General features: G+C 45.0%; 7 protein-coding genes, 2 long non-coding RNA genes, 4 other non-coding genes and 1 pseudogene across 14 annotated transcripts; 10 read left to right on the plus strand and 4 right to left on the minus strand.

Moving 5' to 3' along the window:
* The first annotated feature begins 9,779 nt into the window (after window positions 1-9,779).
* On the plus strand, window positions 9,780-20,727 carry LOC123080924 (ABC transporter D family member 1). The gene is made up of 26 exons (XM_044503872.1): window positions 9,780-10,019; window positions 11,139-11,351; window positions 11,443-11,719; window positions 11,934-12,158; window positions 12,664-12,861; window positions 13,055-13,509; window positions 14,142-14,280; window positions 14,358-14,436; window positions 15,110-15,348; window positions 15,482-15,786; window positions 15,880-15,991; window positions 16,067-16,231; window positions 16,311-16,410; window positions 16,496-16,604; window positions 16,898-16,988; window positions 17,138-17,262; window positions 17,346-17,495; window positions 17,586-17,658; window positions 17,945-18,125; window positions 18,209-18,367; window positions 18,983-19,129; window positions 19,216-19,413; window positions 19,658-19,803; window positions 19,902-19,954; window positions 20,044-20,122; window positions 20,305-20,727. Exons 2-26 carry the CDS (start codon window positions 11,290-11,292, stop codon window positions 20,389-20,391), a joined length of 3,954 nt encoding a protein of 1,317 aa, XP_044359807.1. The 5' UTR covers window positions 9,780-10,019; window positions 11,139-11,289; the 3' UTR covers window positions 20,392-20,727.
* Window positions 20,728-21,011: 284 nt separating this feature from the next.
* LOC123080927 (uncharacterized) lies at window positions 21,012-21,916 on the minus strand. The gene is made up of 2 exons (XM_044503875.1): window positions 21,731-21,916; window positions 21,012-21,631 (listed from the first exon to the last, which is right to left on the minus strand). Exons 1-2 carry the CDS (start codon window positions 21,848-21,850, stop codon window positions 21,137-21,139), a joined length of 615 nt encoding a protein of 204 aa, XP_044359810.1. The 5' UTR covers window positions 21,851-21,916; the 3' UTR covers window positions 21,012-21,136.
* A 19-nt stretch (window positions 21,917-21,935) lies between these two features.
* On the plus strand, window positions 21,936-25,904 carry LOC123080925 (mitochondrial-processing peptidase subunit alpha). The gene is made up of 13 exons (XM_044503873.1): window positions 21,936-22,196; window positions 22,294-22,518; window positions 22,596-22,892; window positions 23,000-23,167; window positions 23,699-23,866; window positions 23,957-24,037; window positions 24,155-24,221; window positions 24,437-24,534; window positions 24,901-24,973; window positions 25,061-25,131; window positions 25,226-25,275; window positions 25,375-25,487; window positions 25,596-25,904. The coding sequence occupies exons 1-13, from the start codon at window positions 21,951-21,953 to the stop codon at window positions 25,649-25,651; spliced, it is 1,713 nt and encodes a 570-aa protein (XP_044359808.1). The 5' UTR covers window positions 21,936-21,950; the 3' UTR covers window positions 25,652-25,904.
* A 300-nt stretch (window positions 25,905-26,204) lies between these two features.
* LOC123080926 (leucine-rich repeat-containing protein 40) lies at window positions 26,205-29,906 on the minus strand. The gene is made up of 10 exons (XM_044503874.1): window positions 29,713-29,906; window positions 29,561-29,632; window positions 28,607-28,699; window positions 28,383-28,464; window positions 28,224-28,280; window positions 27,701-27,765; window positions 27,492-27,587; window positions 27,310-27,396; window positions 27,147-27,227; window positions 26,205-27,055 (listed from the first exon to the last, which is right to left on the minus strand). Exons 1-10 carry the CDS (start codon window positions 29,806-29,808, stop codon window positions 26,396-26,398), a joined length of 1,389 nt encoding a protein of 462 aa, XP_044359809.1. The 5' UTR covers window positions 29,809-29,906; the 3' UTR covers window positions 26,205-26,395.
* LOC123080928 (vacuolar protein sorting-associated protein 55 homolog) lies at window positions 29,893-32,552 on the plus strand. Of its 2 annotated transcripts, none has more exons than XM_044503876.1 (5): window positions 29,893-30,118; window positions 31,185-31,236; window positions 31,690-31,729; window positions 31,820-31,904; window positions 32,032-32,552. In XM_044503876.1, the coding sequence occupies exons 1-5, from the start codon at window positions 29,985-29,987 to the stop codon at window positions 32,213-32,215; spliced, it is 495 nt and encodes a 164-aa protein (XP_044359811.1). In that variant the 5' UTR covers window positions 29,893-29,984; the 3' UTR covers window positions 32,216-32,552. The 2 variants fall into 2 exon arrangements, with proteins under 2 accessions (XP_044359811.1, XP_044359812.1); XM_044503877.1 differs by lacking the exon at window positions 29,893-30,118 and adding an exon at window positions 30,216-31,104.
* Window positions 32,553-33,131: 579 nt separating this feature from the next.
* On the plus strand, window positions 33,132-33,211 carry TRNAL-UAG (transfer RNA leucine (anticodon UAG)). Its single transcript has one exon. It is a non-coding gene; the product is annotated as a tRNA-Leu (tRNA).
* Window positions 33,212-35,872: 2,661 nt separating this feature from the next.
* Window positions 35,873-35,952, plus strand: TRNAL-UAG (transfer RNA leucine (anticodon UAG)). Its single transcript has one exon. It is a non-coding gene; the product is annotated as a tRNA-Leu (tRNA).
* A 3,053-nt stretch (window positions 35,953-39,005) lies between these two features.
* On the minus strand, window positions 39,006-42,530 carry LOC123075877 (uncharacterized). The gene is made up of 3 exons (XR_006436229.1): window positions 42,234-42,530; window positions 40,670-40,727; window positions 39,006-40,287 (listed from the first exon to the last, which is right to left on the minus strand). It is a non-coding gene; the product is annotated as an uncharacterized lncRNA (long non-coding RNA).
* Window positions 42,531-43,639: 1,109 nt separating this feature from the next.
* Window positions 43,640-43,719, plus strand: TRNAL-UAG (transfer RNA leucine (anticodon UAG)). Its single transcript has one exon. It is a non-coding gene; the product is annotated as a tRNA-Leu (tRNA).
* Window positions 43,720-54,720: 11,001 nt separating this feature from the next.
* LOC123080930 (beta-fructofuranosidase, insoluble isoenzyme 4) lies at window positions 54,721-58,936 on the plus strand. Its single transcript, XM_044503878.1, has 7 exons — window positions 54,721-55,590; window positions 56,432-56,440; window positions 56,533-57,389; window positions 57,490-57,648; window positions 57,841-58,082; window positions 58,172-58,265; window positions 58,352-58,936. Exons 1-7 carry the CDS (start codon window positions 55,413-55,415, stop codon window positions 58,544-58,546), a joined length of 1,734 nt encoding a protein of 577 aa, XP_044359813.1. The 5' UTR covers window positions 54,721-55,412; the 3' UTR covers window positions 58,547-58,936.
* Window positions 58,937-59,709: 773 nt separating this feature from the next.
* LOC123081255 (U2 spliceosomal RNA) lies at window positions 59,710-59,906 on the plus strand. The gene has a single exon (XR_006438723.1). It is a non-coding gene; the product is annotated as a U2 spliceosomal RNA (small nuclear RNA).
* A 585-nt stretch (window positions 59,907-60,491) lies between these two features.
* Window positions 60,492-61,559, minus strand: LOC123075879 (uncharacterized). The gene is made up of 3 exons (XR_006436230.1): window positions 61,489-61,559; window positions 61,034-61,124; window positions 60,492-60,947 (listed from the first exon to the last, which is right to left on the minus strand). It is a non-coding gene; the product is annotated as an uncharacterized lncRNA (long non-coding RNA).
* Window positions 61,560-62,605: 1,046 nt separating this feature from the next.
* LOC123081114 (uncharacterized) lies at window positions 62,606-62,731 on the plus strand (annotated as a pseudogene).
* Window positions 62,732-104,158: 41,427 nt separating this feature from the next.
* Window positions 104,159-104,924, plus strand: LOC123080931 (wheatwin-2). The gene has a single exon (NM_001426766.1). The coding sequence runs from the start codon at window positions 104,300-104,302 to the stop codon at window positions 104,744-104,746; it is 447 nt and encodes a 148-aa protein (NP_001413695.1). The 5' UTR covers window positions 104,159-104,299; the 3' UTR covers window positions 104,747-104,924.
* Window positions 104,925-142,975: the final 38,051 nt, after the last annotated feature.

Consider the following 142,975-nt stretch of genomic DNA (forward strand, 5'->3'; position numbering starts at 1 on the left):
ACCGTAATACATGTGTGAATACATAGACCACAACATGTCCCTAGTAAGCCTCTAGTTGACTAGCTCGTTGATCAATAGATGGTTATGGTTTCCTAACCATGGACATTGGATGTCATTGATAACGGGATCACATCATTAGTAGAATGATGTGATGGACAAGACCCAATCCTAAGCATAGCACAAGATCGTGTAGTTCGTTTGCTAGAGCTTTTCTAATGTCAAGTATCATTTCCTTAGGCCATGAGATTGTGCAACTCCCGGATACCGTAGGAATGCTTTGGGTGTACCAAACGTCACAACGTAACTGGGTGGCTATAAAGGTACACTACAGGTATCTCCGAAAGTGTCTGTTGGGTTGGCACGAATCGAGACTGGGATTTGTCACTCCGTATGACGGAGAGGTTTCTATGGGCCCACTCGGTAATGCATCATCATAATGAGCTCAATGTGACTAAGGAGTTAGCCACGGGATCATGCGTTACAGTACGAGTAAAGTGACTTGCCGGTAACGAGATTGAACAAGGTATTGGGATACCGACAATCGAATCTCGGGCAAGTAACATACCGATTGACAAAGGGAATTGTATACGGGATTGATTGAATCCTCGACATCGTGGTTCATCCGATGAGATCATCGTGGAACATGTGGGAGCCAACATGGATATCCAGATCCCGCTGTTGGTTATTGACCGGAGAGTCGTCTCGGTCATGTCTGCATGTCTCCCGAACCCGTAGGGTCTACACACTTAAGGTTCGGTGACGCTAGGGTTGTAGAGATATTAGTATGCGGAAATCCGAAAGTTTTTCGGAGTCCCGGATGAGATCCCGGACGTCCATACTAATATCTCTACAACCCTAGCGTCACCGAACCTTAAGTGTGTAGACCCTACGGGTTCGGGAGACATGCAGACATGACCGAGACGACTCTCCGGTCAATAACCAACAGCGGGATCTGGATACCCATGTTGGCTCCCACATGTTCCACGATGATCTCATCGGACGAACCACGATGTCGAGGATTCAATCAATCCCGTATACAATTCCCTTTGTCAATCAGTACGTTACTTGCCCGAGATTCGATCGTCGGTATCCCAATACCTTGTTCAATCTCGTTACCGGCAAGTCACTTTACTCGTACCGTAATGCATGATCCCGTGACCAAACACTTGGTCACATTGAGCTCATTATGATGATGCATTACCGAGTGGGCCCAGGGATACCTCTCCGTCATACGGAGTGACAAATCCCAGTCTCGATTCGTGCCAACCCAACAGACACTTTCGGAGATACCTGTAGTGCACCTTTATAGCCACCCAGTTACGTTGTGACGTTTGGTACACCCAAAGCATTCCTACGGTATCTGGGAGTTGCACAATCTCATGGTCTAAGGAAATGATACTTGACATTAGAAAAGCTCTAGCAAACGAACTACACGATCTTGTGCTATGCTTAGGATTGGGTCTTGTCCATCACATCATTCTCCTAATGATGTGATCCCGTTATCAATGACATCCAATGTCCATGGTCAGGAAACCATAACCATCTATTGATCAACGAGCTAGTCAACTAGAGGCTTACTAGGGACATGTTGTGGTCTATGTATTCACACGTGTATTACGGTTTCCAGTTAATACAATTATAGCATGAACAACAGACAATTATCATGAACAAGGAAATACAATAATAACCATTTTATTATTGCCTCTAGGGCATATTTCCAACAGTCTCCCACTTGCACTAGAGTCAATAATCTAGTTCACATCACCATGTGATTAACACTCAAAGTTCACATCGCCATGTGACTAATACCCAAGAGTTTACTAGAGTCAATAATCTAGTTCACATCACCATGTGATTAACACTCAGTGAGTTCTAGGGTTTGATCATGTTATGCTTACGAGAGTGGTTTTAGTCAACGGGTCTGCAACATTCAGATCCGTGTGTGCTTTACAAATCTCTATGTCATCTTGTAGATGCAGCTACCACGCGCTACTTGGAGCTATTCCAAATAACCGCTCTACTATACGAATCCGGTTCACTACTCAGAGTCATCCGGATTAGTGTCAAAGTTTGCATCGACGTAACCCTTTACGACGAACCCCCTTTCCACCTCCATAATCGAGAAAATTCCTTAGTCCACTAGATACTAAGGATAAGTTCGACCGCTGTCATGTGATCCCTTCCTGGATCACTATTGTACCCCTTGACTAACTCATGGCAAGGCACACTTCAGGTGCGGTACACAGCATGGCATATTGTAGAGCCTACGTCTAAAGCATAGGGGACGACCTTCATCCTTTCTCTTTCTTCTGCCGTGGTCAGGTCTTGAGTCTTACTCAATACTCACACCTTGTAACACAGTCAAGAACTCCTTTGCTGATCTATTTTGAACTCCTTCAAAATCTTCTCACGGTATGTATTCATTTGAAAGTACTATTAAGCGTTTTTGATCTATCCTTATAGATCTTGATGCTCAATGTTCAAGTAGCTTAATCCAGGTTTTCCATTAAAAACACTTTTCAAATAACCCTGGATGCTTTCCAGAAATTCTGCATCATTTCTGATCAACAATATGTTAACAACATATACTCATCAAAAATTCTATAGTGCTCCCACTCACTTCTTTGGAAATACAAGTTTCTCATGAACTTTGTATAAACCCAAAATCTTTGATCATCTCATCAAAGCGTTCATTCCAACTCCGATATGCTTACTCCAATCCTTAGAAGGATTGCTGGAGCTTTGCATACTTGTTAGCATCTTTCAGGATTGACAAAACCTTCTGGTTGTATCACATACAACCTTTCCTCAAGAAAATCGTCGAGGAAACAATGTTTTGACATCCTATCTGCAAGATTTCATAAATAATGCAGTAACTGCTAATATAATTCTAACAGACTCTTAGCATCGCTACGAGTGAGAAAGTCTCATCGCAGTCAACTCCTTGAACTTGCCGGAAAACATCTTAACGACAAGTCGAGCTTTCGTAATGGTGACACTTACCATCATTGTCTGTCTTCCCTTTAAAATCCATCTGTACCCAACAGCCTTACGACCATCAAGTAGTTCTTTCAAAGTCTATACTTTGTTTTCATACATGGATCCTCTCGGATTTTATGGCCTTGAGCCATTCGTCGGAATCCGGGCCCACCATCGCTTCTCCATAGCTCGTAGGTTCATTGTTGTCTAGCAACATGACTTCCAAGACAGGGTTACGTACCACTCTGAAGTAGTACGCATCCTTGTCGTCCTATGAGGTTTGTAGTGACTTGATCTGAAGTTTCATGATCACTATCATAAGCTTCCACTTCAATTGGTGTAGGTGCCACAGGAACACCTTCCTGTGCCCTGCTACACATTAGTTGAAGTGACGGTTCAATGACCTCATCAAGTCTCCACCATCCTCCCACTCAATTCTTTCGAGAGAAACTTTTCCTCGAGAAAGGACCCGTTTCTAGAAACAATCACTTTTGCTTCCAGATCTGAAATAGGAGGTATACCCAACTGTTTTGGGTATTCTATGAAGATGCATTTATCCGCCGTGGGTTCGAGCTTATAAGCGTCGCAGCCCCAAACTTTTAAGAAACGACAGCTTAGGTTTCTCTAAACCATAGTTCATACGGTGTCGTCTCAACGGAATTGCGTGGTGCCCTATTTAAAGTGAATGCGGTTGTCTCTAATGCCTAACCCATAAACGATAGTTGTAATTCGATAAGAGACATCATGGTATGCACCATATCCAATAGGGTGCAGTTATGATGTTCGGACACACCATCACAATATGGTGTTCCAGGCGGTATTAGTCGTGAAACAATTTCCACAATTTCTTAATTGTGTGCCAAACTCGTAACTCAGATATTCATTTCTATGATCATATCACAGACATTTTATCCTCTTGTCACGACGATCTTCAACTTCACTCTGAAATTACTTGAACCTTTCAATAATTCAGACTTTTGTTTCATCAAGTAAATATTCTCAGCATCTACTCAAATCATCTGTGAAGTAAGAACATAACGATATCCACTGCGTGCGTCAGCACTCATTGGACTGCACACATCAAATGTATTACTTCCAACAAGTTGCTCTCTTGTTCCATCTTACTGAAAATGAGGCCTTTCAGTCATCTTGCCCATGTGGTATGATTTGCATGTCTCAAGTGATTCAAAATCAAGTGAGTCCAAATGATCCATCTGTATGGACTTTCTTCATGCATATATACTAATAGACATGGTTCGCATGTCTCAATCTTTTCAAAACGAGTGAGTCCAAAGATCCATCAACATGGAGCTTCTTCATGCGTTTTATACCAATATGACTCAAGTGGCAGTGCCACAAGTATGTGGTACTATCATTACTATCTTATATCTTTTGGCATGAACATGTGTATCACTACGATCGAGATTCAATAAACCATTCATTTTAGGTGCAAGACCATTGAAGGTATTATTCAAATAGACAGGGTAACCATTATTCTCCTTTAATGAATAACCGTATTGCGATAAACATAATCCAATCATGTCTATGCTCAACGCAAACACCAAATAATAATTATTCAGGTTTAACCCCAATCTCGATGGTAGAGGGAGCATGCGATGCTTGATCACATCAACCTTGGAAACACTTCCAACACATATCGTCATCTCACCTTTAGTTAGTCTCCGTTTATTCCGCAGCTTTTATTTCGAGTTACTAACACTTAGCAACCGAACCGGTATCTAATACCCTGGTGCTACTAGGAGTACTAGTAAAGTACACATTAATATAATGTATATCCAATATACTCCTGTCGACCTTGCCAGCCTTCTCATCTACCAAGTATCTAGGGTAGTTCTGCTTCAGTGACCGTTCCCCTCATTTCAGAAGCACTTAGTCTCGGGTTTGGGTTCAACCTTGGGTTTCTTCACTAGAGCAGCAACTGATTTGCCGTTTCATGAAGTATCCCTTCTTGCCCTTGCCCTTCTAGAAACTAGTGGTTTTACTAACCATCAATAATTGATGCTCCTTCTTGATTTCTACTTTCGCGGTGTCAAACATCGCGAGTTGCTCAAGGATCATCATGTCTATCCCTGATATGTTATAGTTCATCACGAAGCTCTAATAGCTTGGTGGCAGTGACTATGGAGAACCATCAGTATCTCATCTGGAAGATTAACTCCCACTCGATTCAAGTGATTGTAGTACTCAGACAATCTGAGCACATGCTCAACGATTGAGGTTTTCTCCCTTAGTTTGCAGGCTTAAGAAACTTGTCAGAGGTCTCATACCTCTTGACGTGGGCATTAGTCTGAAATCCCAATTTCAGTATTTGGAACATCTCATATGTTCTGCGACGTTTCAAAACTGTCTTTGGTGCCACAATTTTAAACCGTTAGCATCACACACTGAACTATCACGTAGTCATCAAAACGTGTATGTCAGATGTTTCTTAACATCTACAGACGACGCTCGAGGTTCAGCACACCGAGCGGTGCATTAAGGACATAAGCCTTCTGTGCAGCAATGAGGACAATCCTCAGTTTACGAACCCAGTCCGCATAATTGCTACTATCAACTTTCAACTAAATTTTCTCTAGGAACATATCTTAGTAGAACTAAAGCGTAAGCTACGACATTATTTGCAAAGACCTTTTGACTATGTTCATGATAATTAAGTTCATCTGATTATTTAATGAACTCCCACTTAGATAGACATCCCTCTAGTCATCTAAGTGATACATGATCCGAATCGACTAGGTTGTGTCCGATCATCACGTGAGACGGACTAGTCATCATCGGTGAACATCTCCATGTTGATCGTATCTACTATACGACTCATGTTCGACCTTTCGGTCTCTTGTGTTCCGAGGCCATGTCTGTACATGCTAGGCTCGTCAAGTCAACCTAAGTGTTTTGCTTGTGTTCCGAGGCCATGTCTGTACATGCTAGGCTCGTCAACACCCGTTGTATGCGAACGTTAGAATCTATCACACCCGATCATCACGTGGTGCTTCGAAACAACGAACCTTCGCAACGGTGCACAGTTAGGGGGAACACATCTCTTGAAATTTTAGTGAGGGATCATCTTATTTATGCTACCGTCGTTCTAAGCAAATAAGATGTAAACATGACAAACATCACATGCAAATCATAAAGTGACATGATATGGCCAATATCATCTTGCGCCTTTTGATCTCCATCTTCGAGGCACGGCATGATCACCTTCGTCACCGGCATGACACCATGATCTCCATCATCGTGTCTTCATGAAGTTGTCTCGCCAACTATTACTTCTACTACTATGGCTAACGGTTAGCAATAAAGTAAAGTAATTACATGGCGTTTTTCATTGACACGCAGGTCATACAATAAATTAAGACAACTCCTATGGCTCCTGCCGGTTGTCATACTCATCGACATGCAAGTCGTGATTCCTATTACAAGAACATGATCAATCTCATACATCACATATATCATTCATCACATCCTTTTGGCCATATCACATCACATAGCATACCCTGCAAAAACAAGTTAGACGTCTTCTAATTGTTGTTGCATGTTTTACGTGGCTGCTATGGGTTTCTAGCAAGAACGTTTCTTACCTACGCAAAAGCCACAACGGTGATATGCCAATTGCTATTTACCCTTCATAAGGACCCTTTTCATCGAATCTGATGCGACTAAAGTGGGAGAGACAGACACCCGCTAGCCACCTTATGCATCAAGTGCATGTCAGTCGGTGGAACCTGTCTCACGTAAGAGTACGTGTAAGGTCGGTCCGGGCCGCTTCATCCCACAATGCCGCCGAATCAAGATAAGACTAGTAACGGCAAGCAAATTGAGCAAATCATCGCCCACAACTACTTTGTGTTCTACTCGTGCATAGAATCTACGCATAGACCTGGCTCATGATGCCACTGTTGGGGTACAACCCTTTTTTGTGATCCTCTAACATGCGATCGAACTTCAGCTTCTCCTTTTGACTTTTGCACTGTGTCCTTGCATCAACAATGACCCGGCGGAGATCATCATCATCGGGCACATCGTCTGGTTCCTCTTAATCTTCAGCAGCTTCCCCCGTTGCAGCATCACCGTATTCAGGGGGCACATAGTTGTCATCGTCCTCTTCTTCTTCGCTATCTTCCATCATAACCCCTATTTCGCCGTGCCTGGTCCAAACATTATAGTGTGGCATGAAACCCTTATAAAGCAGGTGGCTGTGAAGGATTTTCCGGTCAGAGTAAGACTTCGTATTCCCACATATAGGGCATGGACAACACATAAAACCATTCTGCTTGTTTGCCTCAGCCACTTCGAGAAAATTATGCACGCCCTTAACGTACTCGGAGGTGTGTCTGTCACCATACATCCATTGCCGGTTCATTTGCGTGCATTATATATAATTAAGTGTGTCAAAAACCATTACAGCATATCATGGATAGATAAGTGACCAAATTAATAGAAGTTCATCATCACATTAAAACCAATGTACATACATAGTTCTCATTGACAAGCAATAATAAAAGTAAGAAAATTAGACAAGTATCTATCTAAAGTAAGAATTCTTTTCTTTGAGAAAGAAGATTAGAACAAGAGGCTCACCACGGTGGTGCCGGCGACGAGATCGGCGCGGGCGATCGACGGCGGTGAAGACGGGGACAGGACGTGACTGACCGCTAAACCTATGCAAATCTCGGGGAAAATGGAGCTTGGAGGTCGAGCTTCGAGAGGAGAAAGCTTAACTAGTGTGGCTCGGGCATTTCATCGAACACCTCATGTGCATAGGAGGTGAGCTAGAGCACCCAAATGCCCTCCCCTCGCCGGCCAGAAAAAACAGAGCACTGTGGAGTGCTCTGCTGCGGTGATGGGGTATATATAGGCAACTCATTTGTCCCGGTTCGTGGCTGGAACCGGGACTAAAGCCCCCCCTTCTGTCCCGGTTTGAGCCACGAACCGGGACAAATATATGTGGGCCAGGAGCGAGGCCCATTGGTCCCAGTTCGTGCCAGGAACCGGGACAAATGGGTCCAGACGAACCGGGACCAATGCCCACGAGGCCCCGGCCGGCCCCCTGGGCTCACGAACCGGGACGTATGCCCCCATGGGCCCCGGTTCGTGACTGAACCGGGACTAATGGGCTGGCCAGGCCCGAACCATAGCCCTGTTTTCTACTAGTGCCTTCATGACATTGACCCGGCAGATTGGAGACTTGCGCCCTCAGTGAAAGTTTGGTGGGATGAGGTTTCTCAGAAAAGGGGTCACTCTCGCAAGGCTTGTAACACCTTGATGATGCTTGTTACGTGGGAAATTTGAAACGAGCGCAATGTGAAGATCTCCCGCAACACCGCAACCCCTACTACCATCGTCATTGCCAAGATTAAGGATGAAGCCTTTTTTTAAGTAACCACATATATTTCATTAGAAAAAAGGATTACAAAGAGCACATACTATGTTACCACAAGAGACATACATAGATGTCTTGCAACATTGCATCAAGGACTCCACAAGAAGTAATACTAAAATTTCACTCCAGGAGAATCTTGTGCCACGCCGAAATATTGTCCACCATCGTCTTCCGCAGTCGCCGAGACAACACAGAAGAAATATGGGAGTTACCGTCACAGACAAGGATGTTTTTCGAGCCGATGAATCGGACCGCCGCAAGCGACGAGACCGAGGCTTTGTGCCACGTCGGCCGGGGTTCTTCCCCGTGTCCGCCAGATCCCAACGCTGTCAACTTCATCCGACGTGGCCGAAGAAGAGGAACGTCGCTGCTTGCCGCCATCCACGCACCCCGTTGCAAGACATCAAACATAACCGCAACAGTCGACGCAAACGCCACTCGAAAGAGTGTCATGCGTCGACCATTGGACACAAATCTCACCGAATCTGAAGACCGGCATGAAGATTGAGCCACCTGCCCCTCGGTGCCGCTCATTAGAATGTCACCGAGATGGATAGAGAGCAGAAGCAGATTATCCCGATGCGGCGCTGTCTCCACCATTGACGCAGCACCTCTCAAAGAAAACTATGCCTATCCTATCTCCCTAATGAAGAGAAACTGTCAGGGTCCCCGTCCGCTCCCGCTGTTGAAGCAGCAGACGGAGAGGACGAGGACCCACGGCGGCGCCTGCCGTCGAGAGGGAAGACGGAAAGATCGCCACTTTGGAGCGGTTTCTAGAGAGCGAGCGAAGCGGTTCACTCTAGGTTGGGAGAGCGGTTACGAAGCCTCTCTTTTGGGTTTGTGTGGGTGCGGAGTATTGGAGCCGGTTAGTGTTGCTCGAGCCGGAGGGCACGTCAGAGGCGAGGAAGGAACATTATTTATTTTTTGGAAAAAAAAGGAGCTTATAACTGGAGGTTGAAGAAAAGCACTTGTGTGTTCGTCGTGGTGTTGCTGCACTGCACGCGAAAAGCCTGGGAAACAAGCTGGACATGTCCCCGAAGTGCACGCACGCGCCTACGCTGTTCCGTAGTATTTAAACTCATCCTAACCGTAACCAGAAACCAACCCGAAAGAGCAAGAGCTGGTTCGTTGGTGCCAGCCGGACTGATGCAACGGGTACGGCTCCCGACGTCGTCTCATCGGTTGTTTCTCCCAAAAAGAAAAATCGTGATGCCGACGAGCCCGAGGCCGCACGCGGGCCGTCGATCGCCCCCGCCATGTCCGATCCCGGCCGTTGACCACACGTGGCGCACGCACGCACGCACGCCCCCCTGATTAACAGGAACATTTATTTAATTTAAAAAGGAGTAATCCATCACGCAACTTCCTTGGGTCGTGACGAGGGGAGAGACCAGACCGAGGAAGGGAGACCGCCCCGATTTGCTGTCCACACCGCACACCATCCCCCTCCCCTCCCCTCGCCGTCGCCGTCCTTTATTTATCCCTCGGCTCGATTCCATCTCCACTAGCCTCTCCTCGCCGCCCGCCGCCCGCCGCGGCCTCGCTCCCACCTCCCTCCCGGACTCCCCGTCTCCGCGCGCGCGGCGACCCCGCCGATCGGGTGAGGCGGCTCCCGCCAGTCCCGGCGACCACCGAGGTGAGCGGCCGCTCTCCCCCTACCCCGCCCCCGCCGGCCCGGGCGGGCTAGTCCGCCCCGGCTCCGCTGCCGAATTCGATCACTCGGTTCGTTGCCCGGGCGGGTCGCGTCGTGCGTCGTCTCGCCCGCCCGCCCGCCCGCGCTTGCGTGCATCACTTTGCTTGCCCGCCTCCTCGGTTGCTTCTCCTCCGCGCGCGCCTCGCACCCTGATGCTAACAGCGGGGCGGGGAGGGTTCGGCCGCCATTGCTCTGCTCCCAGTAACCGCCACACGCCATGTATGGACTGTACCACTGCTAATTCCCGTCGACAACTCTGGTGCGCGCGTCAGTCGGTCACTCCACTAGCTACTTCATTTACCTGCTTACCCCGTGGTAATACTTGGGGGCGGCTGAGATACGCCGAGTGCGGCCGAGTTCACTTAATGGCGACTGGCTCTGCTCAGATCCAAGGGGCAGCGGATTTCCTGACCCTTCTGGTCCAGTGTCCTGTTGTTGTAGTGGTATGAAGGCAGTTTGGTGGGATGTATGCGTACGGTAGGTTGGTGGGAGGGAGCCTCCGTGCCATTGCTCCTCTGCTGCCCTGCTTCCTCTGCCCCGACAGCTACGGATTCGTCAACTGTTGTCAGATTTGGGGGTTGGGCGAGCTGGAGGTGGACCTATGTAGTACTGTCATTCACCACCGGTTGGTTTATTGGCGGGGCTTGTGATGGTAACTGCAGCATTGCATTGGCGGCTGCTAACAAGTGAGGAGCAGAGTGCTCAGTTGCTATAATGGGGCTGTGTAGTGGGTTTGTAGAATTCAGTTTATCCTCTCGCCAGTGGACATGGGCTGATGGTCATCAGAATGCAGCCATGTGGCTCCTTGGAAAAAATCTTCATGGTCGAGGGCAGGGGATAGATAGAGCTCAGCTCACATTACCCTCTTGCTTGCTGTTGCAGGCAGAACGCACTTGTTTCGCTCCCAAAATTAGGTTCCGTGCGTCTTGTGCTTGATGCATTGTTAACAGTTAGCTAGCTTTACTGGTTATTTAGATCTTCCTGGTTGTCAAGTTCTCTTCACATTTTCCTAACAACTATATTTGCAATGAATAATACTAGTTATCTGCTAAACGTTCGCAGGTTCAAATTGGACACATCGGTGCTGTACTGTGATAGGCGGTGCCCTTGCTTGCCGACATTTGTGTTTTATTGATTGCCAAGGCTTCCTTACTGCTTAGCCCTTGTTTTTGCTGGCTGTCTATATCTGTTTGGAGAGAGCAATCTAGCAACTATGTCATCGCTTCAGTTATTGCAACTTACGGAGCATGGGCGCAACCTTTTTTCTTCGAGAAGGTGTGCTGAGCACAACACATTTTTTATATGTAATTTGGTTAATCAGTTGCTACTTCCTATCTTATGATTCTTCTTTTCAAACCACATTCAGGAGGACGCTTGCAGTTGTTTCTGGCGCACTACTTGCTGGTGGTACTTTAGCATATGCGCAGTCAGGTCGACGGAGGAAACATCGGGAAGAAAATCCTTGTAATGATGCAAATACCAGGAGCAAAGAGAGCATTAGGCAAAATGGTGTTGACGGTAAAGTGGTTAAACCAAGGAAAAAGAAAAATTTATTGAAATCCTTACATTTCCTGGCTGCTATTTTACTTAAGAAGATTGGCCCAAGCGGAACAAATTACCTTCTTGGCTTGATGTTAACAGCAGTAAGTGCTGCAAATCTCCCCATTCTGCCTGTTTCATTTGTTTTACATACCGATGGTGCTTTTCTGAGAATCAGAATTTGTATGGTCAATATAGGTGGTAGTTTCATTTTTTGTGGTATCTTACTGGGTTGCTGGCTCAGTTGCTGGCTATTTATGACAAGTTGTACTGGAGTTCAGTCATGTAGAACCTTTTTAACCAATGGACTTTCTGCAGGTGTTACGTACAGCCATTGGTCACAGATTAGCAAAAGTTCAAGGGTATTTGTTCAAATCCGCGTTTCTTCGGCGTGTTCCGGCCTTCACACGCCTAATCATTGAAAATCTTCTATTATGCTTTCTTCAGTCCACGGTATATCAGACCTCAAAGTACTTGACAGGATCCTTAAGCTTGCGCTTCAAGAAAATTTTGACGGATCTCATCCATGCCGATTACTTTGAGGTAGGTATGTTGGGTTATGAAGTTGAAATATCCTTTCTATTACACACCTTCACATGTTTTTTTCACTTCTTCAGTACCCAGTTATGTACTGAAAGTCTGTGTTATCCTCTGAGATGAACCGCTATAGTTGGTAGACTTTGCAGAGCATTATTTGTGAATTATTATTAGGTCAAAGAATTGCAACCAACAACTTGTGCTACACATAACAGCTGAAAGAACACAAATATTTATATGGCCATGATACCTGGTCATGCAAAAATAATGTAGTGTTGAACTATTCTGAGGCTATACATCTCAACTCACTTAATCCATAGAGTTAAGTGAAGCCAGTTCTTTTTGCTGCAATGCACATTAAGTGTTCTGTGTACTTATCACAGCTGTTCGTTACCTCTTATCCTAGAGATTATCATGTGAAATTCAGATAACTAAATTATTTGATAGTTTGGTCAATTGCCGAACATATTTGCTGCAACTCCTCATTGATTTTTTTCCTACTTTTGTCCAGAATATGGTTTACTACAAGATCTCACATGTAGATCATCGGATTTCAAACCCAGAGCAAAGGATTGCTAGTGATATTCCTAAGTTCTGCGCAGGACTAAGTGACCTTGTACAAGATGATCTGATTGCAGTTGCAGATGGGTTAATATACATCTGGCGCATCTGCTCTTATGCAAGTCCGAAATATGTTCTCTGGATTCTGGTAAAAATATTTCTACATATACTGTCACCCTTATTGATTTGTAGTATGATGTAGAAATTCTTATGGTCAAAGACAAATGCTCCTCTATTCAGAGGACACTATGCTGCCTTAATGTTTGTGTATACTGTAATAATATTATGATAGCTAGTTTGCTGCTTAATTAGATACAATGTTAATAAGTAATTGCTTTCAGGCATATGTACTTGGTGCTGGTGGCACAATTAGAAAATTTTCTCCTTCTTTTGGGAAGTTGAAAGCCATGGAACAACAACTAGAAGGGGAATATCGCCAGGTTCATTCACGACTGAGAACTCATGCTGAGAGCGTGGCATTTTATGGTGGTGAGAACAGAGAAGAATCACACATTATGCAGCGATTCCAGGCTCTTGTGCGGCACGTGAATGTTGTTCTCCATGAGAACTGGTGGTTTGGCATGATTCAGGATTTTCTTCTGAAGTATCTTGGTGCCACAGTGGGAGTTATCTTGATTGTCGAACCTTTCTTTGCGGGAGATCTTAAACCTGATACATCTACTTTAGGACGGGCAGAGATGTTGAGCAATCTTCGATATCACACAAGTGTGATAATATCATTATTCCAGTCCCTTGGCACCCTTTCTACCAGTTCAAGACGTTTAAATCTTCTCAGGTAAATGCACCATCTCTTACACTCTTGTGAGAAATGCTTGAGGTACCTATATGTCAAGTAGACATTTGATAGAATATATTCAACTTTTTTTATCAAGTTGATTGCTGTAAATTGCAGTAGTTCCATAGTTGCTAAACATACAATGTTTGCATGTACATATTGTTCATGGCTTCCATTGAAGATTTGGTCATAGTACTTTATAATCCGTCTGACATCATTTGATTCGTATTTCCTGGATTTTTTTTACCCTTAAGCACATGTTTGTTTATCTAATGGAGATATCTAGAGATTTCATCCACCATGCTTCATCAAGTAAGAATCTTTTTGGTACTCTGCTATCCAGAATTGGTCTTTAGGCCCCTCTTTAAGTGGTTTGCGGAATTGAATCTATACGTATTAACTTCTGGCTTTTAAGAATTACATTGGTATTGTGTTTATGTTTCTCAACACTGTTATGCCCGAAATACTTTTACGACCTCTGGTACATCTTATTACTTTTAAACTATGTAACTTGAGATCTGTGTTCTGTTGAGTTAGATTTAAGTTCCACCCAGCTATGATTGCTTCATGCATTTCTAGTATACATTTCTTTTTGTCTCTTATGCTGATAAACTCTGCGCTTCGATTGACAGTGGCTATGCAGACCGTATTCATGAGTTACTGGATGTTTCACGTGAGCTATCTGGGGTTCGCGACAGATCGATGAGCCGAAATTCTTCTGCCAAAAATTATATTAGTGAGGCAAACTATATAGAATTTTCAGGTGTTAAGGTAATTATGATGGTGGGAGTATCATGCTCATTATTTTATCTGTTCGATACCAAGATATAAATAAAAGTTCGTTACAGGTGGTGACACCCTCTGGGAATGTCTTGGTTGATGATTTAACTCTCCGGGTGGAGTCGGGTTCTAATCTTTTGATCACTGGTAAGCTGTAACCTTTCTATCAAATATTTGCTCCCCTAGATCTGGTTCTGAGTCATGGCTGCAATGAAATTGAATCGATTGAATGTTTACACCTTCCATTACTGGAAGAAATGATGGTAATTTGATTGTTCCTTCTTCCATACACAGTATACATAAACCTCCTTCGTGGATTTGATAGTTGTGGGTTTAAAGTAGGATTTGTCAACTTCTGTTGATATTTCCTCATTACCATTAGTCAACCTATTCCCCTCAAACAGGTTGGTGTTAGTTAGAAGCTGGTTATAAATCTTTGCCTAAAATCACCTCTCTCACTTGGGAAAAACTCTTAAAACCAGTGCTTTGACCTGTAGGTGCTTGATCTTGATTTGTGGAGGGGTCAAAGTTTAAATTGATCTTCTTTGTGGTCTTCCGGTTGTCAACCTTAGACAGATCGTTTTAAATGTTTTGTTGGCTTAGACGCCATTTATTGGCCAGCCTTATCTTGAGAACTGCCTCAAAGTTTGTGTGCTTGAACTTGGTAGGGTGATGTCTCAAGCTCTCTATTAGAGACCCTTGATATTTATGTGTATGCCTAATGCTATATTTATGTCTTCCCTGTCTTTTCTGCCACTTTTACATGAAAATTGCAGGCATGGGAAATTAATCTTTCTATGTGTCTTTGCTGTTATTTCAGGTCCCAACGGTAGTGGCAAAAGCTCTCTTTTCCGTGTTCTTGGGGGTCTGTGGCCACTTGTATCTGGCCACATTGTCAAACCTGGTGTTGGTTCTAATCTTAACAAGGAAATCTTTTATGTCCCCCAGCGACCATATACAGCTGTCGGAACACTTCGCGACCAGTTAATCTATCCACTTACAGCAGATCAGGAAACCGAACCACTTAGCTATGGTGGTATGGTGGATCTTCTAAAGAATGTAATTATACCCAGACCAATACACTGGCCTGTTCAGCTATACCACCTTCATTTTGTTTGTGTGCTTCTTTCTCCTTAACAATTATTTAATGAACCTTTCTGGAGATCCTTAGTGTTGTCCTTTTCTTTTGCAGGTTGATTTAGAATACTTGCTAGAACGCTACCCTCTCGACAAGGAAGTGAACTGGGGTGATGAGTTGTCTCTTGGTGAGCAACAGAGATTGGGAATGGCCAGATTGTTCTACCATAAGCCCAAGTTTGCCATCCTGGATGAGTGTACTAGTGCTGTGACGACTGATATGGAAGAACGTTTCTGCAATAGGGTCCGAGCAATGGGCACATCATGCATAACAATATCTCACCGGCCAGCATTAGTTGCTTTTCATGATGTTGTTTTGTCCTTGGATGGTGAAGGAGGGTGGAAAGTTCAAGATAACAGGTTACATTCATGATTCTTTTCCCTTTTTCTTTTCTTCTTTTGACGTGTTGTCTCTAGAATGCTGAACTTTGTGTGAACCTCTTGTTTTTGTAGAAATGGCTCCTTCCTCCCTACTGAATTGGAGTTTGATGCATTGAAGTCATCAGAAACTGACCGCAAATCTGATGCACTTGCTGTTCAAAGGGCTTTTAGTGCTAATACAAAGGTAGTTATGATTTCATAGTCTGTTCTGCTACTGTTGGTCTTCGTTGTGTCACTCTTTAACACATTTCATTACCAGGAAAATACTTTATCGGGCCCCAAGGAACATTCTTATTCAACACAGGTCATAGCTACTTCACCCAATATGGAAATAGAATCCACAGAACAGCCACATCTGATCCCACAATTGCAGTGCTCGCCGAGACCTTTGCCTGTTAGAGTTGCTGCAATGTCTAAAATACTGGTACACAATTAAATTTCCTAGTCGATTAATGGTTTTTATTAGATAGTTAATTCTAATGATATTCTTGAATGCTTGCCAGGTTCCTAAAATCATTGATAAGCAAGGAGCGCAATTGCTTGCAGTTGCAGTACTCGTACTTTCTCGGACTTGGATATCTGATCGTATAGCTTCACTGAATGGTTGGCTCCTTGTGTGCTTTCCTTTACAACAAGAACTGGAGCTGGCTAGTGTACCATTTCTGTAACATGTTGCACGTCTTGACAGGGACTAGTGTCAAGTATGTCCTGGAGCAGGACAAGGCTGCCTTCATTCGACTGATCGGGACCAGTGTAATGCAAAGTGCAGCAAATTCAATTGTGGCACCATCACTGAGGTAGGTTTGGACTTTTGGTTCTGCTATTTTGAAGTTGGTTCTCAGGGAGATTTGATGCAGTGCTTGACTGCTTGTCACGACATTTTCTTTTAGCAAAGCACCCACACATTTTTTTAAAATATTTACTATCCATTCAATTGTTTTATCTGAAGCATTACTGTATGTTACCTCATGTGGTCTTCGCCACAAGAATGAAAGTACTATTTCATGGTTGCGTGCATTTAACTATTTTCAGAGTGGCAGTTGATTGTTCATAATTGATTACATGACCTGATTAAGTGTTTTCTTTACAGACACCTTACTTCAAAGATTGCTCTTGGATGGCGAATTCGCATGACCAACCATCTACTTGCATATTATTTGAAAAGGAATGCTTTTTACAAGGTAAACTGCCTTAACAGATGTGTAATTTGCAAGTCATTTGGTTCCATTTTGCAGCAGTGTTTTCCCCTTTTAACCGTTGCTAGCATTGTTCTGCCATGACAATATTTCTGTTTGCATAAAAGCTGAGCTGTTTGACCTTTCTTTTCCAGGTATTTAACATGACAGGCATGGAGATTGATGCAGACCAAAGAATAACACGTGATGTGGAGAAGTTGACCAATGATCTTGCTGGCTTAGTAACTGGAATGGTGAAACCATCAGTTGACATTCTTTGGTGAGTTCTTTGTGGCCTCATGTGTTGCTCAGGTGTTCTTTGGTTAATCAGGCTTTCATAGTTAAGCTACTGCTATTCTCCAGGTTTACATGGAGAATGAAGCTTTTGTCTGGGAGAAGAGGTGTTGCTATTTTGTACGCATACATGTTGCTAGGGCTTGGTTTTCTAAGAGCCGTTTCCCCTGATTTCGGTGATCTTTCAAACCAAGAACAAGAACTTGAAAGTTCTTTCAGGTTAGTGATTTAATTTGTTGGGTATTTGCGAATTTGGCTTTCTTATAGCATGATGAACTTTCAGTATTGACCTTTTAACATTTGTTCAAGGTTCATGCACTCAAGATTGCGGACACATGCCGAGTCAATTGCTTTCTTTGGTGGTGGATCAAGGGAAAGAGCTGTGAGTTATTCCCATCACATGAAGGCTCCTTGAGATTTATGCATTTTATGTATTGTGATTCTTGTACAGATTATGTTAAATTTCCTATTTATTGTGCTACATTGAAATCCTTTCTGAATTTCAATCGAAATGCTAAATACTGAATGACTCATGTAATCACAAGCATAACTTCTGTTGAAAAAAGGGGATAAAAACGCAGGTCATGTAGCTTCATCTGCGCATCTGGCATAGGATTTGTTAGTAAAAGTATATGGCCTCACATTGTCATTATTTTCTTGTAAATCAGATGGTTGAAGCTAAGTTCGCAACTTTGCTTAACCACTCGAAGATTCTTTTGAGGAAAAGATGGCTTTATGGTATTTTTGATGATTTCGTCACGAAGCAGCTGCCTCATAATGTGACATGGGGATTGAGTCTGTTATATGCTTTGGAACACAAGGGGGACCGAGCTTTGACTTCAACCCAAGGTTGATAAATCTTGAAACTGGCCCATTTTATCGATATTATTTTGCATACAGTTTTACAATATGTTCTCATTTTGCAATTGCAGGAGAGTTAGCACATGCCCTGCGGTTCTTGGCATCTGTAGTGTCACAAAGTTTCATAGCTTTTGGTGACATTCTCGAGTTGCATAAGAAATTCCTTGAACTTTCTGGTGGTGTCAATAGGATCTTTGAACTCGAGGAGCTTCTAAAGGCATCTCAAAGCAGTAAGTTTCATTCCGCTGCAAACTATAATGCCTCATATGCTTTATTCAGAAAGCTATGCCATTTGAATATAAAATGATATTGCATATAAATAGCATAACTCCTATTTTGGTCAACCATTGTGAAATCTGCCACAAGCTCATGAACTCAAATTATGAACACTAACCACCCATATGATAAATTTAACGCGAGCATGTTCAGTGAAGCAACCTTATATTTGTAAACTCTGTCCAACGATGTAAAGTCATAAGTATAGTTTTTGATACAACAAATTCGTGAGTGGAGGAAAAATTAAAATTCACTGTGTGTAACTGGAATTTCATTAGACATGGCGAAAAACTGTCAGTTTTAGTTGACATTGCTCGCTACTCGATATTCTTTAGTGCAACATCTCCGGTTCTGTAAAACAATTAGTCCATAACTGGTCAAGAAGTACTAGCATTACTGATTGTAGAAACCTTGGTAGTAATTACCCATATGATATTGTTGACCACCTTGACGACAGCTGGAAATTAGTTCATTAATTTATAAGCTGCTGAATTATTATTAGTTATTTTAGCCTTTTGGCATCTTGATGCTATGAATTGTACCTGAATATGACACTGTTGTTTATCTAGATGCTGTCATGCCCTCAAATGTTATCAGTGTGCCATCTGAAGAAACTATTTCCTTCCGTAATGTGGATATTGTGACCCCATCGCAAAAGCTATTGGCTAGCCAATTGTCTTGTGATGTGTCTCAAGGAAAAAGCCTTCTTGTCACTGGTATGTGATCTGACCGCTTCTGCTTGGCTTTATTTAGCACCATGTCAACATTGTTTCTCTAATATATGTGATTATTTCTTCTGAAGGTCCAAACGGCAGTGGCAAGAGTTCCATTTTTAGGGTGCTCCAAAGTTTGTGGCCTGTAGCTTCTGGAAGGCTCACCGTGCCATCTGAAGGGATATTTCACGTTCCTCAGCGCCCATATACTTGCCTTGGAACCTTGAGGGATCAGATCATATATCCTCTCTCACGTGAGGAGGCAGAGTTGAAGATGGCCAAAACGGGTAAGTTCTACCTACCTCTGCAAAGGCAAGCATCTAACTGTTGAATTCAGCTTCTGTATTCTAACATGCGAAACACACATTTACAAAACCTCCTCCTACTAAAATTCGAAGTGGCTTGTGCTCTTGTGCTAGTTAATGGTGTTTGTAACAAACTTTTATAATGTGTTGAACTTCCCCTGTATTGTCATGAGCAAGGTTCATATTAATTTGTAGTGACATGACACCATAAACCTTGGCCATGTAGGTGACAGGTCTACGTCGCTGGACGACCACCTAAGGACAATTCTAGAGAATGTTCGCTTGGTCTATCTTCTCGAAAGAGAAGGGTGGGATGCTACTCCCAATTGGGAAGACATTTTGTCCTTGGGAGAACAGCAGAGGCTAGGCATGGTCAGTGGTTAAATACTCACAGTTTGTTTCAACCTAATCTCCATACCTTTCCACAAACCAAAATGTATATTAACATGGAATGACTGCTTTCTTTCCAGGCCCGTCTGTTCTTTCACTCCCCTAAGTTTGGTATCCTCGACGAGTGCACCAAGTACGTGTTGAATGGCAATATATTTTGTACTCCCATTTCCATTTCGTTTATCAGTCTTTGTACTTAAAAATCTTGTATACTCACCGCAGCGCCACGAGTGTCGACGTCGAGGAGCATTTGTACAGGCTAGCAACTGACATGGGTATAACTGTGGTTACTTCCTCCCAAGTAAGTAATTATTCATCAGTTTATCCTCCTGAGCCTCTGCAAGTTAACACAAGCACCGCTGGGCATCGGATCTGATTTCCATGTCCCACGGGATTTTGTTTCTTTATGCCCCTCGTGGTCGCGTCTTTCTGAATGCAAAATTGTGTGATGCTGAAGCCTTCTTTTATCTATTTGTTTTACAGAGGCCTGCTCTCATACCCTTCCATTCGTTGGAACTGAAACTCATCGACGGCGAAGGAAAGTGGGAGCTGTGTTCAATCAACCACTAGTCGTTGCGGTCGCCCTAATTTTTGATCGGCTTTAGTTACTCTCAGCTGTATACTGACTTACAGTACAATAGTCACCTTGCTGCCCGAAATAGAAGCAGCAGCCTATTGGAGATAGAGCAGAACAATATACAGGGGTTGTAGAAGGGAAATTCTATTCTTTCCAAACAGGATAGCATGGTATATATATATAATCTTGTTCTCATACAGAATACACAGTGAGATCAGATTTGCCGCTGGAATCGAATGGCGGCGACATGTAGCAATTATTTGTATAAACACTGGTGCGAAGCACGTACCCTTTGTAAATATCAACTAGTTCAAAATTCGTCTTCCTGATGGCGCCTTTGTCTTGCAGTGTGGTTTTAGTTCTGTGTCGACTGAGTCGCCTGCTGATTTCAGATCTCTTCTGTTCGTGGAGTCAGAAGCGTCGATTTTGTGCCGAGTTCATACCTAAAGCAAATTTGGAATGGTTTCGCAGTTCGTCGTGTAAGTAAGGATGATTGTTGCAACCTGTGCATCTTTCTCCATAGCAGCGGAATGCTTCATTAGTTGAGTGTGAATATGCAAGTTTTTGTTCCAGGCTCTGTTTCGTTTGCATCGGGAGAAATTTTTCTGGATCGTTGTGGGAGTTGAAAAGACTGTTTTTGATAAATTTCGGCAAAATTTCGAATGTCGAAAATTCGTCCACACCCATAATAAGCTCATATATTACACTGACAAGAGAGTATAAAAGATGATGACTAAGCTAAGAGGGGGAGACTTGCTGGGAGAGGAGGACGAGGAGGCCCTGGGGCCCGACGAGGATCTCGCTGAGGAAGCTGACGAGGCCGAACCAGACCACCGGCGTGACGTCGACGCCGCCCAGCGGCGGGATCACCCGGCGGGTGGCGGCGAGGATGGGCTCCGTCGGCGCGTAGGCCACCACGTAGGGGAACTTGGTGACCGGCAGCCTCGGGTACCACGACATGACGATCCGCGCCACGAACAGGAACCCCACCGCCGACAGCGCCGGCCCCGCCACCCCGATCACCACCTTCGCCGTCGCCGGGTCCAGCTCCCCCAGCACCGCCGCCGCCCTGTAGTAGTAGGACAGCGATGGCCCGTGCGCCGCCGGGGCGGTCGCGGCGTGGCACGGCATGGCGGCGGCGCTGCTGCTCACGGCCGCCGCCGCCAGGGGTAGGACATGGCCGTGGGCTCCTCTGGCCGGCTCGCTCCCTTCCGCCCGCCGTGTCTCGAGGTTCTGCTCGATTGGCAAAAAATGTAAAAGAAGCAGCGTGTGAGAGAAATGGGTGGAGCTCGCTCCCCAGGACAGTAAGCAACCAAGAACCAACCGTCCGACCTTGCTGCCGCGGCCGCCGGTGCCGGCGACGACGCAGCCCCGCCCCCGCCCCCGCGTCGTGGACGGACCTCCCCTCGCCGGAGGGAGCAGCACCGAGGGCTTGAGCATGGAGGCCTCCATGAGAGGCAGAGGAAAACAGAGGAGCGTTGGGAAGCAACGGAGGCTCGTGGCCTTCCTTTGCTCGGAGGATAAGGCAGGGAAAAAAAAAGAGAGACGAAGAATGGCCGGCAGCTTCTCCTGGGCTCATTCTACCGGGCCTCGAGTGGACGACGGCCCGGTCCGAGCCCAGCGGGGCACCAAAAAAACCCTACCTTCGGCCCAGCAGACGGAGCCGAACTATTCCTTCCCCCTTCCCCTCCTCCACGGCAGCTCCTCCTCCCCCTCCTCGCCGGCGGCTCCCTCCACCAGCACCGGCCCCGCCGCCGCGATGCTCCGGCTCCGCTCCTCCGCCCGCCTGCTCCGCAAGGTGAGCCCACTGACCACCGGCCCGCCTCTCGTCTGCTTGTATTTAGTCGCCCTGCTGCCTGCCTCACGGTTTCTGGGATGGATTGCGTTGATTGCAGCTGTGCGAGGCGTCCCGGCCGCTTGGGCGCGGCGAGGCCCAAAGAGTGCTGCCGACGATGACGCGGGGGCTCTCCGGCGCAGCCTCCGCCGCGCGCTCGACCTCGCTCCTGCACCCGCTGCCGGGGCTCGACCTCCCGCCCTGCCTCCCCGACCAGCTCGCCCGCCTCCCCACCCGCATCACCACGCTCCCCAACGGCGTCCGCGTCGCCTCCGAGGACGTCCCGGTACCCCCCACCTCCCCCCCTCCTTCCGATGAGCCCATATGGCGCTCCGCTGACGCCTCCGTGTGGTGGTTTGTCAGGGTCCCACGGCGTGCGTGGGGGTGTTCGTGGCGTCGGGCTCGATCCACGAGTCGCCCGAGTCCGCCGGCGCGACGCACCTGCTCGAGAAGCTGGCGTTCAAGGACACGGCGCACCGGAGCCACATGCAGATCGTGCAGGAGGTGGAGGCCACGGGGGGCAACGTCGGCGCCTCCGCCTCCAGGGAGCAGATGGTCTACAGCTACGACACACTAAAGGCATACATTCCGCAGGCCGTCGAGGTGCTCCTCGACTCCGTCCGCAACCCGCTCTTCATCCAGGACGAAGTCGACCGGCAGGTGTGGAATGTCATCGATGCATTAGTCTTTCTCTTTCACACACAACTTATGGTTGGGTATCTTGTTTGTTGTGCGCTGATTGTGGTGGTTGATTTGTTGCTTGTCAGCTGGCCCTTACTCGAGAGGAGGTCCAGGAGGTGCAGAAGAACCCGGAGAAGTTTCTTCAGGAAGTACTTAACCTTGTTGGATACGAGGGGGCGATCGCGAACCCGCTGATAGCTCCTGAGGAGGCTCTTGAGATCATCAATGCCGATATTATTCGGAAGTTCTACCATGTAATGCTTCTGCCATTTGAGTTTTGCATTCCTCCTGAACATGGCTTGCTGCTTGGCCGCTTGCATTTACATAATTTTTGGTAGGATGACCATTTACATTGAGTGAACACACATCTCAAAAGCATTACATGATATCAGCACGCTGGTCACCGTGGAGCATCCTTGCACACTTTGGTCGTTTTGCTCCCTATACTTTCAGTTTTCCGTGGATGTAGTTGCGACAGATTCTAGATATTAACAATTTATTCTGTTGGCAGCGCTAAAATATAGAAGTAGTTCTATTTAACCGCATAATATACTAGAATTGGTGTGTATGCGGCTGATCCAGTGCCAGCAACTATGAGAGATGCTAAATTGTAATCAGGATTGTTCTAGTCTTACAACTTTATTTTCAATCCATGGATCATGATTGTTTGTAGGAGCAACAGTTTCAGCTATGCTGTTCTCACCATATGGTTATTTTAATACTCTCTACAATGCAATGAATATGTTTTATTCAAAAAACATGAAGCGTTGCTATTTCTATAACAGGAAAACTTCACTGCTGATCGTGTGGTTCTAGCAGCGTCAGGTGTTGATCATCAACAATTGTTAGATGTTGCAGAACCTTTGTTGTCTGATTGGCACAAGGGGTCCCCTGTGGAAACACCAAAGTCTACGTATACAGGTGGTGATTTCAGACACAAAGCAGAATCAGATGTAATGTTCTTTCTGATCGAGTATTCCATTTTGAGTTTTGAGACTCCCTTATGTTCTAGCTTGAAATTTTACTCGTCTCTTTGCCTGCAGATGACACATGTTGCGTTGGCTTTTGAAGTGCCAGGCGGCTGGCTTAAAGAGAGAGATGCTACAATTATGACCGTCATACAGGTATAGCAAAGGGTTGGTATTTGATAGTAACGATCTAGTCTAGATTGACATCCACATCTTCACATTCTAATTGTTAATTCCTGAATGTTCATGCGCAACAACAATAATATTTTGAAGACCTTAATGGGTGGCGGCGGCTCATTCTCCTCTGGTGGTCCTGGAAAAGGGATGCATTCACGGCTTTGTAAGTCACGAACACACTGCAATTATTCATCTCTAGTATGGTTGCCATGGTGTAAACTAACTTTATGTGGTTGTTTCAGTTACTGTTTTTTACATTTCAGAATAGTTCTGCTGGCTGAACTGTCTAGTTTATTTTTTGAAGTTTTAATCATTTCTTGTTTCAAAGGGGGTGAATGCTTTGCGGAAAAGGCTAAGTTCACTGTTGTTTCTTTGCAGACCTGAGAGTCCTAACTCGATATCATGACGTCCAATCATTTTCAGCATTCAGTAATGTATATGATAGCACTGGCCTCTTTGGTATCTATTTGACAACGGTGAGTTTATCCTTCAACGTCATTTCATGGGCTTAAGTATTGCTTTTGAATATTGTGCATCAGGACCTTTCCTACATCTACTGACTTTCTGCTGGTGATGTTGGCAAAACAAGCATTAGAATGAAGAAAAAACACAAATGTGAATTGATATATAAACGTTTGAACATATGATATTTCTGACAAAGTCTACTTGTTTTTTATTTCTCATAGCAAAACTATGCTACCTATACGTGTGCCATTTTATAACGGTCAACTCTAGCATGAAACATAGTTATTTGAATTTTAATATTGTAATGTCACTGGCCTTGGATTTCCGTTATCTATTGGAGTTTTAATATGATTTCTTGTCCATTTTTAATACTCCAGCCACCAGATTTTGTTGCAAAGGCTGTTGATATCGCTGTGCAGGAATTGATTGCTATTGCAACGCCTGGACAAGGTATGAGGTGTTCCCTATTTGGTTAATCTGTCTGAGCTTTCACTGAAGCTGCATGTATAAAATATGATTTGATTTGCATGCATTTAGTAACGGAGGTTGAGCTGACACGTGCGAAAAACTCGACGATTTCATCCGTGTTAATGAATCTTGAGTCAAGGGTATGTTTGGAGCCACACACCATTCTTTGTTTCTTGTAAGTTATCATGTATATTTAAGAAGATTTGATATCCCTCTGTGAACTTTGCATTGCAGGTGATTGTTGCAGAAGATATAGGGAGGCAGCTTTTGACTTATGGTAGCAGGTAAGTCCATATCTTCATCGGTTCGAACCATATTTCACAAGCCTGTCTCATAGAAGAAACTCATCGATCCTGTTTTTTTGTTTGTTTGCATCACAACAGGAAGCCTATCGATCATTTTCTTCAGTGCATGGAGGAACTGACCCTAGATGACATTACAGCGTTTGCTAAGATGTTGTTATCTTCCCAACCTACAATGGCTAGCTATGGAGATGGTATGCTCCTTGATTTCCCTCTAGGTTTCAAATGCAGCTCATAATTCAAAATTTATACGCAGCTCATTATGAATTAATGTGAATTCCTTTGCCTTGCTTCTTCCGCAGTCGATAAAGTTCCGCCGTATGAGTTTGTTAGCAAGCGGTTCCAACGGTTCCGATAGCGCCCTAACACCATGATCCCTGGTGAAGACGAAGACACAGAGCTCTGTTCCAGTTCTCCCTAATACTTGGCGTTGTGCCCGGAAATTTTCTTTGTTTTACTTGTGCGTGAACGAGGTTAGTTTTGTATTGGCTTAGTTCAAACAGCGCATGCTGATGAAATGTCTCGGTAGACAGGAAAACTATTTTCTTGAAGCTTGTATGGAAATTTTGCCCTGCCAATCTATGTGGTCTCGTTGCCATGTTCAATGTTCAGTACGTGTGCTACGAGTTTCATGACGATGGTATGTATATCAATGGTGACTCTTACTGCCTCAAATAAGAATTTTGTTGCTGAGCAATGCTGTCACTGTAGTTTGCAGCCTTGCTAACTACTCCAGTTAATCTCTGTATATGTTAATGCTGAGCAACGTTTCGCTAATCTCTGTAGAAAGGTTCACACAACTAAAAAAGTTTAAGAACTATGTCAACAAAATTCTATAACTAGCGATCTTTTTTCATCATATCAAGTTTCATAAAATTATGAGCGGCCAACCATGGAATCCAGTTATCATCGTCTCAAGTTTCACAAAATTCAAACAAACATTTTAAAGTCAGGTTACATATTTCAGGTGCAAAAGAACCGTCGAAAGAAATTCAGATGCTGCCTACACAAAGGCTCTCATCGCAACAGAGATCCTAGAACAGGAGTTTACTAACACTACTCACTGGGCATACACATCGTCTGTCAAGCCCACTAGGCACCACTAATCCCATCCCGACAGTCCACCCGCACCCACCTCAGGCGCAGAGCACAACTGCTTAAGATCCGACGCGTCGATAGGGGTGCCCTTCGCCTTCTTCCTCTTCTTGGTGTGATCAATCACCAGGCCTCCGACAAATTTTCCATCCACGGCAGTTGCCTGGGTCTTGTCCTTCGATACCGGCTCTGGAACGCTGCCGTCTCCAGAAAACATCAACTCTGCAAACGACACTTCGGTGTCATCGATTCCTCCCGCATCTTTATCTCCTTCGTTGACAGATTTCTTCTTTTCCTTCTTGGCCTTTCCTTCGGTATCATCGAAAGAAGCTTTGTCATCCTTGCTTTTCGGTCTGCTGCTCTTGTCCTGCTCCGTGGCTACCTTCTCCTTTTTCTTTTTCTTACTATCCGTCAATGCGGATTTAACTGGGGCAGCGATGGTGGCATCTGGAGGAGTGTCTTTGGTAGCAGGTTCTTCAGGGCTTTGCGCTTGTTGCTTTGACCGTTTCCTTTTCTCCTTCTTCTTCGTGTTAGAATCGATGGGATCACGATCAGGCATCTCTTCATCCTTCTTCAGCTTACTCCCTTTCCCAGAGTTCTCATTCTGGGAAATGGCTTCTATGGGCTTTGCATTGAAAATGCGCAAGTTCGGCACAATTTTCATGACCTGGGAGAACATTTATAAGTTACTCAAGAACTACAATTACAATACACTCTGGAACGAAGAGAAGTCAGAGAGAGAGAGAGAGAGAGGTCACCTTTTTAGCTAGGGTGCCTTTCTCAGCAATAGGATTTCCCTGCAAATTTAGGTTCCTCAAGTAGCGCAGTTCAGAAAGGACCTAGCAACCAAACCAATGGTTAAAACGGTCTAAGCAAACAATGGTGTTAAACATGTATGGTGAAAACTGATCAGATGCAAACCTTCAAATCTGACTCCCTCTCAATTAAGTTATTTCCCAAGTCAAGGTTCAAGATTTTGGTATTTTTGGCCAAGTCTGATGGAATTGTCTACAAGTCAGAGGTAAATAAGACCATGTTAACACGTAACAATAGCTATGAATGTGCAGGAGACGAATAAATAAAATTAACCTCCATGTACATACAGTGATCTTATTGTGAGCCAGCCGAAGTTCCTTCAGTTCCACACATGCAGCAAGAGAAGATCCAATGCTTTCTATTTCACAGTGAGACATGGATATCTGGCCGGAGTAGTAAAAGTAAGACAATAGTAAAATAAAATTAGAAATGCTACATAACAGAGCCACCAGAACATATATTATATTTGTTTGCAGATTAAATAAAGAACAAGTACCTTTTTCATAGACTTGGCATTGACCAAAGCATCACCAAAAGTAATAACTGGATTCTTAGAGAGAACTGTGGCAGAGCAAATATTCACAATTAACCAAGTTCAGGGAGATAGAAAAGCATGAATCACAATTAACAAGTTCATGGAGACAGAGAAGCATGAATGAATTGTACATAAATTCGTATTTAATTGATTTGAACTTTACTAAAGCAATATGAATTTCTTATACACATAAATTAGTTAGTATTTTCCATGCAACACTTCTCTGAGTTCCAACATGAACACTACATGGAGTTACATATTGCATTTGACAAGGTTGGTATTTTGTACTTGTAGTTTATAGAAGTTGCTATTCCTTACAACAGCCAGAACCGTTTGATTTCTTGATATTATCAGCGAGAACTGAGAAGTAAGATTACATTTTACAGGAAAAAGAACATTGAAGGTATGCAGGGTGCTTTGTGAGAGTAAAGGAACACAGTCCGGCAGTCCATTCTAACAAGTGAGTGCTATAAAAAATGCATACCGAGAGTGTTCAACTGATGATGGGGATCAAGCTTGCAGATGGAAGTAATGTTGTTGTCTGCACGAATAATTACCAAGATCCGACATGAGTAAATCAAGTAAGGTAAGAACAGGGAAAGAAGAGCAGCTGAGAGTGTATAGCATTCATGCAGCATATTACCGTTGAGAATCAACGCTCCCAGGCTTGTCATAGATTTGACCTCATCGATTCTTGTCAATTTATTTTTGCCAGCATTCAGTACCTGCACCAGCCAGGGATAAGAAAAACTCCCCAGTACTAATTATGATTCAAGCAGTGAATTATCCCCTTAAAAGTAGCGAGCTATCATTTAATCCTGGATGTATTCAGTCAGATGAAAATGCAGGGCCAGGAAAGCATCTCACCTGTAGCTTCGAGAGGACTTCGGCACCTTTCAGGCTCACAAGCTTGTTTTCTATAACCGAGAGCCACTTGAGATTGGTGCACGCGGACAAACCCTTCAACATGCACAAGACATGACCATAAGTGACAATAAGAAGATACTCAGACCCTCAGAGTCTCAAATGAAGATAGCAGCTAGAGTTGACAGTCCCATGGAGCAAGCAGACCAGCTATCATCATCATCCATAAGAAGGCACAAGCACTAGCTAAATCCTAGCTCACTTACTTACTTACTTACTTACGAAGCCTTTTATCCGAAACAAGTTGGGGTAGGCTAGATATGAAACCCTTTCACGAGGACTTCCCAGGAGGTCACCCATCCTAGTACTACTCTCGCCCAAATGGGTTTCACACCCAAAAGACTGGCTAGTTTTTATGTTGGCTCGCCAAGCCTGTCACAACCCTTAGATATGAAACCCTTTCACGAGGACTTCCCAGGAGGTCACCCATCCTAGTACTACTCTCGCTCAAATGGGTTACATACCTATGGGACTGGCTAGTTTTTACGTTGGCTCGCCAAGCCTATCACAACCCTCCTCCTTTACCCGGGCTTGGGACCGGCTATGCCTAGAAGACATAGGCGGAGTTTAAATCCTAGCTCACTGTTAAACATTTTAACCATGCATTTACACCTAGAGCGCCTTCCCTGTTAAGATGCTGCTGTTGCTCGTGAGGACGATAATAGTGGTAGCACGCGGGCGGGCGTTTATCCGATAACTGCTACTAGTGAAAAAGGTGAATAACGACGACATAGGTACTTGCGTATATCCAATCCAAAGGGTTGAAATGCCGGGAAGAATATATCTATCTATCTATCTGTTTCTGTCCAGCAATCCACATCAAGGGCAGCAGCAGTACATGTTTGGACCCGGTGCGTGGCATTTGAGATTGGGCATGGGGAGGATGCGATGTACTACCTCGAGCGTGACGAGGCAGTTGTGGCCGAGGTCGAGGCGCTCCAGGTTCTTGAAGCTCCCCAGGCACGACACCTATCAGCGACGACAGAGAGAGATGAGCAACGCCGGCGAGCCACCATTAGACTGAAGCAGCCGAGGCGGGAGGGGCTTACGTCGGTGAAGGAGCGGTGGGAGAGGTCGAGGAACGTGGCGAGGCAGCCGGCCGGCGCCGCCTCCCTCGCCGTCTGCTCCAGCGTCAGCCGCACCATGGTTCTCCGCCGCCGCCGCCGCTCTTCCGTCCGAAAGCCCAAACGAACAAACCCCAAGGTTTTTTTGCCCTAGCGCCACAACCCACGAAGCCCAAAGCCCACAAAGACTTTCTACAAGTCCTGCTTACAGGCGGGCCCGCCCCACCAAACCGCCCGGCCCCACCTGCCAGCGCGAGATGATATCTCGGTTGTTTCCTTGGGGTCGGTCGGTCGGTCAGAGGAGTTATTGGAGTCGGAGAGGAGAGGAAAGCAGGAGGAGGCGACAGACAGGTGCCCGCCCGCCCGCCGGAGATGGCGATGACCGTGGAAGGTGAGGGATCCCTCTTCTCCCCCCGACCCAACTCCTGTTGCCTGGCCGATCGGGCTGACCTCGCATTCGGGGCGGGGATCGGGCGGCTAGGGTTCTTGGTGGGGGGCGTGGGGTCGCGAATTGGCGGGTCAGGGTGCGGGGAGATCCGATTGGTTGGTGCGGGTTGGTCAGACCTCTGGTGCGGCGCTGGCCCGGGGGCTCTGTATACCTAGCGTGGGCGAGGCTGCCGGCGACTGGTAATCTACAGGGGAGCGTGATTTTGCTCACTCAGATGAGTGCGCTTTCCTTAGGGGAAAGGGGTCGGCTGTGCTGCCAGGGGCTTAGATTTGCGTGGAACAGGGGCCGTGATGCGTCCAGTTCGTTTCCATCTTATCAATGGGCTGCCGGCGGTGGCTGCCTATGGTGTATGGATCGTTCTTTAGCCATTCGCCTCGGTACGGCGCTCTGATCAAGATAGCACAGATTCTGACAATTCAGCATGCAAGTAGTGGTAGGATGTACGCGAGTGTGGGTCATGCCATTATAGCAACATGGCCTGGAGTTGCAGGATATGGAATTCGATGCCTGCGATCAGTTCAGGCTAGAGCTCTGTGGTTTGCGTAGTGGAAAATTCCTGACTCAACTGATATATCCATTCGGTTTTGTGTCTGCCTTATGTGTGATGAGCAAATATTAACCCCTTCAAGTGGTTCAATCTGAAATAGGAATGAAGGGGTTCCATTGAATAAGAAACACGGTTTGGCTTATCCGTTCTCATGAATTAATGCTCTGTAATGAGCAGAGCAGTTACCCTCTGGTAGCACGGTCCAGTTTCAGCATTTATATTAGGTTCTTGCACTCTGAGCAGTTCTTGATAATATCTATCTTTCTTATATCCTGCAAATTGCTTCAAGTGTTTGACTAACTTGTGTTCCTCGTCTGCTTTGCTTTCGGTCCTTGCTGCTGGATGATTCTGTCAACTTACTCTTGGCGTGTGTCTTTACAGTGTAAGTTCATTATTCTGATGTCTCTAACCGTTGTTTTGCATTTGACAAGTGTGTCATCTTATTAAAAATTTCTGTTACAGGCTCGCTGGACTTGCGTGTATGTTCTCCACGAGCGTTCTGTTGCAAATCCTGGTAAGCTATGTACATCCATGCCTAAAGCTCACTGAATCAGGTTTCTGAAAGATGGTACAGTGGCAGCAATTGTTTTACTCACTGTCAGTTTCAGTAACTTTGAGGACAACCTGACAGATTGACTTCAAGTTTTGTTTCTACAATTCATTCATGCCCAGCATTCTATTGTGTGATTGTGCCAAAGAGGCAAGGAATGTACGAAAGAGTAATATTGTGGCATAGTTGCTGGTCACTTCAGGGTTACTCTTGTTATTCAGTTAGGAGTCCCACATGCTAGAAAAATCATCTTAAGAGTCGATGCACAGAAAGATTGGTCTGATTGTATTGACATGCACGCCTAGTGTAGTAATTGTTTTATATGGAGGTTATTGAGCAGCATCAAATTGCCATCCCTTTGTTATTTGACCAAGTTGTTACTTCTGAATTCTCTGACTCTTTATTTTCTTGGTGCAGGCATGTGCTTTGTACAACAACTGGTGGCCTATGTTAGCAGGTGACTGCTGGTTTGTTATCCTCCTCAATCACCATGAGCAAGTCGCTGTGGCTTTTCCACTGACGTTCTTGTGCTTCTTCTGTTCTGCAGCACTCATGTATATCATTGTGCCAATGCCATGCCTGTTCTTTGGCGACGGATCCACACGGTTCTTGAGTAGCGGAGAGGGTGGAGCGTAAGTTCTAACTTGATGATTCTCTTTCCTTTGGAGAAGTAGTAATATGGCAATCACAACTTGGGATGCTTATCCACACATTTGCTACCATAACGATTGTAATCAGACAGGGCATATCGTTTTTCAGGTGGATGAAAGCAGCCAAGTTCCTGACCGGCATGTCTGCCATGGGAAGCCTCGCAATCCCGGCGATCCTGAGGCACGCTGGCCTGATCGAGACGGGGGCCATGTTCATCGAGTTCACCTCCTTCTTCATCCTCGTGTGCACGGTACTGTGCTTCCACAGGGCCACCCTGGACGAGGAGTGGTAAAGGCTCGCGCAGGACCACAAGGAGTGCCTGAGAGAAGAATGCCTGTTAGGATGTCGAAAAGAAATCCCTTGGTGGGAGGGAGCTAACGTGGAACTGTGTGTACAAAGAAGCGTGCTTCAAGCGCTTGACTACTGTATTTACGTATACGCGTACCCGAGATTCGGTAATCTAGTTGGTAATCCGTGCTGAACAGGTCGTGTAAAGCATATGTGATTCGGCGGCGTTGATGGACGCGAAGCAGTCTTGCTGTGGTTGGTTTGCCACTTGTGCATCCAGAATCTGCACTTGGAGCATGGTACAAACTATTGGATGGAATGAAGTGACAAGATTTTGTTTAGATGTTGCACCTGAAGCCAAAGTTGCTCAGTTATGTGTGCCTCAATTCTTTGGTTGTTTGTGTGTGATCGTGTGATCTTCAGAGAACATTTCTTGGTGCAATCTTTGGAGAACTTTTTATTGTTGTTTGTGTGTGATCTCTAGATAACATATTTTGGTTGTTTGTGGATGGTCTCTAGAGAACTTGATAGAAGCAACGGTCTCTCGGATCCGTTGCCAACTCCACAAAACCTAGAATATACTTTCTACTGCTAAAATAAGAAGCGCAAAATCAATTATTCAGAGGTCTCTCGTTGTCCATCAATCCATCTGTTCGCAGTTACTCTCATCATTTGGAAAGCTCCCTCACGCCAGGAAATTGTGTACTACTACTTCCGTCCAAAATCAAGTGTTGGAACACTTATTTTTGGGACGGAGGGAGTACTACACAATTTTCTTTCTTTCAAAATGACAGACTCTCTGCATTCATTAAGAAGAAAAAGGGGTTACTACACATACATGACCACTACTTTGAGAAGTTGCCTGTTAGCATATGAATCATGGATAGGCTGAAATATCTATACAGGCAACCAAGCATCAAGACAGTTTGGCCGAGTGGTCTAAGGCGCCAGATTTAGGCTCTGGTCCGAAAGGGCGTGGGTTCAAACCCCACAGCTGTCACATATTTTTTTGTTTTGTTTTATTTTCAAGGTTCTTTTTCTTCTTCTCCTCTTGTAAATCCATGAATCTTGTAAAATTGCACTAATCATTTCTAGATTAAATCATGGAAATTCTTCAAGCCATAACCTTCCTTTCTGCCCACTTCATTCACTTTCAACTGTTTCATATGAATTGCCTTTTTAGAAGGAAAAATATATTCTCGCAAAAAAGGAAATATATATTCCCAGAAATATTTCAGACCCATATTTCCATCCCATATGTCGGGGCTGTTTGGCACTCCCATTTCCAGCCCATATGTGTGACAGATCTGGGAAAGCTCGGACACGAACCATATAGAAATTGCCACCCAACCAGGGCTGTTTGGCACCTCCATTTCTAGCCCATATGTGGGATAGATTTGAGACTGCCCGGACACATCTATCACGTCGGACTAGCCCACCCCGACCCTACAAAACTCCACCCCAATCACCATCTTGGACCAAATCTTAGCTACTCCCATTGTCCGCTCCGCTTTCTATCTGCTCCGCCCTCGGTCATCTCCTTCCCTTTTTCAGCCATATCCGCCATGTCGAGCACCGGATCGGAGTCCGCCGGGCTTGGATCCAACCACAACGTCGACTGGAACTTTGCCGCCTGATCGAACGAGGAGGAGATAGCTCTCCATGTCGTGTTCCACTGGTCTCGGCTAGAGACCACAATGAGTACCCAAGAAGAACAAATGTTAGGATGTCGAAAGAAATCCCCTTGGTGGGAGCTAACATGGAACTGTATACAAAAGGAGCATGCTTCAAGCGCATGACTACTCTGTTTATGTAATGTACACAGACTCGAGATTTAGCGGTGTAGTGGCAATGTCATTTTCTTACATTAACCTCTTTTCTTGTCAGTGGTTTTCTTCGCATAATCTGTGCCTGAACTACCCGTGTAAACATATCAATGTAGTGTTTTTTTTACAAAAATATAATCTAGTGTGTTGATGATAGTTATCATTTTTATTTGATTGGTTGTCACTTGTACATTCAGAATCTGGACTTGTAGGATGGTACTAAGAAGTGAATGGAATGTAGTGAGAAGGTTTTGTTTTAGATCCTTCACTTGGGGTCAAATTTGCTTAGTTACGACTTACGCGTGCCTCCGTTTTGTGTTGTGTGTGAGATCCCTAGCGAACATTTTTTTGGTTGTCTGTGTGTGATCTCTAGAGACAATTTACTGGTTGTTTGTGTATGATCTAGACTTCTAGAGAACTTGATAGAAGCAAAATTATCTTCCATACCTTGCCAACTCAATAGAATATACATTCCACATCTACTACCTGTACTACCAACATGAAAAGCACAAGTTGCAGCCGATCTCGAGGGTCATAATTAGCCATTGAAACCGCCTAAATCAGACGAGTCACATTGCTCTAATGATGTTGCACATCACATCTATAGTTTCTAATCGGTCATCAATAATTTGGAAACCTCTCGTTGTCCATCAATCACATCAGTTTGTAGTTACTGAAAGACACTTTTGAAACCATGTTTGGACCAGACTAAGAAAGTGTCATGACTTCCCTACCTCAACTCTTCTAAGGTCCGAATTCCTAAATAAGTTAACAAAACATTTTCATCTCGCGCCTATAAAGCTAGCTAATTGTCTACCTTCGTCCCGCCTTTTGTTCTATACACAGGGCCTTCGGTAGTCACTTAGAGGTGACGTCTTTGGTGAGTAACGGGTCTCTTCATTGTTTTGAGTCACTAAGATGGGAAAAAATTGCCGACTGTATGGTACTGTGAAGATCGCTAGTCCAGGAGTAAGCAAAGGATGTGTTGGGCAATAGTACGAGATATGATGAAAAAAGTTTGCTAGTTTTAGAATTTTGTTGACATAGTTCTTAACTTTTTTAGTTGTTTAAACCTTTCTACAGAGATTAGCGAAAAATTTGACAGCGTTGCTCAGCATTAATATATACAGAGATTAGCTGGAGTAGTTAGCAAGGCTGCAAACTACAATGACAGCGTTGCTCAGAAACAAGATTAGGAAATACAAAATTCGCACAATTCTAACCAGTAACCATTATTCTTATTTGAGGCCATAAAAGTCACCATTGATATATAGTATTATCATCGTGAAACTCACCACGTACTGAACATTGAACATGGGAACGAGACCACATAGAGCGGCAGGGCAAAATTTCCATACAAGCTTCAAGAAAATTGTTTTCCTGTCTACCCAAGACAATTCATCAGCATGCGCTGTTTGAACTAAGCTACTAGTACAAACTAACCTCGTTCACACACGAGTAAAACAAGGAAAATTTGAAGTATAATCTACTGAAGTATAATCTACAGTAGATTATACTTCAAATCGTAACTATCAAAACAGCGTGTGCTCATCATTTGGAGAGCTCCCCCACACAAAGAAATTGTGATACTACAGACATGATCACTAGTTTGAGAAGTTGCCAGTTAAGCTTCTCAATTACTGTTTTTTTTTTGGCCGGATAGATGCAAATATCTAGATACTGGAAGCAAGCCACTTTTTTCGAGAGAAAAAAAGAAGATACAGTGGGATATTATTTCAGTTTCTTTAACGCTACAAGTTCCTCAGAAAAAATAACACGCTACAAGTTGTGATTAGAATACAATATTTAAATTAATACATGCAATTAGTTACAAAGACAGTTTGGCCGAGTGGTCTAAGGCGCCAGATTTAGGCTCTGGTCCGAAAGGGCGTGGGTTCAAATCCCACAGCTGTCATACTTTTTATTTGTTTGTTTAATTTTATTTCCATCGTTCATTTCCTTTTTATGTTTTTGCAAGTCACACAGATTTTGGAGCAGTCTCTCATAAAACTGCACTACTCACTTCTAAGAGTAGATTGGATCATGGAAATTCTTCATGCCACAACCTTCCTTTTCTGCCCACTTCTTTTACTTTCAATCATTTCATACGAATTACTTTTGAAAAGGAAGGAAATACATATTCCCTGATTTTTTATAGATCAAATGGATACCAAGCGGAAATTAAAATACACCACTCTGAAACTCATTTCTTCTAGCCCCCCCCCCCCCCCCCCCCAAAAAAACTCTGAAAGACACTTTTGAAACCATGTTTGGACCAGACTAAGAAAGTGTCATGACTTCCCTACCTCAACTCTTCTAAGGTCCGAATTCCTAAATAAGTTAACAAAACATTTTCATCTCGCGCCTATAAAGCTAGCTAATTGTCTACCTTCGTCCCGCCTTTTGTTCTATACACAGGGCCTTCGGTAGTCACTAAGAGGTGACGTCTTTGGTGAGTAACGGGTCTCTTCATTGTTTTGAGTCACTAAGATGGGAAAAATTTGCCGACTGTATGGTACTGTGAAGATCGCTAGTCTAGGAGTAAGCAAAGGATGTGTTGGGCAATAGTTGAGATTATCAGATATCATGAGCATAAGGCATTGCTTGAGGAGTCTCAGTGGCCACAACTATGGTTAGTGGCTAAGCTACATGAAATCCTTCCTACAAGGTTGGGATTCAAGGGAGGGCACTGCAAGCACTGATACAACTCTTCCAGTCTTCCAAAGAGTGCAGAGACATTGTGGAAGTGGCACATCAACGTGGGCAAGACTATGTGTTGCTTTGAAAAACACGAAGGAGGACGACCTACATTCGAGATGTGGCGACGGCTGGGTGGCTAAGGAGAAATTGCAAAATTGTTCTCAAAGAAGAATGAGGCATGACTCAATGTACCAAAAAATGAGCTTGTTGGTATCAACGCGACACTTCCAGTACTAGTTAGTACTTTACATAAGTAAAGAGTATATGTTGTGTATCCCAACTTCATCCCGAAGAGAAGGTTAGTAGAGGATGAGAAGGATCATAACCTATGTCCTTAGACCAGAGTACATTGGGCTTATGGCCGTGGTGAGAGGATAGCCGTCACAACCATCCTTAGCTGGAGAATTTATTGGCTAATTAGAAGGCGTTAGCCAAGGAGATGAATATAATCACCTTTATAGAGTGATATGAAGATGAGGTGTTCTATATCAATAGGAAGAAGGGTCCATTAAGAGGTCGAGAAGCAGTGAAGGAGAAGTGGACAAGAGGTGAAATATGGTGCCCAAAGGAAAACAACTACCCAGAGGGGCTCAAAGAAAAAAAAGGAAGAATATCATTAGTAGCTGACAGATGAGAGAAAGAAGAGATGTGAGTTCTTCAACTGTGCCAAGAAGGGTCACCTTGCTAGACACTATTGGAGTCCAAGAAGTGATCAAAAGGAAACATGGCTACTACATCAGATGCCACAATAGAGAAATGCCCAATTGTTGAAGAGTGGGATGCCAAGGTGACAATATGCATGGAAGGTGGTGAAGTTTACTTTGTCAAATACCCGAGGGAGAGTGGGCATCAACCAACATGTGGCATTAGTCCAAAAGATACCAAATAAGAAGAAGAATGGGACACAAAACATGGCTTTCTTCATGGAGGTAAGCAACCAAGACCAACTCTTCTGTACCTAGATAAGATAGAGATGCTTGATAGCCACCATCTTCTTTTCGTTGCACTTGTGGGTTCAAAATTTGCACTTGAATCATGGTGCTAACAAGTGAATGGGAATGAGAAGGTTTTGTTTAGAGCATGCACCTGAAGCCGAACTTGCTCATGTATGCATGCGCCCATTTTTCTCGTTGTTTGTGTGAGATCTCCTAGAGAATTTGGTGGAATGAAGAGTCCCTTGTATTCGTTGCTAACGCCTCAAAGCCTAGAATATACTTGTCACATCTACTTCTACTACCAATATAAAAGACACAACTTGCAATGGATCTAGGGAGTCTTAACATCATGCTTTGATCGGTTCTGGGAAATTATTCAAGCCATAACCTTTTTATGCCCACTTTATTATTTCATTTCAACCATTTCATATTAGTTACTTTTATTTTTGAAGGAAAATCGCATTTCCAGTAATATTTTAGGACCACAAAATTACTCAAGAAAGGAGCGATGTTTAAGCGCCGCCATCACCGTATCTAACCACCCAAGGCCAGAATCTAGATTTTCACCCTAAAGAATCAGTCTAAGCATATCCAAGAAATGCCATCAACAAGGTAATGACGTAGAAACATCGCCATTGCCAGGTATAACAAACTCGGGTAAGACCTAGGCTTTCATCCCGGAGCTCTAAGACCTGATGCTCGAGTAGCACCACCAACAAAGTCAGTCATGTGTTGTCGCCACTACTTTTCCACAATCCTAGCAACTACATGTGATGCGACCGCCGCCGCTGCACAACCATAACACTAGCTACATCAGCCGTCATCCATAGTTTGCATAACACCGCCGAAGTCAACCGCTGAATCTGGAGAGAGGAACCCTCACGAAGACCTTTGAGAGGCCACCGCAATCTGTGGCGGGGCCATCGCCTCGGGTCGAAGTGGTGACCACAATGACCAATACCGATGGCGAAGCCACTACAACAAGAACCCCCCTTCAGCAACGCATCGATGCGTTGTCGTATGTACATATATGTGTTGCTATGGTCTACACCAACGGATTACTATGCGTTGTCATTGGTGGCGTTGCTAAGGTCTACAACAACATATACACATGCGTTGGTAAACGGCATGTAGATCGTTGTAAGGTAGCAACATATAGAGTTGAAGCCCAACAACACTTCAGATGCGTTGGTGACGACCCTGCACAATCATATGTTATATCGTTGCAACTACTATAGAGGCTTTGCTAAATATCATGATTGATTGATGATATTTTATATATTGCCATCCAGAATTTTTTGGTCAACATCAATACTGTATAGGAGCCACAATATAATAAACCTTCCTCATATATTAATTCGATTGTGTAGCGTTGCATAGAACATGATCCAAAGATTACAAGATGCGAAACTATCTAGTTTTATCATAATTCTCGACCTTGCAATCTACTACAATGTTTGAAACATTGATCGTGAAAATGACATTCTAATTATCTAATAGTCCTTGCAATCAACATCTGAGCCATGCATCATCCATTTATCTTGGCAATCTACAGAAACGAAAAATGACATGAGTAACTTACGGTAGAGAAAATCAGGTTAATAGAGCAACAAAATGTAGAGGGGCACCATACAGAAGTTGAATGCCATGACATTAGCAGCTTTGTACGCAGAAAAGGAGAGTAACAGCCAACATCGGACAAATACTTTTGATCATTGCTTTCTTATGAACAAATCTGTTGTGTGTTAATTGAGTTAAACCTTGAAATGAACATACTATGTAAGAAATGAGGTACCTCCTTTGAAGAAAAACATGTGCTGACATATCACAGATCCTTCGTTTTCAAAGAAAGATCTGCAGCTTTCCAGAAAATACAAATAGATGCAAGGTTTCCACAATTCAAAAATACTTTATGTTCAAAGAAAATAATTCACACCAGGCTAGATTTGGATGTACCTAAATTAGGTAGTGTGATAAATGCTCGCAAATGTGATTTAAGAAGACTCTGATATAGATATAGATGTGGGGCTAATTATAATAATCTAAAGGCAAGAACGTTTTCAACATGAGTTTATTAAACAACATTGCAGATTATGCAACTTATAACCATGTACTAAATAAATTTGGCATCTTGCGTCAGCTCCAAATTAAATGATAAGTATTTTCAAATTATGGAAAATATAATGTAGAGACCTCTGGAAAATACAAAATTATGTATAGTCACGCGTTAGAATTTCCTATGAATGAATTTTCAGAACCTGCAGAAGCAACAACACGAAAAACAATGAACTATAAGGAACATAAGGGGAGAGGGGGGGGGGGGGGTGGAAGGACAACTATCCAATCCACTTGTGCTCGTCATCACACCTACCTAGGCCCTTGAAGGAATGCATGATCTAATTAGTACAGACAAGAGCATGCTCTGATTAGTAAACGAGAAGACATCACAGAATAATTAATTGGCAGTTGGGAATGATATACATACCAGACTGAGCTGCCATGTGATCTGGTTTCGATTTGATCTTGTAGCGCCACCCTGAACAGATATGGGGACATGTACCACAAGCGGAGATTCAGATGTGCTGAGCCCCAGCCGTGAGCCATGGCCTCGACCCCTGAAAGGGCACAGGTTTGTTTGGGCTTCTCTAGGAAAAAAATAGGGAGTTCTGTTTCTAGAAACGGTGGAATTCAGGATGTTTACAGAAAAATAAAAAGAAATTGATTCGCTACTTACAATAACAAGACGTGGGGGTGAGTTAAGAAAAAAAAAGACGTGGGAAGAGAGGTTCAGCAATGCATCTTATTTAGGTGCGATTCATGCAAACACATGTTAGAATATTCGTGCGAGTGTCATCTTAATATTCTACTGATTCTGCAATGATTTATCTTGGATAATGCAAGAACTGCTCCCAAACTAAGATTATAGTGTATATAATTGTACATACTATGGAGCCAAATGAAATATATTAAATTCAGGATTATGGTGTATCAGTTTACCTGCTAAGAGACAGAACGACCACACGCATGTTGGCTGAAGCAAGGTCAATTTCAGAACCTGTAAGGGAAGCTGAGATTAGGGATGGATGCATGTGATACTTATTCCTATAGTATTACAGAACTGTGACAAAGAAATAGGTAAGGACTCATCTGTGCACATAGCAGCAAGAAAATTTAAACATATATAATGCACCACAACTGGATATACTAAGTAATAGATATGCTAAGTTTGGCATGAGATCCTCGGTTGGGCTCGCGCGGCGGTCAACCACCCCGACCCCAACACGCCCTTCCAGACTTGGTAAAGCTCTTCCCACGACCATGCGCCGGCCTCCATGTGCACGGTGGCTCTGGAAGCACCGCAACGCATGCATCTTCGACGGAGCCAGACCATCGCTCACCCTCATCTCCGATACCATCAAGGAAGAGGCGCGCCTATGGGCCAAGGCTGGCGCCAACGGGATACAAAACATCATCCCCGGCGCGTAGTTCCCAGTTTTTTGTTTTGGGGCTGAGCAAATTAACCCCCTTGTTCTAGTCTGCTCCTACGTTTGTACACCATGCCTAGCGTGTATATGGCCTTGTAAGCGTTGCAACCTCATGCTTGTACTCTCCTTCTATCAATGAAAAGATACGCAACTTGCGTATTCATGAAAGAAAAAAGATATGCTAAGTGCGTTTCGAAAAGGAAAATGATTTTCAGCAAAGTTTACATAGTTAACATAATCTGATTTTTGCATTTTGAACAAGTTACATAGTTTTCATTAGAATTTGTACACAGTGGTATAACTTGTCAGAATGCTCCTGGGACAGGTTGCAGTCCAAATTTATGACTCAGTCTTTTTATACTCAAGTAGCCTCAATATTTGCTAGGTCCTGTTACATTTCTGCCCATTCTTTTCTAGAAAATATTGTTCGCTGGCTGACTTATCCGAACTGCATTGACAATCCTTTCTTCCTAATTGCTTTTGCCAGTTGACATCGAATCTATAGTTGATTCAGTTGTAATTAGTTCTCTAAAAAACACACATAAAAAGGTTTCAGTAATCCACGTTAAACTGTTTAGTCTTTATCAATTTTATTTATCACTAATCAGGGTAGGAATATGTGACAACTATGGCATGGTGTACACACTTTTAAAAGAAATCCTCGGTTGTTAATGTACCATATTGTTCTCTTGTAATACTGAACTGATATACAGTGTTGTTGTTTTTTGCTCTAAACTTCTTTCTCTATGTATAATGCAAGCCCGAAACTTAAATGAACTGAATATTTGGACCTCCAGCAAGATCACTGACCGTGATGGGTTCTTATCCAGCTGTGATGTACAATACGACGATGGCTAACACTAGGCAGTTGTATTTGAGTGTGCAATAGAGAACTCAAGACTGTGGGGCGGCGTGGATGCAGGTACAAGCGAGCGCAGGTAGTAGTGCATCAGGCAAATGATAAGATAGTTTAGATCACAGTCGTGATTGCCAATAAAGAATCGACCATGGCACGATGGCCATGTCCTCACAAAGCACCAGAGAGAGTACGGGTAGAGGAGAGTGCCTTACTAAACCTTCAATGTCGGAGGTGAGGTAGCCGAGGCAGAGCAACACCGCCGAGACCAAGCCAGAAACCAGAGGAGGCGCGGCAGCCGCGCCGGCGACCCGCGGCGAACAGTAGGGTTGCGGAGGACGTCGCGGCGGTGCGGGCGCGGTGGAGAGCGCCGAGGGACAGACGGGCTGGTGAGAAACTTCGCGGGAGAGCACCGGAGCTTACCGGAATCGGTGGTGCCGAGGCAGCGGCGTGGTCATGGAGCCCGGCTGAGAGGTGAATTGGGGATGAGAGAGAGAGAGAGAAAGAGAGAGAGAGATTGGGGATAGAAAAATCTGGGAGGAGGTGGGTACGCGGGGAGGTTAGCTGCTTTCTAGGGAACGAGGAGGAGGTTAGCGCTAAGCTGGCGAGGTGGGCGTGGGAGGTGAAAACAAACAACACATCTTATCATATCGTTGGTAGATATGCGTTTGTATAGGGTGGTTTTTGTTGTAGTGCGCCGACCACCACCTCATGGGCGTGAGCCCTTCCTTGGCTGGTTGACCCAGGGGCCGACATTGCTGAAACTGGAGCACGAAAGGTAGATCGCCACCGCCTCCGCGCAGCCACCGCTAAATCAGGAGCACTTAGCCGCCTGTTCGGCTCCATGCCTCCCGACCGGAGCACTGTGCCCGCCTCGAGTACGCCCACCGTCGCGCCTCAACCACACACCGCCATGGCCCGGCTGCCTCACATCCGCTCCACCATCGGAAGCCCGCGGTTGCGCTGCCGCGCGCCATAACGGGGCCCACGTCCACGTGAAGCCAAGACGTTCCGCGCCGCCAACCCACCCCGTGAGAGGACGAGCAGCCTCGGCGGCACCGTCCAGCGATGGCAAGGGAGAAGAGGGAATGTGATGCGGCCGGGCTTTGTGGCGCTAGGAGTCGCCCTTGTCACTCGCAGTAGCGGCAAAGGGCGATTTGTTCTTCCTCTTACGTGACATGCCTCACGTAGGGCTTACTCCATTCCGACCCCAAATTTGGGCCCAAGCACTAGGCACAAGTGACGGAGCGGAGGGGTAGGTGCAGGGGGAGCCATGGCACCCCAAGTTTGAAATCGACAGCAGGACACATCAGGCAGCTAGCATCTAGGAGAATGCACCAGGCCCATCTTCAGGTGTTAACCGCAGAGAGGCCCATCAGTGTACTACAGTAGATTATACTTCAAATCGTAACTACGTATCAAAACAGCCCAAGTCAAATGACTCACGTTTCTCTGATGACTCAGTTATCAATTTACTTGGAGACCGATCGTTATCCATCAGTCGCATTACCCTCTAGTACTAGCTCTCATCGTTTAATTTGGAAAGCTGTGTGGTGCACTAAAATGATAAACAGAGTACTAATCGTGCTCAGGATATAAACGGGAACGTGTAAATTTAGGCACAAAGACAGTTTGGCCGAGTGGTCTAAGGCGCCAGATTTAGGCTCTGGTCCGAAAGGGCGTGGGTTCAAACCCCACAGCTGTCACATATTTTTTTCCCGCTTTTCTCTTTTGATTTTAGGTATTTTTAATTTTTTTCGTCATTTTTCAAGTCCATGGATGGAGGAGGCATGGAGCAGTATTTTGTAAAACTGCACTGAATCATGGGCCCGATCGATTGGTCTTCGCTCTGATTGTTGTCGTCCTTCATCCCAGTTCTCGCCTCTGTTCGCCGTATGCTGCCACATGGGCCCGATCGAGATGCTCGAAGTTCTGCCGGAGGCGAAGGCTGAGGATCTAGAGATGGGGGCCACCCGCAAGATCAACTCAGCGACACACAGCGCGCGCCGCCGCAAACAGAGGAGCAGAGAGCTAGCACACGCGGCGACCCATCGGGTGCCACTGCCGATGCACTCTCCGACCTGGCACGAGTAGCTGCAGATGTCCTACTACCATGCCATCAGTCAAGCAGCTCGGTCAGCAGTAGTCCCCGACCACCTCCGCCCCGCTCGTGCCATGGAGCGTAGACCTCAACACGCCCATCCAGAGTTAGGGAGCCGTCGTTACTATGGCCGGGAAGTCGACAGATGTTGCTTGCCAGGAGAGACCGAAATGATTATTTCAAGACTCCATTTTGGGACTCCGCTTGGCTCCTTGGACGCGAGCCCAAAGACATTGCTCCGTTCATTTACGAGGCTTCCTCCCGGAAGCATTGGAAGGTACGGGAGGCCCTCAAGGACAACGCGTGGATCCTCAAAATCAGACCGCCTGCATCGGTTTCTATCGAGCATGTTGCACAATTCTTCACCCTTTGGATGCTACTGCATGAGGTACAACTGTATGAGCTAGCTGAGGATGACATCCTATGAAAGCACATGGAATCTGGGCACTACTCCGCGGCCTCCGCTTACAGGGCACAGTTTTTGGGCTTGGTCCTCTCCCCCATGGACCAAATGGTTTGGAAGGCTTGGGCCCCGCCGAAAGTCAAGTTTTTTGCTTGGCTCGCGCTTCAGGATAGGCTCTGGCCTGCGGACAGATTGGAGAAGCGAGGATGGCCTAACTGTGGCCCTTGCCCCTTGTGCCGACGGGTGCAGGAATGTGGCCCTCATCTTTTCTTCAGATGCCGCTTCACTCTCAGGCTTTGGAATCTGGTTATTCAGAAATTTCGCATCCACGACATGGACACGTCTGCATGGCACATGTTTGATTCCGTTCAGGCCTGGTGGGCGAGCACGTGCACCGCCGCCACCACCGACAGAAAAGCAAAAGCATCGATTACCATGCTAGTGTCATGGGCCATCTGGAACGAGCGCAACGCAAGAGTGTTCAGGCAAAAGAGCGCGCCTCCGCAAAATCTTGCTCAACATCATTGTCGATGAGGCGAACCTTTGGATCAAAGCCGGGGCAAAGACTGTCGTTATGTGACATGCCACAATTCGATCTTTTGTGCTTGTTATCAGTTTGACTAGGTTTGTATTAGTTCACATGCCATAATTTGATCTTGTGCTTGTTATCGGTTTGACTAAGTTTGTATTAGTTCATATGTACATGTTGTGTGCACAACTTGCAATTTGAATGAAACAATGAATTATGTATTTCACGACAAGCAACAATTTGAATGAACAATCAATTATGTAGTTCGTATGTACATGTTTGTCTAATTTTATGTTAATTCAGACTTGCTTTGCACGTGCTACCATGATTGAAGATGAATAGATTGAAAGCTTTTTCTGAAAAAAAAAGAGGGCAGAAGATAGAGGGGCTTTGCTGTGACGGAGGTACGGCAGCCGAGGAGCGGGCGAGGAAGACGCAGTGTGGATAAGGATGCGGAGGCGGTTGCATGCAGGGCCCACATGTCGACGCGTGGGAGCGACCGATCGCGCGCGCCATCGGCCGCCCGTTCCGAGTCGTTTTCCAGTAGATGAGATTGACGCGTCATCGCGTCCGGATCGTATCTCGCAGCAGCTGCATCATATATACCTGAGGGAGCACGTCCCATGGGCACAGAAAAAAGGCGCTTCCCGACCTCTCGCGTGAGAAACGAACGTGCGCAGCGGTGCTGCTGCAAGGGTCGCCGGCGGTGCGGCGAGGGCTTGCTGCGAGCGGGAGAACAGGAGGCTGCTGCGACCTTTGTTCAACGAGCGGACTTGCGATGCGGCTCGCCGGCGGCGGATGCTGGCTGCTGCAAGCCGGACGGCAAGTGCGGCGAGAGGGAATCCGCGTCGCGCGAGCGGCTGTTGGTGCGTGCCAACGGCGAGGATGCTGCGTTCGCGCCGCGGCCGGTGCTTCCACGGAGAGGGGAGACAAACATGATCCGTCAGACGACGGTGTACGGGCGTCGCATCCGACGGCTGGGGAGCTGGCAGCCCTTCGGCGCCTCCCGCCAGGACAGGCTTCCGTCCCAAGTCCGAGCACACCGACGGCCACCTCCGTTATCGACGGCCAGCCGCCGCGTGCTCCCGTTGGGTCCAAGCCCAACCGCCTCGGCCTTTACACGCCCAGGACCAGGTGCGGCGAGGACTGTTGTTCCCGAGCCGTTGCACGCGACGGCCGATACGACCGCCTCAACTACGATCAAAACGTGTCCTGGACGAGCATCGAAGAAGGCTACATCCCCCTAGCCAACCGCCGATACTACAACCAAAACGTGGCCGCGAGAGATGGCCATGGAGCCTACGTCCGCCGCCGCCAAAACCACGACATATATGCTGCTGCTGGGTCGGATAGCGATTGCAGCCGCGTCCAAGCACTGAGTCGCCAATACCACCACATATGTCCGACTGGGTGGGATGATGACCATGGTTATCGCGGCGTCCGCATATCCGATCGGTCGACAATACTACAACAAAATTCTGGCCGAGTGGGATGGCAACGGCCGGCGCGCCCGCATGTCCGAGAACCAATACCATGACAAATATGCGACCACATAGGATGATGATGGCACTCGTATCCGTGTATCCAAAACCGCTATTTTCAAAAGCATTTTCGAGTGCTGATTTTGTTGTTTTCGCCATCACCTCCACGGATGTTCTTTCTTGATGAAATTTTGCAAGCATCCACAAAATTTGTCAATGTTTGCTACAATTTTAAATTTTTTTTACAATTTTTTTGAGCTCGGGCCGAGAAACATCACGTTCCGTGGGTTGTCTTCTACTTACCAAACAAGATCAATAACATTTTTATTTAATTATTACTTATATGTTGTGGGAGTCTCTTTATTTAATTTGTTTGAACAAATAATGTTTTTGCTTGTTGGTAGGTTAGTCTATTGGATATTAGTCCAACGAGTTTGTAAATCATTTGTAGATATAATAAAACTATATTTATTTTATATATCAATCATGACGCAAGTATTTCATGAATGAAGAACTAGTACAACACTAGTGCCAAACATTGCAGAAATCACTTGGTCGTGTGACGAATCGTCGGGAAAAGAATGCACTTGACCTTGATCTTGCGTATAAGAAAATGTCAATCCTCAGTAGAAACTATGACCGAAAAAGCATATAAAACAAAATTAGTCAAAGCTTGGATTAAGTAGAAACATATATAATTCAGTCAAAGGTGGTTTCGCATTAAACGTTATGTAATCACATAAACTTCATGAAGAAAATTACACACATACTAGGGAGTCTCTTTATTTAATTCATTTGAACAAATAATGTTTTTGTTTGTTGGTAGGTTTAGTATATTAGTCCAACGAGTTTGTAAATCATTTGTAGATATAGTAAAAACTATATTTATTTTATATATCATGACGCAAGTATTTCATGAATGAAGAGCTAGTACGACACTAGTGCCAAACATTGCAGAAATCACTTGGTTGTGTGACGAATCGGGAAAAGAATGCACTTGACCTTGATCTTGCGTACAAGAAAATGTCAACTATTAGTAGGAACTATGACCAAAAAAGCATATAAAAACAAAATTAGCCAAAGGTGGTTTCACATTAAACGTTATGTAATCACATAAACTTCATGGAAGGAAATTACAGACATACGTACTGGGGGTTTTGCCGACGTTAATAAAGCGGTTTCGTGTAGCTGACTCTATTTTTGTTATTTTCCGTAGGATGGCAACGGAATTACAGACATACGTACTGGGGGTTTTGCCGACGGTCGACAATACTACAACAAAATTCTGGCCGAGTGGGATGGCAACGGCAGGCGCGCCCGCTTATGCGAGAACCAACACCATGACAAATATGCGACTACATAGGATGGCGATGGCTGTTGTATCCGTGTATTCAAAAGTGCTATTGTCAAAGTATTGAATTTGAGAGCATGATGTTTGTACAACACTCGTATTGAATTGATCCAAGTTGTTTGTTATACTTAGATATTATATCATCCAAAGTCTATAGTCCATAACACAGGATCAGAGTTTAAAGTATGTATGATTCCTTAGACCATGAACGTATCAAGTCACTTCCTTAGACCATGAACGTATCAAGTCACTCCATACGATGGGCCAAACAAGTACCAGAGGGGGGCTCCAAGGGAAGCACAACCCACCTGGGCGCGCCCAGGTGGATTGTCCCACCTCGTTGGCCTCCCGCACCGCGTCTTCGCTCTAGATATTAAGGGAGCCGACGAAAAATTGTTCCAGCCGCCGCAAGTTCCAGAACCACGAGACCCAATCTAGAGCCCTTTTCCGGCACTCCGCCGGAAGGGAACACAATCACGGAGGGGTTCATCATCCTCACTGATGCCTCTCCGATGATGCGTGAGTAGTTCACCTCAGACCTACGGGTCCGTAGGCAGTAGCTAGATGGTTTCTTCTCTCTTTTTGTATCGCAATACAATGGTCTCTTGGAGATCTATTTGATGTAATGGCTTTTTGCGGTGTGTTTGTTGGGATCCGATGAAGTGTGAGTTTATGATCAGATTTGCTTTTATTTAATATCCATTTATTATAACCTCGTATTTCTTCTCCGATATTTGGGTTTTGTTTGGCCAACTTGATCTATTTATCTTGCAATGGGAAGAGGTGCTTTGTAATGGGTTAGATCTTGCGGTATCCTTTCCCAGTGACAGAAGGGGTAGCAAGGCACGCATATATCATTGCTATCAAGGATAAAAATATGGGGTCTATTCCTATATGAATAGATCTTGTCTACATCATATCATTGTTCTTATTGCAGTACTACGTTTCCCGATGAACTTAATACACTATAGATGCATGCTGGATAGCGGTCGATGTGTGAAGTAATAGTAGTAGATGCAGGCAGGAGTCGGTCTACTAATATTGGATGGGATAGCCGCCACAGCAACACGCCCAGGACCAGGTGCGGCCAAGACTGCTGTTCCCGAGCAGTTGCACCCACCACCACCGACGGCCGATGCGGCCGCCTGAACTGCGATCAAAACGTGCAGTTGGATAGCGATTGCAGCCGCGTCCAAGTACTGAGTCGCCAATACCACCACATATGTCCGACTGGGTGGGATGATGACGATGGTTATCGCGTCCGCATATCCGATCGATCGACAATACTACAACAAAATGATGGCAACGGCAGTCGCATCCGCCTGCCCGAAAACCAATATCATGACAAATATGCGACTACATAGGATGATGATGGCAGTCGTATCCGTGTATCCAAAAGCGATATTTTCAAAAGCATTTTCGAGCGCTGATTTTGTTGTTTTTGCCACGACTTCCATGGATGTTCTTTCTTCATGAAATTTTGCAAGCATCCAGAAAATTTGTCAATGTTTGCTACAACTTTTTTTTTTACAATTTTTACAATCGTTCACCCAAAGCTCATTTGAGCTCGAGCTGAGAAACATCATGTTTCGTGGGTTGTCTTCTACTCCCTCCGTCCCATAATATAAGAACGTTTTTGATACTAGTGTAGTGTTAAAAACGTTCTTATATTTTGGGACAGAGGAGTACTTACCAAACAAGATCAATAACATTTTTTATCTAATTAGTTATATGTTGTGGGAGTCTCTTTATTTAACTAGATGATGCCCCGCGCATTGCTGCGGGACTTTGTTGCATATTTTCTGAGTAACAAACATGTCATAAAGATTATAAAAATTGCAAGAAATTATATGATGAACTTCATTTACATGCAATGAAATGGGTATTGTAAATTTCTGTAGAAATATATATTGCATTATAGAACTGTAGTAATTGGAGCGTAAACCATATTCTTGGCAATCCTGAACCGCAATGCAGTGCCTTATCTGTTGGACAACAGACAATCTTGGAGCATACCCGACGCCGTGACCTACATCACCATCAGCAGGTCATGAACACACCACATGATAATTTAGATAAGTTAATTAATTGCAGTTGCCTAAAAATATATAGTATGTTAGGAAGCACAACCAATGAGCTAAGATAGGAATATAGCTCAAGGACTGAAACCATATGCTCCTGAACATAGTCAAAAGGCTGTATAAGCGCGAAATGACGTCAGGACCTAAAATCACCCAATATAGTAGCCCCTGGTAAAAGGAAAAACTTGTAGTAATCCATTGCAAAATAAATGGTACTATTAGAGGGTAGAGCTGATGTAGTATATTGTCGTGCAGAAGACAAAATTAATATTAACCTAACACAACATTGCAGAAATTTTCGATGGAGTGGCGTGGTTCGTGTGGACATTCACAATCTCGACCATGTGAATAACTTTCTGGGACATCCAAAAAAACAAAAGGCTTCAATATTAAGAGAAAAACAGTAACATTGTGTGCCAATATCCTATTTGGTAATTAAGAAGCAATTGGCCTCAACTATCCGTTGTTAAAGGCATCTGATTGGTAAATTTCATGGCTTGTAAACTGATTCCATGAATGAGTATGGTGGGAAAGTCATGATTCATATGCTGGTTAACGAAATATAACAAATTTACTCACAAAAAGCTAGTACAGCGAAACTATAGAAAGGTTTTTCATCAAAGAAAATTGTGTAACGAACCAATGTTAATAATCAATATACCTGAGCTATCAACTTGGCGATGTGCTTACTTTGACTTGGATACTGGGAAGTCTACATAATTCAGTATACGTATCGTACAGAAAAAAGAAGAGGAATAAGACATATCCATCCATGATTGAATTAACGGCCTTCATAGTGCTTACCAAGGGCAAGGGCAAGGCCACCGTGAGGAGATGATCTGCAATTTTGCATCTGTACTACCATGAACAACAAAAGGCTTGATTAACTGAGACATGGGAGAGGGGATTGAAACCGGCAGGTGGCTGGCGATGGCGAGGACTACAGCTGCGTCCTGCTGGGTAGTATTCGCGGTAGCAGCACGCGATGGGGGAAGCTGTGGAGACGACGGAAATAGGCTGCTTTAAGGGAAAACCAACTGCATCCGTTACTCAAGCCGAAGATAATAAGGGCCGTAAATTGAGTGGTGCCAGGCCGTTTCATGTGGATTTATGGCACGGGGGTGGAAGAGATTGCGACATAAAAGCGAGGAATGCGAACGAATTTGCTGGAGTTAATGCTCATCTGTGGAGCGGCGGAAGGGCCAGTGGCGGTCACTGGCAGGGGGATCGTTGGGCGTGGCGGCGTAAGGTCACCTGCGGTGGCTGGCCGGGAGAAGCATGAGACCGAGCCGGAGGCTTAGGAGCGATCGAGCGGGCCGGAGGCTTAGAAGTTTGTAAATCATTTGTAGATATAATAAAACTAGATTTATTTTATATATCGTGACGCAAGTATTTCATGAATGAAGAGCTAGTACAACACTAGTGCCAAACATTGCAGAAATCACTTGGCCGCATGGCGAATCGGGAAAAGAATGCACTTGACCTTGATCTTGCGCCCAATAAAATGGCAATCATCAATAGAAACTATGACCAGAAAAGCATATAAACAAAATTATTCAAAGCTAGTATTAAGTAGAAACGGAATTCGGTCAAAGGTGGTTCCGCATTAGACGGTTTATAATCACATAAACTTTGTGGAAGGAAATTACAAACACTAGAAGAACGCCCGTGCGTTGCAACGGGGCCACATTAACTTTAAAAGTTCAATATCAATTATGTTAATATTGCATTTAATATTCTCACACATATTAAGTGACATTGACAACCTTTTTTACCATCAAATTCTCACACACACACCCTCTCCCTCCCTCTTCCTCACTCTCTCCCCCCCTCTCCCTCACTCGGGAGATGGGACGAAAATAAACCCGGAACGGAGACTACCAACTGAGACATTAGGAGTAGAGATCATTTAGTTGATAAGAATAAATAGAAAACGGTGTTAAAAAGGAGAAACAGATTAGAATACATTGAAAAATCAAAAGGACGATGTAAAAGGGGATTTGCCCTGCCCCCCGGGCCTTGCCACCGAACCGGCTCAGCGGTCCAGTCCCTGCGCGGTCGTCTTCTCCTGTTCCCCGAGCCGCGTCGCTACAGAGCCGGGCTCCCGCCCGACCACCTCGCTGGCATCGAAGGGGAATGGATAAGGATGACACCCTTCCTTCCCTGCCCCCATGGCCTCACTCCTCCTCGACGCCCCCTCCCAAATCCACTTCTCCTCCTCGCTCGCTCGATCCCGACGATCTGGACGAAGTCAGACGCCACGGCCACCATGACCGACCCCGTCCACATGGCCACTGCCCTCCCTGCGGGCTAGGAGCTTGTCGAGGAGCTCCGAACGCCTTCGCTACTTCGTCTGCGCCAACGAGATCAAGTCCAGCACCCCCGCATCGACGTCGCTGCCGTCTTCCTCAACCTTGGGCCACCGCGACATTGCCGTTCGATCCGCGCCGCCCCGAGCTCCCATGTCTTCCCCTAGGGCGCCATTGACACCGCCATGATCTCCTCTTGCCTTTCCCCTGTTTCCCCTTTCGTTTGCTCTCGTTAGGTATTTCGCCGTGACCGAGAAACGCCGTCCGCCATGGCCATTGCAAGGGTAGCCACCGAGCTCCTCGGATTGACCCCGTGGCACATGCCCGCTCCTATGCACGCCCATGCCCGAGCCTGCCGCTCTTCTTCCGCGCCCGCGGGGCCACTCCCTCTTCATGCCCACGCCCGTGCTACACCGCGTCGGTCGCGCCCGCCGCTGCCGTCGCGCTCGCCGCAGCCACCGCACCACTGTGCCCCGCGCGACACACACCCTGGTCGCGTGCCACACTCTCGCTGGCTTCGCTCGCCCCGCTGTCGCGCCCCTGCCTCGCGCCGCCTCCAGTCATGGACATCTTCTGCCCATTGCCCCCTCAGCCACGCCGGCCGCATCTCTGCCCTCCACCGTCGGCCGCTCGCCTCGCCTGCTGCGTGTTGCTTCCTGCTGCTATGCGCTGCTCTACCGCTGGTACGCTGTTGCGCCATGCCCTCGACACCGCCGTTGACAAATGTGGCGGAGGGATTGTTAATGGAGTACGAGAAGGAGGTGGCGGAGAAGGTGGAGAGGCAGGAGGTCTGGGGCGGTGTCACCTGGCTGTGGTGGAGGTGTTTATGCGAGAAGGAGCCGGAGTGGAAGGAGAGGTCACAATTGGAAAGAATCGCAAAAAAAAATCATAACCCGGAGATCTCAGTTCAAAAAAATGCTAATATCGACGGAGGGGTGATTTCCTTCAATAGGTGGAAAACATAGGTGTTATTAAGGAAAGGTAAAAATTTAGGAAAGTTAGGATTTTTGAACTGATTTCTATGCAAATGGGGTTTTATTGTTTGGTAACGTGATATCAGTACCTGCCCGTTTGTGACGTGTCTGATTAGAAAAGTTTGCAAATGTTAAGAAACTATTTATTGGGAGGAAAGTTGTGACGTGTCTGTTATTTTCTTTCCTAAAACAAATTTCACTAATAAGAGAAATCGGTTGATTTAGATAAGTTAGGAAAGTTAGATTAAAATGTATTATTTGTTTCCTGAAAATCTGTTATTTGTTTCCTAAGACAAATTGAACCAATAAAAGGGTCGATTGATTTGCATAATTTAAGAAAGTTAGATTAAAATGTATTATTTATTTCCTGAAAATCTGTTATTTGTTTCCTAAGACAAATTGAACCAATAAAAGGAATCGATTGATTTGCATAATTTAAGGAAGTTAGATCCGTGATTTGTTATACGTTAGGAAAGTTCTGGTTGTAATAAAGAGTGGAGAGAAAAATAAACCGATGGACCAAGGTGGGAGGAGAGACGAAAAAAACCAGCGAAAAAAAACCGCGGACCAGGGTCGGAGGGGGTAGTGGGAGGAGAGACGAAAAAAAAACCAGCGAAAATAAACCGCGGAGACGATTCACCAACTCGTCCATTAGGAGTAGAGATACTATGTGTGTGTGTGTGGGTGGGTGGGGGGGGGGGGGGGTGTGGGCGTTAAAAAGTGGGTTCGTGTAACTGACTCTATTTTTGTTATTTTCCGATCTTCATTTTTTGCTTTTTTTCACATTTCCTTCTTTTACCCTCAACCATTTCATGCGTCCCCTAAAAAAAACCATTTAACACCTCCCCTAAAAAAACCAGTTAACACCAATCTCATTTTTATTTAAGGGTACAAAAATGTTTCTCCAGCAAAATTTCAGGTGCACAAAAATTAACCTTTAATCCCATTCGGGGCCCGTAAAAAAAATTAATCACATCCGGGGCTAGCCACGTACCCGGCTCCTCAGCCCACTACCGAGGCGAGGACCCACGGCCGTCGGATCTCAGCCTATATCCATCTGTATCGTCTATCCGTGACGCGAATGGGCCCCACGTCGGACTCCGCGCCGCCGCTCGTCCTCTCCTTCGGACGGCGCGGGGAGGCCACGGCGTCGAGGTTCCCGGAGCGATGCGCATCGCCGCGCCGCTACATCACCAGCAAGGGCCGCCACCGAGGGTTCACTGCGTCGCTGCTGTATCCCCATCAGCAGCGCCGTGCAGTGCGGTACCCTGCTCTGCCTTGGCCGGTGGGTCGGCGTTCCCCCTTCGCCTTCCACCGACGAGAGGCTGCTACCGGAGGCGCCGCTGCGCAGTCGGCTGCCGTGATAAGTAAATTGTTGATTACGCATTCTGCAGCCCACTCTACTATTTAGAACCTACATTGACATATTGGAATCGTTACCTGTTCCCTTTATGACCTTGCGTCAAGAGTTTGCTACTGGTTCCTGAGGGTAAAATCGTGTGCGCTGTGAATCCGCAGAGGGCAGATCAAAATTCCCTGATAAGTTATGATCATTTTTCATTCCTCATACTGTTACTGTACTGTACTATTAATCGCCTATACCATGATATAATCATACAAGTGCCTGGGTCATGTAGAAGCAACCTACCCTACTCTCAGCGACAAGATAAAATTTAAGAAAGCCCAGTTAAACTGTATGCAAGCAGATAGAAAAAGCTGGTTCAAATTTTATTTTGCACCATCCATCCTCCTCTGTATGTAGTCCTACTCTCTGTGTAGCGTGTCTTCTAGCCTAGGAACACATCCTTATTTAAAAATAAGGATTTAGCCCCCATCACATGGAACTGACAGCGGCTGTGCTTCCCATGATACTGCCAAACATCAAGGTTCAGACTGAAAAACGAGCGCCAAGTGGCAGTAAAAAACGAGTACACATTTCCTCCAGCAGAAAAACCATCTCTGAAAGAAACCTTTGAAAGAAACCCATTTCTCCCAGCAGCAACACTGTTGGGATTTTAAAATCCTGCCTGGGCCAGTCATGACTTGCGTGCCTCTGCTCGCCCAGAGGTCGTAAACAACGGGTTAACAAAGTCTTCTCGCCTCATTTCACATCCCCATCTCAAGAACCACTAGTCCCCTTCCTCGGTTCCTCCTCCTGTCCCCCTCTCCCATGGCCCAATCCTGGGCCTCCTTCCTCCTCCTTGCTCTCTTCTCCTCCAGCCTCCTCGTCTGCGGCAGCAATGGGGAGCGAGTCTTCCTCTACCCGCAGTCCCAGAAGGTCTCATCCATCGTCAGCCAGAGGTACCGGACCGCCTACCACTTCCAGCCCCCCAAGAACTGGATCAACGGTATGTTCTTCATATGCCTCTCTGCCTCCTCCTCCTCCTCCTCTGCTTGCTTTCTTTCTGGGCCTTCTGTTGACTTTCTGGCTGTGGCCAATCACAGGGTGTGGTCTGTGATTTGGTTTGCTTTTCTTGTTCTTGGGTGTTACTGAAAAAGCAAGTGATCTGATTGGCTGGTGTGTTGTTCACTTGTAGAAGCTGAGTTAATTATGTTGGTACTAGTATTATTGAATAATTTACCTGCTAAATATAAATATACATGTTGTGGTAATTTTTTTGAGGTAGTGTTATTAATATCGCATACTGTTTTTGCTGTCAGAAAAGTAGTAGTTATTACAGGGTGAGGGGGACGGTAGGTGGCCAACTCATTACTTGTGCCACTCTGTTTCTGAATCTTGCACACATTAGGTGCTCCCTGTACGCCCTGCAGTTGGATTTTCAGTAACACCACTATTGTATGATGATTCCCATGTTTTCTACTGTAGATTATTGCCCAAAGAGGATGCATTCACTGTATAAATGCTGAATTGATTCCCAATGTGTATGTATGCCACATCCCTAGTATTCTCTGAAGATGTCCATATCTGCTCCACCGTTAGTGCTGCTTTTTGTCAGAAAGCATCCACTTAACATCATGTGTCTGGGAAATATTAGACAGATCTGTTGCTGCAAGTAATGAAGTACTGGCCTGTTTTGGGATCCAGAATATGTTTTCTCCTGTTACTGTTATCAATTATCAGATCCTGTTAACTGTGTACATATGTTACTGCAAATCATTGACATTCTATCACCCTTTTCATGTATCCGGTGGATTGGCGATCCTTGGAAATCTACGACGCTACAAAAGATCCAAATGGTATGAACATCTCAGGCACAAAACACTTAAAATGAGAAGGAGAAATTTTTTGCAGCATCCTGCATCTTATACTGCCTCCATAAACATTTCAGGGCCAATGTACTACAATGGCATTTACCATGAGTTCTACCAGTATAACCCCAATGGCTCTGTCTGGGGTAACATAGTTTGGGGCCACTCAGTTTCGACAGACCTCGTCAACTGGATCCCGCTTGAAACAGCAATAGAGCGGGACACCCCGAGCGACATAAACGGTTGCTGGACCGGCTCAGCCACAATTCTCCCTGGTAACCGATTGGTCATCATATACACCGGTGCCGACCCAGAGAAGCGTCAGGTCCAAAACATTGTGGTTCCGAAAAACCTGTCTGACCCATACCTGAGAGAATGGACCAAAGCCGGAAATAACCCGGTGATCCAACCGGTCGGACCGGGCTTGAACTCAGGCCAGTTCAGGGATCCGACAACTGGTTGGATCGGACCTGATGGACTGTGGAGGATAGCAGTTGGTGCTGAGCTCAACGGCGACAGTGCTGCACTTTTGTACAAGAGCAAAGACTTTCTGAACTGGACTAGAGTTGACCACCCACTGTATTCATCCAATTCCTCCTCTATGTGGGAGTGTCCGGATTTCTTTGCAGTATTGCCGGGCAATAGCGGTGGACTGGACCTGTCTGCAGCGATCCCGAATGGTGCCAAGCATGTCCTCAAGATGAGCCTGGATTCCTGTGACAAGTACATGATTGGGGTTTATGATCTGAAAAGTGACACCTTTATTCCAGATACTGTCCTAGATGACCGTCGGCTATGGTCGAGGATTGATTATGGTAATTTCTATGCCTCAAAGTCGTTTTTCGACTCGAAGAAGGGCAGGAGGATCATATGGGGTTGGACTAATGAGACAGATAGTTCTTCAGACGATGTTGCGAAAGGTTGGGCAGGAATCCATGTAAGAAAACCTGCCCCTCATTGGCTATAATTGTTTCATATTGAAATATTGATTTAGCAAATCAGTGTAGCACCTTTAACATTTTTGCTATTACTTTTAGGCAATTCCCAGGACAATTTGGTTAGACAGCCATGGCAAGCAGTTGCTGCAATGGCCAGTTGAAGAGGTCGAGTCCCTTCGAGGAAATGAAATCAACCATCAAGGACTAGAGCTGAAGAAGGGAGGTCTGTTTGAGATTAAGGGAGCTGACAGTTTCCAGGTAGTTTCCTTTACACAAACACGCTTGCCTTGGTCATCCAGAGAAAAATCCCTCATAAAGTCACATGCCAATAAACTGATAGTTACTACATATTTGGCAACAAAAAGACTAGCGCATATATTCTTCAGCTTAGGTGTTCTGTATTTTTCAGAGCAACTGTAGCTGATCCGGCACGTCATTCTCTTGAAACAGGCTGATGTGGAGATAGACTTTGAGCTGACGTCCATCGATAAAGCTGATCCTTTCGATCCCTCCTGGCTTTTGGACGTCGAGAAGCATTGCCGGGAAGCGGGTGCATCAGTCAATGGTGGCATAGGTCCGTTTGGACTTGTTGTCCTGGCCTCTGACAACATGGAGGAGCACACTGCTGTGCACTTCCGGGTGTACAAGTCAGAGCAGAAGTACATGATACTCATGTGCTCTGATCTAAGAAGGTCAGTGTGTATGGTTCTTGCCTTAATGTATTATTTCTCTCTAAAAATGTCTGAAAACTAAAAACAATTATTTTCTTTTCTTTGCACAGTTCTTCGTTGAGGCCAGGACTGTACACACCAGCCTATGGAGGCTTCTTTGAATACGACCTGGAAAAAGAAAAGAAGATATCTCTGAGAACTCTGGTGAGCTTGGAAGGCCTTTTCATTTCTCCTGTTGCTCACTTCACGCACTTCTTGTCAGAACTGAAAATGAATGATGTGCCGTGCAGATTGATCGGTCGGCGGTGGAGAGCTTCGGCGGTGGCGGCAGGGTCTGCATCATGGCCAGAGTGTACCCCGTGGCGGTTGTCGACGGCGTGGCCCACATGTATGCCTTCAACAACGGCAGTACCACGGTCAGGGTGCCACAGCTCAGGGCCTGGAGCATGAGGAGAGCACAAGTGAATGTGAAAGGGATGGAGTGATGGTTAACAAAGGAGAGCAATTCTAATTGACCTGTGATTGGAGGACCGGATCAATCAATCTGATCACTTGTTTAGCGCACTTCACTATTTTGAAAACACAAATTACTCCCATTCATGAGCACTTCTAGGTAGGAATAAAAGGAAATTCAACAGGGAAAAAGAATAGCTGCTCATTTCCTTGACCTCTAGGATTCATGTATTATAGTTTACCGGTACTTGGTCAGAAAGAAGGACAAATTATTACTGTTTGAAACTAGTAGTATAGTTGGCAATTGGTAAAGAAACATGATGCCTGTTGTCAGCATCGGCATTACTGCTGTGAAACGATTCAGAGTTACAAAAGGTAATAAATAGTACCACGAGCTTGTGCATGTCAGACAGCTCAAGAGAGAATCCCTGATAGGAAATGTCTTGTTGCTTGTGAGATTGTAAGATCTGCACTACTGCTCATTGTGGATCATGAACGATGTGGCTTCACGACAGCTCCTGCGTCAGTTTCGCACTTTTTTTTCGCGAATAAATGAGATTTTATTGCTTAACCTTGGGGATCACAATCATGACGGTGTAACAAACCAATCTCATTTGGTCCAGACCTAAGTCAGTTTCGCACATTGATCTGTTGCCCTTTTGAGTCTCTTATATGATTCTATCAATGGCATGTACTCCTACTTAGGATGAGATCAGCGGCTGGCTATCGCCTTGTACATGTCACAATTTAAGGGAGCAAATGGCAAACAATTTTTTTGCAGCAAACGAGATATACTTATAGCAATAGTTTGCGACAATATTTACTCAATTTTAAAAATATTGTCACATTTTATCCCTAATTTTTGTTTTTGATGGTATTCTGCTACATCCTACATGGGTGTATCTGGGAATCAACCAGCAACGTCTTTTTTTTTTTTTTGACAGGACGTCTTTGTTTTTACGGAAGTGGAATAACCAGCAAAATATAAATGGGCTGCTCGTGCGGAAGTGCCGTCACAGGATCGTGGGCTGCCATAGTCTCGTGTAGCTTTCCAGCCCAAAACGGTGGTAACCTCTGAGGGAGAGGTTTACCGAGCTAATCACAACAGGATTATTATTAGTACCACCTCGCCTAAGCACAACGTGACACCGGTGGAGAGACCTATAAAACAATGTTGTGAGTCTCGTTTCAAAGCATACCTTTCTTGGCCTTTTGGCTAAGATCAAGTGTAGTATCTGTTCTTATCAGTTTAATATCTGATATGTGGGCCATGTGCCCACAATGATATTAAATTTATTTTTAATGGGGGAGGGTCCAACATGATAGCTTGCTACCGGTCCCCTCATGTGTCGCCTAGGCGTTGCACTATTGCCTAGGCTCGGCGCACCCCAACCAAATCTTTTATAAGATAAACTTTTTTATTGAATAATAACTCTTTGCTATGGAGCATTAACATCCGCTTCCAGGCTCCAGCTGCTGGCCCATGGGATATCTTCCATATGCCCCGCCAGCTCATGCTTATTAAAGTAGAAGATTCTGTAAATTGCTCGAGCTAAGTAATCCAGATAGGTGAAGAGACAATCGATCAAAACATCAGTACATCACATTTATATAGGCAGTGCCTTCTGAACAAACCCTATCAGGAAACTCATGATTCCCAATAACAGACCACAATATTAATTTCTGCAGTAACGTAATACAGGATGTACCTTCAAATGTTGATTTTAGTCGCTTTCTTTTAGATTTTCCTGCATTGACCAGCTTATCCCTGAAAGTAAAGTTGAATATCAGATTAGCAAATTAAAGATTGGAGCATCAGATTAGCAGCTATATATTGCAACTTGCAAGCATGCATTTTTAACTGTAAAAGAGCTAATAAAGTGTTTACTTCAAGAAAATACAGCGGGCCAAGCAAAAAATGTATATCTAAACGGTGAACAAAAAAAGAAATATACTCTCCACAAATAAATGATCAAAGTTTACAAATGCTTGGCTTGTGAACTACTTAGTTACTCCCTGCTACTAAAAAAAGTCAACCATACAACTAATATGCCCAAGCTTGAGAGAGACACAATCCAAATGAATTGCCAAAGAGAAGAAAGAACTGCAGAAAAACATGAAAGATCCCCCTGTACAACAGATTGCAGAAAAGACCAATGCATTCTCAAATTATTTGCTCCTTCTGAGCTAAAAAGCTCCCTGCAGAGCAAATGGTCGAGCTGGCCGTAGGAAGGAACACACTAAAACATGCCAAGAAAAGTGCATTGGTAAAAACAAAACAAAAAGAAAATATAGGAACAACCAGGACGGGGTTAATGGTTTGGGAGTTGAGAGAGTTGATGGGAGGGACAACCGAAGCATACCTAGCAGAAATTCGCATCTGCTTTTCCAAGATGATGTGCTGCTCGATGGATGATCATCATCATGCATCAACTGTAAAGGTCCTCGATTCTTATATGCATTCTGTTTCTACAAGTTCAAAAGGTAGTTCTATATAATCACTAAACAGAGGCACTAACCTGATACTGAATTTATAGAATAAGTGCAGACCCTTTGTTGAGTCCTCTGCAATCTCAATACTTTGGATCCAACTAATGTTCTTGTCTTGCCCTGCAAATATATACATGATTCAGTCTATTTTCAGAAATTAGGATTTATATTTTCTATGCGATCCACATAGAACATGAGGAATCACCTAAGCTTAGCTGCTGTATCAGACCCAGAACATTCACTAATGCAGTTAAATATCTGTACAAATATAAAGAACATGAACTTACAACTTAATGGTTCAGTATATGGACAAAAAGACCCACATCTAGAGATCTAGAGAGAGAGGAACTAAAGGCAAACCATGAACCACGCGCAGCTCCTTGCTCTTGCTATGGTTCGTGTTCGACCCACTCCTTGCGTGCACCAACGACCTCATCCATGAGACAAGGGGGAAAAGAGAGGGGGGAGGAAGATAGAGACAAACCTGAACCGCCTCAATCTTCTTGCTCCTGCTGCTCCGACCAGCAAGTCTCCCTCCACGGCCGACCCGCCCACATTCGCCACTGCACCAACTCCGCTGCTTTCCCCATCAAGGCAGAGCTCCCGTGAGCGTCTTGTTCGGAGGGGCTCTCCGAGGCCTCGAGGTCCTCATCAAGATATCATCCTCCGAGTACTTCACCCCATACTTATCGCCTACTGTTCTGTACACCTGAATTAACATTCAGAACACAAGCCATATTAATCAAACCACCGTATGCATATCCAATTAATAGAGGAAAGGGAGATTTTTATCAGTAATTCGTTATGCATGGAGAAACTAATCCACACAACCCAGAAATGAACAGCAGAGTTATATCTGCCCAGGTTCTCACAACCCGAATCTACGAACATACACGAATGGAACGGGCTACGGGAGCACGGATCAGGTCGTTCCAAACGCCACGCATTGTCTCAGCGTGTGCACCGCATAGAAAACATGTCGTCCTCCGTCAACCATGGGAACGGCCAGCAGAATCGAGCGAAACAAACAGAGGAACATGAATTGGAGCTGCGGTATATGGGGGAAGGGCGTAGGCCGACCTGGGCCATGGGCTCGGTGGGGGCGAGGAGGGTGCCGGCGGCGTCGACGAGGATGGCCTTGTGCGTGATGTCGCCGTAGATGGCCCGCCGGTAGTCGTAGTACTCCCGCGTGCCCATCGGCTCCCACCTCGCGCCGCCCGCCCCGACGACCGCCTCCGGGGCCTCCGTCGCGGCCGCCGGCGCGCTGGAGCCGGACCGCGGCCGCCGGCGCCGCCGCTGTGGCCGAGCGCAGGGGTGGGTGTGCTGCGCAGGGGTCGGCAGGTGTGGCGGCGTGGGTGTGCTGCGCAGGGGCCGGCAGGTGTGGCGGCGGCTGCGACTGGAGACGGGAGACGAGGTAGGGCTAGCGAGGGATTGACAGGGGGAGTCCACGGGTTCTGTCGCGACGGTAAAACCAACGGAGGGGAGGTGGTGGACGGAACGTAAAAATAATAATTCGTGAGGTGTTTTTTTGGTTGCGTGGGGTGGGGTGGGGGGAGGGGACGAAAATAAACCGGTTGAAAGTTGTGGGACTATTCAACCTACTCGTTCATTAGGAGTAGAGATTAAATTTATTTTTAATGGGGGAGGGTCCAACATGATAGCTTGCTACCGGGCCCCTCATGTGTCGCCTAGGCGTTGCACTATTGCCTAGGCTCGGCGCACCCCAACCAAATCTTTTATAAGATAAACTTTTTTATTGAATAATAACTTGTGATTTTATCATTAACCACTCGTGGATGTGGTGTTGCCAACTTTGTAGTGCCACAACACTAGTGAATGTGAAGAGTTGAAGTGATGATTTACATAGATGAGCGGTTCTAAGTTGACTGGGTGCTTTTAATCTTTAGTACATTTCCATTTTCCTGATTTTTTTTCTCCCATTTATGAGCAATAAAAGGAAACTCAATGGGAAGCAAAATTAGCTGCTTGTTTCCTTGACTAGCGCTATCAATGCACTACAATTTACAGCTTTTATTTAATTTTGTGTTAGATTAGATATATTGTTTTGTGATTCTCATGTTGACGAATGAAAACTAAAAATTGTCTTTTATTTGCACAATTCTTCGCTCCGACGTGGCCGATTTGAAAAATCTTCAAGAGGTGATGACATGAGATCAAATTTTTCATCCCGCGACTACAAGAAAAGGACTTGCCACAAATGCAAGAAGCCTGGTCACTACATGGCTACATGTACATAAATTTTTTGTAATATTTACACGATGTAAAAAAAATGCTCATGTACTTAAAAAATTTTACGTTACAAGTTTCAAAGATATGTTCATGACATTTTTAAAATATGTTTACACAACAACCACAACAAAGCCTTAGTTCAAAACAAGTTGGGATAGCTTAGAGGTGAAATTTTCATACAGTTAAAAAAATTGTTTGTGACACTTAGAAAATGTTCAAACATTTCAAAAAGCGTAGACCAAAACCGAAACGAATGAGAACAATTAAATGGGCCGGCACAGTACAACACAACAAGCATAGAATACGAATTTCTGCTCCCTTTGTCTCGCGTATTTTTTTTCTGAGGGTTTCTTACCGGCAGATCCTATATGACGCGCTTTGCATCATCCATCTGGCGCGTGCCGCACAAAGAAAGCCACCCGACTGGGCCAGCCCGTTATCGCGCTGGGAACAGCCCAAAAATTAAAAAATGGAGCGACAGATCGAACATGTACCTCACGCTGGCATTTCCTATTTAGCGCTGCAGGCGCCGGTTATAACTGTTTCCGCAAACCGGCGCCTGCAGCGGCGCTACTTGGGCTCGGCCCAACTTTCATTATTCCTGTTTCTTAAACTCTATATAAAACTGCAAAAAAAAACCAAGCTAGCTAGGATTCGAACCTGCGTCGCGGGTTATAAGGTATCTACGTATAACCAACTGGACCACTTCACCATATGCGGTAGCATACATGTTTTCGTCCATTTATTTGTTCTTCTTTTTCCTTTTCCTTTTTCTTTTGCTTTTTTCTCTATCCTTTTTTACTTTTTTTAAATTCGTAATTGTTTTCTTCAAATAGATGGACTTCTTCTCTAAATCCATGAACTGAATTTTTTGAAACTCGTGAATTTTTTCAAATTGATGAACCATTTTCAGAATAGGGGAAATTATTTTTCAAATTTGATGAACTTTTTACAATTTTCTGAACTTTTTATTAAAATTGATGAACTTTTTTTGCAAAATCGATGAACTTTTTCTCAAAATCGATAAACTTTTTTTCAAAATCGATGAACTTTTTTCAATTTACATGAACTTGTTTTCAAAATCGATGATCTTTTTTCATTTTAGGTGAACTTTTTACAAATTTGATGAACTTTTTTTCAAATTCGATGAACTTTTTCACAATGGATGAACTTATTTTGAATCCGTGAACTGTTTTTTAATACATGAACTTTTTCGAGTTGGTGAACTATTTTTTGAATATGTTAACTTTTTTTTGCATGGTCATGAACTCCATCTATAAAATGTGAAGATATTTTTTAATAATTGGAAAATATAAACGCTAGTGTTATGCGCAATAAGTAACGCGTCTACATTTCTGTTCTTTAAAGCTATCGCGCTGGTAATAGGCAATAGTACTGAGCTGGTGCACTGGCTAGCCTTTGTGTGTGGAAGCGTGAGGTCGCGAGATCGAATCTTAGTAGGGATGTATTTTTGCCGGTCATTTTTCTTGTTGCTTGTTGCGCGATCATGCGCCGGCCCATCCAGCGGCTGCTGCGGGCGCCACTTCTCTTGCGGGGCGCTGAAGGCGCGGTATAGGAGCTCCCCCACACGCTGGTAAGCGTTCGTCCCGTAGCCAGGGAGCAACTAGTTAACGAGCGCTTCTTCGGGAGCCTCGCAACGATCAGCGTCACTTGACGCGCTCTCAACCATTCGCCACGTGTCGCGCTCTGGACGCTCCCTTCGGATTTTATTTTTTTATTTTTGCGCACGGGTTTTCGGCTTTTTAACGGGTTTTTTTCGGTTTTTATCGACGTTTTGGTTTTCCCCGGTTTTTCTTAGCTTTTCGATCAAAAAAAAAATTCGAATTTTTTTGCGTGAAAAAATGCGTTTTTTTCCCTTTCGCGAAAGTCACGGTTTTTCTTCCGCGAGAGGCACGGTTGTGCTTTAGCGAGAGTCACGGCCGTGCCTTTCGAAAACGGAAAAAAAACGCGTTTTCTGTTTTTTTTTTCTTTCGCGAGAGTCACGGTTTTGCTTCTGCGAGAGGCACGGTTGTGTTTTCGCGAGAGTCACGGCCGTGCCTCTCAGAAAGGGAAAAACAAAACGCGTTTTCTATTTTTTTTTCTTTCGTGAGAGTCATGGTTTTGCTTCTGCGAGAGGCACGGTTGTGCTTACGCGAAAGTCACGGCCGTGCCTCTCGGAAAGGGAAAAATACGCGTTTTCTGTTTTTTTTCTTTCGCGAGAGTCACGGTTTTGCTTTCGCGAGAGGCGCGGTTGTGCTTTCGCGAGAGTCACGGCCGTGCCTCTCGGAAACGGAAAAAAAACGTGTTTTCTGTTTTTTTTCCTTCCACGAGAGTCACGGTTTTGCTTCCACGAGAGGCACGGTTGTGATTTCGCAAGAGGCACGGGCGTGCCTCTTTCGGAAAGGGAAAAAAACCGTGCTCCCGGTTCGGTTTTTTCATCCGGTTTTTTTGTTCGGTTTTTTCGTGAAAAAAAAGTTTGCCAAAACTATCAACATGGGATCTAGTTTTGAAGATCTCGACGCGAGGAATCCAATGGTGAAAATGGTTCGAGATTTGGACGCATGGTTTAAGAAATAAAACGTTTGAATAAACGGATCTACGAAAAAAGGGAAAACTCCCAGGTTGTGACAAGTGGCGCGCTGCATGTGCGCTACTTGTCGCGACCTGGGAAAGTGGAGTGTTCTTTGCAACGAGTACTCCTTAATTAGTGATTTCACCGTAGCCAGGTGACCTGACAACCTACACTGTCCAATTACGAAACGTGGGTTATAAGAGCGATCAACAGCGACCGGTTTACTACAGAACCAGTCTTTTTTTTCCTTTTTGTTATTTGTTTTGTTTTCTTTTTTCTTCCTTTTTCGTTTATTTTTATTTTCAAGTATATTTTTATTTTTAAAACAAATGTTAGCGCTTTTAAAATTTTGTTCAATATTTCAAAAAATTGTCATTTTTTCAACTTTTATTCATAAGTCAAAACATATTCACAAGATTTTTGTAAAAATGTTCATGTATTTTAGATATTCTTCAGAATGTCAAAATGGAAACATTTTTTGGAAAAGCATGAATAAATATTTTTCAACAAATATTTTAAGAATTTCAAACATTTTTTCCAAATATGAAAAATTTGGAATTTTAAACATTGTTCAAAAGGCGAACTAAAATTTCAAAAAATAAAATAAAATAATTTTCCCCAAACTTTTATATTGTGAACAAAATTTTGGAGAAAGAACTTTTTAAAAATTTAAATTTGTTTTTGAATGTGCGAACATTACTGGAAACTCTGTAATTTTTTTTTAATTTCTGTACCAATTTTGAAAAAACAAAAAAAAAAATCTTACTCGTGAACAAATTTCCCAAACGGGACAAAATTTTGAAATTGTGAACAAAATTTTAGACGTGAACATTTTTTATATTTGCGAACAAATTTTGTATACATGAACAATTTTTTCAGTTGTGAAAAATTTGAAACCGCGACCATCTTGTGAAATTCGCAATCATTTCGGTGGATTTTTTTAATAAAGTTCGAAATTTGGAAAACATTTACGAATTAAAATTAAGTTCACAGACTTTTAAAAAGCATATAAATTCAAAGATGAACCCTAGCTGGGCGAGATTCTTACAAACAAGGCCAACAATTTGCAACCAAGAGACTACAAGTTATGGTTTTGTTACAAACAAGGCCAAAAATGCGACAAGTCTTGTGAATTTGGCTAGAAATTTTGGCAGCATAACACGTGCATGGGGATGAATCCAAATCAACAAGCATGAATGATGCAGTTATGTTGTTCATTCTGAAACTCATTCATGCGAGCCATCCAAGTCGGTGAATACTCTTTCCATATCATCATCCTACCTACCAAATCTTGAATTACCACAACAAACAAAATAACCTAGCTGATGGATGAATCTAACAACCAGCTTCCACTACTCGTTGATGGCCCTTCTTCCTCCTCTTGTCATCCATTCCTTAGTTTCATCCTACTTCAGGCACTTGGCAACGTCCGAAACCCATCCAGTCACTCAGCAGCAACCCAATTACGACCATCCATCGGCATTCTCGCCCTTCGCAACAACAAACTTCCTGGTGGCCTGGGCAGAGACAGAAAGAGAGAGCATGAGAGAAAGGACACACAAAAGTATATCAGCACACAGAGAGAAAGGACAAACAATGTAATATCGTGCCAAAGCAACCTAACTTTACAGCAGCCAAAAGAACAATCTGCACAGATAACATTTTATTTATAGCACAGGAAATTCTGAAAAGCAAGAACAATGCATCCATCCTACCAAAGCCCGCTTCTTTTCAGGATTTTGTTTTCATCTCTAAGAGCTCTGCTTACCACTCCACTGCATCCATCCTACTATTAATCCACGTAATTAATTAACAAAATTTCTCACAACACGATGACACATGCCACCAATAGGAAAAAAGAAACAACCACCAAGTGTTTTCTGGCTTGTTTCATAAGCAATACACAAACAATCCATCTTTTGGCCAACCAAGTTATGTTGCAGAAGCGTCTCATCGCCGTACCGTCATATTCCTGCAACATCGGTGATGTTTCTGCAACACTGGTGATGTTGCGGTCCCGGCCGCTTGCAGACGACGACACAGTGATCACTGGTCAGGCTTGCAACACCAGTGCCCACCAACAACAGGAGGCTTCCTGAAGGATAAGATTTATGTGGAAGATTTGTTGGACACATGGCACGCTCCAGTTCCATGATAAAAAAAGATCGAACGGTGATGGATGCGGCAGACGCAATGAGTTGATCGGTCGATTGATTTTAATCAATTCCCATCTTTTTAATACCTAGAATCTTAAGAACCCAATTTGAATTATTTTTATATCCCTATTATATAGGAAATGAAAGAAAACATGGATCTTAAGCCGATTCCATTGCAGAATTTTAATTCCTAAAGCTTTAAGATTAAATTTTCTGAAAAGGGTACTTGTTGTTGCACCAAGGAGATATATACGAATAAATAAACACATCATTATAACATGATTACCTCTGCGTCTTTTTTCCTTTCACTAAGGGTTGTCGAATCCAGCCTATTAATCTGACAGCCAATGACACACACACACATCAGCAACTGTTTTTCTGATGCTAAAAACACACAGACTTTTTACTTATTACAGGCTACTAAACTAGCACAAGAAAGACAAACATTTTGAGACTATTCTCAGCAAGGAAACTTTTTTGCAGGGGTTTGTAGCTCTGCACTCATCTCATCACCATCTCCATCTTCAACACTTCCCACCAGATCATCAACCACTGCATGCATCCGTTGAAGTCACATCTGTGATTCGCAACATTTTGCCAACCGGATTATTGCAAGCAGCATCATGTACCCTGATGGCCGACGCCTTAATCATAGAGGCTCCATCCAAGAGAATATTCTTGTCACCATCATTTTGCAACCCTGCCAAATGCTGTAAAAAAGGCGCAGAAATAACAAATTAACTCAACATGAGCTGAAGGAAGTTTTTTGTCAAAACAAGCTTTGTTACAGGTCTTCCAAAGGGACAAGCGCAAAGCTGCAATACCAACAACATGAAAATTAATCCCAAAGGGGAATTTATCAGCCACCCAAGTAAAATAATGAGTAAAACACGATGTTCTATCCACTAGACCAACCGAGTTGCAAATGGAACTCCACATATAAGCGGCAACTGAACAGGCAAAGAACAAGTGATTAATAGTTTTGTTATCCTCACAGAAACTACATGTATAGTCCTCAACCCAATTCCTTTTCTTCATATTGTCTTTAGTAGCAATAGCATGTACACTAGCATGTGGAGAGGTGATGGAGGTCTAAACGAACACATGCATGCAAAAGAAATCAAGCTATGGCAGCAGGGTCCATCGGCTGATCTAGGGGTGGGGTCATGGGGGCCATGGCCCCCATACACAAATTACAAAATTTACTTTACTAGTGCAATGTTTTTCCATCATACAAATTTTGGTCTAGTGTAGTACATATATTTTTCTAGCCATTGTAATGTGGTTCATTGTTGCCACAAATGCTTCGTTGTCATTGATGGTTTGCGGTCCGAAGATTTTGGGAAACGAACCAGATAACACACTATTGCAGGATGCTGCTAACGCGACACTACGATCAGAGACCCTTTGACAAAATTGTGTGCGATGCATTAATCGCAAACAGTGATGTAAAAAACCTGTCAAAAAAGATGCAAAATGTTTGCGATGGCGGGTACATCAAACGCGGTTCAGATTTTACTTGCGTGTGCGATGCAGGGCACACGGTTGATCCATCCGAACTGTTTGCGATGAGGCGGAACAACAGAAACGAGTAGCCATATCAATGTGTGTGCGATATACAACATACAGTTCGCTCCGATGAACTGTTTGCTATCAGGGAAAACAACATAAACGGTCAGCTAGATCAAGGTGTGTGTGATATACGGCATACGGTTCACTCGAATGAACTGTTTTCGATTAGAGAAAAGAATATAAACGGTCCAACTTAACAATATGTGTGTGATACGCAGCAAACAGGCCCAGAGGTTAATTTGAGAACAAATACACAGAGGTTAATTTGACATACATGACTTATAAGTTTCACATAAATTATATCACTTTTTTAAAAACATTTAATTGCGTTGAATGTATATATTGCTCCGTCCTATTAGTTGAATTAACCTCGAGGTCCATGTTTTAAAAACATGTCGTAAAGTAATGGAATAGACCTAATCAACATGTGCAGAGGCGGAGGCAGTGGGGGATAGAGCAGGGGCCAGGCCCCCATGGATCGGCCACCCCCAACAAGTTTCAGCGGGGACTAGTACTAGTTATTAGGCTTAATTACTCGACAACCCATATTCCGCGCCGACGCTGCGCGCGACGCACTAGGCGGCTAGGGTTAGCGCTGCATCGAGCACTTGAACATCATCGGCGTCCGCGCCGTCGACGTTCCATGTTTAGCAAAGCTGTTGGGCTGTCGCTCGTCAATCCAGTACAATTCTATGGGACAATGATCAACCAGGCGGCACCGCCACACTCAATTCCTCTAACTTGATCTGAGGTAGAGGTATTATTGTTTATAGATTCATAATATTTCAGCGTCATTTTTTATCACACAAACCAATCAATCAATTGTTAGTAGTTAGTGCATTTTGTTGGTTATCAGAGCAGTTAACAGATTATGTATCTGTTTGTACTAGAATTGCATAGATCATAAAGAGGAAGAAACCACCGAGCAACCTACTGTTGAAGATGCAAATTCAATCATGGAGATACATGCCACAAAGCAACCTACTGGACATAACAGGTAAAACTTCCGCACATTCAATGGTTGATACATTATTGCAGTTGGTCATCTCATCTCTCTCCCAGTCTCAATTGCAAATATGGAGCCTTTTTTTTAGTAATCAAACTTACCAAGACGCGCCTTTGAAATAAAATGGGTGACGGTTTTGTTCGATATTACATGGTGGTATACATTGGGAAGGAAATAGTTGCGAGGTTCAATGTTTATGAGATTATTGATTTGTTCGATCGGCCGGGATGGGGTCGTAGATCATTCAAACCAGTGAGTAGAAATGTAGCTTTTTTAATGTAAAAAACATTCTGGTATGTGCTTGATATTGCTACAATATTTAATACTTGAAATATTTTTGTGCCATGGTTTATGTGTGTTTAAATGCCTTCTTCGTCCCCCCTATGCTCAAATCCTGGCTCCGCCCCTAAACATGTGTTCAAATTTTTTTGTCAAAAAGTAACGAGATAGACCTTCTTCAAGCCAATCAACATGTGTTCAAAAAACAAAAATTACAAAACAAGGGCCTCGAGGTTAATTCAACTAATAGGAGGGAGCACTATATACATTTAAGACAATTAAATGTTTACAGTGACCCATATCATCAATTAATTTAACATCAAGGCCACTTCTCATCCGGTCATCCATCTGATAACTACTCAAGCCTCGGCATAGTTAACTTGGAAGTTATGTTAGATGAGCTATCGATAGGGAAACTGATCTTTGCTGCTGTAGGATCCCTCTTTGCATCCTTTATTGCACACCTAGATGACCGACTGTTGCCGCCCAATGGTCAATGCCACGTCCCGGCGAATGTAGATGCTTCCCTCCATTGGATGAGTGGCAAACGGTTAATCCAGAAAAACTGTTTTGCGATGATGCAGAACAACATAAACGGGCAGCCAGATGAGGGTGTGTGTGATTAGGCAACACAATGGAAACGGTTCAACTGAACAAGATGTGTGTGATACGCGGCAAACAGGTCCGTAATCAGAAATGTGTGCGAAGACTAATAATAACACAGACGATTGCTGCTAATAAGCCGTGTGATTTGCTCTGTCTGCAGAAGAATAACATGTGTGTCTATATATATATATGATGGGTCTATTATGATAACAGCCTTAAGAGCCTTATTCCGCTAACAACAGGCTTATTCTGCTAATACAAACGAACTGCGTCTACATCCCTACCCGAACCCCACCGAACCCACAGGACCTACCCCAAGAAACCACCTTCTTCTCGACACGCCCCCTCCCTCCCACCTTCCTCCGTTCCTTCGCCCAGCTGCCACCGGATCCGCGCCATGGCCACTGGCCTGGAACCGCGATGGCCTGGATCCAGCCTCACCTCCTCCACACAAGCCTCCACCTACCTCCACTACCTTCCTCCTAGCTCCCTCGCCTTCCCCCTCGTCTCGCGCCCCCAGCTGCCACCGGATCCGCGCCATGGCCGCCGCCCCGAAGCCGCGACAGCCTAGATCCGGCGTCACCTCCTCCACACGCGCCGCCACTCCCTCCCCCACCTTCCTCCTAGCCCCCGGCGCCGCCCCCTCCCCTCTATGCCTCCCGACGAGTCCTCCCTCCAGCCTCCTCCACAGCTACTGGCCGCACCAGCGCCGCTGTGCTGGATGGCCGGCGCCATGACATCCCCGAATGGCACACCTTCCCAACGCCACCAACGACTTTCATGCGTGGCGGCGGCGCCACTGTCCTTCCCCAGCCACCTCGTCGCCTGACCGGCGTTAGATCTGTGGGGAGGCGCCCGAACGCCAGATCCATGATGCCCTCGTCGGGTCTGAAGCGCCAGCATCGGATCCGCCCCAAATCCATGAGGCAGTGCATGCGCAGTCCGCCCCCCGATGGCGCGCAGTATGAGATCCAGGGTAGCTCGATGCTTCGGACATCGTCGACCTCGCCTCTCCTCCACCCCTGTGTGCAGTTTGGTAGAGCCCCGCCCGCTCTCTGGCCACAAATTCTGCCGTCCCCGACCACCTGACCGCAGATGATGGCCTACAATCCACAGCCGCTCCTGTGTGTGCTGGTGTGCAGTTCGCAAAGAACACGCATGCAGTTTTTTCGACAGCGCGGCGCAGCTCTCTACTTCATCCCCGAGCAGTTCGCCCCACGCACCTGCATCCCATCTCCTCCACGAGCTCTCCTCTACTCTGCCGCGTGCACTCCGCTCCTCTCCTCTGCCTCGAGCTCAGGCCAACACCTTGCTTGGCCACATCCCGGCGCCTCCGTCCCATCTACACGTGGCTCCCTCCTAGTATGGACGCCATAGGGCCCCCCTCCCGATGCCGGCAATGCTGTCAACGGCGGCGATGGTGCCTGTGCAGTTCAGTCCACTTCTTTTCTTTTTGGATTTCGGATGTGTAGTCAACTGTTGTAGTTCCTCCGCGTCGGCCCGTGCAGCAGACCGTGGCGTGCAGTACGCTCGCGTGGGCTTGCAGTTCGTGCAATGTGTGTGTTGCTCCTCCGCGTGAGTCTACATGTGCGTGCAGTACAGATCAGTGGACATTTAGTACAGTGTGGTTTCTAGTGTGCTTTGTGCTGCTACTTCTGGTGCAGTTCTTTTATTTCTTTGTTGTTGTTGTGGTTGAATGGTTGTATGTATCTGTGTCTTGAGTTGAAAAATAGATGGAAAAAATTTGGAATTCGTCTTGTAATAAAAATATAATTTTAATGTAGTGCACTTTCCCCGGTCATGCAGCCCAGACACTACTAGAAAAACTTGGGTTGCCGACGGCCAAATCTATGCCGATGGCCCCCATCGGCATAGACAGGCATACCACGACGGCCCAGCCAAAGCCGTCGGCGTAGAAAGGCCGTCGGCGTATGTCCATCTATACCGATGGGGGCCGTCGGCATAGATCAGCCGTCGGCGTTGCTCAAAATATACCTACGGCGGCCGTCGGCATAGGGTAGGCCGTCGGCATATCACGTGGACCCGTCTACCCGGGCGGCGACGGCAGTTTGACGGCGTCAGGCTACGCCGACGGGCGGCCGTCGGCATAGCTATGCCGACGTCATCGATCCGCGGCGCCGCCACGTCATCGATCCGCGGCGCTCGCCGGTCCCGTGGGGTGGCATTTCTATGCCGACGGCTAGGGCCTGACCCATGGATTTTGCCACGTCATAGATCCCCGCCCTACGCCACGTCATCGATCCAGGGCTCTACCGGACGGGGTACCTGTGGGGGGTTGCAAACGCCCGGCACGCGGCTCCGGGGTGTGCCCCCTCCACCCCTCACGGGCGTCGATGCCGTCGTGCCCCGGAGGGGGGAAACGGCCACATCGGGCCTACGCTGAGGGAATCTTAGGGTGGGTTGTGCCGGGACTGTGTTGGGGGTGTAGCTATGGCTGGGCTATGACAACCGGGTGAAAAGGTCCACCGGTCAAACTACGTCCAGCGAAAGTCAAAGGGCTAGACCCGGCGGTCGTATGTGTCAGGGTTAGACGGGACGGGGTACCTGGGGGTAGCAATGCCGCCAGGTGTTGCGGTGGGCCCTCCTACGGTTGTGGAAGCATGGTGGTAGGCGCAGGCACCCGGCGCGTGGCTCCAGGGAGTGCCCCCCTCACGGGCGTCGCTCTCGCCGTGTGCCGGCGGCGGCGCCGTCCGTGAGGGGGCACACCCCGGAGACGTGTGCCGCCTCTTCGGACATGCCACCACACCACCCCGCATGTATGAGGGCCCGGTGCGACGCTCCGGTGGCATTGCTACCCCCCAGGGCCCCCGTCCCGTGCTAACCCTGTAGCGTTTGACCACGGGATCTAGCCCTTTGACTTTGCATGGACGGACTTTGACCAGTGGACCTTTCCACTCGGTTGTGTTAGGTCAGCCCATAGGAACACTTTGGAGCAACATCCGGGCTAGACCCACAGCAAGATCCCCTCCGTGTAGCCCCGACGCGTCCGTTTCCCCCCTCCAGGTGCCGGCGACGGCCGTCCGTGATGGGGGGCACACCCCGGAGACACGTGTCGGGCGTTTGCAACCGCCACAACACTTCCAGACTTGTGAGAGGCCGCCTACGCAAGATTTGGTGGCATGCTAGCCCTCGGAGGCCGCCGGCCACAGTCGTAGACACGCGAAGAGCAATCCTGGCCGTCTATGCCGACGGCCTAGCCGTCGGCATAGTTTCAAACTATTCCGACGGCTAGGCCGTCGGCATAGACCTGCCACGTGGCGAGCAGGCGTTGGTCAGCACTTGACGATGGCCGCCGTTAGACGATAACGTTGCCGACGGCCAGGGCCGTCGGCATAGATGTACGGACACCGTCGGGATAGGGCCTATGCCGACGACCTTTCTATGCCGACGGCCTTCCTGGCTACGCCGACGGATATGTTGCCGACGGCCCTATGCCGACGGGGGCCGTCAGCATAGGCCAGTCCCGACGGCCAGTCAGGGCTATGCCGACGGCAAAAGGTTAGGATAAAAAAATTAGGATGGAGCCCATTCGGTTATAAAAAAGTTAGAAAGAAAGACAACGAAAACTGCTCAGTTCGTCAGCGATCCGCTAGCGGTTGGAGCAACAAGGGCATCCAGTCCGCTATTTCCTTTTTTTTTGTCTTTTGACGTGGTCTCGGCCGAGGACACATCACACATGGCCTTTTCTTTTGCAGTCATTCACTTGTATGGCTGCACTAGTAGAAAAAGGGGCTTTTACCCCGGTTCGTAAGGGCCTTTTGTCCCGGTTTTCGAACTGGGACTAAAGGGTCGTTACTAAAGCCCTAACCCTTTAGTCCCGGTTCTTACACGAACCGGGACAGAAGGTCCTCCACGTGGCCGCTGCTGCCAGCCCAGGCAGGGGGGCCTTTGGTCCCGGTTGGTGACACCAACCGGGACCAATAGGCAGGGCCTTTTGTCCCGGTTGGTGTCACCAACCGGGACCAATAGGCATCCACGCGTCAGCATTTCAGGAGCTGGGGTTTTTGTTTTTTTTGAGGGGGGGGGGGGGGTTGGGGGGTTTTGGGGGGGGTTAATTTAGGTGTTTCATATATTGTGTTAGCTAGCTAATTAATAGAGAGAAGTGTCCTCTCTTATCTCCGTGCTTGGTCGACGCTACGTACTATATACGTATGGAGAGGACTAGACACGCTAGCTAGTAAGCAAATGAAGGAAACAGAAGATCGTCATGAACATATGCATACAGAGAGAAGTGATATCGACCACCTCTCCTTCTTCGAGAGATTGGTCGAACAACAAGTTCTCGTATATCTATCTGACACTACCAGCTACATATATACAATAATTATCTCTTACAATATAATCTCCTAATTAAATTGTAAGAACACAGGGTCCACATAGTATTCTCCGTTTTCAGCGATCACGTGGTCAAGGAAGAATGCCGCTCTTGAATTGCTCGCATACGATCTGGTGCTAGGAGTTCATCCCGCATCCGAAACATCTAATTTGAAGAAGGGGGTCAATACATATATATATATATGAATAAATGAAACTCGACACAAATGATAGTAATAAAATAAAATTGTGAATATTATTGCTTACGCACTTCATATTGTTCGTCAGAGTAGCCCCGCTCACAGGTCGTGTGGCGGATAGACTCGCAAACGTAGTATCCACAGAAATCATTCCCTTGTTCCTGCCACAACCACTTTACAAGAAATAGAGGTCAATCTAACTGATAAGCAAGCATGCTAAATGGTATTGATGAAACTAGCGCTTGAATCACTAGGAGATGTGCGGAACATGCTACTATAGTACTTACTTTCGGGTGTCTAAATTGCAGCTTCTTCGGCAGTCCCGGAGCTTTTGTGGTGAATTTTCTCCAAACCCTGCCAGACAAAGAAAACAATTACTTGATATCAGGAAATGAACAAAGTTGCTGATATGGTGGATAATGATCGATTTAACTTACTTCTCGAGCATTTGAGTCATGTCCGCATAGTCCTGGGGATCTTTTCGTCTCGAGTCTAAGACGGTTACTACTCCCTGCTCAAGCTTAATCTCTAGGAGAATATAGTGGAAGCTGCGCATGCATGCATAAGTCATCAATTACATTACCATAACCTGGACTAATAAGGGAAACCGAATATGCACAAGACAGTAACACTCACTTGAAGTTGTAAGGAAAGAGTATTATATCTTTGTTTTGATTTAATACCAACGATCGTAGCAAGTTGGCCTCGGCTTCTTTGGCATGTTTTTCAACCGTATATGCATCTATGAGATTTGTGTTAATGAACCCAATATCACCGATTTGTCTTTTCTTCAATTCGGCGATCTTCAATCTGCATAATATAGTGAGGATAATTATAAATACATGCAATGAAAGAGCTGACCTATATAGAGAGACTTAATGACAGAAGTAGTACTACTTACAGACAGTAGCAAGTGATCGTTGATTTATCGAGGGCCTTTTGATTGAAAAACTGGAAGAACTCCTCAAATGGAACATTCAGCAGTTCAATTCCAACGAGGTCATGCTCCGGTTTAACTCTCAGCGTCAAAGTATTCATCCCATCAGACTCTCTGCAGGTTTTCATGTACCAATCATGTAATCTTCGCATCATCGTTGTTAGAGATCTTTCATCTTTGACGAGAGGCTTCCCGTAATGGTATTTGTGTTCGTCCACCTCCATGATTTCATAATGTACATCATCGGGCAGGTAATCTCCAAGATTGCTATAACCGGCCACCATCCTCGGATCATTAGCGACGATGTCTTTAGACACCTTGAGCGGGGGGCACAATTGGTTCGCTTGTTCGCCGAGCTGGGCAATTTTTTTCCCAGCTCGTCGTTCTTTTAACCTTTGATCACTGACAGTACTTCCCGACCGCTCCGCTTCGACAAATGTCTTTGCAATAATGCGCTCATAGTTGCCTTTCGGCGGAGACTTTGGTGGTTTTGTTAGGGCAGCCAGAGTGCGCTTTGCTTTCACCGGATCTACCTTCTCCTCCGGAGGTGGATGTTTCTTTGCTTTCACCCCTTCAAAGAAGTTCTTCACTTCAGCTCGCACGATCTTCGCGTTCTCCTCCTCGGTCCTCTCGTATGGTAACTTCTCTGGAGTCTTCAGAGAAGGACCGAATCTGTATTGCCTCCCGCCTCTGGCAGCTGTACTGCTAGACGCCGGCAGAGCAGACGGAGCGGCTGCGGCTGTCTTCTTTCCTTGCTTACGAGGCGGAGGAGAAGGACTACGACGCGCCGGAGCAGCCGGAGCGGCGGCGGGTCTCTTCCGCCCTTGCTGACGAGGCGGAGAAGGAGGAGGCTGGCTGCTCTGGCACGCCGGCGCAGGCGGAGAAGGAGGCGGAGTGCCGCCACGCGCCGGAGAAGGAGGCTGAGTGCCCTGATCACTCGCCGGAGGAGGAGGCGGAGTGCCGCCACGCGCCGGAGAAGGAGGCTGAGTGCCCTGATCACTCGCCGGAGGAGGAGGCGGCGGAGTGCCCTTACTCGCCGGAGGCGTCCAGTTCGGAAGGTTAATGAGCTCCTTCCGCCATAGGCACGGAGTCTTCAGAGCTAAACCCAGCCGAGTCTCCCCTTCACCGGTAGGGTGGTCAAGCTGGAGGTCCTCAAATCCCTCCGTTATTTCATCCACCATCACCCTAGCATATCCTTCTGGAATCGGCCGGCAGTGGTAGGTTGCGCCGGGTTCAGGAGGTAAAACAGAGCCAACAGCCGCCTTGACTTTGAAGTTCTGCCATTGCGCCATAAGGTGGCAATGTTGAGACTCCGTGATAGCATCCACGGGGTAGCTAGCAGGAGCCGTCAAGACATGCTCCGGCTGAAGCAGCTCGGTGGAAGCCACGCTGCTTCTCCGCTGAGATGGCGGGGTAGCTTCGGGGGTAGTTTCGGCATGTCGATTGCCGTCTCGTTCCTCTAGCGCTTGAACCCTTTCGTGCAGCTTCTGAATTTGGGTCTGCTCCATTTTTTCCTCCTCTCCTGGCTTTTGTAACCGCCTGCGTCCGGAAAACCAGCCTTCCACGGAACGGAGCCTGGCGTGCCTCGTGTCCGTCCAGGGTGCTCAGGATTCCCGAGGGCCATTGTGAGCTCGTCGTTCTCTCTGTCTGGAACGAACGTCCCTTCCTGCGCTGCATCGATATATTGCTGAATCTTCTTGACTGGTATTCTCAAAAGCTCGTTCGTCCAAACGCACCTCCCTGATACAGGGTCCAATTTTCCGCCAGCCCCGAAGAACCAAGTCCGGCAACGGTCTGTCCAGTTCATTGTCTGTGGTTCGATCCCTTTTTCAAGCAGATCATTCTCAGCCTTGGCCCACTTAGGCCGGGCTTTGAGGTAGCCACCTGACCCCGTGCGATGGTGAAGCTTCTTCTTCGCAGCATTCTTCTTGTTTGTCGCTGACATCTTCTTACTCTTTTCCGATGTCTTGTGGGCCACAAATGCGGGCCAGTGATCTCTGATCTTCTCATACCGGCCGATGAATTCTGGTGTCTCTTCTTTGTCGACAAACGTTTTCAGCTCATTCTTCCACCTCCTGAATAGGTCTGCCATCTTCTTAAGAGCATGAGACTTGATTAATTGCTCTTTAACTGGCTTCTCCGGATCCTCCTCTGGCGGTAGGGTGAAATTTGCCTTCAGCTCAGTCCAAAGATCATCTTTCTGCATATCATTGACATAAGACACCTCAGGGTCTTCCTTCTTAGGCTTATACCATTGGTGGATGCTGATCGGGATCTTGTCCCTAACTAGAACCCCGCACTGAGCAGCAAATGCTTCCTTTGTCCGGATGGGTTCAATCGGTTGGCCGTCGCGCGCGATTGCTGTGATCTCAAACCTTTCATCCGAGCGCAACTTTCTCTTCGGGCCTCGTCTCTTTACCGAAGTTGTGCTCGATCCGGAGGGCTAGAAAAAAGAAGAAAGACGAGAGTTAATTAATATGTGTACATACCAAAACAATGAATGCATCAATTAGCTAGTCAGCACAGGCTTAACTAATATATTTACCTGGCCGGACTCTGTTCGGTCACCGGAGCCGTCACCACGGGCTCCTTCTTGCACCAGCATTGGGTCACCGGAGCCATCATAATCATGTCTTTCCTCCTCCACTCTTCGATCACCGTAGCCTGCTTCTTCACCCTGTTCTTCCAGACCATCATTGTCGTTAAGATACGACAAGATATCACCTCCGGCTAAGATTATGTCCCCCAACACCTCTTCTGCTTGCTCGTCTCGTCCGTGCTCCATTGTTTCTGCAAATATTACAACATGGCAATTATTACACAAACATGACAGCAGGTGGATATATTAGTGCAAACGTAGACCTAGCTTATTCCGGGTTTGGGGTGGCCTCGGCAACGCTTCAAGGGTAGGGGCGCGGCGGGAGGGGGTAGGAGACCGACATCGTTTTTTTCTAGGGTTTGGGTGTCCTCGAGAGTTTTGGTCGAGCGAGAGGGCCGGGGGGTGCTCCCGTGGTATAAGTTATCACGGTCGAGAGGGGGTATAAATATCGACCGTCCATCATGTCGAAGTTATCTGGGAGGGAGTTATATATATCGACAACGACGACATACATACATGGGAAAATAATGTTATCGGGGAGGGGGTATATCGACCCCCCCCACGTGTTGAAGTTATCGGGAGGGGTTATATCGACAACGACGACATACGTACATGGGAAAATAATATTATCGGGGAGGGGGTATATCGACCCCCCCTCGTGTTGAAGTTATCGGGAGAGGGGTATATCGACGACGACAGACCCGATAAAACATAAGAAAACGAAGAAGAAATAAAAAGAGGAGAAGAAGAAAGGAATAGAGGAGAAGATCGAAGAAAAAAAGAAGAAAAAAAGAGGAGAAGAAGAAAGGAATAGAGGAGAGAAGAAGAAAAAATAGAATTTTTCTATTTTCTTCTTCTCTTCTATTCCTTCTTCTTCTCCTCTTCTTTTCTTCTTTTTTCCTCTTCTTATTTATTTCTCCTCTTCTTCCTCTCCTCTTCTTCTCCTTTCTTCCTCTTCTTATTTTCCTTTTTCCTCTCATTCATAAAAAAATGTTCAAATAGAAAATTTCGAAAAAAGTAAAGGTTTTGCCTAATGCATTGTTCATATGAACATACAAACATTTGCATATTCTACAATAATTAATATCACCAAAAAAATCTATGAACAGAAAAAAATCCTAACTTTTCTAAAAATCTATCTTTTGCATATATACATGAACATATATATACACAGAGAACATATATACATACATTTTTATAAAAATGCAAAAAAAGATCTAAAAAAGGACATATAAACAGATATACACACATACATATACTCATACATATACATATAATCAGGAAAAAACATCATATATATGTGCAGAAAAAACAGGGAGGAAGGGGGCAGTGCCGGCCCTGACCAAAGGATGAGAGGTGCGGCGTGGTCGGGGTAGGGGCAGAGGCACGGCGCGCGTCGGGGTAGAGGCGACGGCGGCGTGGTCGGGGCAGGGGCAGAGGCGACGGCGGCGTGGTCGGGGCAGGGCGAGGCAGAGGCGACGGCGGCGTGGTCGGGGCAGCTGGGGCGACGACAACGTGGTCGGGGCAGGGGCGCGCGGCGTGGTCGGGGCGGGCCGCCGGCGGCGTGCTCGGGGCAGGGGCGGCTGCGCGTCGACGAGGCAGCAGAGGGCGGCGACGGCGTCGACGGGGCGAGCTCGGGCAGCCTGGCGGCGTCGTCGGGGCGGGGGAACTGATGCAGAGATGAATCTGAAAAACGCTAAGTGCTTTCTTATATACTGAGAGCATTGGTACCGGTTCGTGGCACCAACCGGGACCAATGCCCCCCTTTAGTCCCGGTTGGTGCCACCAACCGGGACCAAAGGCCTCTTTTCAGCAGCCCAAAGGGCGGGAAGCGGCGGCCTTTGGTCCCGGTTGGTGGCACCAACCGGGACTAAAGGGGGGCATTGGTCCCGGTTGGTGCCACGAACCGGGACCAAAGGGTGGCATTGGTCCCGGTTCGTGCCACCAACCGGGACCAATGGCCTTGCACAGCGGCGTGGTGGTGGGAGTTTAGTCCCACCTCGCTAGCTGAGAGAGAGCCGCACCTGTTTATAAGGTGCGGTGCGCCTGAGCTGTCGAGCTCCTCTCTAAAGCAGGCTTACGGGCCTAACCTCTCTGTACATGCCTGTGGGCCTACTGGGCCTTCTGCGGGCCTGAATCCTGGCCCATGGATGGGTTTCTAGTCGTATTCAGGCCGTGGTGGCCCAGTAGGTGGCATAATTTTTATTTTTTGCCTGTTTTTTGTTTTCTTTTTGCTTTATTTATTTTGTTTTGTTTCTACTTACAACAAAAAACTTATTTATTTTATTTTATTTTGTTTCTAATTACTTATTTATTTTACTTTATGATAATTCTTTTTGCTATTAAAGTTTCTAACAAAAAAAGTTCTTTATGAAAATTATTTTTGCTTTCAATGATTTTGAACAGAAAATACTTCGATAATTTTAGTTGCATCAATTTTATATAATTTTAGTTTCAATAATACTAGAGGTTGCTTATAATGTTTTGAACAGAAAATACTTTGATAATTTTAGTTTCATAAATTTTATTTATGTTATTAAAGTTTATTTTATTTTGTTTCTACTTATATATTTTATTAAAGTTTATATTATTTTGTTTCTAATTACTTATTTATTTTATTTGTTATTTTTCATGCACCATTTTTCATGCATTTACTGATTATTTTGAGCTATAAGACCCTAAAATTGAAAAGCATTTCAAATGAACTCTGAAAAGGTTGAAAGTTGGCATGGTATCATCATTTCATCCACATAGCATGTGCAAGAAAGTTGAGAGGGTTACGGCAAAAACTGGATGCACTTCGTGTACAAAACGGACAATCTCTTTCGAAGTATCAGGATTTCATACGGAAACTCGTCTGTTACAAAGGGATTTCATTTTTTAAAACTTATTTGAACTCCTGACTTTTTGTGTGTTCAAAATGCACCATTCAAAGCCACATCATCAATTTTCAACCCTTTCTGACTTCATTTGTTATTTTTCATGCATTTACTAATTATTTTGAGCTATAAGACCCTAAAATTGAAAAGCATTTCAAATGAACTCTGAAAAGGTTGAAAGTTGGCATGGTATCATCATTTCATCCACATAGCATGTGCAAGAAAGTTGAGAGGGTTACGGCAAAAACTAGATGCACTTCGTGTACAAAACGGACAATGGTATCATACTCGTCTGTTACAAAGTTGGCATGGTATCATCATAATAGTTGCGGGAGAAAGTCTTCACTTTTTCTTCGCTTGTGTCATTTGCTTATTGCGCCGTAACCATGGATAATCTTCATCGTTTATCAGGATGCTTGGGTCAGCCTTGACTTTGAAGGGAGGAATTTCATGAAACTTTTCATAATCTTCAGACATGTCTGTCTTGCCCTCCACTCCCACAATGTCCCTTTTTCCTGAAAGAACTATGTGGCGCTTTGGCTCATCGTATGATGTATTCGCTTCCTTATCTTTTCTTTTTCTCGGTCTGGTAGACATGTCCTTCACATAGATAACCTGTGCCACATCATTGGCTAGGACGAACGGTTCGTCAGTGTACCCAAGATTGTTCAGATCCACTGTTGTCATTCCGTACTGTGGGTCTACCTGTACCCCGCCTCCTGACAGATTGACCCATTTGCACTTAAACAAAGGGACCTTAAAATCATGTCCGTAGTCAAGTTCCCATATGTCCATTATGTAACCATAATATGTGTCCTTTCCCCTCTCGGTTGCTGCATCAAAGCGGACACCGCTGTTTTGGTTGGTGCTCTTTTGATCTTGGGCGATCGTGTAAAATGTATTCCCATTTATCTCGTATCCTTTGTAAGTCAATACAGTCGAAGATGGTCCCCTGGACAACGAGTACAACTCATCACAAACAGTGGTGTCACCTCTGAGACGTGTTTCCAACCAACTGCTGAAAGTCCTGATGTGTTCACATGTAATCCAGTCGTCACACTGCTCCGGGTGTTTGGAGCGCAGACTGTTCTTGTGTTCATCGACATACGGGGTCACCAAGGTAGAGTTCTGTAGAACTGTGTAGTGTGCTTGAGACCAAGAATATCCGTCCCTGCATATTATTGAGTCCCCTCCAAGCGTGCCTTTTCCAGTCAGTCTCCCCTCATACCGCGATTTAGGGAGACCTATCTTCTTAAGGCCAGGAATGAAGTCAACACAAAACCCAATGACATCCTCTGTTTGATGGCCCATGGAGATGCTTCCTTCTGGCCTAGCGCGGTTACGGACATATTTCTTTAGGACTCCCATGAACCTCTCAAAGGGGAACATATTGTGTAGAAATACGGGCCCCAGAATGACAATCTCGTCGACTAGATGAACTAGGACGTGCGTCATGATATTGAAGAAGGATGGTGGGAACACCAGCTCGAAACTGACAAGACATTGCGCCACATCACTCCTTAGCCTTGGTATGATTTCTGGATCGATCACCTTCTGAGAGATTGCATTGAGGAATGCACATAGCTTCACAATGGCTAATCGGACGTTTTCCGGTAGAAGCCCCCTCAATGCAACCGGAAGCAGTTGCGTCATAATCACGTGGCAGTCATGAGACTTTAGGTTCTGGAACTTTTTCTCTGGCATATTTATTATTCCCTTTATATTCGACGAGAAGCCAGTCGGGACCTTCATACTGAGCAGGCATTCAAAGAAGATTTCTTTCTCTTCTTTCGTAAGAGCGTAGCTGGCAGGACCTTCATACTGCTTCGGAGGCATGCCGTCTTTTTCGTGCAAACGTTGCAGGTCCTCCCGTGCCTCAGGTGTATCTTTTGTCTTCCCATACACGCCCAAGAAGCCTAGCAGGTTCACGCAAAGGTTCTTCGTCACGTGCATCACGTCGATTGAAGAGCGGACCTCTAGCTCTTTCCAGTAGGGTAGGTCCCAAAATATAGATTTCTTCTTCCACATGGGTGCGTGTCCCTCAGCGTCATTCGGAACAGCTAGTCCGCCGGGACCCTTTCCAAAGATTACGTGTAAATCATTGACCATAGCAAGTACGTGATCACCGGTACGCATGGCGGGCTTCTTCCGGTGATCTGCCTCGCCTTTGAAATGCTTGCCTTTCTTTCGACATTGATGGTTGGTCGGAAGAAATCGACGATGGCCCAGGTACACATTCTTCCTGCATTTGTCCAGGTATATACTTTCAGTGTCATCTAAACAGTGCGTGCATGCGTGGTATCCCTTGTTTGTCTGTCCTGAAAGGTTACTGAGAGCGGGCCAATCGTTGATGGTTACAAACAGCAACGCGTGCAGGTTAAATTCCTCCTGTTTGTGCTCATCCCACGTACGTACACCGTTTCCATTCCACAGCTGTAAAAGTTCTTCAACTAATGGCCTTAGGTACACATCAATGTCGTTGCCGGGTTGCTTAGGGCCTTGGATGAGAACTGGCATCATAATGAACTTCCGCTTCATGCACATCCAAGGAGGAAGGTTATACATACATAGAGTCACGGGCCAGGTGCTGTGATTGCTGCTCTGCTCCCCGAAAGGATTAATGCCATCCGCGCTTAAACCAAACCATACGTTCCTTGGGTCAGCTGCAAACTCAGCCCAGTACTTTCTCTCGATTTTTCTCCACTGCGACCCGTCAGCGGGTGCTCTCAACTTCCCGTCTTTCTTACGGTCCTCACTGTGCCATCGCATCAACTTGGCATGCTCTTCGTTTCTGAACAGACGTTTCAACCGTGGTATTATAGGAGCATACCACATCACCTTCGCAGGAACCCTCTTCCTGGGGGGCTCGCCGTCAACATCACCAGGGTCATCTCGTCTGATCTTATACCGCAATGCACCGCATACCGGGCATGCGTTCAGATCCTTGTACGCACCGCGGTAGAGGATGCAGTCATTAGGGCATGCATGTATCTTCTGCACCTCCAATCCTAGAGGGCATACGACCTTCTTTGCTGCGTATGTACTGTCGGGCAATTCGTTATCCTTTGGAAGCTTCTTCTTCAATATTTTCAATAGCTTCTCAAATCCTTTGTCAGGCACAGCATTCTCTGCCTTCCACTGCAGCAATTCCAGTACGGTACCGAGCTTTGTGTTGCCATCTTCGCAATTGGGGTACAACCCTTTTTTGTGATCCTCTAACATGCGATCGAACTTCAGCTTCTCCTTTTGACTTTCGCATTGCGTCCTTGCATCGACAATGACCCGGCGGAGATCATCATCATCGGGCACTGGTTCCTCTTGATCTTCAGCAGCTTCCCCCCTTGCAGCATCATTGGGCACATCGTCTGGTTCCTCTTGATCTTCAGCAGCTTCCCCCGTTGCAGCATCACCGTATTCAGGGGGCACATAGTTGTCATCGTCCTCTTCTTCTTCGCCGTCTTCCATCATAACCCCTATTTCTCCGTGCCTCGTCCAAACATTATAGTGTGGCATGAAACCCTTGTAAAGCAGGTGGGTGTGAAGGATTTTCCGGTCAGAGTAAGACTTCGTATTCCCACATGTAGGGCATGGACAACACATAAAACCATTCTGCTTGTTTGCCTCAGCCACTTCGAGAAAATCATGCACGCCCTTAATGTACTCGGAGGTGTGTCTGTCACCGTACATCCATTGCCGGTTCATCTGCGTGCATTATATATAATTAAGTGTGTCAAAAACCATTACAGAACATCATGAATAGATAATTAAGTGACCAAATTAATAGAAGTTCATCATCACATTAAAACCAAAGTACATACATAGTTCTCATCTAACAACATATATATAGCTCTCCAGAGCATCTAATTAATTAAACCATACATTGAAACTATGTAAAACATTTCAATGCGAAAACAAATGCGATCATAATCGCAACCAAGGTAACAATTGATCCAACGGCATAATGATACCAAGCCTCGGTATGAATGGCATATTTTCTAATCTTTCTAATCTTCAAGCGCATTGCATCCATCTTGATCTTGTGATCATCGACGACATCCGCAACATGCAACTCCAATATCATCTTCTCCTCCTCAATTTTTTTATTTTTTCCTTCAAGTAATTGTTTTCTTCTTCAACTAAATTTAACCTCTCGACAATAGGGTCGGTTGGAATTTCCGGTTCAACCACCTCCTAGATAAATAAAATCTATGTCACGTTGGTCGGCATATTTGTCATAAACAATAAATGAACCAAATAGTTATAAAAAGATAATATATACCACATCCGAATCATAGACAGGACGAGGGCCGACGGGGGCGGATACCAAAACCATCGCACTATGTAATAAGAAGGAATAATAAAAGTAACAAAATTAGACAAGTATCTATCTAAAGTAAGAATTTTTTTCTTTCAGAAAGAAGATAAGAACAAGAGGCTCACCACGGTGGTGCTGGCGACGAGATCGGCGCGGGCGATCGACGGCGGTGAAGACGGGGACGGGACGTGACGGACCGCTAAACCTAGACAAATCTCGGGGAAAATGGAGCTCGGAGGTCGAGTTTCGAGAGGAGAAAGATTAACTAGTGTGGCTCAGACATTTCATCGAACACCTCATGTGCATAGGAGGTGAGCTAGAGCACCCAAATGCCCTCCCCTCGCCGGCCAGAAAAAACAGAGCACTGTGGAGTGCTCTGCTGTGGCGATGGGGTATATATAGGCAACTCATTGGTCCCGGTTCGTGGCACCAACCGGGACTAAAGGGGGGGCATTGGTCCCGGTTGGTGCCACGAACCGGTACGCATGCCCCCTTTAGTCCCGGTTGGTGGCACCAACCGGGACCAAAGGCCTTGTGCTGCCCCGCGTCAAAAGTTTAGTCCCACCTCGCTAGTTGAGAGAGCTCGAGAGTGGTTTATAAGCGCTGCTGCGCCCACCCTCTCGAGCTCCTCTCAACTGCAGGCTTTCGGGCCTAACCGTTCTCTTTTCCTGTGGGGCCTACTGGGCCTTCTGCGGGCCTGAATACTGGCCCATGGATGGGTTTCAAGTCGTATTCAAGCCGTGGTGGCCCAGTAGGTGGCATATTTTTTTCCCTGTTTTTTGTTTTCTCTTTTGCTTTATTTATTTTGTTTTGTTTCTACTTACAACAAAAAACTTATTTATTTTATTCCATTTTGTTTCTAATTACTTATGTATTTTACTTTATTTATTTTATTTTTATTTATTTTACTGCTGCTATTTTTATTTATTTTATTAAGGTTTATTTATTTTATTTACTATAGTTTATTTTATTTTATTAAGGTTTATTTATTTTTATTTATTTTATTAAGGTTTATTTATTTTATTTACTATAAAGAAATGAACATAGATGCGCCTATAGAGAAAATTCAACCTAAATTCATAATAAATTTCTATGAAATTCAAAGAAATTTACTCTGAATTTAGGTCAAATTCCCTGTATAAGGGCATCTATTTCACTTTGAGAGGAGCTCAACAAGGCAGAGGGGGATGGGCTTATAAACCGGTGTGAGCGCCCTTCGGTTGGCGAGGTGGGACTAAACTTTGACCGCTACTAGGGCCAACCCTTTAGTCCCGGTTTGTGGTATGAACCGGGACTAAAGGGTGAGCCTCTGGTCCCGGTTCAAGCCACCAACCGGGACCAATGGTGGTGGGCCAGGAGCGAGGCTCATTGGTCCCGGTTTGTCCCACCAACCGGGACCAAAGGGGCCGGACGAACCGGGACCAATGCCCCCACGAGGCCCGACAGGCCCCTGGCCGCACGAACCGGGACCAATGCTCACATTAGTCTCGGTTCGTGACTGAACCGGGACTAATGTGAATATTGCCCTGTGACCAAAGCCCAGTTTTCTACTAGTGCTGCTGCGTTCTCAGATGGATGGATGTTTGTTGCCTTCTCAGATGGTAGTGGCTGCAAAAAGTAGTGTGTGCTGCTTCCTTTTTGTTATTTGCTTCTCAGAGCGATCACCGGCGACCGGTTTACTGCAGAAGCAGTCTTTTTCTTTTCCCTTTTTGTTATTTGTTTTGTTTCCTTTTTTTTCTTATTTTTTCGTTTATTTTTATTTCAAGTTTATTTTTCTTTTTAAAACAAATGTTAGCGCTTTTAAAATTTTGTTCAATATTTCAGAAAATTGTCATTTTTTCAACTTTTATTCATAAGTCAAAACATATTCACAAGATTTTTGTAAAAATGTTCATGTATTTTAGATATTCTTCATAATGTCAAAATGGAAATCTTTTTTCTGGAAAAGCACGAATAAATATATTTCAACAAATATTTTATGAATTTCAAACATATTTTCCAAATATGAAACATTTGAATTTTAAACATTGTTCAAAAAGGCGAACTAAAATTTTGAAAAATAAAAATATTATTTTCCCCAAACATTTTTTATTTTGTGAAAAAAAATTGGAGGAAGAACTTAATTTTTTTTTTGAAAGTGCGAACATTACTAGAAGTTCTATAATTTTTTTTAATTTCTGTACCAATTTTGAAAAAACAGAAACAAAAATCTTACTCGTGAACAAATTTCGTAACGGGAGAAAAATTTGAAATTGTGAACAAAATTTTAGACGTGAAATTTTTTTATATTTGCGAACAAATTTTGTATACATGAACAGTTTTTTCAGTTGTGAAAAATTGAAATCGCGATCATCCTGTAAAATTCGCAAACATTTCGGTGGATTTTTTTAATAAAGTTTGAAAATTGAAAAACATTTATGAATAAAAATTAAGTTCACGGACTTTTAAAAAGTATATGAATTCAAAGATGAACCCTAGCTGGGGGAGATTCTTACAAACAAGGCCAAAAATGCGACAAGTCATGTCAATTTTCACTAGAAATTTCGGCAGCATAACATGTGCGTGGGGATGAATCCAAATCAACAAGCATGAATGATGCAGTTATGTTGTTCATTCCGAAACTCATTCATGCGAGCCATCCAAGTCGGTGAATACACTTTCCATATCATCACCCTACCTACCAAATCTTGAATTTCCACAACAAACAAAATAACCTAGCTCATGGATGAATCTAACAACCAGCTTCCACTACTCGTTGTTGGCCCTTCTTCCTTCTCTTGTCATCCATTCCTTAGTTTCAGCCTACTTCAGGCACTTGACAACGGCCGAAAACCCATCCATCCACTCAGCAGCAACCCAATTACGACCATCCATCGGCATTCTCGCCCTTCGCAACAACAAACTTCCCGGTGGCCTGAGCAGAGATAGAAAGAGAGAGCATGAGAGAAATGACACACAAAAGTATATCAACACACAGAGAGAAAGGACAAACAATGTAATATTGTGCCAAAGCAACCTAACTTTACAACAGCCAAAAGAACAATCTGCACTAGATAACATTTTATTTATAGCACAGGAAATTCTGAAAAGCAAGAACAATGCATCCATCCTACCAAACCCCGTTTCTTTTCAGGATTTTGTTTTCATCTCTAAGAGCTTTGCTTACCACTCCACTGCGTCCATCCTACTATTAATCCACGTAATTAATTTTGTTTTGGATTTTGTTTTCATCTCTCAGAGCTCTGCTTACCACTCCACTGCATCCATCCTACTATTAATCCACGTAATTAATTAACAAAATTTCTCACAACACGTGACACATGCCACCAATAGGAAAAAGAAACAACCACCAAGTGTTTTCTGGCTTGTTTCATAATCAATACACAAACAAGCCATCTTTTGGCCAACCAAGTTATAATTTGTGCTTCAACATTCAACATGAACAACATAAGATTCAGCTAGCGGTACTGTAAATGTAAGAGTGGCTGAAGCGGACAAGCGAACTTGGCAATTTGGCATACATCCCTTTTCGTGAAAGAAGAAAAAAAGACACAAATATATTGCAGTGTACTCTAGGCCAAACGAATTCCCCATCCATGCTTTCTTTCAGGTTAGATATTTTCCTACAATTGATAATCTAATTCCTTCAGACATACACAGGAGTGGCAAGTAGCAATTGGAAGTAATGGCAGGCAGGCAGACAAGAAATGGTTAGGAAGAGGGGGAGAAGGAGCACTGGAGGACTAACCCCATTGGATGCCCTGGCCTTGTTCTTCTTGCAGACGACCCCGATGCACCTGCCCTTGCTGTCGACCATGGGAAGGCTAGACTGGGTGGCAAAGAGGGTGTCGATCTCCAAGGAGACACTTTGACCAATCTCCAAGGCAGATAAAGCAAAAAGTAGAAATCAATGATCTGACATAAACCATGGAAGTAAGAAGCAGCACCATGATAGATACTCTAGCAGCAATCCAATTACGCCCCCATATCCATCGTTCTTCTCGCCCTTCGCGACATCAAACTTCCCCGTGGCCTGGGCAGAGACGGAGAGAGAGAGAGAGGGATCATGAGAGAAAGGGAAAACAATATAATATCATGCCAAAGCAACGTAAGTAGCAAAAAGAACAATATGCACTAGATACATTTTTATAGCACATAATATCACAGCAGCCCAAAAAAAGGGCCTTCCAAAAAATTATCAACTGCAACTATGATGCGAGTAGTACCATGCTCAGGTTCTCAGGACAATTGATTGAAAATGAAGTGAAATCACCATGCACACCACACGACATGCATGAGCAAACCACATCAGGGGATCACGCCTTGCAATAGCTAATAGGACAAGGTATAAAATGGTGGCTCAGTCCTAACACCTTCATGTATTTGCAAGTTAATAATTGAACTTCAAAACTACACATCAATTGATTTAAAAAACTATGTAGCCTACAGTTTTCAACATGGAACCAGTGCAAAAAAGAAAAGGAGAAAATGAAAAAAGAAAGAAAATAATAAAGAAAAAATGAAAGAAAAAACAAGGAAAAAGGGAAAACCAGTTTGGGAAGGTTCTAGAACCTTCCCAAAACCAGACCAAAAATGGGCCGGACCAGAATGTTCGTAGTGGGAAACAGTGGGTGCGCGCACGGTCGCTACCCAGCGACCCACGTGCCAAATAGGATACACTGTCATGTTTCTCGTGCTGTTGTCGCGGCCGCCACTTGAGAAATTTAGGTGCCCTCGCCTTCGACCTCCATCTTGGCGCAGAGAGGTGGGGGGCCCTCGGATCTTCAAGACCACTATGTTCTTCAACGTCTAGTGATCATCATAGGTTTGTGAGAATAAATTTTTTCTCGTTCTTTTGGCGGTGCCATGAGGTTACAGAGCTTTCTATCCTCATATGTCCAATTATTCGGATATGATAAGTTTATGTTGCTGCATCAAGTTTTTTCTATTGGTCTGATTCTTTGTGAAGGTGAAATCTTTTATCGACACCATAGCGAAGATATAATATTCGACAGCCTGCACTCTACGGGATCATCCCTGACCCAAGTATGTTTATCGATGAAGGCTTTCCATCTTTTTGAATGGGCGACTCAAGGAGTCATTGGAGTATTTCTTCGAACAGAGAAGGGTACCGTGAAGAAGGCGTTTTCAAGAAAATTTCATTGTAATTCTTAGTTATAGAAGTTATTTATATTTTTCTTTGATCTGATGTCCAAATTAGTGTACCTATAATTGTTATGACTATGAATAAAGTTACATGTGTTTGTAAAAAAATGTTCTGCTGTTTTTTCTTTATTATCTATATTTTCTAAATATAAAAATATTATATTTAATTTAATAACATTCATCGCGCACTTAAAAAATATTCATACGGTGCAAGAAAGTTCTCCCAAATTCTAGAAATTTTGGATACAGTTAAAAAATACTTGTGGCATTTAAAAAATGTTCGACCATTTCAAGCATATCATGAAATTTTTAGAAATGTGAAAAAAGATTAAAAAAATCGCATAATTCAGCAAGAATCTTATGTACCATTCAAACATAAGTTCGTGAATTCAATTAAAATGTTAACCATTTTTTTAAAACGTGACATTTATTATAAAATGTAAAAAAAGTTCACTTATTGAAAGTAAATTGTTTCTTACTAATAAGAAAAAATTTCATCACATTTAGAAAATATTCACTCATCTCCAAAATATGTTCATGATATTTATAAAATATGTGAAAAAAATGTTTCATACCATTCAAGAAAATTCAATGTGTCTTTGAAAAATGCTTAGCATGTTTTTGAAAAAAAAATAAAAATGTATTTAAAACAATGTTTGTCATGTACTCCCTCCGTTTCTAAACATAAGCCGTTTTGATATTTTAATAAGGACTAGATACAAATGCATTTTAGAGTGTAGATTCACGCGTTTTGCTCCGTATGTGGTCTATATTGGAATCTCTAAAAAGGCTTATATTTAGGAACGGTGGAGTATTTGAAAAAAGTTCAACGTGTATCAAAAAAAACTTTCATGTGTATACGGAAAACGTAATAACTTGTATTAAAAATGTTGACATGTATTTGGGGAAAGAAGAAAGAAAACGAAAGGTTAAAAACAAAAAAGAAAACTGATAAAGAAACATAGAAAATGAAAAAAAAACCCGCATGGAAGGTTCTAAAACCGGTTCGAACTGGTGTGCAAAACCTTTCAAAAACTACTTTTATGGACCACACCCACTAAGACGAGCATGCCCAGTGCCAAAGCGAGACATAGCTTCTACACCCCTACGGTGGCTGGTTCTCCTTGTGGTCGGCACAACCATGTTGAGCTCGAGTGTATGCCCAGTCGCGACAACAAGCTCGTTTGGGCCGCAAGTGGCATCGAGGGTTGGGCCATCTGCCTAAACTGTGTACCCACAGGGCTAGGAGTGGCCGGGTAGCGTACCCGTCCGAATTGAGGAAGCAATTCAAATGTACCCGTCATTGGATGGAGATCGAGGCCGGTGGAATCCTGGCTGACACCAACTTGTTCAATGTCGGAGCACAGTCACCGTGCTTATTCCGTCTGGATCATGCTCCATGAGGCCATCTGCCTGGCGTCTTCGAACCTAGGTGGCTGAAGATCAACCTTGGTGAGCGATCTGTGCCAAGACCGGCAACCAGTCGACCGAAGGTTGACCACCCATGGCAGAAGCGTCACCATTGTGGACAACTTCATTCGAGAAGACACCTCCAACCTTACCCGGGCGGTTTTCAGGATCACCCCCCCCCCCTCGACGCCACCCTGCCACCGAATATCCTGCCAGAAGGGCACCACAAATCTTCTTAGGCGGTGTCGGAGAGGACGCCGGGCCACCATAGAGGATGTCGGAGAAGGCAACCATGGGGAACTCTCATCCTCACCATCGTCGAGAAACGGTCTCTGGTCACCCGTGTCGTCGCTCTTGGAATTCCGGAAGGAGCAGTTGGAGACATCTCTCACACAATGGTGGAGTCATGTGTTATCTATCTTTCTCATGACCACGGTGAGTAATTCATTGGAGAACTAGGAAGTAACCCATGTGTTCATGTTCACTAGATTACGGTGTTTGTATCACTCCACGGGAGGAGCAAAGGTTTGATGATGAAGTGTCGGTTTGAGTTGCATCTACCATGTTGTGAACTACTGAGTGTGCAACTGCAAGGGCATATAGGCTGTACCAATCCACTCTCAATACGTGCAGATGATCTGATCACAAGTAGAAAGTGTGGGGAAGAGCACACAACCGCACGAGTATCAGAAGGACGTACGGGCACAAAGGTGGACGTGTTTAGTCCCACATCGGTGAGTTCAGAATACTAGGCCTTGTTTATAAGGGAGGAACGTGACCAATACGTGCTCTTCTATAGCACACCAATAGGTGAGATGGTGACCAATTGCGCGGTACTGCACAATTAGCAACTACTCCCTCCGTAAATTAATATAAGAGCATTTAGAACAAATGATCAAGGTTAAAATCATTATCATCTGATTACCTCAGTGTATGACACATGCACTTTGCTTTTTCCCCCTTTCACAAAGCTCAATTTGAATGCGCCATTATTTTAATTCCTAAAATCTTAAGAACCCAATTTGTTTTTTTATATATCCCTATGATAGGAAATGAAAGAAAAGATCGAGCTTAAGCCGATTCCATTGCAGAATTTTAATTCCTAACGCTTTATAAGATTATATTTTTGGAAAAAGGGCAGTTGCTGTTGCACCAAGGAGATATACACGCATAAATAAACACGTCATTATAACATGATTACCTCTGCGTCCTTTTTCCTTTCACAAAGCTCAATTTGAATGCCCCTTTTTGAATTACCTTTGCGTATGACACATACATTTCGCTTTGTTTTTTATTCCTAAAACCTTTAAGAACGCAATTTGATTTATTTTTGTATCCCTATGATAGGAAATGAAAGACAAGATCGAGCTTAAGCCGATTCCATTGTGGAAAGAAAAGAGGCTCTCCCTTTCCCACCCGATACGTCAAAACCAATTGACCAACCTTAAGCTTTAAGACTATTTTTCTTCTTCTGAAATAGGGCAGTTGTTGTTGCAATATTTTTCTTCTTCTGAAATAGGGCAGTTGTTGTTGCACTAAGGAGATATATACAAATAAATAAACCCATCCTTATAACAAGATTACCCCTGCCGTTGTTTTTTCCTTTCACAAAGCTCAATTTAAATTGCATAATTTTTTAATTGTATGAAAACTTTTTAAAACGTGAATGCAAATTTTTACAAAAAATATGTACATTTTTATGCATGATGTTTTTTTAAAATTCAATGAGGAGTTTTAAACACGCCAACACCTTTAATAATATGAACTTTTTTGAACATGTATAAATACTTTAAAAAACATTTTAACATTTCCTTAACAGTGTGAACACTTTTTGAAACCCCGTTAACATTTTTAAATACATGAACACCTTTTCAAATTATTTGAACATTTTTGTATAATGCACGGACACTTTGATAAATTATCTGAACAACTTTTAAACACATGAATAGTTCATAAAAAATAATACTTGAACACGTTTCAAAAGTATACCTTTTTAAAACATGTGAAACTTTATGAAAACAAGTGTTTATGTATCTCCATAGCATATTTTCTACTTATGGGGTATATTCACCCTTTGTTAAGTGTAGCTCGAATGGTTAGGTTGAATGTGGTGAAACCAGCCACTAAGGTTCATGTCCTTAACTTGGCACTGGTGTTCGCAATTTCTAGGAAGTGCTTATATGAGTAGGGTGTGCGTGAATGCGTTTATAAACGTAAGTGTATTTGCGTGTATGTCAGCATCGATGATTGTATGTGTTAAAAGAAAAAAACAAACGTGAAGTGCATGTTGTTTTTGCTAAACGTGGGCACTCGTTGTTACCTGATTAAACGGACGAGTTTTTTTTCCAAGTGGAAATTGAACAGACGAGCTGAACGCATGTTGAGGAAAATGAATGCTTCCTGGGCCAGCCCATGTGAGTGAGTCGATGACAAGACTTGCTACAAGCGATATATAGACACAGGTAACACCCTGCTACCGGCGAATCCTATTTGGCGCTGCAGGCATCGGTTAGTACTATTTCTGCAAACCAGCGCCTGAAGCCGCAAGGATTCGAACCGGTGACCTACTGGTGGAGGGCACGCCGCACTAACCACCAGACCACCTTCACCCCTTCCCGGTGCTCCACGTGGTACAGGTGCTAAGGCTGCCATGTAGACGAAAAAACTGATGTGGCAAGGTAATTAAGAGGAGAGAGATGAGTGAGGCAACCCCAGGAAGAAACAATGCTAAGCACGTGAACCTAGGCAAAACAATTAAATAAAAGAAATCCACCAATTCATGAAGAAGTTTAGTTGTTAAATCATTAAATGAAGGAAGCTTAGCAGCAATAAGTTAAGCACCTATGCATTGGGAGCTTTAATTGCTAAAGCCTTTAATGTGCTTAGAACCTCATCTAAGCACCTGTGCATTGGAAGATGCCTTATGTGCTTAGTTACATTTCTCTACTCTTTACCTTCTTATGTCTTTTCTCCTTTTTTCTATTCTCCATTTTCTACTTTGTTTTTTGTTCTTCTTTTATATTCAATTTTTTATTACATTTTTTGAACTTTTCTCGAGTTCATGAATTATTTTTCATTTTTTGTGAACATTTTTTGAATTCATGGACTTTTTTCAAATTCGACGAACTGTTTTTCAAAAGTCGATGAACTTTTTTTACAAAAAATGATGAACTTTTTTTTAAAATTTGATGATCTTTCTTTAAAATTCAATGAACTTTTTTCAAAAATTGAGGAACTTTTTTTGCAAAAACTTCATCGAATTTGAAAAAAGTTCATTGAATTTGGAAATTTTTATTGATCTCATCATATTTGAAAAAAGTTCATTGATTTGAAAAAGAGTTCATCGAATAAAAAAAAATCACAATTTTAAAATAAAGTTCATTAAATCTGAAAAAGTTCATCATTTTTTTAAATTCGTGCATTTAAGAAAAATAACAAGAATATAAAAAAAATTCCGCGAACTAAAGAGAATAAATAGAGAAAAGGAAGTATGTTGACACATTAGACCGAGGGTGGCCTAGTGGTTACAGCTATATGCCCGGACTCGAGAGGTCTAGAGTTTGAAACCGGCGGGCGTTTCTTTTTCACCTTTTTTTAAGTTTAACAGAAAAAAATTAAATGGGCTGGCCCGTGAAGGAGGCGCTGTAGGCGCCGGTAAGCGCCACTTAGGAGCTTCCCCTTGCTACCATGTTGGTCTCGTTGTGGTTCGTGTTAGTCTCGGTCGTATGCGCAGTTGCGTCAATAATCTCGGTTGGGCTCACAAGTGGGGGTCGAGGGCTGGGCCGTTTGCGGCCTGCCTAACCCGCATACACACAGGGCTTGGAAGGGGCCAGGCCTCGTGAACGACCGGAATGAGTAGGGAATTCAAACATACTTGTCATTGGACGGAGATCGGGATAACTGGAATCCCTGTAAAAAAAGGATAACTGGAATCCTCTCTGATGTCGACTTGTTCAATGTAGATGCACGGTCACAAACTCCAAAGCACACCATTTGCAAGAAACAAGATTTTGGGGACTAAAACAACCAACACCCACTTCTTAGTGCATCACGTCTCTAGCCTTGTGCCACACGAGCTCCTTCTGTGCCTCTTTCACAAGAGAAGCTAGAGGCCTGGCAGGCATCTTGCCATGGTTGCCACTCATGAACATGCGTTCATCCACACCCGACATGGTCTCAAGAGCCTTGGAGAGTACCTTGTGGAAGTTATTTTGTTGAACTCAGTGGTGGAGCTCGGCTTGAGGTGAACCATTGATATGAACACATGAACTACAAGTTTCGAAATTATCCAGCCTTGAGTGGTAGCATCCTTGCTCACAGTGGCAGAGCTTCATGGGGGCCAAAGGGGGCCATTGCCCCCCTACTCTAAGAAAACTACCTCTAATTATTAGGGTTGAATATCAATTATTTCTTGAAATTCATGCATAACTTACCTTCTTCGTCCCCCTCAACCCTGATTTAGCCCCCTCAAGAATATTCATCAAGCTCCGCCACTGCTTGCTCTTTTCTACTATCTTCTTGAGTTTGTTCACCACTGCTACATGCACATGATCAGAGATCGCACCACTAAAATCCTCTACACTGATCTTCTTTCATATCGCCACCATGACGGATAGCATGGCAGCCAACATTTTGCTCTCTTCTTCATTTCCCCCAGTCCTTTCTTCCTCGCTAGATAATATTTGACTAACCACCTAGAACAATACTTTCAGCACAAATGGACTATTAGCAATGTTATAACCATAGTATAATATTTTGCGAGGCTTAATCATATCACATACGATTCTGATACATATACATGGGCGGAGCTAGATGAGTATGTGGGTGTACAGATGTACACCCATTATTTCTATTTTAAACAAAGTATATAGGTCCATCTGTTAAACCATATGGTCTAGCAAATATATGATTTAACTTGTACATGGATGCTCCAAAAACGAATATATCTGAAGCAATTCCTTAGTTACGATAAAATTTGTACTCTAGAATTTTCTACATATATGCTTTCCTAATCATATAGTACAACCACTATTACAATATTTGTCAAACCATATGTTCTAGAGATATATCTAACATAGATAGCTGTAAACTATATAATTTACATAAGTATCAAACACTATTGAGAAAAACCATTTTTGTTACAAAGTACAAATTGAATTCAGCGCAACGCATTAGTATTTTTCAGTAATATATATTACAAATATATAATAAAATAAATAATACAACTAATAGTTAACTTTGTATGTTGTTAAGTATGCCAAATAAATAATAAAACTATAGTTCTTAACACGGTAGGATGACAAGTATATAATTTTAGTATAAAATACTGGGTGTACATCTGTACACCCATGGAGTTATTTTAATCGACACTATAGTGAAAGTCGGATGTTGCATATGCTAAGGTTCTGTTGCAATTCATATTTGACATCAGTATCTCATTTTTCTTTTATCTTTTTCTTTCATGTTGGTATATCCCCTCTTTTCTAACATTTGGAGTACACTCTTATTTCTGTTTCAAGGTGCACCTACAATTTATCCACAAGTATTAACAATAAACCAAGTATGTAATATACTAATATATATATGTTTTAAGCCACTATTAACTTCATATGGAAGCCCCATGTTATAAAGCATAATTTTAGATTAGCTAACTGGATTCGAAATACATACCAACTTCCATAGTTTCTTGATTCTGATTTATAATTGTTGTTTTTATATAATAAATAAGACAATTAACTATCTCAGTCAGGAAATCTGTAGGCAAGATACAACATGTACATTTATAATTTCTTCACGCTGCACAATACACTTCCTAAGGGAAAAACATGTTTATGTCTTTTTGTTAAGTAAGTATATATATATATATATATATATATATATATATATATATATATATATATATATATATATATATATATATTCTTTTGTTGACTGGAAAAAGATGAGTGAGTTAAATACCAAATATCAGTACTCATGTCTTATCATTAGAATTTGCAGTTAAACATAAACATAGTATTACAATATATTCATGTGCGAACTATTTTGATTTTTTATTCCAATCCTTCTTCCCTTGAGCGAAAAGCAGTCTGCACTTCCATGTGGCCCTATTTTATTCTTCAGTTCAACATTGTTAAGTCTATAAGATTCAACGTTTGAGTACGAGTGAGTTTCTATGTGTTGGAAATATGTCCTAGAGGCAATAATAAAGTGGTTATTATTATATTTCCTTGTTCATGATAATCGTTTATTATCCATGCTATAATTGTATTGATTGGAAACTCAAATACATGTGTGGATACATAGACAACAACATCTTCCTAGTGAGCCTCTACTGGACTAGCTCGTTGATCAAAGATGGCTATAGTTTCCTAGCCATAGACATGAGTTGTCATTTGATAACGAGATCACATCGTTAGGATAATGATGTGATGGAGAAGACCCAAACTATGAATGTAGCATATGATCATATCAAGCTTATTGCTATCATTTTCTGTATGTCAAGTATCTGTTCCTATGGCCATGAGATCATGCAACTCACTGAAACCAAAGGAGTACCTTGTGTATATCAAACTTCGCAACGTAATTGGGTGACTATAAAGATGCTCTGCAGGTATCTCCGAGGGTGTCTGTTGAGTTGGCATGGATCGAGAATGAGATTTGTCACTTCATATGAAACAGAGAGGTATCTCAGGGCCCACTCGGTAATACAACATCACAATGAGCTTGCAAGCAATGTGACTAGAGAGTTAGTCATGGGATGTCGTATTATGGAACGAGTAAAGAGACTTGCCGGTAACGAGATTGAACTAGGTATGGAGATACCGACGATCGAATCTCGGGCAAGTAACATACCGATGGACAAAGGGAACTACATACGGGATTAGCTGAATCCTTGACATCGTGGTTCAACCGATGAAAGATCTTCGTGGAATATGTAGGAACCAATATGGGCATCCAGGTTCCACTATTGGTTATTGACCGGAGAGGTGTCTTGGTCATGTCTACATTATTCTCGAACCCGTACATAGGGTCCGCACGCTTAACGTTCGGTGACGGTAGAGTAGTATTGGGATATTCATGTTAGTGACCGGATGTTATTTGGAGTCCCAGATGAGATCGCAGACGTCACGATGAGCTCTGGAATGGTCCGGAGGTAAAGATTTATACATGGGAAGTCATATGTTGGCTATCAAAAAAGTTTCAGGTTTTATCTGTATTGTACCAGGAAGCTTTCGGAAGGTTCGGAAGGTTCTAGAAGGTTCTGAAGGATTTCGGAAGGGTCCCTCCAGCACCTAGGGCGTGCATGGCCTGTAGGGGGGCGTCCTAGCCTTATTGGGCCAGGCGTACCAACCCCCTAAGGCCCATCTGCCTAGGGGAAGGAAAATCCTAAGGGGGAGGGCCCTCCACTTGGCTTGGAGGGCACTCCTTCCCCTTTGGCCGCCTCCACTCCTTGGAGGAGGGGCTAGGGCTGCGCCCCCAGCCCTCCAACACCCCTATATATAATGGGGAGGAGGCGCAAGGGCTGGACACAACAATTCCCATGCCCTACGGCCTCCTCTCTCTCCCATTCTTTCTCGTTTATAGTTCCGGAGGCGCTTGGCGAAGCCCTGCTGGGATTGCTCCACCACCACACCGTCGTGCTGGTTGAGATCCCATCTACTTCTCCTCCCTCGCTTGCTGGATTAGGAGGAGGAGACGTCATCGAGCCGTACGTGTGCTGAACGCGGAGGTGTCGTCCGTTCGGCGCTAGATCGGATTGGATCGTGATCGGATCGCAAAGAGTACGACTACATCAACCGCGTTTCTTAATGCTTCCGCTTAGCAATCTACAAGGGTATATGGATCCAATCTCTCCCCTCGTAGAAGTTCATCTCCTAGATTGGTCTTGGTGAGCGTAGATTTTTTCCCATGCAACGTTCCCCAACACAATGCCCTTTCTGAACTCGGTCTAAGCTAACAATACCTTTTATGACAACAATTGTTTCAATGCTCACCAACCTCACAACCAAGTAGTAACTAAAATACATGACTGTATCTACCATGTATTCATGCAGTTCAAATGGAAATATCAATATTCCATCAAGTTTTTATTTGATGCCAACTTCGCTTCTTTCCGTTTCAAGCATTTTATTCTTCTTTTGAGTAGTTTATAAAAAATATGGTAGTTAAAAGTCCCGCAACAACGCACGGGGTATCACCTAATATATATGGTTGTTAAAAGTCCCGCGGCAACACCCTACTACCGACAGGTCTCCTTCTATTCTGCAGAGCCTTGTTGGTCTCGATCGTATGCCCAGTAGCGTAAAAAACCCTCGGTTGGGTTCCCAACTGGGGGTTGAGGGTTGGGGACCTCCTATCGGGCGCTTTAAGCACCGGTTAAGGTTGGTGGCGCTCGTATAAAAATAGCAATTCTGATTGTTGCATGGAAGACAGCGTGGCACCAAAACCACTTGACCAGTATAAATTATTCTAAGAAAAGTTCACGAATTGAAAAAAAGTTCATAAATTTCGAAAAATGTTCATTTATTTAAAGAAAAAGTTCATTTATTTGAAAAAAATCATCGAATTTTAAAAAATTTCATCAAATTAAAAAAATCATTGATTTGAAAAAAGTTCATCGAATTTGGAAAAACGTTCATCAAATTTGAAAATTATTTCATCAAATTTATTTAAAAAAGTCTACAAATCTGAAAAAAACATCATTTTTTTTAAAAAAGTTCACTAATTTGAAAAAAATTCACAGATTTTGAAAAAGGTTCATCGATGTTGAAGAAAAATCTTTAATTTGAAAAGAATCCGCGCATTGAAGAAAAAGGAAAAAAAAGGGAGAAAGAAAAAGAAAAACTGAATAAAAATGTCTGGAAAAAACATCGTGCTAATATAGAAAAAAACCCAAATGGGTGATTTGTCCTAGTGGTTAGCGGGCTTCCCTTCCAATGGTTAATTGCAAGTTCAAAGCTTGCCGCCTACACCTTTTGCAAGAGTTTATAGAAATAAAATGGGCCGGCCCAAGTAAGAGCGCCTTCAAGGCTAGTTAACAAAATGCACTTTAACGAACGCTGAAGGAGCCGAATAGGAAATGAGTGAGGGTTGGCTGTCTTCCTAACCCGCACCACGCTTATTCTGTCGCATCGTGGTCTATAAGGATTTTTGAAAAGTCTTTGGATTGAATCCTTTTGTTCCTTCTCTACTATCAGGGCTATTTCATTATGCAATACCTTGATTCGATGTATGATAGCTCTTGGAACGTTCTGACACGTCTCCGTGCTAAAACGTTACAGATGCCTTCGTCTTGAGCGGAAAGCCCCAGTGCTTCTGTGTCACAGCAATTCGGGATCTTGTTCTTAATAAACGAAAATCGCATCCAAAACTGTGGAACTGTTTCGTTGGGCTTTTGCATGACATGATCGAGATCCCCAGGCATTTATCGACCCTAAACTATTGGGACGATACGCAATGTGGGCGGTGGGTGGGACCAAAATTTTGATTCTAGCTGATTCAATGCCGGTTTCCTGGGAAGATACTCGCGAGGTTGGGTGATTGGGTTAACCGCGTTATCTGGATGCGAGTTTGGATATGAGCTCCAGCCTCCAGGCTTGGCCCATCTGATCACAATCGTATCTATTCGAGTGCTGAACCGTTTCTTGGGCGGAGACCCGTATGGGTGTCTTCGGCTACATCCGAAGTCTCCGCCAAGGGTCCAATCGCCAGTTCTATTTCGTCGGATTTTCAGTTCTAACGACGAGCAGGTGCTCCAAGGTGCTCCTGGGCTTCGGTTGAACCGAGGCCTTGTGTTTCCGACGTAAGGGGTACATCGTCATGGATCTGATCATCAAGCGACATCTCATCGCTCCTTCGTGACCACACATCGGGACCTGCATGGGCCACAAATGTCGGTGCTAAAACCGGCAGATCTCGGATAGGGGGTCTTGAGCTTGTGATCTTGGCATTATGGTAACAGGACAAAGGGGGACACGATAGTTTACCCAAGTTCAGGCACTCTCTAAGAGGTAAAACTCTACGTCATGCTTGTTTTGTATTGATTGTGGGGTACACAGTACAGGATGATCTACCTCGAGATCGTATAAATAAGCTTTAGTCTAAAAACCTTGCCTCTACAGACTAAACCCCTCGGCTTATGTAGGCACCGGGGTATCTAGACTTACAAGTATGTCAACTACAACTAGGGATAACATGCTGATCATTTAAATACGCCTTGAAGTGTACGCCAAGTCTTCATAGCATTACATCTTGAGTACGCTGCGGGCCAGGGCATGCGTGGCCCATTCTTCGGTCGTCGGCTCTGCCCAACAATGGCGGGCCGACGTGGTGTAGACCCACTAATTTAGGACACCGTCATCAGGTGCTTCAGATCTATGAGGAGTTCAACGGTGATAATTGTGGTTCCAGGGCGCTGGTCCTTAGAGGCATGTGCACGAAGACTTTTCGGTTGTCTTCACAAGGTCAAGCCAGCTCAGGTAGGGGAGCGGCGATAGCGGCGCATCACCTGCTCGTTCTGAAGGCAATAGTGGTTGTTGATGGTCTGGGAATCTCAATGTATTTTTTGTTATATTTGAGATGTTTTGTATTTTCGATGAATTTTTTAAATAAATCGGATCCTTTTCTTTCCCGAGAAAATGAGAACTTGCTCCACGCAGGAGATATTTCTCTTCTACCATTAATGTGGCTTGCAACTACAACCGCACAGATTTGTGGAAAGTGACACTTGCGAGAGCTGACAAGCTAGGTGGCGGAACTACTTGAATTGTACCCACGTGGTTGTGAGTAGTGCATGCAACTGACTTCCGGTCTGTGGAAAATGCATGGAAGCTTGTAGATTTCCACAAGGAAGAGAAGAAAAGTTATGCCAACATAACATGTGAGACGCCGCGTCCGTCCCTCCCATCTCTATATAAACTCATCATCCGCGAAAGAGCAGTTCCCATCCCATCCAGTTTCAGCTAGCAACACGTCACAAACACACAAACTAGCTATAGCAGGTTGTCACTGATCATGACGATGGCCGCACGCCTGATGCTGGTGGCGGCGCTGCTGTGCGCGGCGGCCGCGGCCGCCACGGCGCAGCAGGCGACCAACGTGCGGGCGACGTACCACTACTACCGGCCGGCGCAGAACAACTGGGACCTGGGCGCGCCCGCGGTGAGCGCCTACTGCGCGACCTGGGACGCCAGCAAGCCGCTGTCGTGGCGGTCCAAGTACGGGTGGACGGCGTTCTGCGGCCCCGCCGGCGCCCACGGGCAGGCGGCGTGCGGCAAGTGCCTCCGGGTGACGAACCCGGCGACGGGGGCGCAGATCACGGCGAGGATCGTCGACCAGTGCGCCAACGGCGGGCTGGACCTGGACTGGGACACCGTCTTCACCAAGATCGACACCAACGGGATCGGGTACCAGCAGGGCCACCTCAACGTCAACTACCAGTTCGTCGACTGCCGCGACTAGATTATGTATCCGTCGATCAAAGGCTAGCTTGCTATGATAAGAATAAGAGGCTAGCTTAGCTACGAGTGAGCTCAGACTGGTCGATGCTGTTGAATAAAAGCTAGCACGTGATGCTGCATTGTATACGTGTATACAATACGTACATGGAATGAAATAAAGTGGATCAAATCAAACGGGTTATATATTCATGTGTGGATTTTACTACGAGTTTATTATGAACCAGTTCATATTTTGGATTTGCTAATTCTCATCTATATGAAAACTAACAGTCTCATTTAACTACTACTAGTCTCTCTGTTCCATAATTTTTGTCGTGGTGCCATAATTGTTGTCGTTAAACTAAAACCACGATAAGAATTATGAAACGGGGAGCAGATCATTTGATTATCAAACGAAAATGGGCAAGCATTTTCCCCATAAAACGAAATGGTGTAGGAGCTAGATGAGAATTCTTTAATCTCGTCTAGACGAGAGCTAGCAACATCGTTAATATTTCTCGTCTTTCTCTGCGCTCCTAAGAAACAGAGGCAGCCGGGTAAAAGCAGTAGTACGTCCAAATCACGTACGTGCACCGATTGCACGACTAGTTGGTCAAATTTCTGAAGCTTACGCAGAATTCAAGTAGTAGTAACAACGGAAACAGCCAGTCGTACAGTTTGGAGCAGTATTGTTTAGACCACACGCCAGTCGTTCATACAGACCGCCGATTCCTTTCATAACAAACTAATCCTGAAGCGTGGAATCGTCAGGTCCGAGAAGCCGGCTTGGGGTTGGGGGAATGCACTAGACCCGTACGTCATCTTCTTCTGGATGCATGTGGGACGGGTCAAGCTTTCCGGCCCGTCTCTATCCAAGCCAAAATCCAGCCGATATTTTTCTGGATGCTACTGCGTATTTGCTGTTGGAATTCCACGGCGTGGCCTCAAAAATCTTGGCGTGATTGATGGCCCCAGGCGTGTAAGGGTGTCATCCTGCTTCAAGATATTGCGGTGGAATTTTGGCGCGCATGCATCGACCTCGATCCGTCGCGTTCCAGGTCCAGTCCGATCGAGCATTAATTAACAGCAGCCTTCTTGTGGAATAAGCGTAGAGCAATTTTCGATAAGATCACGAGCACCGCAATATATTTGGTGTCGTAAGAATTGGCCTTGTCCGGAAATACATGCATGAAGGACGCCTTTTGGAACCTAATCGATCCAGCTTTTTTTTAACGTTTACCGCATATTGTACGGTTTCCTTTTGCTGGTACTGTAAAATCGAGAGTGAATTTGTATTTTATGTTTCAAATAATGCTACACCTAGGTAAACCTAGGTATAATAAACTTAAATAACCAGTGCGTAACAGTAATTACTCCCTCCGTCCGAAAATACTTGTCATCAAAATTGATAAAAAAGGGATGTATCTAGAACTAAAATACATCTAGATACATCCCCTTTTATCCATTTTGATGACAAGTATTTCCGGATGGAGGGAGTACGTAGGAGGTGTACGTAAGTGTAGCATTGTCCTTTATGTTTTCAAGTAACTGGCAGGGGAGGGGCTCTGGGAAGAGAATTCACTAGTTTATAATGAAACTGGTTGAAAATTGATACATTTGCGACAAAAGCACACGCTAGCGCCGAGGCTGCACATCAACCGAGTCGACAACACCGACACCTAAGTGATAAGGATGACACTGGTTTCGGAGCCCCCGCTCTGACGTCCACACTGACCCGAGCCCCTAGAAACGAAAGCCAACATCCTCTCATGTGTGATCTACGGAGCTGCCGCTTTGACTTCCATGTCAGCCCCAAGGTCGTGAACCAGCCTAGTCGATGACAATGCCGCCTAAGCGACCAAAGCCAACACCACAGGCAAGAGACTCCATCCCCGCTGCCGTGGAGGACCCCACAACCCACACAGGGCTAGTTGCGGTCGCTTTTGTGCACATGTAGTTGAAGTCGGGTTATAATCCTTGCAGTTGCATGTCTAGTGGTGGACATGCAACTGGCTAGACAGGCCCCTCCCGACCACAGTTGCAGTCACTCTCTACCCATGAAGTTGCAATCGGATTACAACACTTGCAGTTGCATGCTTATTGGTGGACATGCAACTGGCCCAACAACACCAATTTCGACCACCAGTTTGCAGTCTTTTTGTATCCACTGCAGTAGCAATTGGGTTACAACATTTGCAGTTGCATGTCCTTTGCAGTTGCATGTCTAGTGGTGGACAAGCACCTGACCCGGGAACCCTCCTCCCGATCCCAGTTGCAGTCGGGTTACAACGCATGCAATTGCGGTCGGGTTGCAGTGCATGTAGTTGCATGTCTGGTGGTAGACATGCAACTGCAGCTGATGAACTCCTTCCCGTATCCAGTTGCAATTTGGTTATAATGCTGGCAGTTGCATGTCTACTGATGGACATGCAACTGGCCCGGAAACCCCTACCCCTCCCGACCCTAGTTTTACTTTATGCCCATGCAGTTATTGTCGGGTTAAAATACTTGCAGTTGCAACTCTAGTGATTGACATGCAACTGATCGACAATCCTTCCAGCCCCAGTTGTTGTGGCGTTGGGCCATGCAGTTGCAGTTGCATGTCTAGTGATGGATATGCAACTTGTTGACAACCCTCTCCTAGCCCGGGTGCAGTCGCATCATAGGCCAAACTGTTTGTAGCCAGGTTGCAACACTTGAAAGTAATATTCCTAGTGGTGGACATGAAACTAGACGACAAACCCTCCTACTTTTAGTTGTTGTCGCTTTGTGACAAGTGTAGTTGCAGTTAGGTTGTAATTGCTGGAGAAGTGCCATGCACAACTCGGATAGTAGGATTAATAGAATCATTCAATAAGAAAAAGAAATGGTAAGGTTGACCCTGCCCAGTTGCATGTATGTTGTGTCGGTTGCAATTTTTAAGATGTTGCGCACCTTTGAAAGTGTGAAGCTTCTATGCAAAAACAGTGTATCCCATGAAATTTCCCTCCATAAGAAAACAATAGGTATACGCGTTGATGACAAACTTTATGGTTTGGAACCTGTCGAGGGACGTAGTCTTCTTGGTGTTGTCTGCCTACTATGAGGAGTGGGAGAGCTAATATTGTTAAAATATTCAACCGTTTAGTACATCATCTACCCCTGGCGATACATGGGATTCAGTTTGGAAACTGCAATGAATGTCCTGCTAAGATAAAAATATTTATTTGGAGAGCCCTTCATAGTTTTATACCGTGTCGTGTTATCTTGACAGCAAAGCACCGATTGTCTAGCTTGCAACCAAGGGCCAGAAAACATCATAGACTTACTGTTTCAATGCCCTATGGCTGTGGAAGTTTGGATGTTGTTGGGAGTTTATGATGTTGTTAAGGGGGCATGCCAGGTTGACCGATCAAGAGAAGTAGTTCTTGAGCAGCTTCTGTGCCTCCTAGATTCGGATGTACATGTACTCCGCCTACGAAATCTGAGAGAGACTATTGCATCCATTGAAACGTTATTCTCTCAATGGACCACTTGTTGATTCAAACAAATGTTATGGTTTTGTGTAAAAAGTGTGTGACGGACCAAAATCATCTCCCTTTAATAGCAGTATATAGACATCCAAATGTCAGCCACGAGCTGCACACCATCTAGTAATCGGTCTGATTGAACAATTGATCTATCTCTCATCGAACCATGCATGCATCCATGGATTTACTCTATTTTCTAGTTGCTAAACATTTTTTTGTGGGAAAACTTCTAGTTTATTCATCAACTGTCAAGATAGTACAAAGAACACTAGAAAAAGTATACATTCAGGTCCGTAGACCACCTAGCTAAAGGAAATATGCCCTAGAGGCAATAATAAAGTTGTTATTTATATTTCCTTATATCATGATAAATTTTTATTATTCATGCTAGAATTGTATTAACCGGAAACTTAGTACATGTGTGAATACATAGACAAATAGAGTGTCACTAGTATGCCTCTACTTGACTAGCTCGTTGAATCAAAGATGGTTAAGTTTCCTAGCCATAGACATGAGTTGTCATTTGATTAACGGGATCACATCATTAGAGAATGATGTGATTGACTTGACCCATTCCGTTAGCTCAGCAGTTGATCGGTTAGTTTATTGGTATTGCTTTCTTCAAGACTTATACATGTTCCTATGACTATGAGGTTATGCAACTCCCGACTACCGGAGGAACACTTAGTGTGCTATCAAACGTCACAACGTAACTGGGTGATTATAAAGATGCTCTACAGGTGTCTCCGATGGTGTTTGTTGGGTTGGCATAGATCGAGATTAGGATTTGTCACTCCGTGTTACGGAGAGGTATCTCTGGGCCCTCTCGGTAATGCACATCACTATGAGCCTTGCAAGCAATGTGACTAATGAGTTAGTTGCGGGATGATGCATTACGGAACGAGTAAAGAGACTTGCCAGTAACGAGAATGAACTAGGTATTGAGATACCGACAATCGAATCTCGGGCAAGTAACATACCGATGACAAAGGGAACAACGTATGTTGTTATGCGCTTTGACCGATAAAGATCTTCGTAGAATATGTAGGAACCAATATGAGCATCCATGTTCCGCTATTGGTTATTGACCGTAGATGAGTCTCGGTCATGTCTACATAGTTCTCGAACCCGTAGGGTCCGCACGCTTAACGTTCGGTGACGATCGGTATTATGAGTTTATGTATTTTGATGTACCAAAGATTGTTCGGAGACCCGGATGTGATCACGGACATGACGAGGAGTCTTGAAATGGTTGAGATATAAAGATCGATAGATTGGATGGCTATGTTTGGACATCGGAATGGTTCCGGATGAGTTCGGGCATTTACCAGAGTACCGGGAGGTTACCGGAACCCCCGGGGGAGTATATGGGCCTTATTGGGCCTTAGTGGGAGAGAGGAGGAGGCGGCCAAGGAGGGGGCGCCCCCCCAAAGCCCAATCCGAATTGGGTGGGGGTCCGGCCCCCCTTTCCTTCCTCCCTCTCTCCTCCTTCCTTCCTCTCCTACTCCAACTAGGGAAGGGGGGAATCCTACTCCCGGTGGGAGTAGGACTCCCCTAGGGCGCGCCATAGAGAGGGCCGGCCCCTCCCCTCCTCCACTCCTTTATATACGGGGGAGGGGGGCACCCCATAGACACACAAGTTGATTGTTTAGCCATGTGCGGTGCCCCCTCCACAGATTTCCACCTCGGTCATATCGTTGTAGTGCTTAGGCGAAGCCCTGCGTCGGTAACTTCATCATCACCGTCATAACGCCGTCGTGTTGACGAAGCTCTCCCTCGACACTCAGTTAGATCTAGAGTTCGTGGGACGTCATCGAGCTGAACGTGTGCAGATCGCGGAGGTGCCGTACTTTCGGTACTAGGATCGGTCGGATCATGAAGACGTACGACTACATCAACCGGTTTGTCATAACGCTTCCGCTTTCGGTCTATGAGGGTACGTGGACAACACTCTTGAAGGAAATATGCCCTACATGCAATAATAAAGTTATTATTTATTTCCTTATTTCATGATAAATGTTTATTATTCATGCTAGAATTGTATTAACTGGAAACTTATTACATAGGTGAATACATAGGAAAAACAAAGTGTCCCTAGTATGCCTCTACTTGACTAGCTCGTTTATCAAAGATGGTTATGTTTCCTAACCATAGACATGTGTTGTCATTTGATGAACGGGATCACATCATTAGGAGAATGATGTGATGGACAAGACCCATTCGTTAGCTTAGCATTATGATCGTTATAGTTTCATTACTACTGCTTTCTTCATGACTTATACATGTTCCTCAGACTATGAGATTATGCAACTCCCGAATACCGGAGGAACACCTTGTGTGCTATCAAACGTCACAACGTAACTGGGTGATTATAAAGATGCTCTACAGGTGTCTCCGATGGTGTTTGTTGAGTTGGCATAGATCGAGATTAGGATTTGTCACTCCATGTATCGGAGAGGTATCTCTGGGCCCTCTCGGTAATGCACATCACTATAAGCCTTGCAAGCATTGTGACTAATGAGTTAGTTGCGGGATGATGCATTACGGAACGAGTAAAGAGAATTACCGGTAACGAGATTGAACTAGGTATGAGGATACCGACGATCGAATCTCGGGCAAGTAACATACCGATGACAAAGGGAACAACGTATGTTGTTATGCGGTTTGACCGATAAAGATCTTCGTAGAATATGTAGGAGCCAATATGAGCATCCAGGTTCCGCTATTGGTTATTGACCGGAGATGTGTCTCGGTCATGTCTACATAGTTCTCGAACCCGTAGGGTCCGCATGCTTAACGTTCGATATGATTTGTATTATGAGTTATGTGATTTGATAACCAAAGTTTGTTCAAAGTCCCGGATGAGATCAGGGCCATGACGAGGAGTCTCGAAATGGTCGAGAGGTAAAGATCGATATATTGGAAGGCTATATTCGGACATCGGAAAGGTTTCGAGTGATTCGGGTATTTTTCGGAGTACCGAAGAGTTACGGGAATTCGCCGGGAGAAGTATTGGGCCTTATTGGGCCATACGGGAATAGAGGAGGCAGGCCAAAGGGAAGGAGGCGCCCCCCCATGGGTCCGTATTGGACTAGGGGAAAGGGGGCGGCGCCCCCCCGCCCTTTCCTACTCCCTCTCTCTTTCCCTCTTTCTTCTCTCCTACTCCGGAAAGGAAAAGGGAAATCCTACTAGGACTTGGGAGTCCTAGTAGGACTCCCCACACTTGGCGCGCCCCCTCTAGGGCCGGCCTCCTCCTCCTCCCTCCTTTATATACGTGGGCAGGGGACACCCCAAAGGCACAACAGAAAATCTCTTAGCCGTGTCCGGTGCCCCCTCCACAGTTACGCACCTCGGTCATATCATCGTAGTGCTTAGTCGAAGCATTGCACAGGTAATTTCATCATCACTGTCGCCACGCCGTCGTGCTGACGGAACTCTCCCTCGGCCTCAACTGGATCAAGAGTACGAGGGATGTCATCGAGCTGCACGTGTGCTGAACGCGGAGGTGCCGTACGTTCGGTGCTAGGATCGGTCGGATCGTGAAGACGTACGACTACATCAACTGCGTTGATAAAACGCTTCTGCTTTCGGTCTACGAGGGTACGTGGACACACTCTCCCGCTCGTTGCTATGCATCACCTAGATGGATCTTGCGTGTGCGTAGGATTTTCTTTTTGAAATTACCGTGTTCCCCAACTGTGGTATGAGAGCCAGGTCTATACGTAGATGTTATATGCATGAGTAGAACACAAAGAGTTGTGGGCGATAATAGTCATACTGCTTAGCAGCATGTCATACTTTGATTCGGCCGTATTGTTGGATGAAGCGGCCCGGACCGACATTACGCGTACACTTACACGAGACTGGTCCTACCGACGTCCTTTGCACACAGGTGGCTGGCGGGTGTCAGTTTCTCCAACTTTAGTTGAATCGAGTGTGACGACGCCCGGTCCTTGTTGAAGGTTAAAACAGCACACTTGACGAAAAATCGTTGTGGTTTTGATGCGTAGGTAAGAACAGTTCTTGCTCAGCTTGTAGCAGCCACGTGAAACTTGCAACAACAAAGTAGAGGACGTCTAACTTGTTTTTGCAGGGCATGTTGTGATGTGATATGGTCAAGACATGATGCTAAATTTTATTGTATGAGATGATCATGTTTTGTAACTGAGTTATCGGCAACTGGCAGGAGCCATATGGTTGTCGCTTTATTGTATGCAATGGAATCGCCCTGTAATTGTTTTTACTTTATCACTAAGCGGTAGCAATAGTCGTAGAAGCAATAGTTGGCAAGATGACAACGATGCTACGATAGAGATCAAGGTGTCGCGCCGGTGACGATGGTGATCATGACGATGCTTTGGAGATGGAGATCAAAGGCACAAGATGATGATGGCCATATCATATCACTTATATTGATTGCATGTGATGTTTATCCTTTATGCATCTTATTTTGCTTAGTTCGGCGATAACATTATAAGATGATCTCTCACTAAATTTCAAGGTATAAGTGTTCTCCCTGAGTATGCACTGTTGTGACAGTTCGTTGTGCCGAGACACCATGTGATGATCGGGTGTGATAAGCTCTATGTTCACATACAACGGGTGCAAGCCAGTTTTGCACACGCAGAATACTCGGGTTAAACTTGACGAGCCTAGCATATGCAGATATGGCCTCGGGACACTGGAGACCGAAAGGTCGAGCGTGAATCATATAGTAGATATGATCAACATAGTGATGTTCACCATTGAAAACTACTCCATCTCACGTGATGATTGGACATGGTTTAGTTGATATGGATCACGTGACCATTTAGATGACTAGAGGGATGTCTATCTAAGTGGGAGTTCTTAAGTAATATGCTTAATTGAACTTTAATTTATCATGAACTTAGTACCTGATAGTATTTTGCATGTCTATGTTGTTGTAGATCAATGGCCCGTGCAACTGTTCCTTTGATTTTTAATGCATTTCTAGAGAAAGCTAAGTTGAAAGATGATGGTAGCAACTACACAGACTGGTTCCGTAACTTGAGAATTATCCTCATTGCCGCACAGAAGAATTACATCCTGGAAGCACCGCTAGGTGCCAGGCCTGCTGCAGATGCTGCTGATGACGTTAAGAACGTCTGGCAGAGTAAAGATGATGACTACTTGATAGTTCAGTGTGCCATGCTTTATGGCTTAGAACCAGGACTTCAACGACGTTTTGAACGTCATGGAGCATATGAGATGTTCTAGGAGTTGAAGTTAATATTTCAAGCAAATGCCCGGATTGAGAGATATGAAGTCTCCAGTAAGTTCTACAACTGCAAAATGGAGGAGAATAGTTCTGTCAGTGAACATATACTCAGAATGTCTGGGTACCACAACCACTTGACTCAGCTGGGAGTTAATGTTCCTGATGATAGTGTCATTAACAGAGTTCTTCAATCATTGCCACCAAGCTACAAGAGCTTCGTGATGAACTATAATATGCAAGGGATGGATAAGACAATTCCCGAGCTCTTCGCGTTGCTAAAGGATGCAGAGGTAGAAATCAAGAAGGAGCATCAAGTGTTGATGGTCAACAAGACCACCAGTTTCAAGAAAAAGGATAAAGGGAAGAAGGGGAACTTAAAGAAGAACGGCAAGCAAGTTGCTGCTCAAGTGAAGAAGCCCAAGTCTGGACCTAAGCCTGAGACTAAGTGCTTCTACTGCAAAGGGACTGGTCACTGGAAGCGGAACTGCCCCAAGTATTTGGCGGATAAGAAGGATGGCAAGGTGAACAAAGGTATATGTGATATACATGTTATTGATGTGTACCTTACTAATGCTCGCAGTAGTCACTGGGTATTTGATACTGGTTCTGTTGCTAATATTTGCAACTAGAAACAGGGACTACGGATTAAGCGAAGATTGGCTAAGCACGAGGTGACAATGCGCGTGGGAAATGGTTCCAAAGTCGATGTGATCGCCGTCGGCACGCTACCTCTACATCTACCTTCGGGATTAGTTTTAGACCTGAATAATTTTTATTTGGTGCCAGCGTAAAGCATGAACATTATATCCAGATCTTGTTTGATACGAGACGGTTATTCATTTAAATCAGAGAATAATGGTTGTTCTATTTATATGAGTAATATCTTTTATGGTCATGCACCCTTAAAGAGTGGTCTATTTTTGTTGAATCTCGATAGTAGTGACACACATATTCATAAGATTGAAGCCAAAAGATGCAAAGTTGATAATGATAGTGCAACTTATTTGTGGCACTACCGTTTAGGTCATATTGGTGTAAAGCGCATGAAGAAACTCCATTCTAATGGACTTTTGGAATCACTTGATTATGAATCACTTGGTACTTGCGAACCATGCCTCGTGGGCAAGATGACTAAAATTCCGTTCTCCGGAACAATGGAGCGAGCAACAAATTTATTGGAAATCATACATACTGATGTATGTGGTCCAATGAACATTGAGGCTCGCGGCGGGTATCCTTATTTTCTGACCTTCACAGATGATTTGAGCAGATATGGGTATATCTACTTGATGAAACATAAGTCTGAAACATTTGAAAAGTTCAAAGAATTTCAGAGTCAAGTGGAAAATCATCATAACAAGAAAACAAAGTTTCTACGATCTGATCGTGGAGGAGAATATTTGAGTTACGAGTTTGGTCTTCATTTAAAACAATGCAGAATAGTTTCGCAACTCACGCCACCCGGAACACCACAGCGTAATGGTGTGTCCGAACGTCGTAATCGTACTTTACTAGATATGGTGCAATCTATGACGTCTCTTACTGATTTACCGCTATCGTTTTGGGGTTATGCTTTAGAGACAGCTGCTTTCACGTTAAATAGGGCACCATGTAAATCCGTTGAGACGACACCTTATGAACTGTGGTTTGGCAAGAAACATAAGCTGTCGTTTCTTAAAGTTTGGGGTGGCGATACTTATGTGGAAAAGTTTCAACCTGATAAGCTCGAACCCAAATTGGAGAAGTGCGCCTTCATAGGATACCCAAAAGAAAATGTTGGGTACACCTTCTATCACAGATCCGAAGGCAAGACATTCATTGCTAAGAATGGATCCTTCCTAGAGAAGGAGTTTCTCTCGAAAGAAGTGAGTGGGAGGAAAGTAGAACTTGATGAGGTAATTGTACCTGCTCCCGAATTGGAAAGAAGTTCATCACAGTCTAGTGATGCCTACACCAATTAGTGAGGAAGTTAATGATGATGATCATGAAACTTCAGATCAAGTTACTACTGAACCTCGTAGGTCAGCCAGAGTAAGGTCCGCGCCAGAGTGGTACGGTAATCCTGTTCTGGAGGTCAAGTTACTTGACCATGACGAACCTCCGAAGTATGAGGAAGCGATGATGAGCCCAGATTCCGTGAAATGGCTTGAGGCCATGAAATCTGAGATGGGATCCATGTATGAGAACAAAGTGTGGACTTTGGTTGACTTGCCCGATGATCGGCAAGCCATCGAGAATAAATGGATCTTCAAGAAGAAGACTGACGCTGACGGTAATGTTACTATCTACAAAGCTCGACTTGTTGCAAAAGGTTTTCGACAAGTTCAAGGAGTTGACTACGATGAGACCTTCTCACCTGTAGTGATGCTTAAGTCCGTTCGAATCATGTTAGCAATTGCTGCATTTTATGATTATGAAATTTGGCAAATGGATGTAAAGACTGCATTCCTGAATGGATTTCTGGAAGAAGAGTTGTATATGATGCAACCTGAAGGTTTTATCAATCCAAAGGATGCTAAAAAAGTGTGCAAGCTCCAGCGATCCATTTATGGACTGGTGCAAGCATCTCGGAGTTGGAATAAACGTTTTGATAGTGTGATCAAAGCCTACATTTTTATACAGACTTTTGGAGAAGCTTGTATTTACAAGAAAGTGAGTGGGAGCTATGTACCATTTCTAATATTATATGTGGATGACATATTGTTGATTGGAAATGATATATAATTTCTGGATAGCATAAAAGGATACTCGAATAAGAGTTTTTCAATGAAAGACCTCGGTGAAGCTGCTTATATATTAGGCATCAAGATCTATAGAGATAGATCAAGACACTTAACTGGACTTTCACAAAGCACATACCTTGATAAAGTTTTGAAGAAGTTCAAAATGGATCAAGCAAAGAAAGGGCTCTTGCCTGTGTTACAAGGTGTGTAATTGAGTCAAACTCAATGCCCGACCACTGCAGAAGATAGAGAGAAAATGAAAGTCATTCCCTATGCTTCAGCCATAGGTTCTATCATGTATGCAATGCTGTGTACCATACCTGATGTGTGCCTTGCTATTAGTTTAGCAGGGAGATACCAAAGTAATCCAGGAGTGGATCACTGGACAGCGGTCAAGAACATCCTGAAATACCTAAAAGGACTAAGGATATGTTTCTTGTTTATGGAGGTGACAAAGAGCTCGTCGTAAATGGTTACATTAATGCAAGCTTTGACACTGATCCGGATGACTCTAAGTCACAAACCGGATACGTGTTTATATTGAACGGTGGAGCTGTAAGTTGGTGCAGTTCTAAGCAAAGCGTCGTGGCGGGATCTACGTGTGAAGCGAAGTACATAGCTGCTTCGGAAGCAGGAAATGAAGGAGTCTGGATGAAGGAGTTCATATCCGATCTAGGTGTCATACCTAGTGCATCGGGTCCAATGAAAATCTTTTGTGACAATACTAGTGCAATTGCCTTGGCAAAGGAATCTAGATTTCACAAGAGAACTGTTGGGGATATTATCACTGGGCGTAAACTGGCCAGGTTAACTTCATAAGTAGTTCATCTGTATCTGAAGCCCATGAAGACAGACGGTGACACTTCATGAAGGCCCAGGGCCCAAAGCCGGTTTAAGGCTTGTAGGCACAAACCGGCATTGAGATGTAAACTTGTGTTGTAAGATAGAAGTAGCAGAGACCGAGCCGAACACAATTATGAGCCGGCCTCGGAGTCTGTAAACCGACGGGCGTCAACCCATGTATATAAGGGGACGACCCGGCGGCGGTTCAGGGACAACAGACAACAACTCGAGACTCAGGCAAAGTGTATTCGCTCCCTGGTCATCGAAACCCCATCAATTCCATCACAACTAGACGTAGGCTTTTACCTTCATCGTAAGGGGCCGAACTAGTATAAGCTCTCTTGCATCCCTTGTCCACTTTAACCCCTTTAAGCTAACCCGTAGCGATGGCTCCACGACTAAGTCCTTTCTCTAGGACATCTGCCGTGACAAAACCACGAGAGTTGGCGCCTACCGTGGGGCTATCGCACGATGGTTTCAAGTTCTTGGAGGGCAGCTTCGAAGGACTCAAGGGTTACGCTGTGGGCCGGATGACCAAGAGTCGTCGCGGCAAGCTCTACATCGACGATGCAGGCTGGGGCCCCGACGCCGGCTCAATCGAGTATGGGTACCGGGTCCCCTTTGGTGGCATACACGTTTTCATTGGCAAGATCGGCGAACCGGGCCCTGAGCCAGACATCTGCACCGACCTCGTCGAAACGGCTCAGTGTGCGAGATCTTCCCGGGTCAAGCCTGTCATGAAGCGTGCCTTCGTGGGAGTTATCCATGGAGGTGAATCTTAGGATAGATCGGAATCTGGTGGTGAGACCGTCGTTTATTCCGGCGACGAGTCATCGACTGGAGAGACCGAGTCGTTATATCAGCTACAAGATGGCCGGATTGGGGGCTGTTCCGATGGCGACAGTATTCCGGACCCCTTTGATCGGCCAAACTGGGTGGCGATCTTCATGGCCGACACGCAACCAGCGCTCCACTCTTCGACCGCAGCGGCGATGATTTCTGGATCAGCAGCGGCGACAGCGGCTGGGGCAGGAGGCCCTGTGCGACCGCCATCTCAGGTTCTATCTGATTTGTTTGATGTGTTGGCAACGCTGATGGCGGAGGTTAACCCGGCGGATCAGGATGCACACAATGCGGAAATCGCGAAAGTGAAAGATCAGATCACCCAGGCAAAAACCAACTTAGCAGCTGAGGATACCAGGATAGCCGCGGAGCGGGCCGCTTTGGATGCACAAGCTTACCGGATTATGCTGGATCAGAGTGCGTCAAACGAAGTCCTGAAGAGGAGGCACCGATCTCGCCTGCCGCCGGTTTATGACGCTAGAAATCTTTTTAACACCCCAGGAGCGGGGACCAGTAATCCGCCGGTGGTAAACCGGGCAGAGGCACCTAGAGCAGGGGTGCCGGTTCAGCCACGTTTGGTGGATCCGCCTCGTCAGAACAACATTGTGGTACCTCATGTCCCCACGCCACCGGGTCATTATTCTAACCCAATGGACAACATTGTTGCTGCCGCTTCACGGCTGGCGGCCATCCCGATCGAAGGTGATTCTCCAGCAGCGGTCGAGACGCATCGGGTTAAGGAGCTTCTTCAGACAACCTTGGTTCAACAGGAGGCTTACTCATATAGTCGCGATCGGATTCATTCCACTCCCCGTCCAAGCCGGAGTTACAGCAGGAGTATGGATGAACCGGCAGTATCAAGCAATGCACGGAACCGTGATCCGCCCCGTGGCCATAACCCGGCGGGTGGTGCTGGTGATGCTCAGGAGGTGGTGGACCGGGCTCGGGCACGCAGAGAGGCCGAGTTAGCGGCGCAGCACGAGGCTCGCCAGCTTACCCCGGTTCGTCCAACCACATCGGTGGAACCAGGAGTTACTTCTAGTTCCTTGGGAGTGCCATGTCTTCTCCCAGCGTTGCGCAATGTACGCCTGCCCAAGGTTTTCAAGGGCCCGCGCAAGGTGCCGAATTACACCGCTGATTTATCCCCTCAAACATGGGTTGAAAGCTATGAGATGGCCATGGAGATGCTGGACGTGGATGATGTGGCATGTGCTAAGTACTTCACCATGATGCTAGAAGGAACGGCCCGCACTTGGCTAAAGAGCTTACCGGCTAATTCCATTAGGTCATGGGCCGAGTTGAGAGCCCGGTTTGTTCAGAATTTCAAGGATACATGCAAGCAGCCCATGTCAATTGTGGACTTAGCTGCCTGTGTCCAGGAGGAAGGAGAGTCAACAACCCATTGGGTGCGCCGGGTTTCGGAGATTTTACATTCAACAGACCGCATCAACGCTGACACCGCAGTTTTAACATTGGAAGGCAATTGCTGGTTTGAACCCTTGAAGTTGAAGTTGGGACGGCTCAAACGTCATTGTAATGACATGGGAACCCTCATGGCTGCACTGGTGAAGTATGCCGACTCTGATAGTACCAAGGATCCCGAGTCTGACGATGATAAGACAGGGAAGGGAAAGAAGAGCGGCAACGCCAAGGGGCAGCACCACAACCCGGCGGGTCATGGAAACGGCGGCAAGCGTAAAGCGGACCACGGTTTAGACTTTGTGGCTAACACTAATACACACGACAAGGGCCAGCGGCGTAAGGGTAAACCGCCCCGGCGCAATGGAATGCCGAATCCTAATCCGGACCGTTTGTCGTATCTGTTGAGCCAGCCCTGTCCAAAGCATGGGACGAAGGAGGAACCATCTACACACCTCTGGAAAGATTGTTATATCATGCAAGAGTTCAAAAATTCTTTCCGGTATGATCATGGATCAGGAGGCGGTTCGGGCTCTGGCTCCCATTGGCCGGGTTATGGCGAAGGAAATTCCGGTTCAGGATTCCATGGCAATCAGGGTGGACATAACAATCAAAGTAATCAAGGTAACCAAGGTGGCTATAATCATCAGGGCAATCAGCAGCAGCAGCAGCAGTCGGGTTACCAGAGCAACCCGAAGCAGTTGAATAGCGGACAGTATCATGTCTTCACCACTAGCTTGGACAAGCGCGATCAGAAGCTTCATAAAAGGGTGGTGAATGTCGTTGAACTGGCGATGCCCCGTTATTTGCGCTGGTCCGAGCAGCCCATTGTGTGGAGTAGAGAAGATCACCCACCCCGGGTTGACAATCCGGGTCATCTGGCTCTGGTGGTGGCACCTCGGGTGGGAGTGTTGGGGAACGTAGCGGAAATTCAAAATTTTCTACGCAACACCAAGATCAATCTATGGAGTAATCTAGCAACGAGGGGAAGGGGAGTGCATCTACACCCTTGTAGATCGCGATGTGGAAGCGTTGCAAGAACGCGGATGAAGGAGTCGTACTCGTAGCGATTCAGATCGCGGTTGATTCCGATCTAAGCACCAAAGAACGGTGCCTCCGCGTTCAACACACGTGCAGCCCGGTGACGTCTCCCACGCCTTGATCCAGCAAGGAGAGAGGGAGAGGTTGGGGAAGACTCCGTCCAGCAGCAGCACGAAGGCGTGGTGGTGATGGAGGAGCGTGGCAATCCTGCAGGGCTTCGCCAAGCACCGCGAGAGAGGAGGAGGGAGAGAGGTAGGGCTGCGCCAAGAGAGAGATCATCTCGTATGTTTGCAGCCCCAAATACCTCAAGTATATATAGGGGAAGGGGAGGGGCTGCGCCCCATCTAGGGTTCCCTCCCCAGGGGTGGCGGCAGCCCCCAAACCCATCTAGGGTGCGGCCAAGGGGAAAAGAGAGAGGGGGAGCGCCACTAGGGTGGGCCTTAAGGCCCATCTGGACCTAGGGTTTGCCCCCTCCCACTCTCCCTGCGCCTTGGGCCTTGGTGGGGGGGCGCACGAGCCCACCTGGAGCTGGTCCCCTCCCACACTTGGCCCACGCAGCCTTCTGGGGCTGGTGGCCCCACCTTGTGGACCCTCGGGACCCTCCCGGTGGTCCCGGTACATTACCGATAGCACCCGAAACTTTTCCGGTGACCAAAACAGGACTTCCCATATATAAATCTTTACCTCCGGACCATTCCAGAACTCCTCGTGACGTCCGGGATCTCATCTGGGACTCCGAACAACATTTGGTAACCACCTATATCTATTCCCTATAACCCTAGCGTCATCGAACCTTAAGTGTGTAGACCCTACGGGTTCGGGAACCATGCAGACATGACCGAGACGTTCTCCGGCCAATAACCAACAGCGGGATCTGGATACCCATGTTGGCTCCCACATGTTCCACGATGATCTCATCGGATGAACCACGATGTCGGGGATTCAATCAATCCCGTATTCAATTCCCTTTGTCTATCGGTATGTTACTTGCCCGAGATTCGATCGTCGATATCCCGATACCTTGTTCAATCTCGTTACCGGCAAGTCTCTTTACTCGTTCCGTAACTCACATCATCCCGTGATCAACTCCTTGGTCACATTGTGCACATTATGATGATGTCCTACCGAGTGGGCCCAGAGATACCTCTCCGTTTACACGGAGTGACAAATCCCAGTCTCGATTCGTGCCAACCCAACAGACACTTTCGGAGATACCTGTAGTGCACCTTTATAGCCACCCAGTTATGTTGTGACGTTTGGTACACCCAAAGCATTCCTACGGTATCCGGGAGTTGCACAATCTCATGGTCTAAGGAAATGATACTTGACATTAGAAAAGCTCTGAGCAAACGAACTACACGATCTTGTGCTAGGCTTAGGATTGGGTCTTGTCCATCACATCATTCTCCTAATGATTTGATCCCGTTATCAACGACATCCAATGTCCATGGTCAGGAAACCGTAACCATCTATTGATCAACGAGCTAGTCAACTAGAGGCTTACTAGGGACATGGTGTTGTCTATGTATCCACACATGTATCTGAGTTTCCTATCAATACAATTCTAGCATGGATAATAAACGATTATCATGAACAAGGAAGTATAATAATAACCAATTTATTATTGCCTCTAGGGCATATTTCCAACAGTCTCCCACTTGCACTAGAGTCAATAATCTAGTTCACATCACCCTGTGATTAACACTCACAGGTCACATCACCATGTGACCAACATCCAAAGAGTTTACTAGAGTCAACAATCTAATTCACATCACTATGTGATCAACACTCAATGAGTTCTGGTTTGATCATGTTATGCTTGTGAGAGAGGTTATTAGTCAACGGGTCTGAACCTTTCAGATCCGTGTGTGCTTTACGAATATCTATGTCATCTTGTGGATGCTACCACGCGCTACTTGGAGCCATTTCAAATAACTGCTCTACTATACGAATCCGGTTTACTACTCAGAGTCATCCGGATTAGTGTCAAAGTTCGCATCGACGTAACCCTTCACGACGAACTCCTTTTCACCTCCATAATCGAGAAAATTCCTTAGTCCACTAGATACTAAGGATAAGTTCGACCGCTGTCATGTGATCCATTCCCGGATCACTATTGTACCCTTGACCAACTCATGGCAAGGCACACTTCATGTGCGGTACACAGCATAGCATACTGTAGAGCCTACGTCTAAAGCATAGGGGACGACCTTCGTCCTTTCTCTCTCTTCTGCTGTGGTCAGGTCTTGAGTCTTACTCAATACTCACACCTTGTAACACAGCTAAGAACTCCTTCTTTGCTGATCTATTTTGAACTCTTTCAAAATCATGTCAAGGTGTGCGTTCTTTGAAAGTATCATCGGGCGTCTTGATCTATCTCTATAGATCTTGATGCCCAATATGTAAGCAGCTTTATCCAGGTCTTCCTTTGAAAAACTCCTTTCAAACAACCCTTTATGCTTTCCAGAAATTTTACATCATTTCGGATCAACAATATGTCATTCACATATACTTATCAGAAATGTTGTAGCGCTCCCACTCACTTTATTGTAAATACAAGTTTCTAACAAACTTTGAATAAACCAAAAAACTTTGATCACTCCATCAAAGCGTATATTCTGACTCCGAGATGCTTGCTCTAGTCCATGGAAGGATCGCTGGAGCTAGCATACCTTTTAGCATCCTTAGGATCGACAAAACCTTTCTGATTGTATCACATACAACCTTTCCTTACGAGAACTGGTAAGGAAACTTGTTTTGACATCCATCTGCCAGATTTCATAAATGCAGCTAATGCTAACATGATTCCGACGGACTTAAGCATCGCTACGGATGAGAAAATCTCATCGTAGTCAACTCCTTGAACTTGTGAAAATTCTCTTTGCCACAAGTCGAGCTTCATAGACGGTAACATTACCGTCCATGTCCGTCTTATTCTTAAGGATCCATTTATCTTAATGGCTTGCCGATCATCGGGCAAGTTCACCAAAGTCCATGCTTTGTACTGATACATGGATCCTATCTCGGATTTCATGGTTTCTAACCATTTGTCGGAATATGGGCCCACCATCGCTTCTCCATAGCTCGTAGGTTCATTGTTGTCTAGCAACATGATTTCCAAGACAGGACCACGCATTACTCTGAAGTAGTACGCATCCTCGTCGTCCTACGAGGTTTGGTAGTGACTTGATCCGAAGTTTCATGATCACTATCATAAGCTTCCACTTCAATTGGTGTAGGTGCCACAGGAATAACTTCCTGTGCCTTGCTACACACTAGTTGAAGTGACGGTTCAATAACCTTACCAAGTCTCCACCATCCTCCCACTCAATTCTTTCGAGAGAAACTTTTCCTCGAGAAAGGACTCGTTTCTAGAAGCAATTACTTTTGCTTCCAGATCTGAAATAGGATGTATACCCAACTGTTTTGGGTATTCTATGAAGATGCATTTATCCGCTTTGGGTTCGAGCTTATTAGCCTGAAACTTTTTCACATAAGCATCGCAGCCCCAAACTTTTAAGAAACGACAACTTAGGTTTCTCTAAACGGTGTCGTCTCAACGGAATTGCGTGGTGCCCCTTTTAAAGTGAATGCGGTTATCTCTAATGCCTAACCCATAAACGATAGTGGTAATTCGATAAGAGACATCATGGTATGCACCATATCCAATAGGGTGCAGTTATGATGTTCGGACACACCATCACACTGTGGTGTTCCAGGCGGTATTAATTGTGAAACACTTTCCACAATGTCTTAATTGTGTGCCAAACTCGTAACTCAGATACTCATCTCTATGATCATATCACAGACATTTTATCCTCTTGTCACGACGATCTTCAACTTCACTCTGAAATTACTTGAACCTTTCAATAATTCAGACTTGTGTTTCATCAAGTAAATACACTCAGCATCTACTCAAATCATCTGTGAAGTAAGAACATAACGATATCCACTGCATGCCCCAGCACTCATTGGACTGCATACATCAAAATGTATTACTTCCAACAAGTTGCTCTCTTGTTCCATCTTGCTGAAAACGAGGCCTTTCAGTCATCTTGCCCATGTGGTATGATTTGCATGTCTCAAGTGATTCAAAATCAAGTGAGTCTAAACGATCCATCTGCATGGAGTTTCTTCATGCGTTCTATACCAATAGACATGGTTCGCATGTCTCAATCTTTTCAAAAACGAGTGAGTCCAAAGATCCATCAACATGGAGCTTCTTCATGCGTTTTATCCCAATATGACTCAAATAGCAGTGCCACAAGTATGTGGTACTGTCATTACTATCTTATATCTTTTGGCATGAACATCTGTATCACTACGATCGAGATTCAATAAACCATTTATTTTAGGTGCAAGACCATTGAAGGTATTATTCAAATAAAAGAGTAACCATTATTCTTTTTAATGAATAACCGTATTGCGATAAACATAATCCAATCGCAAACACCAAATAACAATTATTTAGGTTTTAACACCAATCTCGATGGTAGAGGAAGCATGCGATGCTTGATCACATCAACCTTGGAAACACTTCCAACACATATCGTCATCTCACCTTTAGCTAGTCTCTGTTTATTCCGCAGCTTTTATTTCGAGTTACTAACACTTAGCAACCGACCGGTATCTAATACCCTGGTGCTGCTAGGAGTACTAGTAAAGTACATATTCATATAATGTATATCCAATATACTTCTATCGACCTTGCCTGCCTTCTCATCTACCAAGTATCTAGGGTAGTTTTGCTTCAGTGACCGTTCCCCTCATTATAGGAGCACTTAGTCTCGGGTTTGGGTTTAACCTTGGGATTCTTCAGTAGCGCAGCAAATGATTTGCTGTTTCATCAAGTATCCCTTTTGCCCTTGCCCTTCTAGAAACTAGTGGTTTTACTAACCATCAACAATTGATGCTCCTTCTTGATTTCTACTTTTGCGGTGTCAAACATCGCGAGTTGCTCAAGGATCATCATATCTATCCCTCATATGTTATAGTTCATCACGAAGCTCTAATAGCTTGGTGGCAGTGACTATGGAAAACCATCACTGTCTCATCTGGAAGATTAACTCCCACTCGATTCAAGCGATTGTGGTACTCAGACAATCTGAGCACATGTTCAACGATTGAGCTTTTCTCCCTTAGTTTGCAGGCTTAAGAAACTTGTCAGAGGTCTCATACCTCTTGATGTGGGCACTAGTCTGAAATCCCAATTTCAGTCTTCGGAACATCTCATATGTTCTGCGACGTTTCAAAACCGTCTTGTCGCCACAATTCTAAACCGTTAGCATTACACACTGAACTATCACGTAGTCATCAAAACGTGTATGTCAGATGTTTCGCAACATCTACAGACAACGCTGAGGTTCAGCACACCGAGCGGTGCATTAAGGACATAAGCCTTCTGTGCAGCAATGAGGACAATCCTCAGTTTACGGACCCAGTCCGCATAATTGCTACTATCAACTTTCAACTAAATTTTCTCTAGGAACATATCTTAAACAGTAGAACTATAGCGTAAGCTATGACACAATTTGCAAAGATCTTTTGACTATGTTCATGATAATTGAGTTCATCTGATTAATGAACTCCCACTCAGATAGACATCCCTCTAGTCATCTAAGTGATACATGATCCGAGTCAAACTAGGCCGTGTCCGATCATCACGTGAGACAGACTAGTCATCATCGGTGAACATCTCCATGTTGATCGCATCTACTATACGACTCATGTTCGACCTTTCGATCTCTTGTGTTCCGAGGCCATGTCTGTACATGCTAGGCTCGTCAAGTCAACCTAAGTGTTTCGCATGTGTTCCGAGGCCATGTCTGTACATGCTAGGCTCGTCAACACCCGTTGTATTCGAACGTTAGAATCTATCACACCCGATCATCACGTGGTGCTTCGAAACAACGAACCTTCGCAACGGTGCACAGTTAGGGGGACACGTCTCTTGAAATTTTAGTGAGGGATCATCTTATTTATGCTGCCGTCGTTCTAAGCAAATAAGATGTAAACATGATAAACATCACATGCAAATCATAAAGTGACGTGATATGGCCAATATCATCTTGCGCCTTTGATCTCCATCTTTGAGGCTCGGCATGATCACCTTCGTCACCGGCATGACACCATGATCTCCATCATCGTGTCTTTATGAAGTTGTCTCGCCAACTATTACTTCTACTACTATGGCTAACGGTTAGCAATAAAGTAAAGTAATTACATGGCGTTTTTCATTGACACGCAGGTCATACAATAAATTAATACAACTCCTATGGCTCCTGCCGGTTGTCATACTCATCGACATGCAAGTCGTGATTCCTATTACAAGAACATGATCAATCTCATACATCACATATATCATTCATCACATCCTTTTGGCCATATCACATCACATAGCATACCCTGCAAAAACAAGTTAGACGTCCTCTAATTGTTGTTGCATGTTTTACGTGGCTGCTATGGGTTTCTAGCAAGAACGTTTCTTACCTACGCAAAAACCACAACGTGATATGCCAATTTCTATTTACCCTTCATAAGGACCCTTTTCATCGAATCCGATCCGACTAAAGTGGGAGAGACAGACACCCGCTAGCCACCTTATGCAACTAGTGCATGTCAGTCGGTGGAACCTGTCTCACGTAAGAGTACGTGTAAGGTCGGTCCGGGCCGCTTCATCCCACGATGCCGTCGAATCAAGATAAGACTAGTAACGGCAAGTAAATTGACAAAATCGACACCCACAACTACTTTGTGTTCTACTCGTGCATAGAAACTACGCATAGACCTAGCTCATGATGCCACTGTTGGGGAACGTAGCGGAAATTCAAAATTTTCTACGCAACACCAAGATCAATCTATGGAGTAATCTAGCAACGAGGGGAAGGGGAGTGCATCTACATACCCTTGTAGATCGCGATGCGGAAGCGTTGCAAGAACGCGGATGAAGGAGTCGTACTCGTAGCGATTCAGATCGCGGTTGATTCCGATCTCAGCACCGAAGAACGGTGCCTCCGCGTTCAACACACGTGCAGCCCGGTGACGTCTCCCACGCCTTGATCCAGCAAGGAGAGAGGGAGAGGTTGGGGAAGACTCCGTCCAGCAGCAGCACGAAGGCGTGGTGGTGATGGAGGAGCGTAGCAATCCTACAGGGCTTCGCCAGGCACCGCGGGAGAGGAGGAGGGAGAGAGGTAGGGCTGCGCCAAGAGAGAGATCATCTCGTATGTTTGCAGCCCCAAATACCTCATGTATATATAGGGGAAGGGGAGGGGCTGCGCCCCCATCTAGGGTTCCCTCCCCAGGGGTGGCGGCAGCCCCCAAACCCATCTAGGGTGCGGCCAAGGGGAAAAGAGAGAGGGGGGGCGCCACTAGGGTGGGCCTTAAGGCCCATCTGGACCTAGGGTTTGACCCCTCCCACTCTCCCTGCGCCTTGGGCCTTGGTGGGGGGCGCACCAGCCCACCTGGAGCTGGTCCCCTCCCACACTTGGCCCACGCAGCCTTCTGGGGCTGGTGGCCCCACCTTGTGGACCCTCGGGACCCTCCCGGTGGTCCCGGTACATTACCGATAGCACCCGAAACTTTTCCGGTGACCAAAACAGGACTTCCCATATATAAATCTTTACCTCCGGACCATTCCAGAACTCCTCGTGACGTCCGGGATCTCATCCGGGACTCCGAACAACATTTGGTAACCACGTATATCTATTCCCTATAACCCTAGCGTCATCGAACCTTAAGTGTGTAGACCCTACGAGTTCGGGAACCATGCAGACATGACCGAGACGTTCTCCGGCCAATAACCAACAGCGGGATCTGGATACCCATGTTGGCTCCCACATGTTCCACGATGATCTCATCGGATGAACCACGATGTCGGGGATTCAATCAATCCCATATTCAATTCCCTTTGTCTATCGGTATGTTACTTGCCCGAGATTCGATCGTCGGTATCCCGATACCTTGTTCAATCTCGTTACCGGCAAGTCTCTTTACTCGTTCCGTAACTCACATCATCCCGTGATCAACTCCTTGGTCACATTGTGCACATTATGATGATGTCCTACCGAGTGGGCCCAGAGATACCTCTCCGTTTACACGGAGTGACAAATCCCAGTCTCGATTCGTGCCAACCCAACAGACACTTTCGGAGATACCTGTAGTGCACCTTTATAGCCACCCAGTTACGTTGTGACGTTTGGTACACCCAAAGCATTCCTACGGTATCCGGGAGTTGCACAATCTCATGGTCTAAGGAAATGATACTTGACATTAGAAAAGCTCTGAGCAAACGAACTACACGATCTTGTGCTAGGCTTAGGATTGGGTCTTGTCCATCACATCATTCTCCTAATGATGTGATCCCGTTATCAACGACATCCAATGTCCATGGTCAGGAAACCGTAACCATCTATTGATCAACGAGCTAGTCAACTAGAGGCTTACTAGGGACATGGTGTTGTCTATGTATCCACACATGTATCTGAGTTTCCTATCAATACAATTCTAGCATGGATAATAAACGATTATCATGAACAAGCAAATATAATAATAACCAATTTATTATTGCCTCTAGGGCATATTTCCAACAGGGAGGTTATAAGTTCACTAAGGTACTCATGGATGGAGGGAGTAGTATCAATATCCTTTATTATGAAACTTTCTGTCGCATGGGGCTAATAGATAAAAATCTTAAACCGTCCAATACGGTGTTCCATGGTGTGGTGCCTGGTAAGTCAGCATATCCTATTGGTAAGATAGCTCTGGAGGTGGCTTTTGGAGATGAGCATGACTCGAGATCAGAAACCTTGACCTTCGAAGTGGTGAAAATCAGAAGCCCGTATCATGCCCTATTTGGACGGCCAGCTTATGCTAAGTTTATGGCACGGCCTTGTTATGTCTATCTACAGCTCAAGATGCCGGGTCACAAGGGAACTATAACCGTGCATGGAAGCCGCAAGATTGCTCTGGAGTGTGAGGAAGGTGATGTGGCTTATGCTGAGTCGGTTTGTGCAACAGAGGAGTTGAAGTTTTACAAGGACAATGTTGATCCAGCAGATATGACTTTGTTGAAGAAACCAACTACGGAGCATGATCCGGGCCTGAAGTTTAAATCGGCTGATGAGACTAAACTTGTTGACTTCGTGCCTGGCGATTCGTCCAAGCAGTTTAGCATCAGCGCTAACTTGGATCCGAAATAGGAAAGCGCGCTCATCGAGTTCATCCGTGAGAATCGGGACATATTTGCATGGAAGCCTTCTGACATGCCTGGTGTACCGAGAGAACTCGCTGACCACACTCTCAATGTTGATCCTAAGTATAAACCGGTCAAGCAGTTTCTCCGCCGGTTCAATGAAGAAAGACGCAAAGCTATTGGAGAAGAAGTAGCCAGCTTCTTGGCGGCTGGGTTTATCGTTCAAGTATTTGTTGGAAATATGCCCTAGAGGCAATAATAAATTGGTTATTATTATATTTGCTTGTTCATGATAATCGTTTATTATCCATGCTAGAATTGTATTGATAGGAAACTCAGATACATGTGTGGATACATAGACAACACCATGTCCCTAGTAAGCCTCTAGTTGACTAGCTCGTTGATCAATAGATGGTTACGGTTTCCTGACCATGGACATTGGATGTCGTTGATAACGGGATCACATCATTAGGAGAATGATGTGATGGACGAGACCCAATCCTAAGCCTAGCACAAGATCGTGTAGTTCGTTTGCTAAGAGCTTTTCTAATGTCAAGTATCATTTCCTTAGACCATGAGATTGTGCAACTCCCGGATACCGTAGGAATGCTTTGGGTGTACCAAACGTCACAACGTAACTGGGTGGCTATAAAGGTGCACTACAGGTATCTCCGAAAGTGTCTGTTGGGTTGGCACGAATCGAGACTGGGATTTGTCACTCCGTGTAAACGGAGAGGTATCTCTGGGCCCACTCGGTAGGACATCATCATTATGTGCACAATGTGACCAAGGAGTTGATCACGGGATGATGTGTTACGGAACGAGTAAAGAGACTTGCCGGTAACGAGATTGAACAAGGTATAGGGATACCGACGATCGAATCTCGGGCAAGTAACATACCGATAGACAAAGGGAATTGTATACGGGATTGATTGAATCCTCGACATCATGGTTCATCCGATGAGATCATCGAGGAGCATGTGGGAGCCAACATGGGTATCCAGATCCCGCTGTTGGTTATTGACCAGAGAGTCGTCTCGGTCATGTCTGCGTGTCTCCCGAACCCGTAGGGTCTACACACTTAAGGTTCGGTGACGCTAGGGTTGTAGAGATATTAGTATGCGGTAACCCGAAAGTTGTTCGGAGTCCCGGATGAGATCCCGGACGTCACGAGGAGTTCCGGAGGTAAAGATTTATATATGGTAAGTCTTATTTTGGTCGCCGGAAAAGTTTCGCACATTATCGGTATTGTACCGGGAGTGCCGAAAGGGGTCCGGGGGTCCACCAAGGGGGTCCACCAGCCCCGGGGGGGCCACATGGGCTGTGGGGTGTGCGCCTTGGCCTATATGGGCCAAGGGAACCAGCCCCAAGAGGCCCATGCGCCAAGAGATAAGGGAAAGGAAGAGTCCTAAAGGGGGAAGGCACCTCCGAGGTGCCTTGGGGAGGATGGACTCCTCCCTGGCCGCACCCTTCCTTGGAGGAAGGGCCAAGGCTGCGCCCCCCCTCCTTTGGCCCTATATATAGTGGGGGGAAGGGAGGGCAGCAATACCTAAGCCCTGGCGCCTCCCTCTCCCTCCCGTGACACCTCTTCCTCCCTGCTTGCGCTTGGCGAAGCCCTGCCGGGATCCCGTTACTTCCACCACCACGCCGTCGTGCTGCTGGATCTCCATCAACCTCTCCTCCCCCCTTGCTGGATCAACAAGGAGGAGACGTCGCTGCTCCGTACGTGTGTTGAACGCGGAGGTGCCGTCCGTTCGGCGCTAGGATCATCGGTGATTTGGATCACGACGAGTACGACTCCATCAACCCCGTTCTCTTGAGCGCTTCCGCTCGCGATCTACAAGGGTATGTAGATGCACTCCTTCCCTCTCGTTGCTAGTAAACTCCATAGATTGATCTTGGTGATGCATAGAAAATTTTGAATTTCTGCTACGTTCCCCAACTGTGGCATCATGAGCTAGGTCTATGCGTAGTTTCTATGCACGAGTAGAACACAAAGTAGTTGTGGGCGTAGATGTTGCCAATTCTTCTTGCTGCTACTAGTCTTGTCTTGTTTCGGCGGCATCGTGGGATGAAGCGGCCCGGACCGACCTTACACGTACTCTTACGTGAGACAGGTTCCACCGACTGACATGCACTAGTTGCATAAGGTGGCTAGCGGGTGTCTGTCTCTCCCACTTTAGTCGGAACGGATTCGATGAAAAGGGTCCTTATGAAGGGTAAATAGAAATTGGCATATCACGTTGTGGTTTTACGTAGGTAAGAAACGTTCTTGCTAGAAACCTATACAAGCCACGTAAAAACTTGCAACAACAATTAGAGGACGTCTAACTTGTTTTTGCAGCATGTGCTATGTTGGAAATATGCCCTAGAGGCAATAATAAATGGTTATTATTATATTTCTTTGTTCATGGTAATTGTCTATTATTCATGCTATAATTGTATTGTCCGGAAATCGTAATACATGTGTGAATATATAGACCACAACCTGTCCCTAGTAAGCCTCTAGTTGACTAGTTCGTTGATCAACAGATAGTCATGGTTTCCTGACTATGGACATTGGATGTCATTGATAACGGGATCACATCATTAGGAGAATGATGTGATGGACAAGACCCAACTTAAGCATAGCATAAAAGATCGTGTAGTTTCGTTTGCTAGAGCTTTTCCAATGTCAAGTATCTTTTCCTTAGACCATGAGATCGTGCAACTCCCGGATACCGTAGGAGTGCTTTGGGTGTGCCAAACGTCACAACGTAACTGGGTGACTATAAAGGTGCATTACGGGTATCTCCGAAAGTGTCTGTTGGGTTGGCACGGATCGAGACTGGGATTTGTCACTCCGTGTAAACGGAGAGGTATCTCTGGGCCCACTCGGTAATGCATCATCATAATGAGCTCAATGTGACTAAGGCGTTAGTCACGGGATCATGCATTGCGGTACGAGTAAAGAGACTTGCCGGTAACGAGATTGAACTAGGTATTGGGATACCGACGATCGAATCTCGGGCAAGTAACATACCGATTGACAAAGGGAATTGCATACGGATTGATTGAATCCTCGACACCGTGGTTCATACGATGATATCATCGTGGAACATGTGGGAGCCAACATGGGTATCCAGATCCCGCTGTTGGTTATTGACCGGAGAGGCGTCTCGGTCATGTCTGCATGTCTCCCGAACCCGTAGGGTCTACACACTTAAGGTCCGGTGACGCTAGGGTTGTAGAGATATATGTATGCGGAAACCCGAAAATTGTTCGGAGTCCCGGATGAGATCCCAGACGTCACGAGGAGTTCCGGAATGGTCCGGAGGTAAAGATTTATATATGGGAAGTCCCGTTTTGTCCACCGGAAGAGTTTCGGGCGTCACCGGTAATGTACCGGGACCACCGGAGGGTTCCGGGGGTCCACCGGGAGGGGCCACCAGCCCCGGAGGGCCCTATGGGCTGTATGTGGAGAGGGACCAGCCCCATAGTGGGCTGGGCGCCTTCCCTCCCAGGGCCCATGCGCCTGGGGGTTTGGGGGAACCCTAAGGGGAGGCGCCCCCCTTGCCTTGGGGGGCAAGGCAACCCCCTGGCCGCCGCCCCCTCATCAGATTGGATCTGAGGGGGCCGGCCCCCCTCTCCCTTGCCCCTATATATATGTGGGGGGTGGGAGGGCAGCAGAAACCCCAAGTTCTGGCGCAGCCCTCCCCCTCTTCCATGTCCTCCTCCTCTCCTGCGGTGCTTGGCGAAGCCCTGCAGGGAAGAGCCGCTTACTTCCCACCACGCCGGTCGTGCTGCCGGATCTCCATCAACCTCTCCTTCCCCTTGCTGGATCAGAAGAGGAGGAGACGTCGCTGCACGTATGTGTGTTGAACGCGGAGGTGCCCGTCCGTTTCGGCGCTACTCGGATCATCTGGGTGATTTGGATCACGGCGAGTAAAGACTCTATCATCCACGTTCATTGGAACGCTTCCGCTCGCGATCTACAGGGTATGTAGATCCACTCCTTCCCTCTCGTTGCTATAACTCCATAGATTGATCTTGGTGATGCGTAGAAAAATTTTGAATTTCTGCTACGTTCCCAACAGTGGCATCATGAGCTAGGTCTATGCGTAGTTCTATGCACGAGTAGAACACAAAGTAGTTGTGGGCGTAGATTTGCCAATTCTTCTTTGCCGCTACTAGTCTTATCTTGGTTTCGGCGGCATCGTGGGATGAAGCGGCCCGGACCGACCTTACACGTACTCTTACGTGAGACAGGTTCCACTGACTGACATGCACTAGTTGCATAAGGTGGCTAGCGGGTGTCTGTCTCTCCCACTTTAGTCGGATCGGATTCGATGAAAAGGGTCCTTATGAAGGGTAAATAGAAATTGGCATATCACGTTGTGGCTTTTGCGTAGGTAAGAAACGTTCTTGCTAGAATCCCATAGCAGCCACGTAAAACATGCAACAACAATTAGAGGACGTCTAACTTGTTTTTGCAGGGTATGCTATGTGATGTGATATGGCCAAAAGGATGTGATGAATGATATATGTGATGTATGAGATTGATCATGTTCTTGTAATAGGAATCACGACTTGCATGTCGATGAGTATGACAACCGGCAGGAGCCATAGGAGTTGTCTTAATTTATTGTATGACCTGCGTGTCAATGAAAACGCCATGTAATTACTTTACTTTATTGCTAACCGTTAGCCATAGTAGTAGAAGTAATAGTTGGCGAGACAACTTCATGAAGACACAATGATGGAGATCATGTGATGGATCATGGTGTCATGCCGGTGACAAAGATGATCATGGTGCCCCCCAAAGATGGAGATCAAAGGAGCATAATGATATTGGCCATATCATGTCACTATTTGATTGCATGTGATGTTTATCATGTTTTGCATCTTATTTGCTTAGAACGACGGTAGCAAAGTAGGATGATCCCTTATAAAATTTCAAGAAAGTGTTCACCCTAACTATGCACCGTTGCGAAGGTTCGTCGTTTCGAAGCACCACGTGATGATCGGGTGTGATAGATTCTTACGTTCGAATACAACGGGTGTTGACGAGCCTAGCATGTACAGACATGGCCTCGGCACACACGCAATACACTTAGGTTGACTTGACGAGCCTAGCATGTACAGACATGGCCTCGGAACATGGAGGACCGAAAGGTCGAGCATGAGTCGTATAGAAGATACGATCAACATGGAGATGTTCACCGATCTTGACTAGTCCGTCTCACGTGATGATCGGACACGGCCTAGTTTGACTCGGATCATGTATCACTTAGATGACTAGAGGGATGTCTATCTGAGTGGGAGTTCATTAAATCAGATGAACTTCATTATCATGAACATAGTCAAAAGGTCTTTGCAAATTATGTCATAGCTTACGCTTTAGTTCTACTGTTTAAGATATGTTCCTAGAGAAAATTTAGTTGAAAGTTGGTAGTAGCAATTATGCGGACTGGGTCCGTAAACTGAGGATTGTCCTCATTGCTGCACAGAAGGCTTATGTCCTTAATGCACCGCTCGGTGTGCTGAACCTCAGCGTCGTCTGTAGATGTTGCGAAACATCTGACATACACGTTTTGATGACTACGTGATAGTTCAGTGCGTAATGCTAACGGTTTAGAATTGTGGCACCAAAGACGTTTTTGAAACGTCGCAGAACATATGAGATGTTCCGAAGACTGAAATTGGGATTTCAGACTAGTGCCCACGTCAAGAGGTATGAGACCTCTGACAAGTTTCTTAAGCCTGCAAACTAAGGGAGAAAAGCTCAATCGTTGAGCATGTGCTCAGATTGTCTGAGTACCACAATCGCTTGAATCGAGTGGGAGTTAATCTTCCAGATGAGATAGTGATGGTTCTCCATAGTCACTGCCACCAAGCTATTAGAGCTTCGTGATGAACTATAACATATCAGGGATAGATATGATGATCCTTGAGCTATTCGCGATGTTTGACACCGCGAAAGTAGAAATCAAGAAGGAGCATCAATTGTTGATGGTTAGTAAAACCACTAGTTCTAGAAGGGCAAGGGCAAAAGGGATACTTCATGAAACAGCAAATCGTTTGCTGCTCTAGTGAAGAATCCCAAGGTTGAACCCAAACCCGAGACTAAGTGCTTCTGTAATGAGGGGAACGGTCACTGAAGCAGAACTACCCTAGATACTTGGTAGATGAGAAGGCAGGCAAGGTCGACAGAAGTATATTGGATATACATTATATGAATGTGTACTTTACTAGTACTCCTAGCAGCACCAGGGTATTAGATACTGGTTCGGTTGCTAAGTGTTAGTAACTCGAAATAAAAGCTGCGGAATAAATGGAGACTAGCTAAAGGTGAGATGACGATATGTGTTGGAAGTGTTTCCAAGGTTGATGTGATCAAGCATCGCATGCTCCCTCTACCATCGAGATTTGGTGGTTGCGCTGAACATGATTGGATTATGTTTATCGCAAAACGGTTATTCATTTAAGGAGAATAATGGTTACTCTGTTTATTTGAATAATACCTTCAATGGTCTTGCACCTAAAATGAATCTCGATCGTAGTGATACACATGTTCATGCCAAAAGATATAAGATAGTAATGATAGTACCACATACTTGTGGCACTGCCATTTGAGTCATATTGGTGTAGAACGCATGAAGAAGCTCCATGTAGATGGATCTTTGGACTCGCTCATTTTTGAAAAGATTGAGACATGCGAACCATGTCTATTGGTATATATGCATGAAGAAACTCCATGCAGATGGATCGTTTGGACTCACTTGATTTTGAATCACTTGAGACATGCAAATCATACCACATGGGCAAGATGACTGAAAGGCCTCGTTTTCAGTAAGATGGAACAAGAGAGCAACTTATTGGAAGTAATACATTTTGATGTATGCAGTCCAATGAGTGCTGAGGCATGCAGTGGATATCGTTATGTTCTTACTTCACAGATGATTTGAGTAGATGCTGAGTGTATTTACTTGATGAAACACAAGTCTGAATTATTGAAAGGTTCAAGTAATTTCAGAGTGAAGTTGAAGATCGTCGTGACAAGAGGATAAAATGTCTGTGATATGATCATAGAGATGAGTATCTGAGTTACGAGTTTGGCACACAATTAAGACATTGTGGAAAGTGTTTCACAATTAATACCGCCTGGAACACCACAGTGTGATGGTGTGTCCGAACATCATAACTGCACCCTATTGGATATGGTGCATACCATGATGTCTCTTATCGAATTACCACTATCGTTTATGGGTTAGGCATTAGAGATAACCGCATTCACTTTAAAAGGGGCACCACGCAATTCCGTTGAGACGACACCGTTTAGAGAAACCTAAGTTGTCGTTTCTTAAAAGTTTGGGGCTGCGATGCTTATGTGAAAAAGTTTCAGGCTGATAAGCTCGAACCCAAAGCGGATAAATGCATCTTCATAGAATACCCAAAACAGTTGGGTATACCTCCTATTTCAGATCTGGAAGCAAAAGTAATTGCTTCTAGAAACGAGTCCTTTCTCGAGGAAAAGTTTCTCTCGAAAGAATTGAGTGGGAGGATGGTGGAGACTTGATAAGGTTATTGAACCGTCACTTCAACTAGTGTGTAGCAGGGCACAGGAAGTTGTTCCTGTGGCACCTACACCAATTGAAGTGGAAGCTTATGATAGTGATCATGAAACTTCGGATCAAGTCACTACCAAACCTCGTAGGACGACGAGGATGCGTACTACTTCAGAGTGGTACGTGATCCTGTCTTGGAAGTCATGTTGCTAGACAACAATGAACCTACGAGCTATGGAGAAGCGATGGTGGGCCCATATTCCGACAAATGGCTTGAAGCCATGAAATCCGAGATAGAATCCATGTATCAGAACAAAGCATGGACTTTGGTGAACTTGCCCGATGATCGGCAAGCCATTGAGATAAATGGATCTTTAAGAAGAAGACGGACATGGACGGTAATGTTACCGTCTATGAAGCTCGACTTGTGGCAAAGAGTATTTTCACAAGTTCAAGGAGTTGACTACGATGAGATTTTCTCATCCGTAGCGATGCTTAAGGTCCGTCGGAATCATGTTAGCATTAGCTGCATTTATGAAATCTGGCAGATGGATGTCAAAACAAGTTTCCTTACCAGTTTTCGTAAGGAAAGGTTGTATGTGATACAATCAGAAAGGTTTTGTCGATCCTAAGGATGCTAAAAGGTATGCTAGCTCCAGCGATCCTTCCATGGACTAGAGCAAGCATCTCGGAGTCAGAATATACGCTTTGATGGGGTGATCAAAGTTTTTGGGTTTATACAAAGTTTGTTAGAAACTTGTATTTACAATAAAGTGAGTGGGAGCGCTACAACATTTCTGATAAGTATATGTGAATTACATATTGATGATCCGAAATGATGTAAAATTTCTGGAAAGCATAAAGGGTTGTTTGAAAGGAGTTTTTCAAAGGAAGACCTGGATAAAGCTACTTACATATTGGGCATCAAGATCCATAGAGATAGATCAAGACGCCTGATGATACTTTCAAAAGACAGCACACCTTGACATGATTTTGAAAGAGTTCAAAATATATCAGCAAAGAAGGAGTTCTTGGCTATGTTACAACGTGTGAGTATTGAGTGAGACTCAAGACCTGACCACAACAGAAGATAGAGAAAGGACGAAGGTCGTTCCCTATGCTTTAGACATAGGCTCTATAGTATGCTATGCTGTGTACCGCACATGTAGTGTGCCTTGCCATGAGTTGGTCAAGAGGGTACAATGGTGATCCGGGAAAGGATCTCATGACAGCGGTCGAACATATCCTTAGCATCTAGTGGATTAAGGAATTTTCTCGATTATGGAGGTGGAAAGGAGTTCGTCGTAAAGGGTTACGTCGATGCGAACTTTGACACTAATCCGGATGACTCTGAGTAGTAAACCGGATTCGTATAGTAGAGCAATTATTTGAAATGGCTCCAAATAGCGCGTGGTAGCATCCACAAGATGACATAGATATTTGTAAAGCACACGGTTCTGAAAGGTTCAGACCCGTTGACTAATAACCTCTCTCACAAGCATAACATGACCAAACCAGAACACATTGAGTGATAATCACATAGTGATGTGAACTAGATCGTTGACTCTAGTAAACTCTTTAGATGTTGGTCACATGGTGATGTGACCAGTGAGTGTTAATCACATGGTGATGTGAACTAGATTATTGACTCTAGTGCAAGTGGGAGACTGTTGGAAATATGCCCTAGAGGCAATAATAAATGGTTATTATTATATTTCTTTGTTCATGGTAATTGTCTATTATTCATGCTATAATTGTATTGTCCGGAAATCGTAATACATGTGTGAATACATAGACCACAACCTGTCCCTAGTAAGCCTCTAGTTGACTAGTTCGTTGATCAACAGATAGTCATGGTTTCCTGACTATGGACATTGGATGTCATTGATAACGGGATCACATCATTAGGAGAATGATGTGATGGACAAGACCCAACTTAAGCATAGCATAAAAGATCGTGTAGTTTCGTTTGCTAGAGCTTTTCCAATGTCAAGTATCTTTTCCTTAGACCATGAGATCGTGCAACTCCCGGATACCGTAGGAGTGCTTTGGGTGTGCCAAACGTCACAACGTAACTGGGTGACTATAAAGGTGCATTACGGGTATCTCCGAAAGTGTCTGTTGGGTTGGCACGGATCGAGACTGGGATTTGTCACTCCGTGTAAACGGAGAGGTATCTCTGGGCCCACTCGGTAATGCATCATCATAATGAGCTCAATGTGACTAAGGCGTTAGTCACGGGATCATGCATTGCGGTACGAGTAAAGAGACTTGCCGGTAACGAGATTGAACTAGGTATTGGGATACCGACGATCGAATCTCGGGCAAGTAACATACCGATTGACAAAGGGAATTGCATACGGATTGATTGAATCCTCGACACCGTGGTTCATCCGATGATATCATCGTGGAACATGTGGGAGCCAACATGGGTATCCAGATCCCGCTGTTGGTTATTGACCGGAGAGGCGTCTCGGTCATGTCTGCATGTCTCCCGAACCCGTAGGGTCTACACACTTAAGGTCCGGTGACGCTAGGGTTGTAGAGATATATGTATGCGGAAACCCGAAAATTGTTCGGAGTCCCGGATGAGATCCCGGACATCACGAGAGGTTCCGGAATGGTCCGGAGGTAAAGATTTATATATGGGAAGTCTTATTTTGGTCGCCGGAAAAGTTTCGCACTTTATCGGTATTGTACCGGGAGTGCCGAAAGGGGTTCGGGGGTCCACCAGCCCCGGGGGGCCACATGGGCTGTAAGGGGTGCGCCTTGGCCTATATGGGCCAAGGGCACCAGCCCCTAGAGGCCCATGCGCAAGAGATAAGAAAAAAGGGAGAGTCCTAAAGGGGGAAGGCACCTCCGAGGTGCCTTGGGGGGGAAGGACTCCCCCCTGGCCGCACCCTTCCTTGGAGGAAGGGGCAAGGCTGCGCCCCCCCCTCTCCCTTGGCCCTATATATAGTGGGGGGAAGGGAGGGCAGCAAGATCTAAGCCTTGGGCGCCTCCCTCCTCCCCTGCAACACCTCTCTCTCTCTCGCAGAAGCTTGCGAAGCCCTGCCGGAGAGCCGCTACATCCACCACCACGCCGTCGTGCTGTTGGATCTCCATCAACCTCTCCTTCCCCCTTGCTGGATCAAGAAGGAGGAGACGTCGCTGCACCGTACGTGTGTTGAACGCGGAGGTGCCGTACGTTCGGCACTCGGTATCGGTGATTTGGATCACGGCGAGTACGACTCCGTCATCCACGTTCATTGGAACGCTTCCGCTCGCGATCTACAAGGGTATGTAGATCCACTCCTTTCCCTTCGTTGCTAGTAGACTCCATAGATGCATCTTGGTGAGCGTAGGAAAATTTTAAATTATGCTACGATTCCCAACATGCTATGTGATGTGATATGGCCAGAAGATGTGATGAATGATATATGTGATGTATGAGATTGATCATATTCTTGTAATAGGAATCACGACTTGCATGTCGATGAGTATGACAACCGGCAGGAGCCATAGGAGTTGTCTTTATTTTTGTATGACCTGCGTGTCATTGAATAACGCCATGTAAATTACTTTACTTTATTGCTAAGCGCGTTAGCCATAGAAGTAGAAGTAATCGTTGGCGTGACAACTTCATGAAGACACAATGATGGAGATCATGATGATGGAGATCATGGTGTCATGCCGGTGACAAAGATGATCATGGTGCCCCGAAGATGGAGATCAAAGGAGCAACATGATATTGGCCATATCATGTCACTATTTGATTGCATGTGATGTTTATCATGTTTTGCATCTTATTTGCTTAGAACGACGGTAGTAAGTAAGATGATCCCTCACTAAAATTTCAAGAGACGTGTTCCCCCTAACTGTGCACCGTTGCGAAGGTTCGTTGTTTCGAAGCACCACGTGATGATCGGGTGTGATAGATTCTAACGTTCGAATACAACGGGTGTTCACGAGCCTAGCATGTACAGACATGGCCTCGGAACACATGCGAAACACTTAGGTTGACTTGACGAGCCTAGCATGTACAGACATGGCCTCGGAACACAAGAGACCGAAAGGTCGAACATGAGTCGTATAGTAGATACGATCAACATGGAGATGTTCACCGATGATGACTAGTCCGTCTCACGTGATGATCGGACACGGCCTAGTTTGACTCGGATCATGTATCACTTAGATGACTAGAGGGATGTCTATCTGAGTGGGAGTTCATTAATCAGATGAACTCAATTATCATGAACATAGTCAAAAGGTCTTTGCAAATTATGTCATACGCTTTAGTTCTACTGTTTAAGATATGTTCCTAGAGAAAATTTAGTTGAAAGTTGGTAGTAGCAATTATGCGGACTGGGTCCGTAAACTGAGGATTGTCCTCATTGTTGCACAGAAGGCTTATGTCCTTAATGCACCGCTCGGTGTGCTGAACCTCAGCGTCGTCTGTAGATGCTGCGAAACATCTGACATACACGTTTTAATGACTACGTGATAGTTCAATGCGTAATGCTAACGGTTTAGAATTGTGGCACAAGAGACGTTTTTGAAACGTTGCAGAACATATGAGATGTTCCGAAGACTGAAATTGGGATTTCAGACCAGTGCCCACGTCAAGAGGTATGAGACCTCTGACAAGTTTCTTAAGCCTGCAAACTAAGGGAGAAAAGCTCAATCGTTGAGCATGTGCTCAGATTGTCTGAGTACCACAATTGCTTGAATCGAGTGGGAGTTAATCTCCCAGATGAGATAGTGATAGTTCTCCATAGTCACTGCCACCAAGCTAGTAGAGCTTCGTGATGAACTATAACATATCAGGGATAGTTATGATGATCCTTGAGCTATTCGCGATGTTTGACACCGCGAGAGTAGAAATCAAGAAGGAGCATCAATTGTTGATGGTTAGTAAAACCACTAGTTTAAGAAGGGCAACGGGAAAAGGGATACTTCATGAAACAGCAAGTCATTTGCTGCTCTAGTGAAGAATCCCAAGGTTGAACCCAAACCCGAGACTAAGTGCTTCTGTAATGAGGGGAACGGTCACTGAAGCGGAACTACCCTAGATACTTGGTAGATGAGAAGGCAGGCAAGGTCGACAGAAGTATATTGGATATACATTGTATGAATGTGTACTTTACTAGTACTCCTAGGAGCACCAGGGTATTATATACCGGTTTGGTTGCTAAGTGTTAGTAACTCGAAATAAAAGCTGCGGAATAAACGGAGACTAGCTAAAGGTGAGATGACGATGTATGTTGGAAGTGTTTCCAAGGTTGATGTGATCAAGCATCGCATGCTCCCTCTACTATCGAGATTTGGTGTTTGCATTGAACATGATTGGATTATGTTTATCGCAATACGGTTATTCATTTAAGGAGAATAATGGTTACTCTGTTTATTTGAATAATACCTTCAATGGTCTTGCACCTAAAATGAATCTCGATCGTAGTGATACACATGTTCATGCCAAAAGATATAAGATAGTAATGATAGTACCACATACTTGTGGCACTGCAACTTGAGTCATATTGGTATAGAACGCATGAAGAAGCTCCATGTAGATGGATCTTTGGACTCACTCGTTTTTGAAAAGATTGAGACATGCGAACCATGTCTATTGGTATATATGCATGAAGAAACTCCATGCAGATGGATCGTTTGGACTCACTTGATTTTGAATCACTTGAGACATGCAAATCATACCACATGGGCAAGATGACTGAAAGGCCTCGTTTTCAGTAAGATGGAACAAGAGAGCAACTTGTTGGAAGTAATACATATGATGTGTGCAGTCCAATGAGTGCTGAGGCATGCAGTGGATATCGATATGTTCTTACTTCACAGATGATTTGAGTAGATGCTGAGAATATTTACTTGATGAAACACAAGTCTGAATTATTGAAAGGTTC

This window comes from Triticum aestivum, chromosome 3D (assembly GCF_018294505.1).
Source record: "Triticum aestivum cultivar Chinese Spring chromosome 3D, IWGSC CS RefSeq v2.1, whole genome shotgun sequence".
Lineage (NCBI taxonomy): Eukaryota > Viridiplantae > Streptophyta > Magnoliopsida > Poales > Poaceae > Triticum > Triticum aestivum.

Excerpts from the sequence above, each read along its gene's own strand:
- LOC123080924 (XM_044503872.1), top strand. The coding sequence starts at position 11,290 with ATGTCATCGCTTCAGTTATTGCAACTTACGGAGCATGGGCGCAACCTT. Across the intron at positions 13,510-14,141 it reads AGACGTTTAAATCTTCTCAG|TGGCTATGCAGACCGTATTC; the intron begins GTAAATGCACCA and ends TTCGATTGACAG. Across the intron at positions 17,263-17,345 it reads CCATCAGTTGACATTCTTTG|GTTTACATGGAGAATGAAGC; the intron begins GTGAGTTCTTTG and ends GCTATTCTCCAG.
- LOC123080927 (XM_044503875.1), bottom strand. The coding sequence starts at position 21,850 with ATGGAGGCCTCCATGCTCAAGCCCTCGGTGCTGCTCCCTCCGGCGAGG. Across the intron at positions 21,632-21,730 it reads CCGGCGGCCGCGGCAGCAAG|AACCTCGAGACACGGCGGGC; the intron begins GTCGGACGGTTG and ends CCAATCGAGCAG.
- LOC123080925 (XM_044503873.1), top strand. The coding sequence starts at position 21,951 with ATGGCCGGCAGCTTCTCCTGGGCTCATTCTACCGGGCCTCGAGTGGAC. Across the intron at positions 22,893-22,999 it reads AGGACGAAGTCGACCGGCAG|CTGGCCCTTACTCGAGAGGA; the intron begins GTGTGGAATGTC and ends GTTGCTTGTCAG. Across the intron at positions 24,535-24,900 it reads TTGGTATCTATTTGACAACG|CCACCAGATTTTGTTGCAAA; the intron begins GTGAGTTTATCC and ends TTAATACTCCAG.
- LOC123080926 (XM_044503874.1), bottom strand. The coding sequence starts at position 29,808 with ATGGTGCGGCTGACGCTGGAGCAGACGGCGAGGGAGGCGGCGCCGGCC. Across the intron at positions 29,633-29,712 it reads CCCACCGCTCCTTCACCGAC|GTGTCGTGCCTGGGGAGCTT; the intron begins GTAAGCCCCTCC and ends CGTCGCTGATAG. Across the intron at positions 28,700-29,560 it reads ACTGCCTCGTCACGCTCGAG|GGTTTGTCCGCGTGCACCAA; the intron begins GTAGTACATCGC and ends TGCATGTTGAAG.
- LOC123080928 (XM_044503876.1), top strand. The coding sequence starts at position 29,985 with ATGATATCTCGGTTGTTTCCTTGGGGTCGGTCGGTCGGTCAGAGGAGT. Across the intron at positions 30,119-31,184 it reads GATGGCGATGACCGTGGAAG|GCTCGCTGGACTTGCGTGTA; the intron begins GTGAGGGATCCC and ends TTTCTGTTACAG. Across the intron at positions 31,905-32,031 it reads AGTAGCGGAGAGGGTGGAGC|GTGGATGAAAGCAGCCAAGT; the intron begins GTAAGTTCTAAC and ends ATCGTTTTTCAG.
- LOC123080930 (XM_044503878.1), top strand. The coding sequence starts at position 55,413 with ATGGCCCAATCCTGGGCCTCCTTCCTCCTCCTTGCTCTCTTCTCCTCC. Across the intron at positions 57,649-57,840 it reads AGGGAGCTGACAGTTTCCAG|GCTGATGTGGAGATAGACTT; the intron begins GTAGTTTCCTTT and ends CTCTTGAAACAG. Across the intron at positions 58,266-58,351 it reads AGATATCTCTGAGAACTCTG|ATTGATCGGTCGGCGGTGGA; the intron begins GTGAGCTTGGAA and ends TGTGCCGTGCAG.
- LOC123080931 (NM_001426766.1), top strand. The coding sequence starts at position 104,300 with ATGACGATGGCCGCACGCCTGATGCTGGTGGCGGCGCTGCTGTGCGCG.